This window comes from Lontra canadensis, unplaced genomic scaffold (genome assembly GCF_010015895.1).
Source record: "Lontra canadensis isolate GAN:19392208 unplaced genomic scaffold, GSC_riverotter_1.0 scaffold106, whole genome shotgun sequence".
NCBI classification, from domain to species: domain Eukaryota; kingdom Metazoa; phylum Chordata; class Mammalia; order Carnivora; family Mustelidae; genus Lontra; species Lontra canadensis.
Window position 1 is genome coordinate 2518637 of NW_022631100.1, and position 141348 is coordinate 2659984.

At 54.2% G+C, this 141348-nt stretch overlaps 1 protein-coding gene and 1 long non-coding RNA gene across 3 annotated transcripts; both read right to left on the reverse strand.

Annotated features, from left to right (window-relative positions):
- Positions 1-10172: 10172 nt before the first annotated feature.
- ITPKB (inositol-trisphosphate 3-kinase B) lies at positions 10173-95986 on the reverse strand. 2 transcript variants are annotated; one of them, XM_032838829.1, is made up of 8 exons: positions 95746-95986; positions 92321-94427; positions 21986-22085; positions 20586-20799; positions 16661-16865; positions 15385-15486; positions 14018-14089; positions 11847-12062 (listed from the first exon to the last, which is right to left on the reverse strand). In XM_032838829.1, the coding sequence occupies exons 2-8, from the start codon at positions 94217-94219 to the stop codon at positions 11847-11849; spliced, it is 2808 nt and encodes a 935-aa protein (XP_032694720.1). In that variant the 5' UTR covers positions 94220-94427; positions 95746-95986. The 2 variants fall into 2 exon arrangements, with proteins under 2 accessions (XP_032694721.1, XP_032694720.1); XM_032838830.1 differs by lacking the exon at positions 95746-95986 and having other exon boundaries at positions 10173-12062; positions 92321-94219.
- A 21313-nt stretch (positions 95987-117299) lies between these two features.
- LOC116855782 lies at positions 117300-133277 on the reverse strand. Its single transcript, XR_004380436.1, has 3 exons — positions 133085-133277; positions 120358-120450; positions 117300-117335 (listed from the first exon to the last, which is right to left on the reverse strand). It is a non-coding gene; the product is annotated as an uncharacterized LOC116855782 (long non-coding RNA).
- Positions 133278-141348: the final 8071 nt, after the last annotated feature.

Sequence of the window (141348 nt, forward strand, 5' to 3'; positions counted from 1 at the left end):
ACATGGGCACGCACCAGACCTGGGCACGCGCCCACTTGCTATCCACAGGTGACCAGCGAGGGACTGGGCCCTTAGACATTGCCAGCTTTCCTCCCCAGTCCCGGCCTCCCACCTTCCCTCTCCACCTGCCCCCTCCTGTAATGGGGCACAGTATTTAAAGGAAAAATTGTAGGGGCACCCGGCTGGCTCGGTTGGTGGCTCTTCATCTCCGGGTTGTGAGTTTGGGCCCCACGATGACTTAAAAATAAACAAAACTTAAAAAAAAAATTACATACTTGCACAACAGTGCAAATTAAAACTTTTTTTTTTTTTTTCCAAATAAAGAGTTCCAGAACAGGTTAGCACACATGTAGAAATCCTTTCTCCTCCCATCACCCTGATGGCAGGCATGGATGCCCGAGGAACATGCAGGGACAGCCAGGACCCCTGAGGCACGCTGGGAGTTGCTCTCTGGTTAGAACATTAGAAAGTCCCAGGACCGAGACCGAGAGTCCACTTGGAGCCCATGCCAAAACCGATCCCTGAGGTTGGCGTCGCAAAGCCCTGGGGGGTTTTTTCCACCATCCTGGCCCCTTGCTGGTGTCCTGCTGCCCACCAAGCAAGGACCAGGCCCTAAGTCTCTTCGCAGAGGGAACCGGGGTTCTCAGACACGAAGCGCTCCCCCAGACGGTGCCAGGTCCTAGAATAGCTTTATTTCCCTTGTGCCACCTGGCCCTGCTCCAGGCACACTTCGCCACACAGGAAAGGTGGAATTAGGAGCGGTCAGTTGCCAAATGAACACACCTACCCCCTTCTCCCGAAAATGGAAACTATTTTTTGCAGAGTCCTCTCTGTACCTACTATAGAAACAGGATTTGTTTCCATTGGCTTCCTGCCCGTCCGAAGTGTTGGTTACTTAGCCATGCAAATAAGCATGAGCTACCAGGTCTATGGGCTCAAAGAATTTTAGGTCTCAGAGAAGCCAGCCAGACAGAAAGAGAGCAAACATTTGGAAGAAGATGAACAGCCAAGCCTCAGGAAAGGTGGTGGAATTGGAGGCTCGACAGGATTTCCAAAACATCTCGCAATTTCAGTGAAAGCATTTCACGTATGAGCTTTGCCCTGGCTTCCTTGTGAGACCCCAGGGGCGTCCTTCAATGGGGCCCCGTAGGGCCCCAGGTCATCTGGGGGCAGGGCTGGCAGCCACAACTGAGCTGCACCTTGCAGAAATGGGGAGAGCTGTGTGCCAGTCCTCATTGCTGCCGTGGCTCAGGGTCACCAAACTGCAAAGATTTCCCAGGGCCTGGAGCTGTGGGAATTGGGGTGGCTTGTGCTGTGGAGGGGGGCCACCTCAAGCATGCGGTCAGAGTCCATCTCAGAGTCTTTCTCCAGCTGACAGGAGTCTGGATTGGAGACTCCTGTACCAGTGGAGAAGGGGACACACTCCAGCCCAAGACTCACCTGCCCAGATTGCTTTCAGATTCACTCCTTGCCAATTATGCGCCCTCTATCCTCCTCCAGACCCAGGTGGTCCCCTGGATTTTGCAGAATTCGATTCGGTGAACTTGAGCTAGTTAATGTATCTTTCCACCACAATAGCTATATATATTCGTTAAAACATTTTGGAAGGTTAAAAAAAGTCGTTGAAATAAAAGTGTATTTGTTGGCTGAAAATTACTTTCTAAATGGACGGCAGCTCTTCTGACGAACTACAAAATCTCAGGAGCATGGCGCCCTCTACCGTCCACCTTTTCTGTGAAATCCTCCACCATCTTCCAGGTAAATGGTCACAAATTTCCATGAAAGTCCCCCAAGACCGGGGCTCCCCACCTTCTCCCCACAGTCCTCTGCAGGATGTGAAGAACTCTCAGAGACACGTTGCCTGGGCCATGCCCTACTTTACAGCCACTTGTACTTGTTAGTCCCCGCAGATCTCGCCAGAACTCAGGACAGAGGGTAAGACAGGGGTGTGGGAAGTGCTCTCTGTCCCCCTCAGGACAATCAGCCCGTCTGCCATCCACCTCCCCTTCTCTTCTGCTCAGGAAACACCTGTGGCCCTTTCCACCACCACTCAGGAGGCCTGGCTTCCAGACGTGTCCTATTCTGATGGGGGAATCCCAGCGTACACATTTTGGTTGTCAAGGAGTGTGTGTGTGTGTAGGGGTGCAGCATGGAGGGTCAGCACCCCGCACGCTGGGGATGAGGAAAGGGGCCTGCGAGCTGGCTGAGCAGGAGTGTGGGAGGATATGGGGAGAACACTGGAGTGGCTGGACCCCACTCCTTCCTTACACAGGCACAGAGTTCTGATCCGAAAGCATGCCGGTGGAGAACAGTTTGAAGACACAGAAAATGATAACTAAGAGAGAAAGGAAAACGGCTCGCAGGACTCTGAAGTTGACTCTGTCACTGAATAGGCTACTGTGAGCACTGTCCCACTCGGGCTCCCGGGGACTCGCTCTGGGACTCCAGGCTGCCCATCCGTCCTCCCCCAACCTTCCCGTGGGGCTGTCCCCTCTAGCTGGCTGGCAGTTGGGAGCTAAGCTCTCCTGCCCCAGCCCCCGCCCCAGCCTACAGCGGCTCAGACTGGGTGTCCCCAGGTGTCCCTCCCCCCCATACAGCCATAGCCAGCACAGAGGGGTACTCACAAACCCCTTCACACCCTTGCAGCCCACGGCCTGGCCTTGTGCTCCTCTGGCCAAGCCTCCTCACTGAGTCTCACCCTCCCCCAGGCTGTTGGGGGCCAGGGGGTTCCCCCCACATGCCCTCTACTCGTGGCCTGCTGGGAGAGCCTTTGAGGACAGCTGCATGCCCCACCCTGGCACCCTGGTCTGTGGGGGGGGCCCTGTTCACCCCTCCAGACTCACATCCTCAGGGACACCACACGGAGCCTCCTCTGACCACCTGCAGCGATGGCAGACCCTGCGTCCTACTAGTGCCTGCAGCATGTGATTCCCTCCACCCCCCAGCCCTTCTGGATAATTTTGGATAAATTGATCTTGGGGGACACCTCCTCTGCAAAGCCTCTCTGAAGGGTCCTTGTCCCTCTTGGGGGTCAGGTGCCCTGCCCGGTGCTGCCACCCCCAACGTGACCCTCTTCCCAGTGCTGGGCACAAGCCCACTCACTGGTCCACCCACACCAGCCTCACACTGGGGCTCTGATCCCGACTCTGGTTCTGCCAGCAGCATGACCTTGCTCCTGTCTCTGAATTTACACCACACAGGTAATGGCACCAACCATATGCACACCCCCCAGTGGTGAGGGCTGGGAGGTACGGTGTGTGTGCTGGCTGTCGGGGACTCCGATGTCATTGCCAAGGCCACTGTGTCCCTGCAGGACCGAGACACCACAGTCTGGGGGTAGCCAAGAAGGTGAGGGAAATTCTGGGGGATGTTCTGGGGGCATTTCTGGGGGGCCTGGGCAAGTCCGCAGAACGACCTCTCCCGTGAATGAGCTCCCGCCCCTCTTCCTTTCCTCCGGAGGGCTGTCCTGCTCAAGGCTGTCCAGAAGGGGGCCCTTTCCCCCACAGCCGCGCAGCCGCCTCCGTGGGCGGCAGGCCTGACTTCCCTCCAGCACGTGTGCTCAGAAAGCATGACTAAAATTGGGCACTTGTTTTCCATTGAAGTAAAACAGGGTTGCTGCTGACAGCAAATTGTCCCAGTGAGATACTGTTTGCCCATGATTTGCAGAAACTATTTTTAAAATAACCCAAATACGTGTCGCCACATTGAAAACCACAGAGCTGAGCGATGCACTCCCCCCACCCCCACAGCCCCAAACCTCTCTTTACTCATTCACAAGTTTGGAAGGTTCGGGATGGAAGGTGGAGCTGGAAACAGTCTGCCATGTTAGTGCACAACAGGGGCGGGGGCTGCCTTGTGTCCCGTCCCCCCTCCCCACCTCCACCCCATTCTCGTGCAGTGGTACTGTGTCTGGAGCAGAGCTGGCCACGTGAGGGTGTAGTGGAGCACCCTGCTCAGACGGGTGGGGGCCCCTGCATGAGCTGGCCGTTGCAGAGCTTGCCCTTGGCCTTGGGCAATCAGTAGGAAGCCTGGAACGGGCCCTCCCTAGAAACCAACCTGCCAGACCTTGAGCTTGGACATCCAGCTTCCAGAACTGTGAGAAAATAAATTTGTGCTGGGGGAAGCGCTTCCCATCTCATGTTTTTACTGTCAGTATTATATCAGACTAGTTTTTTTCTTGTTGAAAAAAACCCAGAACTGCAAGCCTTCACATCCAGCTGAGGTGTGAAATCTCTCTTCCTGCTGGGTTTTCTGCTCCCGCCTCCCTGCTCGGGCCCATCTGTGCCTGGCGCACGAATGACCAGGGGCTGGCCTCAGCCGTGGTGGCAAAGAGAGAAAGGACATGCATGCACATGTGTCTTGGTGTCTGTGAGAACAGGATGCAGCTTCTGTCTTTCACTGGAAGGGCGTGTGAGCTGGCCTGCAAACTGGCAGTCCGTGGGGGTGTCAGGGGACAATAATGACTCTGTATGTCTGTGTACAAGGGTCTCTGGGGGAAGGGAGGCTGCGGGGGGGCTGTGCTCACTTACAGGTCACCTGGAGTCTAGAATAGACAGCGCTTCCCAGAGAGCTCCTGAGCCAGGCCGTCATACCCCCAGCTCAAATCCTCTGGGGATGGTGGAATTCCGGGTCCTGCCTGTTGTGGGGGCCAGAGTCAGAGCCTGGGCTCTGCAGCTCAGCCCTCACCCCCCTGAGGGCCATGCTCGGGACCAACATGGCCTGGGCCTTGTCAGGTTTCTAGTCACCAGGACCCATGGCTTGACCACAGGCCACTCCCAAAATCCTGCGATGCAGCCGTGTGCCTGCACCAACCCTGCTGCTTGGTGGGGAGACTCAGTTGCATGGGGTCGTGGAAAAGGCTTGAGTCAGTCGCTTACCAGCTGTGTGTTCTTAAATAAGTTCCTCACCCTCTCTGTGTCTCTGCTTTCTCATGTACAAATGGGGTTAAAGCAGCTCCAGAGTTCTTATAAAAATTGCACTAACAGTCATGAATCCCTTAGCATGGTGCCAGGTAGGGAGTCATTCTTTCCATGGCTGTGGTCGGCGTGAGGTAGGGATTGGAGGACTTTCCCTTAAAAGGGCAGACAGTGAGTATTTCAGGCTCTGCGTCCACGGAATGCCTCGGACACCTACTCAGCTCTGATGTTGTGGTGTGAAAGCAGCTGTAGACAGTACATTAAAAAGTGCATGGCTATTTCCAATAAAGATTTATTTACAAAAATAGGTGGGCCGTAGTTCTAAGGTGATGCCTTTCAGAAGTCTGGATCATTAGGGGAGGGGGAAAAGGGGGACAGCTGCCAAGCTGGCCTCTGATGACAGAGACGCCCTTGCAGGGAGGGGTTGGGGAGTGTTCCCCTAGCAGGAAGGGCTGTGACAAATCAAGCATTCTTTTTTTTTTTTTTTTAAGATTTTATTTATTTATTTGACAGAGAGAGCACAAGCAGGCAGAGTGGCAGGCAGAGGGAGAGGGAGAAGCAGGCTCCCCACCAAGCAAGGAGCCTGATGCGGGACTTGATCCCAGGAGCCCGGGATCATGACCTGAGCCGAACAAAGCTGCTTGACTGACTGAGCCACCCGGGTGTCCCAAACCAAGCATTCTTAAGTCAGGCCTGCCCACCACCTGGGGATCTATCCAGGGGCTGGTGGGGGAAGGGAGTGTCCAGGAGTCCCTGAATTCCTATATAACTTTGTGTGTATGCTTATGGGCATTTTTCTGGGAAAAGGGTTCATTGCTTCCTTTAAATTACCTGAGGCATATCATATCTGTGATCCCCAAAGGTGAGAAACCACCGTGTTAAGCCAAGCGACCCCCCCACACTTCAGTGAAGAACCTCAGTGACCTTGGAGCCCTGCCATGGCTCAGAGACAGGCTTGGGTCTCCTGGCTCCCCTCCCCCAACCCAGCAGGCTTCCCACCAACTACCGGTTTTCAAGCTGGTTCTGGGAGGCTTTCTTGGGGGTCCCTGGTCTGAAGACAGCCCGGGCACGCCCCTGCCAACCCTAGGCAGACCCGCAGGGAGCTTGCTTATTTCCAGTTTCTCGTTCCTCCCCAGACTTCGCAGGTTGATGAGACCCCAACTTCCTGTCCAACTGGGTAAGGGGGTGAGATCATCAGTCAGGGAAGTGCAAGGGACAGAATGGAGGACTGGCCAGTGGGGGCAGGATGGGCATTGCCCTCTGGTGTTCACTGGAAAAGCCTGGTCAACCTTGGTTCCCAGAGCACCCCAGACCAGAGGAGCCCAGCAAAGGCCTGTGTTGTTCCCATGGTTAGGGCCTCGGCTGCTGCCTCACCATCACTGCGCTGACCCACACGGGCACCCGAGTAGCAGTGCCGCCCACCTGAGATGAGGTCCTGTGGACAGGTTAGCCAGTGGGAGGCAGAGCTGGGGGCGCTGGGAGAGTGGCTTACGCTTGCTGATTCTGCCCCTTGCTTTGTCCCAACCTTGTTCCACACACCACCCTCCACCCCCCACCATGCCGAGCCCCTTGGGATCGCTCTCCCTGATAAAAGCCAGCTTTTACCTGGTTTCTAGGGAACCCAGGTTGAGCTGGTTGGTGCCAGAGGAGACGTGGAAAAGCAATAGGGTGACTGGCCATCAGGTTTCCTAGGGCTCGGGATGGTCCTAGCACAACTGCTCATCGTAGACAGTAGAACCTTGGAGTGGGAGTTGGAAGTTGGCTTGCCTGTGGCTCTGAATGCAATGGGGCCCCATTGCTGGTGGAAGTAAGAGGGTGGTATCCCCATATCCATGGCTCTCCTCTGACATTAATGGGAATGAGGTGCCGGGGGAGGGGAGGTGTGGGCAGGCCTTTGGTCCCTGTGGCGTCTTGTCTATGACTTAGTTCTGGAAGGGACTGCACTTCCCACTACAGCTGCAAGGGGCAGTCTTCTCAGGTCTGTGCAGATGCTGCTGTCCAAAATGCCGCTGGAGATGCCACCAGGGCCCTCTGCTTACGGAGTCCATGAAATAAGAGTTTTGACCCAAATCCCCTTCCCAGAGAGCCCAGTAGGTCCACAGAGCCACCTATGGTTGGTGCCCTGGTTCCCAGGAACATCACTGGGCTGGGTTTACCTGATGGGGCACAGACCTTCGATCCTCACCCGAGGAGAACAGACACAGACTCACACTTTCCAGGAATCCTGGTGAGAACCACCACAACAAGAGGGAGAGGAGCCCCACCCCCTCCCCTGCCCTGCTGGAGTGCCTTGTCCCCCCACCCCCATCCCAGACTACTGGGGGACCCATGGGCAGCAGACCCTGAGCTCTCTCTGGGTCAGCAGGCAGCCTGGCCAGGGGAGTTTGTCCGAAGCAGGAAGAAAGACCCAAGACCCCATTAAGTGAGCGAGGACAACTCTTTCCCCCCACAGTGGATGTCCACGTGTCCTGGCAGTGCCTAGGCTCCCCTCCACCCCTCCGCCACAGCCTGGGGTCCTTTTTCTAGGGCTGGACCTCTGGGGGATGTGGGGTCCGCTCCAGGTTGGCAGGAGGAGGGGGGCAGAAGCTGAGAGGGCCCGGATGCCCCTGGTCCCACTGATGACTGTGCTGGAGGAGACCAGGCTTCGAAGTCCTGGCTCAGGAAGAGTGGCAGGCCTGGGACACAGGTGTGTGGGGTTTCACATTGGAGGGGCTGGGGTGGGGGGGCGATCACCAAGCCCTGGGGGGGGGTGCCGCAGAGGACAGAGCTGAGAGTAGAAGGGGGGACTGACGCTCACGCCTTCCAGCAAGCATTTGCGGGGTGTTCTGCTGACCAGTCAGGGCAATGACAAGGTCTAGATTAAGACCCAGAGAAGGGAGGGCCGCAGGGGCCGCAAACCCAGGGACCAGGGAGCCCACGCCAGCCAACCGTGAGTCTTTCTGCAGAAGGAAGGGCATCCACGCATCTGACCACGGTGGTCACCGACAGTGCTCAAGGTCCCCGTCAGCAGACATTGGCTAAGCACTTGTCTTGGGCCCGGCGAGACGCTGAAGAAACACCAGTCCCCAGGGGTAAGCCCCCATCTTCAGGGTGACATCCCTCTGGTGTGGACACAGTCTAAATCTCACGGGCGGCTGCCACCATTAAGGTGAGGGTGGGACCGTTGCTGTGGGAGACGGTGGCTGGGGTGTCTCACTCTTGCCCGGGGCCCTCACCCCTCTCCAAGGGGCCAACATTGGAGCCAAGACTACTTCTTTCTGTTCAGGTTCTCCAGGAAGCAACCTGGAGGAGAGGCTTATTTCTACTGCTTTCTGAGAGCAAGCAGCCCTTGCAGTGAGAAGTGACAGGGTAGGCCAGGGAGGGCCAAGCCCCGTGCTGAGAGCCTGGGACCCAGGCAGGGCAAAGACAGGACAGGCTCTCTGCCTGAGAATGCTCGCCAGGCAGGAGCAAGAGAGAATGGAGTCTGCAACCAGGCAGAGTCTTGATCCAAATCTCTGCTCCCCATTTATTGTCCAGGTCCCTTGTTTGGCCTCAGTTTCCCCCTCTGTAAAACAGACTGCAGAGCAATGTTGGTGGAGGTGAACTGGGATCAAAGGGGACCACAGAGGCGAGCAGCCAGCTCCCCACCTTGCACAGAGCTCGTCTCCACATGCAATGGCCTCCCCGTGGTCCCCTGGGCTGTGGGGTGGGAGATGATCCCTTCTTGTGGTCATTCTGTGTCCTCAATGACTAACTACGCAAAGGTTTTGTGGACAAGGCTGAAAAGACTGGATCTGAAGCCTGTTTAAATCGTTTGCAGATCGAAATGTTACCCAATCTGAGCCCCATTCCTGGGGGGATTCTTGGGGCCCCAGCGCGATCTTCCAGTTTCCAAAGAACGCAGTGCCCCACCCACCCCGAGGCGCTTCTCCAAGGCTCTGGGCGGAAAGGACCGCAAGGAGGCCAGTACTGTGGTGTCTCGGGCCTTTATTCAGGAAGGTACAGAGTGACGCGGTCTGTTCGACAGGCACTGCGCAGGTGGGTGGCTTGTAACAGTTTTCTCCAAGGTGTCACGGAGAAAGGGGTGCAGAGGGAAGGAGAACCCTCTGGGGAGTTGTCTCCTCTAGGAGAAAGGCACTGGGGATGGGCAGGGAACCCCTGGCCTCTTCCCAAACCGGCGGCCTGGGTTCTCTACACATGGGGGAGGTGTAGGGGACGTGGTGGACTGGATGCGGGCAAACTCAAAGCTAGATACAGCGAACAGCGGAAAGAGTCCATGGGCGGGGCGGGGGGGGGCAGTGCGGTGTCCGGGCTCTTTCCACCGAGTGGGAAAAGAAGTTCAGGAAGAAGGCACAGCTTTAAAGGACACACAGAATCCAGCCTCCCAGTCTTAGTGTTTTGTGCAATTAAAAAAACCGGAAAAAATAAATATAACTTAAAAACTTCTTACACGACACTAAAGGCAAGAGAAATCTTCCGCGAACACGTGAAGCATGCTGCTCTCCGAGAACACCCCCCTCCCCCACCCGGGGCACCGCGAGGACCCGGCAGGAAGGACGCCCCTGCACCTGTGCGCATGCGCCTCGCTTGCCCCGCCCTCCCAGCACCTGCGCGGCCAGAATCCGAGGTGTCCCTGTGGGGACCAGGGCTGGGCAGGGAAGGGTTCCGGGAAATTCCACTCAGGATCCATCTACTCCTTTAGGACAAGGAGGAGGCAGGGAAGGGGGCACGCCAGTTGGAGAGAAGAGGTGCGGGAGAGGAGAGCTATTTAGTACATACAGAACCCCAAGCCCTAAGGAAGAGAATAACACCGCAAAGATACCACTTTCGCTGATAGAACGTGCCCCAAAGCAACCTGTAGCCGGCTTATCTGCACAGACCTCCTCTGATAAACACATCCCTTGTATTTCAGCACATCGTTCGCAAACAATTGGTGCGTGTTTAAAGTGCTTGGAAATTTTGTTCTCTTAAGTAGCTCAAGCTGGTCCCCTGCACTTCCTGTTCAGAGCATTCATTTGCTTTAGCAAACTTTCTACATAGATCGAGGGAGGGCGACTTCTGGCCAGCCCACAGAGCTGGGATCTGGAATCTGGAGTTCTGAAAGGATGATATCCCTCCCCCAGCAGACTGCCAAGGCACAGACCACCAGGCCCCTTCTGAGCCACAGGTGACTCCAGCTCCAGAGGGAGGCCCAGAACTGGCTGTGGTGCTCCTGCCTTCAGAGGGTCACATGCTGTCACGAGACCTCTTGCACTCAGCTGGGGGGGTGTGTGTCTGACTTTTAGCATACCCCACATGGGAGCTCACCACTGTTTTCAACAAAAGCCAGGAAGTTTAAAAGGGATTTCCTTTAAAAAAAAAAAATCTGCACTTAAACATCCTCCTGCGACCCGCCCTCCACCCCCACCAACCGTCACTCACCCAGCACGAAAAGGGGAAATGCTGGTGTCCTAGGGGGAGATCGGAGGTCCCTCCAGAGACCCTGGGGTGACAGGCGGCAGCCCAGGAAACTTCTGGACTGGTCCCTCTGGAGGAACTGACCCCAGAACCTGCTGCCTGTCAAGAGCTCAATTCTGGGCCCTCCTGTACCTCCATGGGCGAAGGAGGGCACCTGGGGAGCGCAGCTCTGCATGGCCAGAGAGCTGATAGTTTTGTTCTTACAAAGTCAGGCCAATTTTACATTCTTCTCCATAAGAGAGACGTAACTTGCTTGAAAGTTAAAACACAGTTTAGGGGCTCCTCAGTCATGTTCAAGCAACCTGGAGACTCCAGTGAGAGATGCCACCCTGTCTCCCATCCCCTATGCTGGGGGTTGCCCGCACCACATTTGGGAAATGTAGGTCTAACCCCTTCAGGCACTAAGAGTTACTTTAGTGGGGAGGGGAGGCCAGTAAGCCAGGAAACTGCTTCCTCCCTGCCCAGCACTGCCCCAGAGCCTGCCTGAACTTTCTGGGGGCCTGATCTCATAAAAGAAGCCCAGGAAGATGGTGCGGGTGTGTATGTGAAGGGATGTACAGGGAGTGTGCTCTGTAGGTTCTGTCTTCTCCCTCCGGGGCTGGTTGTGTCCCAGCCCGCCCCACCTGGGACCCCTGACCTTGCTACTGCAAGGCAGGGAGCTGGAGGCACAAGTGGCTCTGGGGGGGGTTAGGGGACAGCCCTGGAAGCTCAGGTGTGTGGAGTGTCCTCTGAACTCAGAGGATGAGAATCATATGGAAGAATACAGCTCCTGCCTGCCCCCTCCTGCGAAGGCCTGGGTGGGAGAACATCTCCTGACTCCCAGGTATGGCCCAAAGCTGGAGGATTTCAATACCAGATGGGTGGGGTGCCTATAGAAGGCCAACACCATCTGTGCGCGCCCCTGGGCTGTTAATGGCCGACACGCAGTTCCCAGTGGCTTGGTGCCCCAAGACCAGCAGCCCGCAGCCAGGCACCTGCCCAAGCCCAGATTCTTACAACGTCCCCCCATCCCCGCCCCCAGCAGGGGGAGGATGGCACACACACCGGCTGAGCTTGGCAGTGGCACTGACCGCACTGGCCACCAGGGGGCAGCAGGCCTCCGCAGGTGACCCATCCAGAGGCTGCACCTGGCTCCTGGGTTAGTAACCCACCAGTGAGTGCCACGGCTACCTGAGTCTGCTTCCAGACCTCAACCCACCAGAGCTGCCCTCCAGGCTGCCAAGCCCGGGTCTGGGCATTCCTCTTCTGCTGGGAGATCCTACGCACAGACAGATGTAGAAACCCCAGCTCCAAGCCCTTCATGAGGAAAGTGACCAGAAAAATCTCTCATCTGCTCTTGGAACTCTCCATCTCATCTCTACAAAGTGTCTTGTAGTGCAGTTCGGGAGGGTCGGCTCTGGGGCTCACACCCTGATAGACGCAAAGGGAAGTGAAAGGAGAAAGGAAGCGGAGGAGTAGGAAGGGACGGGGTGGAGATGCGGGTGCCGTGGGGCCTCAGGCGAGTGGATCGTCCTGGCACATTTCCGTCAGGATGTCGATGAGGTTGTTCAGGCCCGAGAGGTAGCCATCCTCCCGGTTCCCCTCTTGCCAAGGCACGTTGTGCTGCAGGGTCTGGCCCTCGGGAAGGGGCGTGGTTTTCCCGAAGTCAATCATCCACACCTTGGCCTGCTCCTTCTGGTCATGGATGAAGAGAAGCGAGCTGCCGATGACCTGGGGGGAGAGGGCAGCGAATGGGGAACTGGGGAGGGCAGCGCTGGAGCCCCCAGAGCTCGCCCCCTGCAGCCAGAGTGCTGAGGAGTCCAGAGCTCGAAGCCCTATCCCACCCGGCAGAGCCCACCCAGGGTGGCAGAGCAGGGGGCAAAGGACGCCGGCCACCGGGACAGCCACCACCTTCCGTGTGGGCGGCGTCAGGGAGAACCTCTGGGGTGGCAGACCCTCGCCCCCACTATTCAGACCACGGCTAAAGCTTGGGGTCTCACCCTGCAATTCCTACCTCCTGATGGACCTGCCCAGTGCACACATAGCCACCCAGGAGGGTGGCAGGGAGGCCCAGACCACCCCCATTCCAGTAGCATGACCCAGGCAAAGCCTGAGCAGAGAGGCCCAGCAGGGCCTCTGGGGCTGGTCTCTGCTATGGCCCCGCTCTGACAACCGACAACCGACAACCGTGGGCACCAAGGAGACCTACCCTGCCCCCCACCCCCGCCACTCCCCCGCCCCCGCTCTGGGCCAGGTCAGAGCAATTGCATGGAGTGAGGCACTTTCCCAAATACAAATCCATCCCCCACACCCTCCCCCAGGTCACTGTGTGGGGCGAAGGAAGTAAGAGAGTCTGGGGAGAGGGTGCGGGGTCCTTATAGTTCCCAGGACCCGGGCAGTGTGGTGCGGTCCCTCGGCCCAGTCGGCAGGTCCTGGGGTTCTGAGGCCCACGCACGGCCCGTGCCCTCTGGAGCAGGCAAGCCGGCTGAGGGGAAGGGAGGCTCCAGTGGGGCCGCACAAAGACCTTTTACCGAGCTGGGGATCCAGAGGCCCTGGGAGGGGCAGAGGGCTTGCACACCCAGGGCCTCAGTGTGGAGAAGGGGAGGAAAGGGCAACCTGGGGATGGCTAGGCCAGGGGCAGCTGCTCAGGGCAGAGCCCACCCTGTCTGCCCTCTGGGCACCCCAGTCCCTCCTCACGGGCAGTCCTACCCAGGCACCTGCCAGAGTCACCACGTGGGACAGGTGCACCCTGACCGAAGGACAAGTTAGGGATAAAATTGCAGGGCAAGCTGGGCTGTGTGCTTGGAAGCAGGGCCAGGCGTGTCACCTGCACCAAGATGCTGTGAGGCCTGGCAGGGCCTGCCCACCGCCCCCCCCCAGCCCCCTGGGGAAGCTCCCACTGCCCGGGGTCCTGGGACCACCCATTTCCTGTTCCACCTGCTGCCCCCACTGCCCTCTCTGTGGGCCGGGCTCAGGCTTAGGCTCAGGCTCAGGCTCAAGCTGAGGCTCCCTCCGTACAAGACCTTTCTGGAAGGAGCTGCAAGGCTGTGGGGAGCGTGGGGTGCCTGCTTCGCCACGGCAGTAACCGTTTCCGGGAAGCGGCATGCACAGGCGTGTGCATGTGGACATGTGTGCGTGCACACTCCAGGGGCCAGAGGCCTGGCATCTCTGACCCCACGGTCCTGCAGACCCCCCCAGGGAACCCTGTCTCGGGTGTCTGGGTTCCCTGGCTGCTGCCCCCGCAGACACACAGATGTGGAAGCAGGAACAGGTGGAAAGGTCCAGCCGGGCTCCCAGGGTGGTGCCCAAAGTTCTCTGGTGGTGATGGGTGGCTCCTTCGGCAGCTCTGGGGGCTCTGCCCTGAGACCTGGGGGCCTGTGGGATGGAAGTCTCGGGAGCCAGGTGGGGCAGGAAGCAGTGGGAGGATGGATGACCATGGCCCTGAGGCAGGACAGCCCTGCGTGGTCTGTCCAGGGAGCCTGGGGCAGACATGTGTGGATGGGGCTCCTGGCGGAAGCGAGTGGCCTGGTCCCGGGCAGCCTGCCTCTCTGGCTGTGTGGTCCTAATATTTGCCCTCGGGTTTCCAGAACAAGCAGGTCCATGAGCGTGGGAGGTGTGCTCACCACTCAGGTGGGCAGACCCAAAGGTTGTAGCCACAACCCAGAGAAGGAAAGCCCGGTATTTACCTCGTGGCATTTGAAGAAGGGAGAAACTTCTAGAGTGGCCCGAATGTCTTTCAGCCGGTCCCGGTAGGCGATCTGGGGACGGAAAATGGCCAGAGTTCTAAACACTTGGGGGTGGAGTGGCTTTTTGCCGGGTGTCAGAGTGGAAGGGGCCTTCCGCCCTGAGCATTTATTCCAAGCCCCAGGCCCAGGCGAGGCAGGCAGCCCGACTCCTGGTGCCATGCTTTGTCCATCCACACTCCTTTGGGAGTGGGAGGGTTGGGAGGGGAGGCCCCTGCTGAGCCGTGCAGCCCCTACGAGCTCTCACACAGTGTGACATTCATTCTGGAAGGCCAATAGTGTGGAGGCAGCCTCCAAACAGCCTGGCCACCATGGGGCCTTCCAGAACACAGACCTCGTGCCCGTGACCCTCCGAAGGGAAAGTGGGGAGCCTCTGCTAGGGGCCTCTCCGTGCAGCCCTCGGATGGGGACAGAGCTGCGCCGGCCTCTGGGGACTGCGGGGAAGCCCACTGTATGCAGGCTCCCACATCCCTCGATGCCCTCCTGCAGAAGGCCACTGCCCAGGCTTGGCACCACCAAGAGTGGGGCATGCGCTCTGTGGCAGGCAAACAGGGGGCTCGGGCCGTGGAGGAGTTTGGGGGTGCACCCCATGCCCGAAGCCTCCTTGTCAGGGGCTCAGGGAAGCCTATCCGGCCTGCAAAGGAGGGAGACCCTAGAGTCCAGCCAGCTTGGAGTCTGCTCAGAGATAATGCTGTCCGTGTCCACCCTGCTCAGAAGGAACCTGTCCCTGGGGGCTCCAGGGCCCATGTCCCCAAAGCACCTGGGTCTGTCCCAGGGCACCTTTCCCGTGGGGTGCGGATGTTCAGTACACCCTACTTCTATCTGGAGGGTCAAGGTCCTAACCCCAGAGGTCAGAGCCATATGTCTAGCTTGTCTACTACTGCAGTGGCCTGCACGTGAGTTCCCACTCTGTGCTTTTCTAGCTGGGCCTTTGACCCTCTCACAGTCCCTCACCTGTGAAGTGGGGACAAGAAAGTCTCCCCGCCCCAGGGGACTGCCCTGCGGATCTGGTGAGCCCACGATCATTGGCAGGCACTGAGACTATAGTGACAGCAATCCTCTCATGGGAGGGAACTGTCCCCAATGCCGTTAGGGGATGGCAAGGGAGAGAGTGAGCCCACTGAGTGCCTCCAGTGACCCTCAAATGGGGCTGGCAACCGAGTCAACTTCCTTTGTACCTGCCCAGCAGGAGTTTGGGGCCGGCGTGTGGGTCTGGTGGCCCGGCTCAGTCCAGGGCTAGGCAAGCCTAGGGGGCCATGGGTGGTCCCTGTGCAGCCAGCCCCTCCCAGGGGGGTGGGGGGCTGACTTACCAGGATGTTGCGGTTCCCCTTTGTGAACTCTCTGAAGGCCTCGGTGACCTGCTCCCTCGTTTTGGTCTTCTTGAAGTCCCGGTTCACGGAGCCGTCTTCTTTCTGAGAAGGACAAGGACGCCCCCCAGGGGTGTCAGCAGAGGGCCCGGGGGCTGGCAGGGCGCTCACCCACCTGGCAGCCCAAAGATGCCAGGCAGCTCACGGGGCTATGGAGACCCCATGGCGCCCAGGTGCTGGGGAGGGAGGCAGGCGCCCGCACTATCACAGGGTCAGAGGAGGCCTGGGGTGTGCAGGCCAGGGATGGAGGGGTGGGGCCGTGGGCAGCAGGGGCTGGATGATAAGGACGGGTCTCCACTTCACCCGGGGCTTTGCCCTCGGAACCCGAGTGCCCGCGGGTCCCTGCTGTCCATACGGAAGACAGGGGCTCCCAACCCCAAGGTCAGCTAGGTTCCCTTTGTAATGTGAGATCCTTTATCACAGGTTCCCTGGAGGCCAAGATGCTGTCTCTGCTCCCTGGCCCACCCCAGACAAGAGATGGCTCCCTCTTCTTATTCTGGCACTATGTCTGTTCCAGGCTGTTCCAGGGAAGCACACGGAGCTCAGCTCCCCCAGGAGGAGCTCTGCTCTTGGGGACAAAGGCTGAGGAAGGATGGCTCCACGCGGAGTCACCACACTTGGGGGGGTCTGTGCACCATCAGGCCAGTTAATGCAACGTGGTCGCCTTGGAAAGGTTAAGCAGGACGCTGGGGTGGAGGGACAGACAGCCAGGTGGACGGCCCATCTCTGGGGAACCCTTTCCTGGAGCAGGGGAGGGGTGAGGCAGGGAAGGTGCTGGTGGGAACGCTGGCCGGGCAGTGACCAGAGGTCAGAACATCCAGCTGGAGAGGGAGAGGTGAGGGATTGGGGGGTCATTTCACACAGATAAGGAGAGAAAAATGAGCACTACGGGGAGGGGGACGAGCATGAAATTTGTAGCCAGTCCGAGGGCTAGTTGCAGAAAGGAAAGAAAATGCTTGTTTCAGAGGACAGGGGGAAGGGCGAGTGGCTTTCTCACCCCAGAGCAGTGCCCAGGGGACGCTCTGCAGAGGTGCTCGCTGCCGTCAGGCAGCTGGCAGGCTGGGGGCTCCCAACGAGCCAACCCCAACGCTGGGGCCCAGAGTGGGCTGAGGGTGGAAACCCAGCAGGGCTGTGGGGACCACGGCCTGTGCACTTGTGACCCCACGGGGGCATGCTGGAACCCCTATCCCCTCCTCAGCCAGGCGCCTGCAGGCCTCACCTTGATGCCCTCGATCCTAAAGCCGAGGGTGGCGGTGGAGCTGATGGTCTCCCTCCACTGCATGTACCGCGGCTTGGTCACAGCCCGCTGGGCCTTCTCCTCCTCAGTTGGGGCGTCAGGGTCCACCTCGATCATCTTCTGGTACATGTCCTTGCGGAGGCTGGGCTTCTTCCGGGCCTTGGTGAGCTCCTCTTCCAGGTAGGTCCTGCGTGGCGAGGGGGGTGATGAGGACCGCTGGTCAGACTGCAGCTCCAGCCTCGCCCGAGGGCAGCTCTCAGCTTAGCCCAGGCAGGTTGCCCAGAGGGACACACATGCACTCAGGTTGGGAGACCAGGGCTGCCTAGGGAATGGGGTACCCCACGCCAGCCTCACTGGGGAAGCCTGGAGGAACCCAAGGTCCCACCCTTCTAGGAAGGGTTTAGATGTCCTTGGCTCTCTCAACCCCCTCCTGAGTACAAAGGCCAGGCCAGAAGGTGGCCTCTGAAAGGCCCACAGTGGGGGAGGGGGAAGCCCATGGCCGGTACGGGGAGCCTGGGGGCCCCATGGCCAGTGTTGTATCACAGATGTACTGGCTCAGCCTGCCTCGCCCGCCCGTGCCCCCTCACACTGGAGCCCCCAGCCCGATGGGCCCCAGAAAACGTGGCCAACGCCTGCACATTGCCCTGCCATCTGCATGTGCGGGCTGGGCCTGCCGGCTCAACTGGCAGGGGTCCCCAGAACCTGGTGGGGTAATGGCAGCGGGGGCAGGACTGGCTGAATCCCTCACCAGCCCCCCCCGCCAGACTGAGGTGGACAGCCACCCCCACTGCACACGTAGGCATACGCAGATGCACCCCTACCCCCCAGTCACACCCCTCTCCCCCGCCCCCGGCTCCATGGCTGCCTGCGAGCCTTCCTGAAACGGAAGTCACAGCGCTGAGCTGCCGCGAGGGAGGTTTTCTGCGCGGGGCCCCTTGTGGGTGGGGGCTGCCCACAAGGTGGGCGGCTGTGACCAAGGTCCGGCCCCCCCACCCCTGGGGTCCCAGGCCCTCCTCGGCCACTGCCCGTCACATCTGCTCCGAGCAGGACCAGAACAGATGGCACATCCACTTGTGAGGTCTTTGAAGGATAAGGTTTCAGAAACCACTGTATCAGATACAAGAAAAGATCAAGTCCCCGGGTGTGAACATGGGCCTGGTCATTAAATGGCCTTCCGTTGTGCACACAGCCCATACATGTACTCTCACACACATAACGCATGTGTGCACACTCACACCCACACACCCACGCATGCATACACACCCCACCCACTCACCTGCCCACCCACGCATGCACTCACACCTCTCATGCGCACACACCCCCTCATGCACACACACTCACCCCCCACCATGCAGGCACATACACCCCCCCATGCATGCACACCCCGCTGGGCCTGCAGGGCCGGGCCAGTGATGTGTGGAGTCCCACTGGCCTGTGTGTGGCTGTGTGTGCGTGCTGAGTGGCTGGAGCGGGCTGGCCATCCCCAGTGCTCCTGAGTGTCCTGTGGGGGCCTGCGGGGTGGGTGGGGGGCTCTGCTTCTGCCAAGAGCTTTTATTAATTCCTCAAACGGGAAGCGGCCTCAGCTCTCAGTCTCCTCTGACTGGGGCTTTCTTCCAAAGCAGACCCCACAGTCCCCCCGGGGTGGAATTGCTCACCCTCTGGCAGAGGAAATGGTCAGCAGCTGGACAGTAGGGCCCATGCTCCCTGACACTGGCCATGGGGGAAGGCGACACCTCCATCTTACAGGGGGGAGCAGAGGTCAGCTGCAGGGGGACCGGCAACCATATGCAGGGCAGGGCACCCCTTGGAAAGGCAGTGAGTCCGTGGGGAACCACAGCTTCCACGCTAAGTCCACCAATGGCTTCAAAAGCTGCGGATGGTCCCAGTCTCCACCCGCCAGCCCCTGATTTGGATGTCAGGAGGGCGCTTCTGACTCTGCCTGGCAAGCCGCACAACACACAGGACCACAGGGTCGCATCTGAAAAACTCGCCAGAGCCACATGAGCCTATGTCCATGTGGAACCCCAGCCCCATGAGGCCCCTGGTTTAGGACACTGCAGGTGCCCATGTCACCTGCTCCTTAGGCCCCCACCATGGCCAAGGCTGTCTTTGCTGATCAGCCAGCCCGCTTCTTCCTTGTGGCAAGTCTCCACCTCTCAGGCCAGGGACTCAGGCCTCTTCCCTCTGGCAAGAACGGGCCACACTTTGGGAGTGGCCATAGACTGCTGGTCTTAGGGGAGGTGGTGAGGTCAAGGATTCTGGATGGACAGAGCTGGGGAGGCAGCGCAGTCCCCGCAGAGACAAAGGGCACCATGGAGCCCCCTCGGGGCCTGGTCTGGACACGCTGCCCTACCTGCCCCTGCTGGGTCCCCTTCCCCTGTGGCATCAGTGACCCCTGCTCAGACTGGGCCAGGACCCTGCCTTCGAGCGGCAGGAATGCAGAGGGGCCCGTCCCTGGCATCGTGAAGCAGGGAGGAGAAGCTGAGGCGGGACCCCTTCTGCGGAGACCCCCCCCTCCCCTCCACACGGACTCCGCTCCCACACCACGGCCGCTGCCTTGGGACCGCCAATGGGGGGACTCAGGGGACAGAAGGCAGCCTCAGGTGGAGGGGGCCCCATCCCCATCAGCTTCCCGGGGAACAGACAGGTCCACAGGGCAGCCTTTCGGGACCCACTAGCCGCAGGTTCTTCCCTCAGGCTATACTTTTTTGGCCACAGTTGAAGTGAACTCATCAGAATATTTATGCATCTTCCCTGGAGGGGGTCCATCCTGGTGTCCGCTGGGAGGGCCTTCCTGGGACAGAAATAAGACTCTGGGGGAGAGCAGTGGCCACGTGGTGCCTGGAGGGGCAGTTTGTTTCCTCTTGTGGGCCAGAGCGGTGAGGGCCTTGGACTGAGGGAGGGAGGGTGGTCAGGACGCGGAAGAGCGGAGTGGGGCCTGCACCTCCCCCGCCTTGGTCCCTGCCTGGGGACAACACAGGAGGAATGCAGCACTCAGGGTTGACAGTCCCAGGAAGGGTGAGGAGGGAAGGGAAATGGGGCTTCTTCCCTGGCGCCGGTCTCTATCACACACATAGAGACACACCCGTCTTTCGCATTCTTCCCTTGTAAGAAATAAATCTGCTTCCGCCACCCAAAGCAAACACAGGCCCCAGCCCAGACCTGCTTCCCAGGGCCCAGTCAGGCTCCCGGAAGGCAGGACAGGGCTTGCAGGACAGAAGGAGCTGCTCGGGGACTCCTGGGACAGAATGGTCCAAGTCTGAGAGGGACGAGGACACCATGCAGTCAAGACAGGGCCCAGGCAGCAGAAGTCATGGTCTCGGGCCCTCTCTGCTCCTGGCTGCTCCTCCTGTCTCCTTCCCTCCCAAGTCCTCCCCTGGCTTGTCTCCCCGGGCAGACGCCAGGGCTTGGACCCGATTCCATGCACAGGCCCATGCGCCCCCTTGCAGCTTCTGTGCCTTACGTGGGGCCCCTGGAGCACCCCATGTCCACCAAAGGAGCAGCTTCTGGGCTCCCCTTATACTCAAAGGGCAGGCACATGTCTCTGCTGGCAAGCCAGCACCTTCCCGTAACGGGCTCTCCCTACCCCAGGGTGTGGGCACAGGAGTCACCAGGAAGGGCCTCTACCCCAGCCTCCCTATGCGGCCGCCCCCTTGCTACTCCGAGCAGCACCCCCCACCCCTGCTGCCCAGAGAGGCAGGCAGTTCTCTCTGCCTTCCCCAGGGCAGCTCAGCATGGAGCCGACCCATTCCTGGCCCCACAGCTATTGGCTCCAGAAAGGGGAGGAGGCCGTGAGGGGCAAAGCCAGGGTCCCATCCCCCTGCACGCCATGTGACGGCAGGGGCAGGGATGGTGTTCCCGTGGTCCCCGCAGACCCCCAAGCCTGCCCCGCACACGCCGGGCTCACCTGACACCCATCTTGCAGTCCATCACGCAGGGCGAGTCGAAGGCGGCCAGCAGGTCGTCCATCTGGTTGTAGCGCTCTCCGTCCTTCACCACGTCCCCGTGGTAGGCGGGCACAAAGGGCTTCAGCACGTCGGCCATCAGCCGGTCCAGGCAGCGCTGCTCACACTCGCAGTGCTTCTTTAGGATCCTGCCGTTGGCTGCCGCCTTGAAGCTCCCTGTGGGGTGAGGGAGGAGGCCCTTGGTCCCTGACCCCCCACCCCCAGCCCCCAGCCCCCCCGGGGAGGTCTCCTGGGGCTGCCCCCAGGGTCCCCGCTTGTGGACCAAGCCTTTCCGGGGGCATGGACGCAGATCCCGGTGGCCAGCCAGTTCCCCGGCTTCCCTGACCGCAAGCTCCTTGTCAGAAGACGACCCCGGCACGCGCCACTGGAGGGCCCGCATCGTACCTCTGGTGTTCCCGTGACCACCCCCAACCCATTGCTGGTCCTGCTTCTTGGGTAATGAAGCCGCCTCTGGTCTCAGGATGGAAGTCCTGGGAGGGCCGGCTTCAGTCTTGGGACAGGACACTGGCTGAGAAGCGGGGGTCCGAGGCACTGCCCACCTGCTCAGTGCTCCTCAGTCACACTGTCAAGGAGTGTTTATTTAGGAAGGCGTCTGTCCAAGCACCTGGGGCTGGGCCCAGGTGTTGGGGACATAAAGGAAATGTCAGATCCCGTGCTGGTCTGTGGTCATGAAGGTCAAGTCTGGGGCAGCCGCCGAAACCTCCCCAGAGGACGATGCTCACCAAAGGCCCCCCACCTGTGGACTGGCCGGCTCTTGGGCTCTGGGGTGACAAGTCCTTCCTCCCTGGTGGCTGGCAGGTGCCCCGGCCAGCTACACTTAGGACCCTCCTTTGTTTGTGGGGTGACCTGCCTGCACCTTCCCCACTTACAAGATGGGGGACAGAGACTATGTTTCTAAGAACGTTGTGACCCCCAAGACCAAGGTGATTTGGGCATACAGTAGGCGCTCAATGAAGCGCTCGGTGTGGCCTCTTTGTCCAAGCTGATGCAGGAGTGGTTGAGCTGCACGACTGATGATGTCACAGTTTTTATTGATGAGTCCAGGAAGAGGGTGAGAGAAAGCCCGAAGATGACAAGGACAGAGGAAGGGGGGATGTGCATGTGTTTGGGGAAGGGGTGGCACGGGCTCTGGAGGGCGCAGCTGTCCCCAAGGCTGGGCTCAGGCCACACCCGGCAAGTCTGGCTGAGAATGCAGACGCTGGGGTCTCAGAGAAGCTGTTCCAGATGCTTCCATCCCCGGGAGTGTGCAGGACCAGACCTGTTCTGCCCACAGGCTCTGGGGACCCCTCAGGGGAGCTGGCGGTCTGGCAGGAAAGCTGTGGGGGGAGGGGCGTGCCACTACCTGCGTGTCCTGCCAGCTGGATCCAAGGGTACTTCTTCTTGAAAGACATGACAAAGGGAGACCAGTGAACCATGTTTTTTATTTTCCTCCATGATTTGCTCTAGAAACAAGCACACAGAAAAGTCTCCATTAGAAAGGGAACGAGTACTTTCCGGTTAGGATGAATTCAAAGCAAGGTAACTCACTGCCGGTGGCCCCCAGAGAAGCGGCACAGCCTCGGGGCAGGTGCCCTTGGCGGCTCCGAGGACCTCACCTCTGTCACCCACGAGGTGTGTGCACCGTCAGAGGGAGCCTGGCAAGGCCTGCTGCCCAGCAGAAGGCCCAGATGCAAGGGCACCTTTAGGGCAAGGGGTGACAGGTACATCGTGGGAGCAGGAGGACACATGTCCCCTGTCCAGCGCCAACACCCCCTTCCACTTCTCCAGCAGGGGACAACTAAACCCACCCCGTACCCTACCCTCCCTGCTCCTCTGGAGCCTCAGTCGCCTCCTCTGCCTAGTGAGGGGGGCAGCTGGTCCCCCAGGCTCCTTGCACGGCTGGACCCTCCAGGACTCTGGGAAATGGCCTCAGCGTCCCAGCAGGCAGAGGAGAGAGGGCTGTGTCACCTCACACGGTACCTGTGGGTGCGGCGGCAGAGGCACTGTTTGCCTGCAACAGACCTGAAGGGAGACTTTGCAGAGGGTCCCTGGGGAGAGCACCCTGCACCCCATGGCCGGGGCGCACAGGGGCGAGTGTGCCTGCGAGTCCCTGCTCTTCAGCGTACTTCTCCTTCTTGGGTGTCTCTCAGGTAAAACCTGTGTGTGCACGCGCGCTTGTGCGTGTGCGTGTGCATGCACGTCCGTGGACAAGGAGCCGAGGGGCTCCTTGCACGAAAAGGAGAACTGACACCGATGTAGCGCCTTAGTTTACTCTGCAAGGAGCATGCAGGGCCATCCCTGTCCCGTCCCTGGGTAGAACCGGACCCTTGGAAGTCAGTGATGAATGAAGCCGGCCCGCAAACCTCCATCTCACACGCCCGCCTCACAAAAGTCCTCTCCTCCCCCAGCAATCCATGTTTCTCCAGGAACACACAGCCCCGCGTTCACTTTGGGACAGAATCGGAGATGGAGCGGGGAAGACCATGGGCCCCAAACATAGGCGTCCTTAGAGGGGGGTGGGAACCTGCGCTGAACAGTGCCACAGGCCCGAGAAAGCGGGTCCCCAGCCAGCAAGACCACAGCACGAAGCTACGGGGGGCTCTGGGGCTCTGCACAGGGGAAGGAGAAGCTAGGAGCTCTGTGGCGGGCGGGGGGCAAGGAGGAGGACTGCCGCCTTGGCTGGGGGGACGCTGAAAATGAAATGTCCTGGTTCCCTGCCCCACAGCCGCCAGCTGTCACCCTGAGGACGGGGGCCGCATCCCTGCAGAGGCTGCGGGCTGCCAAGGTGGATTCAAGGTTAAATCAGCCACCCCGGGGTTTTCTCTCTTTGCCGAGACTCAGCTGCTTCTGTCATCAGGCTTTCAAGTGAAAATCTGTTGAAGGAGAAAAATTCCTCCCTACTAAACCTGCCAGAAACCCTCACTCCGCCACCAAGACCTAGTCTATTCTTACGCCAGGCCATGTGACAAAAGGGCCGGGCCTCCACTGGCAAGGTTGATCTTCTAGATCCTTCTGATGGAGATCACCAAAGAAGGCTAAGGAAGGCAGAGGCGTGACTTATCTCAGCACCCAGAAGGCGGCACAGACAGCGCAGTGTGGGGGGAGCAACAACGGAAAAACCTCCTTTACAGGAGAGGAGCCGGGCGGTGGCCTGATGGGCCCGCGGGGGAGATGCTGAGGTCGGCGCCAAGCCAGAGCACACAGCCTGCCACCATGCAGGTGATGGGGATGTGACAGGTGCAGCGTGGGAGCAGGAGGACACGTGTCACCTGTCCAGGGCTGACCCACCCCATGCCACTTTCCCACCAAGGGACAACTAAACCCACCCTGCACCGCTCCTCCCTGCCCCTCTGGGGCCTTAGAGTCCTCCTCCGCCTACTGAGGGAGGGGCTGCTGGTCCCCCAGGCTCCTTGCACAGCTGGACCCTCAAGGGCTGGCGTCTCCCACAGGCGGTATGTCACCTCGCATTGTATCTGTAAGTGCAGTGGTGACAGATAACCCAGGGAGGACGGGTCCCATGGCTAGCAAGGGGCGTGCCAAGATGGGTGGGTGCTGGGAAGGAAGGCCTTCATGGAGGCTGTGACCGACAGAGGCAGGGTGGGGACCTGGGGGAGAAGGCTCCTGGGATGGAACCCATGGGATGGAACCTGGGTCTGGAACAGCTGGGTCCAGCAGGGGCTGAGGGTGAGCGGCCGACACCAGCTCTGGAGGCTGGGCTGGGAAGCCTGGAGCAGGGCAGCGTGACTGTGCGGGGGAGGTGGGTGGACCCCCCGCCCCGCCCGACCTGTCAGATGGGACCAGCACATGGGTTCCCCTGATAGCAGGAGCAAAAGTCACTCCATGAGGATGGGGTATGTGTGGGAGAGTCTGAGCCAGAGAGGAGGGGGGGACTCAGCAGGGAGGGGGTCCTCAACAGTTCATGCTGAGCTCTTCTGCTCAGGCTCCTTCCCGGCATGAGGAAGCTGCCTCTCCCATGAAAAGGGCCAAGGCCACAAGAGTCCTCCCACGCCAAGTCTGCCCAGGGCAGTCGAGGGCGGTGGAACATTCTTGCCTGTGGGTTTGCGTGCTGGGGGCACCCAGGCGGTGCCGAATGTGACTAGCACCACCCAGAGAAAGCACGGGCAGGTGGCAGTTGGGCTGGGAAAGGACCGTGCAGGCCATAGCCGTGGGAGCGCCGGGAGATGGCGGGAATCAGCCCACCCCTGCCCCCACCAGGGGGTGGGTTTCCTCAAGATGGGTCCCCTGGGTGGTCAGGGAGCCACTCTGCTCAGGGTGAGTCTTTGGAGCCTCCTTTAGCAGAAGAGCCCAGAGCCTTCGGGAGACACGCTGGGCACCCAAACCCCAGATACGTCCCAGATCTGACCGGGGCTGGAGGGCTGCACTTGGGAGGCTATTGGGAGCCCTTCACAGGAAAGGAAGAACCACGCAAGGCCCTCCCGGCCGAGCAGGTGCAGTGCCCCAGGGCAGGCTTTCGCCTGGACTCCGTGGTCAGCCGACCCAAGTGAGCTCTTCCAGGTAACAGTGCCGGTTTACTGAGGGGGGTGATACCCCGCGAAAAAGACCCCCCCCCCCGGGTCGAATAAGAATGATCTGGGTTTTGCTCTGTTTCCTCCATGAGTGCAGGGGACCTGCTGCAGGCTGTACTTTGCTCGGTGAGAGCTGGGGCCTCGCTCTATGCTCCAGCTGCAATTTAGGAGGAAAGGACCCCAAACCAACAGGACAGGGGAGGGGAGAGGCCTGGAGATGTCCGATGTTTGGAAATCATTCCAGGGTTCCGTCCCCTTGCACCTGACAGGCTGGGGAGAGGAAACAGGTCGGAGAATGTGGCACAATGTGTAGGGGGAGGAAAACCCTGAAAACAGACCCCTACCCTCTTGGTGCCTGAGCCTGGCCCAGCCCAGACGAGCCTTCCGCACCACAGCCAGCCTGTCCCAGCAGCTCAGACTTTGAGCACCTTGCATCGCCAGCCGGCAGGAACCGGGATGTCTGGCACACGCGAAGCTGCTCTCTAGAGGTGGGGGCCCACGCGGGCGGACGCCTTCATTCAGCCTCCAAGCGCACAGGCTGCCCTAGCCCCAGAAGGGCCCGGAGCAGCCCAGAGCCCCCCAAGCGCCCAGGGCGGACATGGTCCCCTAGCCAGCGGGGCCACAGGTCCCTGGCCCGAGCCCAGGGGAGGCAGCCTGGCCAGCATCTGATGTGAGCCTCCCCGCGAGGCTTGTGGCTCCTGGGGAAACACCATTCTCTAGCTGCTCCCCCAGAGGTCCCACTTACGCTGCAGGGGAGCACTGCCTCTGAAAGATGGAAGGGCTGACCAGGATCACCTCGGAGTCTGGCCTTCGTCTTCCACGAAGCAGGCAAGGAAGATGGAGCGAGGAGGGGAGGAGGGGGCAGGGACCCAGAGCGGGACTGGGCGGGGGGGGGGGGGGGGGGGCAGGCCACCCCCACAGCACCAAGGACATGACAAATGGGATTCCTTGTCTAGAACTTCGTAAGACTGTCAACACGGCTATGGCAGAACCCGAAGCAAGTGTGGGGCCCCTTCAAGGTGCTTTGTGGCCACCCAGCTCTCCCACTGGGGAAGCTGTCCCTGCCTCCTGTGGGGGCCAGCTGCTCGGCCGGTTGGCGGGAGCAGGTGACCTGCTGGGTCCCGACCTGCTCGGCCTTGGTCTATGACCATGGGCTGCTCTTCAGTGCTGGGGGGAGGGGAGGGCTCCACTGTAGGTGCCTGAGACTCTCTTTGGGGCCTCACAGCAGCCCCCCCCGGAAAGGCTCAGCACGAGGGGCGAGGATGGTTACCAGTCAGCACTCCACTCATTCCCATTCCCCTGTTGCCTGTTCTTTGGGTCCGGCCTTGCTCTGTCCTCCTTGGTGACCTCCTTCTCATGTGCTGGGAGGAGAGTGGACCTCATGGAGGTGTTCAAGCCCAGTGCCCAGCCTCCCTCACAGGAGCTGCCCAGGCCGGGGCCCTCTGGGGCCTGCTCCTCGCAGCCAGCAACTGGGGTGGGGTGGGGAGAAAGGGCGGTGACACTGGAGGCAGACACTCCTTTTTCCAAGGACTGCCTCACGGGCTGCAGGACGTCCAGGCAGCCGGCACCCCTCCATCCCCTCATCCCCCCGTGGAAGTATGAGCAGCAGTTCACTAAATGTACTGTCCCCGGCCAGGGAGATCCTGCAGGTGAGCAGGGCTCCACACACCTCTCCCCACCCACCCACAGAAACCTGCAAGGGTGTCGGTCTCTGCCCTCAGGACTTCTCCCCAAGAATGACTGCGGAGGACTCCGCTAACCCAGCACAGATCGGACCCACCTGGCCCTGGAAGCTTGCCCTCTGGGTGTTTCCAGAAGCTCCTCCCTGCGCATGCATGCACACCAGTTCTTATCTGGACGAGGGTGAGCCTCCTGAGAGACAGACCCCTGAGCCCTGGCCCCTGGCCCCACCAGGCTTTCCCTTGCGGGGGGGCGGTCCCTGAGCGGACACCCTGGTCAGCCCGGCCTGCAGGCTGAGCCAAGCCCCACACGATTCCGGAGGAGGGAGACCAAATCCGACAGGCACGCGAGAGGCTGGGTCTGCCCCCTCCGGCTGTGGTCAGAGCCCCCCGATGCCAACTAAGGTTCCCAGGTAGCTGTGGACCTCCCAGCCGTGGCAGTGAGCAAGCGTTTGAACCTGGACCCTTTGCCCCCGTCAGTGTTCTCATCTGCAAAGTGGGCTCAAGAACGTGACATGTGCCCTGCCTGCCCACACAGGGTGGCGGGGAGGACCAAGGATGTGATAATACATGTATCTTTTTTTTTTTTTTTTTTTTTTTGGTAATTGAACTAGTTTTCACTCCAAGGCAAGGCAGATGGGCAAGAACCCAACTGGGCGCTTCCAGCAGGTCAAATCTTTGCCAGGGGGCAAGGAGAGAAGCTAACTGTGTGACTCACTGCTCGAGAAGCTTCCCCCTGGGTGCTCCCGGCCACTGGGAGCTCCCGGCCTCAGGGGACAGCCGGAGCCGGCCAGGCCCGGGCACCGACAGCAGGTTCTGGGTCAGAAAATCAGCAAAGCTGCCAAATCACCCCATTTCACGTATGTAGACGTCTGCCAGGTGCCCCGAAGTACAGCATTTGAGGGGTAAGCAGTGAGATGGCTGCGCACGTTTCATTTTCTAACAAAAGGGGTTTTACAGACTTTTGTTAACTTTTTCCCACCGAATTGGTTCCCCCAATTTTCTGCTTTTCCCTCCAGCACTTCCCTTTTTATAGAAATAGTCTGGCCCGTTGGCTAACTTTTCTTTTTAGGTAATTATACAGAGTCTCCATTTGTTTTTGTTCTAAGGGTAAGAGAGACGAGGAGAAATCTCGAAGATGTCAGAAAAGGGGCTCTTCTCTGGACCCTGGGATTCTCCAAGACAACACTCCCGGAGACTGGGGGTTGGGGCATATGTGTGGGTGCACGCGCGTTAGCGAGCGGTCCTAACCCAGCTGAGCACATCACTGATGTCTCCTCCCTCACCACACTGACCCAGCCATGTCTGTTCTGCACTGGAGGGCAGGGTTCAGAGAGGTTAAGGAACTTGCCCAAGGTCACACAGCTTCCTGGTTCCCACCATTTAATTCAGAGGATTTTGTTTTGTTCTAGCCAACAGGCTAACCAGCAACCCCCCTGCTCCCCATCCTCTCTGCCTGTTCTGGGCCTATCAGCCGCTCCCCCAATTAACACAGCCTCAGATCAACAGCGAGGACTCTTGTCCCCAGAGCGACCTTGCAGACAGGCCCACTGGGCCTCATTCTGAGTGCATTCCCAGCACCACCTCCCTGACACACTTAGGAAAGGCCTGCTTCACAAAGTCCTGAGAGGGGAGGGCGAGACCACCAACCCCACCCCCCCACCCCCACCAGGGAAGGGCCCTCTCTGCCTCAGTGCCTTTGTTCTGCTTTTGCAAAAGGCTGAGCGAAAGTCACTGAGGTGTCCATGTTTGGAAGAATGCTTTCTTTCTTCCTTCTTCTTTTGGTCTTTCTGAAACAGCAGTTGGGGTTTCCCTGGTGATCATTCCCTCCTGTGCTGGGGAAAACCCGCACTGCTCCCAGGCCCAGCCCAGCCAACTTTGTTCATTGTATTCGCCCTGGCAGAGCCTCTGAGCAGGCAGCTGGCATGCCCGGGCAGGTAGGGGCCCCTGGCCCGACGGCTCTCTCCTGGAGCCCCGCTTAGAAACCTGGCTGGGGCCCCAAGCTAAAGCCGTCCCCTCCAGCAGTGAGCTGTGCGCCTGGGGGTGGAGGGGGGCCGGTGAGGGAAGATCTTCCAAAACCAAGACCCCGAGCGTCGGAAAAATTAAGCCCAAGGACTTGGCAGGGCAGGTAGCACCAGCTAAAAATAGGAGTCCGGGCTTTAAGACCAACAATCATCCCCCACGTTAACAAACAAGAAAATTCCCCTAAAAACCAAACGCAAAAAGACTTTTGCAAAAAGACCTGAGGAATGTTTTCTTTTATTCCCGCCTCCTCACGTGATGTTCTCCAGGCTGAGGGGTCAGAACACCTTCCCCGGAGGTCATGGCGGGGTATGGCTCTTCCTGCCTGCCCTTCGGAGATGCCAGCAATGGAGGGTGGATTAAGTACCCGGAGTGCGGAATGGGCGGCTGGGCTGGGGCCGGACAGCAAGGACGGGCAGCCCTCTCTAGCCCCCGAGGCCCGCCACCTCGGCCGTTGCAGGCGTGAGAGGTGGGAGCTGGCCCAGGGTTCTCATGGTGAGGGCCGCTGAGCCCAGGGTCTGGGGTGGAGGGCCTGGTCGGGACCTCCAGCTCCTGCTTTAGAGTAGGCACTCCTGATGAGAGCTTGGCCCTGCTGACCCCATGTGCGGGGGGCTGCCCCGGCCACTCAGTGCCTTCCAGCACATTCTGGCCGAAGCCAGGAGAACCCTGAATGGCTGCCCAGCTCTGCGCCCCTGGTGAGCTCCCTCCTTCCCGTGGCAACGAGAGGCCCACTTTCTGGGCCCAGACTGGCACACAGGAGTCCTCGTCAGGGTGACTCTCCCAGATCTCAGCCAGGGGCTGCCCTGGCCCAGCCAGTGAATGCCCCCTGCTGCCACAGGAGGGAGCTGGCCCCCCACAGACATGCAGCCACTCCCAGAAGCCTTTCCGGCCTCACATCCGCACTCCTGCTCTGCTCTCCGGCCCTCTCCCACCCTCTCCCATCCACTTGCTGGGGCCTGGATTTTTCCAGAAGCATCTCCACATGGGGTCTGGAGGAGCGCCCCCTCCCCTTCACTCAGGCCAGTCCGCCCAGCAAAGAAAGCTCTCCTAACAGTGCACAGTGCACATTCCAGACATGACCCGCCCTCCTCCCCAGCTCCTAGCTTTGCAGGAGCTGGCATCCCAGGGAACTGCAATCTTGCCAGCTCAGCCTTGGTTGGCTAGCCAGGGATGGAGGTACCCTTCGCTCAAAATGGAAATGTTCCTAACACTCCCTACCAGGCAGGGCCCATAAAGGCTCCATCTCTGGACTGGAAGGTCACTAACTTGGCTCCTCCTTCCTCCTCCCTCCTGGGCTTCATCCTCTTAAGAACTAAAAATAATAATGGAGGGCTAGAGGAAACACAGAGGAGTGGGGAGAAGTGGGGGATGGAGGGAGAAGGACACACCGAGGGAGACAGAAGAGGGAGGGAGGGGTAGAGGGAAACCTCTGAAGGCACAGAGGCCCAGTGCACCTCTCACACCAGGAGCCAGGGGGCCTCCAGGCTGGGGGACCTTGGGGGCTGGGAACCAACAATAGGAGGAAACTGGGAGAGGCCAGGCCAGGAAGGGCCCTGGGGTGGGGGAGGGCAGCCTCCAGTAGCTGACCTCCCAGTGGACAAAGCTCACAGGACAGAAGAGCTCAGCTTTTCTTCTGGGAAAGGGCACCCAGGGCTCTGCCCAGCTGGCGGGGTGGGGGGTGGGGCACACCCCTGTGACATGCACCAGGGCCCTTCCCTCCCTCAGCCTCACCAACCCTTCCCCAGAGACCTTATTTTCACTTTGGTAAAACGCAAAGACACAAAGCCCATTTACAGAGGGTGGAAATTTCCTGAAGGTCCTCATTGCTCAGCAAGGAAGAGTAGGGCTACACAGCACCCCCCTCCCTGTGCCCCCTGGCGGGGGGCAATTCCTCACGGTGGGGGGGCCAGCCTGGCCCCACACACCTGTTCCCACTTCTTCCCTGGCCTGGGGGCACTGGAGGCCCTCAACCCCTCCTTCCCAGCTCCAGGAGACTTAAGCGCAAGGCCTGGCAGGCTGCCCCCACAGCATGTGCACTGCGCCAGGAATGGAATAAGCAGCTAATAGGTACTGAGTATGAGGGCCAGACACCAGGCTCGGTAAGCATCATGGAGGTGGGACACCAGTGCCTCGATGCACCGCACAGGGACTCTAGTTCTCCTAGGTTATGGGTGGGGACACAGCTTGTCCAGGTTCCACAGTGGGTGAGTGGCAAAGGCAGGATCAGAACCCAGGTATCCTGGCTCCAGGGTCTGCAACCTCCCAGCTGCATAGAGCCAGGAGGAGAGGCTGACATTCCTGGCTGGCGGCATCTGGTGGGTCAGCAGCCTCTTGCTAGCTCAGATGCAGAATAGGAATCCCACCTGCCTGGCAGGATGGTTTTTAGGATGAAATTCCCCGAGTGTAGCGCAGGCCCCAGACCAAGCACCCAGTAACCTAGTGATGTGATGACAGCACACCTCCAACGGGTCAGGTCTGGTCTCTGAGCCCCACAGGGGGCGCCTCTCTGAGGGATAACCCCCCACCCTTGGCTCAGCAGACGTGAGCCGCACGGCCTGGGCCCCTTCTCTTCTATCCCGCAGCACAGGCCTTCGGATCCCTCCTCCCACGAGGGACGTGCAGAGGGTGAAGGCCACTGCCAGCAGGAAGTGGGTCCCCACAACGGTCCCATTCCCTGCCTCAAAATGAACCCTGGGGGAGCTTGGGCCGGCCTTCAACAGACTTTCTGGAAGTCCAGAAGGCCCGGGAGCTGTTCCTTCGGAAGCCTGGGGCTGGAGACAGCAGGTGAGAGGCGGCCTGGCCTTCGAGCCACCAGCCTGTATCCCCAGCGGACACTCTGCTCCCCGATACCCCTCCCCCAGGGACCATGGTCTAAAAGAAGTCTCTTTGCTCCTTCCGGAAGCCTCCACTAGGCAACAGAGCTCAGCTGCCCGTTTTTGTCCCAGACGGGGGTATGACATTTAGACGGCCAGGAAAATGCAGGGAGGTTTTCTGTACAATGTTGAGGGATCTAAAAGGTCATCGTCTGTCCCTGCAGTTCTCAGAAGCACAGTGCTGCTACCAACAGAGTCCTCCTGGCTTAGCGGCTCTCACACTCTCGGGAATTTGGAGATACCCTGAGATCGAAACTCTTTGGGTTATGAATCAGACACCACTAGACAGAGTAGATGCTTTTCTTAACCTTCAGCTTGCTAAAAGGTGACCTCACTGCGGACATCTGCGGGGGCTCAGTAGGTTAAGCGTCTGCCTTTGGCTCAGGTTGTGATCCTGCGGTCCTGGGATCAAGCCCCAGTCAGCGGGGGAGCCTGCTTCTCCCTGTCCCTCCGCTCCTGTTCTCTGTCTCTCTCTCTCTCTCTCAAATAAATATATAACATCTTTAAAGCTTGCCCTCTCTGGGCCAAGAATGTTCACGGACACAATACTGCCTTCTAAGTAGCTTCTGAGCATCCAGAAAGTGCTCGTAAGAGATTTGCAAAAGGGCTTAGTCTGGGCTAACTCTGAAGCCAGATTTTGGGAACTCCCACGTAAGGAATTTCTAACACAGGAAGAGCGCGAATGTCACACAAGAACTTCCACGCAGCATCAAATATCGAGCTGTATTTAGGAAGTATTTCCAAGCAAGCAAGATGCGTTGGTACAATTCATATTTCTGACAGAGCCCACGGATTTGCCTAGGGTTAAGCGGTGGTGAGCAAACGGGAATGTGGGCTTGCAGAGATGATGGTCAGAAACCCAGAGCTTGTTTCCAAAGCAGCACCCAGCCCTGGATCCCTCCTTGAGTCCCCCAGCCTCCTGCTCCCTCCCGGAGCCCATCAGGACAGAACTGGGCTCCTTGGAGCCACAGTGCACCTGTTCACGCACTCGTCACTGCAGGCACAGGAAACAGGTTGCTGAAAAGACGCAGAAGCGAACCCCCAAGTATGAGCCAGACTCATCAGCTCTCAGAACACGGCTGTCCCCCGGGTCATCTTGACGTCTGTGCTGGTACGCGTGATTTTCATAAACAGACTGACTCATCGCCCTTCCCCGTGTGTCTCTGTCAACTGGGCCCCGAGTGCTTACTGAGCACTTTCCCGGCAGCCCGAGTCTGCAGGGAGAGGCAGGGAGTCCCCCGGCCTCCCAGTGCCAGAGAAGCCTGAGGTGCAATCGGAGGGCACACTTGGGAGGTCCTGCCTCCAATCCCTCCCCTGGAGGCCTGCATGGGCCAACAGCAGCGGGGCGGGGGGGCTCCCACCCTCCCCAAGCAGGGACACCCACAACGGTCGGTCGGCTTCACTTTTTGCTTTAAGCTACAGTGAGTTTGCATTTAGTTTATATGGAGATATTTTATAGCAGCTCGGATGGGTTTTCCCAAAGCTGTGGGGGCTCCTGCCTTCTACCCTAGCGTCACAAAGCAGAGGGCCAAGAAACACAGCCCTTGCACCCTGAGCTACATGACAGCCCCCTGCAGAAAGTTTCTATTCCTCTCAGATTCCTCTCTCCTTCCTCCTGACTTGTGGGCAATAAAGCACGATTTCAGAGACGTGAGTGGGTCATCTGAAACATCAATTCTGGAAGGCCAGAGGCTGAGGACCGGGCTCTGAGTAAGTCCTTCCTGCCGAGGACTTTGGCCCTGAACCCGAGGAGCTAGAGAGGTGCTTGGAGGACGGGCTACTCCGGGAAGACAGGGCGCGGTCTCCCCATGCTCCGGCCATAGGCAAGAGGCGGGAGCAGAGCAAGAGCAGAGAGCAGCCCTGGTGTGACCCGCACCTGCCATCCGCCATGCGTCACGCGTGTCCTGGAGGAAGTCAGATAGAGTGGCCTCCATGAGGTGCGAAATCTGTCCTCCCGGCGATGGAGAGCCACCAGGAAGGACTCTGTCCCACAGAGAGGGACTCCGGAGGCTCACCATGGCCACAGACCTCTGGCAGGCTCGGCCCCTCAGAGGCCTCTGGGGATGGCCCACATTTAGGAACTGTGACATCGCTTCTAGGGAACAGGACCAGCTGGCTGGCTTCTTCCCCTTAACTTTCAAGGCTATTATTAGGGCACATCTGTCTCTGAGCGAGGTCACTAAGGAAAAACCCAATTAAAGAAAATATTTTCAAGCAGTCATCATTTCAATCTTGGGAAAAGGAAGCAAGGCACCAAACCAGCGCAGAACCCCAGAGTTCAGGGTGACCCAGGAGGAGAATGGAGAGTATGTGGCCTGGGAATGCGGGTGGCTGGGCTCTGTACGGAGCTCTTGGCCAGCAGGTCGTGAATGGACTGGCAGCTTTGCAAACTCTTTCCTCCTTCCCTCCCCAAGCCAAGGTCCGCTCCTTGTCCCGCCTGGGGGAGTCGGGTCAAATTCCCCTCAGCCCTCAGTCAGACCTAGAGTATAGCACTTAGCGACATGTGACCACATGATGTGGCCCAGAGATGCTAGCCAGTAGTCATTTTCTTTGGCAACAATTTTTTTTTTTTTTTCAAAATTAGTTGTTGACACACACAAATGAGGACATTTCACACAAAAACCCAGATCTCCAACCGTCTGTGCGATACGTGGCCTACCGTCCGGTGTGGCATCCCTTATGAGCTAGACCTCAGAGGACACCTTGAGATGGGTCACCAGACCCTCTTCCCACATTAGCACCTGCCCAGAGCCTGACAGCAGGTGTGTCGACCCGCTGGATGTAAAGGCAAAGAGGAAGGGGACGAGCCGAGGATGGTCTCAGGACCTCTGCTGGTCCTAAGTAGTCCATTTGCCTGTCCCGTGAGTGTGGACAGACCCGTGACCTACTGTGCTGAGCTCTGTTTCTCCATCTGCCCAAAGAAAGGAAACGCACAGCACTGTCCACGCCTCAGACCTCATGGAGGATGATGCAGGAAAGCAAGGGGACACTCTGAACACCTGACTGTACCATATGCAAGGTAGGACACTGGTCATTCGGGGCTAAAGGATCCAAGTATAATGCCCGAGAAAAACTGGCCTCTCTGGTTAGAAGAGTCTGGGGAGAGGCGAGCGGGGCAGTGGAAGCCCACGACGCAGCTCAGTGGTCACCAAAGGGAGCTGAAATAGAAGCTGGGACTTCTGAGCCACCCGAGCATGCCGCCACGGTTGGGACTTCATTGTCTGCTTGCCAGAGAAGTGGAACAACACTGAGTCACGGCTGAGCAGCGCAGGCCCTCACTGGCCTCTGCCCCCCATCGGTAAGAGCAGAATTTAGAACCGGGGTGCCGGCTACTGGGGACTGCCAGCCGCGGCCCGGCCTGGGACGGGAGACCCGATAGCATCGAACTGGGCCAGGAAGCCCCGCGTTACATGTTGGCCATAAAACTCAACACTCAATGCCAGGGGCAAACTGGAGGGATCCATGCCTCTGAGTATCTACAGCCCAGGCCTACTCCACGGCTGACCCATGCCGCCAGGCAGGCCCTCTACATTTCAGCCTCAAAAACTTCCTAGAATTTAAATCTCAGCATGTCAATTCCAGGCGCCTCCCTGCTTTAAACCTTTGCAGGCAGGGCGCCTGGGGGGCTCCGTGGGTAAAGCGTCTGCCTTTGGTTCAGGTTGTGATCCCTGGGTCCTGGGATCGAGTTCTACATTGGGGTCCCTGCTCAATGGGGAGCCTGCTTCTCCCCTTGCCTCTGCCTGCTTCTCTTGCTCTCCATCTCTCGTGAATAAACAAACAAACAAACAAACAAACCTTTGCTGGCTTCCCGAAAGCCTTCAGGATAAAGACCAGACTCCTACAGATGGTCCCAGAGGGCTCTTGCCTGCCCCTCCAGGAACCACCACCGTCCCCACACTGAAGAAAAACCACCTGTTTGCTGAGACATATTAGACTGCTTAATGCTTCTGAGCCTTCTGGGCTGTTTGCTCTGGCAGAGACGCCTCACGGAACGTGCCCAGAGAAGAAATCTTCATCCTTCAAAACCCCACCCGGGCATCACCTCCTCCTTGCGCTTTCCTCAGACCTCACGTCCCTTAGCCTGGTGCAGAAGCAAAGGGACCATATCCCCTCCATGGCCCCTGTGCCCCAGACCTCGCATATCTGTGTGCTGCCCGTCTCAGAGCAGACTCACGTGACCGGGTTGTACCTTAGTGTCCCCTCCAGTGGAGGGAACCTGCCTTCAGGGCATCAAACGGCTAGTCCACCCCGAATCCCTCGGTCCCGGCACACTGCTTTCTCAGGCTCAGGAATCATCCAGTGCCTAGTAACTAAACCGCTGGGAGTCCCACCCAGACTCAGCCTGGTCGGGAAGGCAGAAGCGGAGACTCACCAGAATCCCCAGCCCAACCCCGGAGTCTGACTTAAGGTTGGGGGGATGGGGTGAGGAGGGTGTTCCTGAGCTAGGGAAGGAAGGCTCACTTTTGCCTGGAGGTTAAGAGCTCAAGGCAGTGGCCTCCAAGGACCAGCACTTCAGGGAAAGAGGCAAATGCAGAGAGCGGGCAGCAGGGAGGAGCGGGGCTCGGGCACACAAGGAAGACAGAGCCCCCCAAAAGGCATGCAGGGAGATACTCTGCACATCAGAGCAAGAAGCAGCTGGAGTTTGCACCCCTGTGCACCCAGACCACGGCTGAGCAGACAAGACTCAGGTCTCCCCACACCCAGGCTCACGCTGGCCCCACAAACAGGCCACCTTCTTTCATGAGCCCTCCCCTCCGGAGCTGCTGTGCCCTTTTCCTGTCCCAGGTTCCCGGCCCTTTCCTGACGGAAGCAGGCCCTGGGACTCTCTCCTGAAACCCCAGATCTGCTGGCTCAGCTGCCTCCTCTTTGCACTTTGATGGTTGGGATGATTTGCACCCATTCAAATCCCACAACGTATACGGTACGGGGTTCCGTGCTGTGTCCTGGGGAGCCACAGTCCACAGGGCTGAGTAACTATACAAGAGGGTCAGGACCGTCAGTGACCTTACAGAGGCCCAGACATTGGGCCACAGGGACTTAGTTTCTTTGGGAGATGGGAATTAGATTAAGGAAGCCTTTGGGAAAAGGTGGCACTTAAGCTACACTGTGAAAGGCGAGGAAGAGGGGTGTGTGTGTGTGTGTGTGTGTGTGTGTGTGTGTAATTTTGGGCGTGGGGATAAAAGCTTGAGCAAAAAAACAGAGAAACAGAAAAGGCCCATATAGAACAGCTTAGCTCAGCACCAAGCCCTAGGCAGTTTAACCTCAGAGGCAAGCTATGAAGAAGGCAAACAAAACTATACTGAAATGTTATCACCAGGAGCCGGCAACTGTGGACAAACACACGCCCACCTGCCTTCCCTCCCCGTCCCCGAGCCTCCTGATTCTATACATCTGCTGCACTGTTTTATTTTAATAATACATGTGAGTTTCAAATTCCCAGCTATGTTAGCTATCCTTAATCACAACGCACGCCACCCCCCAGAAGGTCCTTCCGGAGCTCTCAGGTGGGAAGTCAGCCCCCCCGCCCCATAAGATGCACATGGAGACTCCGTGCTTCGGGGCAAAGTCACAGGATTCGGTATCTGTTGCAGGGGACCCTGAGTGGGGCCAGCACGGCTGGCATCCCCTCCAGAGTCCCCTTCGGAACGTCCAGAGCAGGACAGAAATCGATGGTGAGAGCACAGAAAACAGACCGGGGCTCCCTCTCTCCAGCCTGTTGGTCAAGGACACTCTTGCAGCTTTAGGGACGTTTAAAATTTCTCATCAGCAGCAATGCTGCATCAATCCCGGAGAAACAGAGGCAAGGACAATAGGATAATTTCCGGATTTACGGAAAGGGGCAACTGGTGAATTTCTGCCATGTTCATCTTCCTGTTTAAGATGTTTTCTCTTTGTATTTCCCCTGCTTCTGTGGAAGGAAACTATTCAAAATTAAAATCAATAAGAGGTGCTCTGCAGTCCGCTATAAAGGAAGGCAGTCTGGCAAACCAGCTAGCTCTGTCCACCAAACATGAACGAGCAGAGGAGATCAGGTCTTAGGAAGTCTGACAAATGTATAGGAGACTCAAAATAGAAACTAGAATGTTTCCCACAGACCCATATATAAGTGTGATTTCTCTCTTTCTCCTAAACATGCATTATGTATTTAACAAGTATTACACTGGGTGATGTAGAAAGTATGGAATCGCTGTATTATATGCCCCAAAATAATATAAGCCTCTATGTTAACTAGATTGGAATTACAATAAAATTCAATTAAAAAAATAACAAGTACTAGATCCATTACTACCCTCCCCCACCACATACAGTTGTTTTGTTTTGTTTTACCAGCATGATAAAATATACAAAATTCAACAGAAGAAAATTTCACTGTCTGCAATCCTTTTCTGGCCTTCTTCATTATGTGGTTTATTTCTTGATTATTGCTGAAAATAATTTTGTCTTCCAGGAGAGAAGAGTGTTAGAAAAATCATCCACGCCAAGTGCCAGGTATGCAGGATAATACCACTGGTTCAGCATCCCGGATGAGGTGTCAGGTGGAGAACAGAAGGTGAAGCTTTGGAAAAGAAAACCCAGCCAATTTCCTAAACTGACAGCCAGGCTAATGTCCTGGGGCCACAGTTCCTAGGTAAATGGGCAGAAATGAGGGAGCACAGTACTAGAGCTTTCTTGGACTATCCAAAATGTAAAACTTCTAAGGATCAAAGGCAAAAAAATCCACCAAACCAGAGTAAAAGCCAAATCAACTGGAGAAAGTATTTTATAAAATATATTACTGCAGAAGGGTTAATACCTTTTGTACATAACTCAAGTGAATGGGTGAAAAACCCCTCAGATGCCAAGAGATAAACTTGGCAACCTACACATAGTGAAAACAACAGTGTGTTCTTTCCCTGTGAAATTAGCAAGAAACCAGAAAAATAGTAACAGGAGGGCTCGGGGGCGGGGAGGAGGACACACAGGAAGGACCAATACCTGCTGGTGACCCATTGGAGGAAGCAGCCCAGGGATGTGTGTCAAAGGCCATCAAAATCCCTAAACCCTTCAGGAGCTATTTTCCCTCTGGAAATCTACTTAAGGAACTATGGAAAAAGTTACAAGCACCAAGATGTTAACGATGCCATTGTTTATTTCACAATAGCATTGAAAATAGCCTGACGCCAACAATAGAGGAATGATCAAGTAAATCTCAGGCACATCCTAGGTCTTATCATTAAAAGTCCTTAGCGTTAGAAAGACACATGGAAAAGTCTGTATTAATATTCAGTGGGGAGAGGGGTGGGGAGAGTGGGAGGAAGCAGGATAGGCCATAAAACACGTACAGAGTTAATTTTTTAAAAAGATTTTATTTTTAAGTCACCCAACACGGAGCTCAAACTCACAACCCTGAGACCAAGAGTCAGCACGCTCCACTGACTGAGCCGGCCAGGCATGCTGGGCACCCCGTCGGGTACATGCTTTTAAAAGGCTGGGAGGAAACACACCAATTTGTAAGAATAGCTATATTCGTGTGCATGTCTGCATACCATGTTTATACTGAGTTTGACAAAACTATTTGGTCTCTGGCTCTGATTTTTTAAGCTCCTTATTGTGCTATGCTGTACACAAATCGGGAAGCACCCTCAAATCTTTTTGAATTAAGACAGAACACATATTGACCAATTAATTAGTAATCGACCGAATCGTTACGTTTAGTTATGATGGTAGGATTACGATGATAGATACCCTACACTGTCTTTACATCCGAAACATCTACAACATGGTTAGTTTCCTTTATACAATTCACGGAATATACATCCAAAAAAAAAAAAAACAAAAACCAACAGGTGACGTAAATAAATTCCTGCCCCCTCCTAAATGTCCCTTCATCTGAGGGAGAAGCAGGGCTCTTTTCCCCTTCGTGCAGGTTCCATGAGGTCAGGACAGGACACTGTTCCCGAAAAGGAACCCCGCAGAATTCTAGGAGCCCAGGAACCTGAGCGGAGGGGGTAACAAAGCGGAAATCGTCCTGTGATGGCCCTCCCACTATTCACATAGCACCTGCAGGCCCCGCAGGGCTGAAAAGAATATGCAGAACCTCCCACCGAGGAGAAGACAAAACTGTGAGCTCCTCCAGGGCAGAGCCGGTGGGATTCATCCTTGTCCCCAGCTGTAAATGCGTCTGCTAAGGGATCACTGTCCGCACTGGGGGACCGACGTACAGTGGGCACAGCAAAGTCCCTGACAGTCCTCCGCGGAAGGACAGACAGACAAACATGGTCCATCTGGGGGCAGCAAGCATTTCAAAGAGCCTCGGCTCCTCCCGATCAAGGGATTTTCCCGAGCCCTATGCATGGGTGCGAAGCTCTTCAAGGCCTGCTGGAGCCTCTCGACACAGCCACAGGGCAACACGAAAGGCACTTCGTGTACATGATACGTGGCATATGTTTCGAATCTCTTGTCCTTTCCGCTCCATCCTCTCTATCCGCACAAAGTAGGAAGCACGACAAGCCTGTGTGCAATTTTGATTTCCAGCTCGGCGAGAGCTGTAGGGAGCTCCAGCTTCATCTGCCCAGCGAGCTCTGCCAAGCGGGCTTAGAGACCTGCTTTTCTATTGTTCTGTTTAATGATGTGTACAGCTGAGGCACAGACACAAAGAGGGGCTTTACTTCCCATTCTGGCTCAGTCATGGTGTCAGGTGGAGAACAGAAGGGGAGGGAAAGGAAAATGCAGCCAATCTCCCAAGATGACCGCCGGGCTAATATCCTGGGGCCACAGTCTCTAGGTGAAAGAAACGAGGGAGCAGAGAGTCAGAGGTGGGATCTCCACATGTGCCTCAGCTCCACTGCTCCCTCCAGCTTACTGGCCAGCCCCCCAAAGCCAGGGGCCCTCAGTTCTGGACCACAAGAAGTTTGTCGTGCTGGAATCCATGTTTTCAAAGGCTCTGAGCAACACGGTGGGGGGCTGGTGGTAGGGGGGATTCAGAAATTCTTGTGATCCAAACCAGCCCTTATAAATAGGTCTTTAAAGCACTAAGGTATTTTTAAAGATACCTAAAATTAACAGCCTCTCTTGCAACTTTTTTATTCCCCCTGATCCTCCCCACCCCAGCTTGGCTTTCAGTTTAGAATCCCTGTTTGCTTCCTTCTTCTCATTACCTGACCACCAAGTCCCACTCTGCTCCCCTTGCTGCTTTCAGAAAACCCGCTGCAGTGTCCCCTGCGGGTCATGCCCAGGAGCCCACCCCATCTGTACTCAGCGGTTCACCCACATGCCTCTGCCCCCACCCCCGCCTCCCCCACCCCACCAATGAATGACTCAGTAGTCCGACTAACTTGACTCTAACCCAGCTCCCCGCCAAAATGAAGCAGGTTGACAAAACACCTTGGTGAAAACCGCACCTGTCCCCATTTCCAGGGGGGCACTGCAGGGTACCCTGAAGTCTTTTTTGTTGTTGTTGTTAAAGATTTTTTTTTTAAGATTTTATTTATTTATTTGACAGACAGAGATCACAAGTAGGCAGAGAGGCAGGCAGAGAGAGGAGGAAGCAGGCTCTCCACCGAGCAGAGAGCCCAATGCGGGGCTCGATCCCAGGACCCTGAGATCATGACCTTATCTGAAGGCAGAGGCTTAACCCACTGAGCCACCCAGGCACCCCTACCCTGAAGTCTTTAAACCACAGAGGCACAAGCCCAGTCCTTCAGAACCGTGTGTGTGTGTGTGTGTGTGTGTGTGTGTATGTGTGCGCACGCGCGCACTTAAAGACGAGAGAAAAAAAAAGGAACCCAGTGAGGCACTCAGAAGGGAATACTCAGCTGTAGCCGGTGTTTACCACGTTCCACTGGGTGCTGAGGAGGATGTGGTTACTGTAACCCCAGGAGGGGAAACGCTCACTTGAAACAGGAAAATGGAACTCTTACAATTTTCCACTAGCGGCGTGCAAGAAGCCACCACACTTGGAAATGCTTGCACAAACACTCCCCAGAGCCAAGTGCCCAAGACTCAGTGCAATTACCCCCAAGCCCCAAAGCACAGAGCAGGGCCTGGACACAGCTCTGCTCTTTTCCAGAGACATCTCAGCCCTTGGGAAAATGCTTAGCGTTGTTCCCCTCAGCCTGAGCCAACGGAGGGGCCAGGACCCTTTCTGGAAGAAAGGGTCAGAGGACCCAGGCTGGAGTCCCAGCCCAGCCATTTACTAGCTGTGGAAATTACTCAACCTTCCTGCTTCTGGGTTTCGACTTCCTCTCTACGAACGGTGATATTGTTAACCGCTCAGCTCACATCCTCGGTTGTTGTGAGAGTTATATGGAGGAATAAGGCATACAGTCGTTCCAGAAAGCTTTCTTGAGGGCTGGCCTCTGGCTCCCCGCTCATCCCTCAGCTCCATCCCCGCCGGACTGCGTCCCCAGCTCAGCCTGCTGAGCCTTCTTCATAATTCAGCCCACAGTTCTGCAGAACGGCCAGCCGCCTATAGCGTGTGCTCAGCGGAGTGTAAGCATGAGCAGCGGGGAGCACTCAGTGACACGGGCCCCCCGCTCCCACATGCTCTCCTATCCCAAGACCAACCAGCCTTCCCCTTCAATGACTAATTTGCCTGCTCGGAGGGTCAGGCCGGCTCTAGTTCTGAGTCATAGTTTCCATTTATTAAAATGAACATCTGGCTGCCTCCCTAATGCCTTGTGTACACAGGCTTCTGGCCCGCGCTCACCTGCGAGGCAGTCTGATGTCTAAGGCAATGAGGACGGTGTAATCACGACTGCCCCGTGCTCTGACTCTGGCCCCTGACCCCGCATGACCTTGAGCAGCCTGCTCACCCTTCCCAGACCTTGGCTTCCTCATCCGTAACATGGGGATGACAACCAGATGGGCCCCGTCCGGCTCCCAAGGTTACAGTCACAACCACGGGAGGAGGACCCAGCTGTGAAAATGCTTTGTAAGCCACAGACAAGCACCAGGTTCCGGGTATCTTGCAAAAGTGCCTTGAGAATCAGCCCGGAACCCGAAGATATTTTAATTTAATCCATTCACGAATGGAGGTCCAACCTTGATTTAAAAAAAAACAACATTAAGCTAACCGCCCAGAGGCATTCTTAAACAATTTCTAAGTAAGTTTATCCAATCGAGTCACAAAAAACAAGACCTTGGAGTGCTAAGTGCGCTTTCAGACTATTTTTAAATGGGGAAACTGTAATTCTTCCACTTTTCTTCTTCCACACATTTCTGCTTTAGAGCCTTGAAAAGGACAGATCGAGGCGTCCTGTGTTGTGTTGTAGGTAGAGCTGAAATAAATGCAGCTCCTTGGCCAAATCTGCAAACCCTCCTTTCCTGGCCCCGGGTGGGGGGGCTCTTTGGAAGCCCAGAGCTCTGTTTTCCCCAAGTCTCGAGGCCAAACGCATCCCCATCATCCTTCCAGGAGGGTGTTACCCTCGGGGAGGGAGAGCAGGAGTTTCCAGGACACACAAAGGCCTATTCTGCTCACAAAGGATATTTACCAAGTCAGTCCCACAAGAGCTTGCCAGGATCCCGGTGCAAGAGCAGAATTGGGACGGGCCTTCTGATTCACGGCCTGGCAGATCTACCCTTGTCTATTATTAGCAGCCTAGGCAAGATGCCACCGGGCTGGGGAGAGACCTTTGTGTCAAGGTAGAGAAGGCAAGAAGAGGTATGTGTGCAGGAGAGAACCACTCTTTGACGTTTCCTCCAGAGAGGGAGGAAGGGGGAGAAAGTGTGTGGGGGGGTGGGGCTTCAAGTAGTCACTCCTTCCTTCTCTAACCTCATTTGAGCCTCAGACAAGCCCCCCCACCCCCGGACCAGAAACCCTGGAACTCAGGCCCACATCGCAGTGGCTCCAGGAGGCCAAGGCGTGGGCTCCCACTGTGCCTTCTGGGCCCGGCTCCTCACGCGGTCGCCCACCTGCCCACCCCCTTGGGCTCTGGGCCGCCCCCGAGTTGTTAGGATGGAGGAGTAATGAGAAACAGTGGGAATGCTGAAGGAGCCACTCCACACAGGGCAAAATCCAACCTACCGCAGCCCAAATGTGTACCCCCACATTGCCACCACCATTTACAGAGCACCTGCTAGGTACACCGTCCTCTCTACTTCACAGAAGGGGAGGTATGGTCCTCGAGTTACAGACTCGAAAACAATCCTGGGGCAGCTCAGCTGCCCAGGAAGAGAACACAGCTGGCGGGGATTAAGAGGGACGGGGTGGAGGAGCGGGTGATTAGTGTCGCCTGCATACATGTCCCCGCGGGGTATCCCACGTGTGCACCTGCTAGCCCAGGCATGTACAGGCATTACTCGAATACTTGGGAAAACATCAAATGAAGGAATTAAAAAAAAAAAAAAGTCATGCTGCCAGTCAGGAGGTGGGTGTCTGTTTTTAAATGGATGGATCCACCTCTATGCCTATCCAAAGCCGACACGGGGAATGGAAGTTGACAAAGGTTATTTAACTAACATTCTCCATACAAAAAATCTTGCAGAAGAACCAATCCCCCAGTGACCGTTACTCAGCATGACAAAAACAGCCGCTGGAAAACAAAACTGAACGACATAAAATGAAAGCTTGCCATCACATGGACTTCGGCCTGTGCATAGAAACCGATGCGGTGGTGCAAGACCCCAGACTCCCACTCCAGAGGGAGTAAAGTATAAGCCGTGGGCGGATGCCTGTGGAGAAGGGAAGGGGCCAAGCCCTCATGGGAAACCAGCTAGCCCAGTCTCCTGGTTAGAAACATGGAGACCTCAGGTGGGCTTGTCCCATCCATTTCCCCATCTATAGAATGAGCTTGGGACACTGTGAGACCCCATTAGATGGTTTGTAGGTGTTTCTTTTCTTAAAACCAGTATCTGTCTATTCTAAAATGAGCTAGGCCTGGCTAAGGCTTTGGTCAGTTTTTAACATGGTCTCCACACCTCACAGTGCCCTTCTTCCAAGCTGCTATCCAGAAGGAGGTTTCCCATGTGACCCGTGAGGTCTCCCAGGAAGTGACAATGAAGGAGTCAATCCTCCCAGCAAGAGACAGACGGCAGGCTCAGAGTGGATGCTGGAGAGAAGGGCATGCCAGGGGGCAAATCCCAGGGGGAAGTAATATTGACAGACCAACAATTTGGAAAGGTGGCTGCCCAGAGGACAGACCAGCAGGAGCGGGCCCACGGGCAGGCCGAGGCTGCAGGCCAACTTCTTCAGGGATCCCTCCATGTGTCCCAAAGAACTGGGACAAGACAGAGCCCTCTGCCTCTCCATGCATTGACTTGCTGGTGTTTCCGACTAACAGGGAAGGGGGCTGTCAGGGGAGGGGGGGTCAGCATTTACTTAGAATTTTACAAGATGTTGCTTTGTTGCCATTTGTAAAAAGAGTTTAGAATGTACCAAAATTCCAAATAAAACTGTCCCTTTGTAATGTAACCTCTCCCTTTCCCTGCCTTGCTTATTATAAATCTCCAATCGGAAGGGGCGGTCCTATTCTGTGCTCTTGGAGTTGGGGGAAGAGCCTGGCTTTGGGGAAGAGCCCGGGTTCTTCTGGGTCCTAGGTCTGCAGCTAATTCCGCACCCCCTAGCAAGTAATGTCACTTCTGAGAGTCAGTCCACAAAACGGAAGGATTAACCACATTAGCTCACAAATAAAGGCTGGCCCAGAAATTCCGTGGTTTGGGATAGTCTCAAAAAAGGCTGAATTGTGGGGACTGACCCGCATTCAGATTTTGCTTCCCTTTTGAAGTGGTTTTTAGGGAGAAAGTGGATCAGAGAATGGAGCTTTTCTTCCTTATCAGAATGACACAAAAGAGTATACTTAAAACTGCATTTTGACATGAAGAATTTTTTCAGTGCTTAGAAAAAATGTCTAACAGAGTATAGGTGATTTTTAGTTCTTTGTGGTTTTCTGGATTTATCCAATTATCTACAGTGGACATACAAAGCGTTTTGAACAAACTCACGAGTTATTGTATTAAATTATATTTTGCTGCGGAGAGAATGAAGGAGAGGCTGATTTCTGATTCCTGAAATCCCTGTCTTCACCAGTGTCAAGTGTTCGTGCTCCAACCAGAGGAGGGTTCATTGAATCGATGCCGGAGGTGAAGGGGACATGCAGGAGCCCCCAGATCTTGGTGCTTCCCACTGAGCTAGACACCTGAGCCCCGCGTCCGCGCCTGGGACCTGCTGGCATCCGGTACCCACCACCTCCTGGCCTACGCAGGTGGCTGGAGGCACCAGGACCCGGCCGGAAACCGAATTCCGAGCAGAGGAGGGCGCCCAGCCCTGCGGGCCGCCTTTCCCCAAAGCGGGGCGGGGCGAAGCACGAGGGGCGAGGCATAGCGAAGGAAGGCGGGACGAAGCGGGGAGCAGGGGGCGTGGCAAGCTCGGGGAGGCGTGGCGCGGTGCAGGGGGCGTGGCGAAGGACAGAGCGGAGGGTGAGGGGCGGGGCCCGCATCCTCGCGACCCCTAAGAGAGTGCTCTGCTTCTTGAGATGTAAGTGGCATTTCTTGAGATCTGAGAGACAGCACTAACGTTTTAAATCCCTTTTGGCAGCGGTGGAACGGAGGTAGGAAAGACTGAGGGCAGCCGAGTCTGGGCAGGAGGTACAGAAACTCTCCCCCGAAGAGACAGATGGTGGTTTTAGGGTTCTTGTCCAGGAACAGCAGGTGAGCGCGCTCCTGCAGACTGGACTTCACCATGAGCCACTATACTAAGTTACTCACGATTCTTTGGCGTTAAAAAGGAAGCAAGATCTCACACTTTGGGGCGGGAGGACAAAGGGGGCCCAGGCCCTTGAGCAACGACGTTGGTAAAGCGGCCAGCACCGTGCTAGGAACTTTTCCCGGAACAGGCTCAGCTTGGTTGAGATGCAGTCAAGCCCAAGAAAAGGCAGATGGAGGGAACCACTGTCCAAGAGACATTTTTAGTGCCTTCTCTCCCTTGAGGATTCACGCTGCCCTCCTACCTTGAAACCTACTGGGCACCAGAGCTAGCCTGTCGGTGGGAGAAACAGAAAGGGAAGACGTTGCTCCTCATGCTGGGTGAATGCAAGACTTCACCCCACCCACAACACACACACACGTGTACACACACACGCCCCTTGCAAGTAGGCTAAGTGGGCGTGTTCCTCCATAGCCTCAAGAAAAAAAATCCCCAGATAGAAAGTGGTCAGCCCACGACTGAAGGTCTTGGACCTGTCACCAGAATTCTCCTGGGATGGCAGGATGATTTCACGCCTTGGTGGCCTCACAGCCGAGCACCTTGGTCCAAAAACGGACTGTCTGCCTCCTCTCCCCACCTTAGACCAGGGGTCTAGTGAGAAGGTCTCAGCCCCATGGGCTGTTACTGGTTCCCCGGCAGAAGCTGGCTGGCTTTCTTCCCAGCCTGAGGATCGCGCTCTGGCCTAGACAGGGGCTTCTGCTGCTCAGGGGCACTCATTCACCATGAGGCTGGCAGCAAGTTTCCTACAGCAGAGCATCTTGAAAATGGGAAGGAAAGGAAAGGGCAGGAATGCCTGTTGTGTTGGGCACATACGGTGTGCCTGGCACGGTGCCAGAGCTTGAATCCAAGCTGTCTTTACACCCCCATGGGCAAGAGCGCGGAGCTGAAGTGTAGAAAGGGATAAATCTGCAGCGAAGATCCAACTGAGGCCTCTGCCTGATGTCAAGCAGCCGTCCCCCAACTGCCTGCACCACGCAGAGGAACTCCACCATCAAGGTGAAAGATTTGATTTAAAAATTACGCAGGCTTTTATTTTAAAAACCAATTTGCATAGCTTTGCATCGTGTGCATCTGGGTCCGTGCTTTGCCCTTTCCCACCTGCAATATTTAAATGCCACAGCCTAGGCACTGAAAAAGGGTCAAGTGAGCACAGGGCTATTCGCAGATCGTCTTTTGGCAAGCCTGCAGAACTCAGCTCTCCTGATGATTCCTCACTTCCCCCTTCAAAACAACTGTCCGTATCCTAGCCTCTGTCACCCAGGCCCAGGCTGGGAGTTCAGATACCACTTGGAAACTCACAGGAAGAAAGACACCATCAAATAAGAACTCATTGCAGAGCTATCTAGAAACAGTTTGTAGCCAGGTAGGGAGGCCATCCAGAAGGCTGGCTGAAGGCTCCCAGGCAGGTGCCATCATCTTTGTTACTGAAAGGAGCCACAGGAACACCACCAGCTAGAGACGGGCAGGTGCACGCAGCGGTCCGTAACCTCCGCTACACACGAGCGTCACCTGTGGGCTTTCCGACTGCTGCTCCCTGGGTCCCGCTCTCAGATTTTCTGACTTAAGTGGTGGGGACTGCAATCTGGTGTAGGATTAGTGAAGGCCCCCACACTTCCACCCTTCCCAAGGTCCCACATGTTTCCTAGGGGAGAACCACTGGGCTGGTGTTTGGTCAGAGTGGCCCCAAAAGAACCAGGAAAAAGTGAGTAAACATTCAACAAGCCACACGGGGTTCTTGAGAACAGAGGAAGCCCCGAGGGACTGCTGTTGATTGGCAGTGACTGGCAAGGTAGCAAGGGAGAGCAAAGAAATGTTTTTGGAGCCAAGGAAACAGAAGTTTCAATCCGGGCTGCAGCACTTGGCCCAGTGTGTGACTGAGGCCAAGCCACTGAAAGGTTCTGAGCCTTACTTTCTTCAGCTGTAAAATGGGGGCAATAAGATATCCCTCACGGGACTGTTTGAAGAACTAGCCATCCCAGGATGCTGCCTGGCACGTACTAGGTCCTTGGTGGATGCCACCAAGGACTGTGAACAACTACATGCACTGGGGCTTAGCCCGTGTTTGGTCTGAAGAGGAGGGAGGCCGAGGGCTACTGCACCCTTCGGAGGGGACCCTGGGAGGGAGGGAGAGTCACACTTCCTTGGGGAGGAGCTGTGCAAACAACAAAAAGCCAAACGTGGTGTGGGAGATGGGCAGGGCAGGAACTCAGCCTGCACAACACTCCAGATGTGGTTCCCCACCCCCAGTCCCCTCTCCACGTCCAAGATCAGCCTCGGGAGGAGGTGTAGACTTAGAGAGAGAGTATAAGTGCTTTTGGCCACAGCTCTACCTCCCAATGTGGGTGGTAATTAGACAGGATTGTGTCACCCCAAACAGCTCTGCCCAAGACAGGTCTGTCTACCCCGGGACTCACGCCCACGCTCTCCCTCCCACTCAGCCCTGAGAGGCTCTGCGGGCAGCCCGGTCCCAGAGGGGCAGACACCACACGGCAGCCTGGCCCCTGTTCCCTACGAACACAGACAAATCTGGTGGTAGAGCTAGAACTTGGGAATCTGTGACAGGTATCCCAAGGCAGAGAGGATGGGGAATCCCAACTCCGGAATAGCAGCTCCCCATTGGTGCTCCGAGCAGTCCCAGCACAAAAGACCCAGATGCCAATGTGTGACTCTTTCCTCTTTTCCTTTCTCTCTGTTCTCCTTTCACAGTGGTAGGCTTAGGGGATGCTCAAAAGAACCCAGTGAGGCAGGTGACGGCAGGGGCTGAGATGCCCCGACTTACCAATAAAAACACAGAGGCTCAGCAGATCTCCTGACTTGCTCAGGGTCACAGAATTCTCTGGAAGCATAAATGGGACTCGAATCCATATCTGCATGCCGAGAACCCATTGCTCTCCACCATGCTATGGCCCCTTGCCCTCTGCCCATTTCTTCCTTGCTTGTTGTGTGGTTTCCAAACTGGGAAATGGGGGGGATGGAGGAAGAGGTGGCTGGTTGGATTCTCAGTCCTAAAAGTGTGCACTTGGGTCACACATCATTCCCTCTTTTCTGTGCCTCTCGCTTACCCTCATAGGAGAAATGGCAAGCCACCTGGTCAAGGCCAGGGTGTAGGAGGACTACAGTCCAACCATCAAGCTCCTCACAAAGTCTATGCCCCCAAGGGCAGCTTTCATCTGAGCAACCTTCCTGCTGGAGGGTTTATACATCGCTGGTCCCAAGTGGAAAGTGTTCCACTCCAGCCCAAGAAGGCACGGGGATCCTGTTGGTACCCTGTGGTGTGCTGAAAAACCACCTAGCTTTCTGGTCTCTGGGAAATTTCCAACAGAAAGAATAAAGGGACCCAGAGAGAGGTAGCCAGCCCTCACCTTTGGCAAAAGGTGCTGGCACCAGGGCTCTTAGGAACAGGACCAAGTGGAATGAAGGAGAACCAGCGTTAAATGTTTCCCAGGAAGGGAATGTGGACGGAGAACAGCATCCCCCCACATCTCCCCAAGGAAGTCATGGTGACAGAAAGTCCTTCTCATCTGTTGCCAGGTGCTGTGTGGCAGGCCTGCTCCCAAGAGGCGATGAGCCCCAGCCAGGGAGCAGAACAGCCAGCCTGGAGACCCCCATCCTCTCTCCGAAGCCTGTATGGACTGCCTGCATTTGGAGTCACAAAGCAGCCCACTGGTCAGCGAGCAGGGGAGGGGATGATAAAACGGAGCCGGTTCAGGTTTCTGTTTTGTTTTGTTATATTGTTTTTAACCTGACAGTGGTGCCTACAGATTCAATCCATACAAACCCGAAATCATTCCTGTCCCAGAACCGGGATCTGTATGAGCCCACCTCGGACAGAGAGTCCTTCTCACCACAGAGGAAGCTGGAAGCTATCCTCCCCGGGGACACAAGTGAATGCCTGAGGATGTTTTAAGAGCCTCATGCTCTTAAAAGGACATTGTCATAGGGCATTTCTTGTGCTCTTCTTGGAGCTTTCAGAAGGCAGGCATGGACCCAGAAAGAAGACGACCCAGGTGCAGCTGTGGGGTCAGAGTCCAGAGGCCCCAGGGCTCCCGTGCCACCCATCAGGTCGCCCCGCCTCCCACCCTCCACCCCCACACGCGGAGGTAGGTGCAGAGACGGAGCTGGAAGATAGGACTCAGCACCAGTCCTTCAATGGGAACAGCGTCGTAAGAGGTGCACCCCCAAGTCCCTGTCCTCAGGGATCACCTCTCTGTGCCTAGATTTGTTGATGTTGCCTTCCAAACCTGACGTGTCCCCTTGTCACCCACAGGACGTTTTTGTTTCCCAGGAGTGCCGCCCTCCAAAGTCCATTCGCGCTGTGCTCCATTCAGGACACCCGCTCTGGTCCGCAGGCCCCAGCTCCCCACCCCCTCCCCACGACTCCCCCACATCCCACTCACCATTTCCCGGTTCTGCCACATTGCCTTGACTTTGGGCTGTGCGGTCTTTCCACCTGGAATCTTATTTCCTTCCCTGTCCAGCCACAGGAGTCCAATCCCACAGTGAACCCCCGGCTCAACTGTCCCAGCTTCTGGGACACAGTCTGGGATGGCTGCTGGGGAGCCTCCCTGCCCGCCCAGGGCAGGAGTCACCCCTCCCTGACAAAGCCACGCCGCCCTGCCCCTGCCACTCCCGGGGCCCCACCATCTGATTGCACAGCTCCCCGACGGCTACACCCCCAGCCCCTGACGGCAGGTCCTGGGGCTCGCTCGGATGGAACGTTTAGCATGTCCAAGGTATTTAGATCACTGTCTGTAAAATGAACCAACGAAAAGTCCAAAAACACTGTAGAAGCTAAAAAAAAAAAAAAAAAAAAAAGTCCCCTTCTGGCCATGAGGCTCTAGATCTGGGGAGTGAGGGGCTTGCTTCTGAGCACAAGGAGCGCGAGGGGCTGGCGGGCAGCCAGGGGGATGAGGTTCTCCCCTGGCAGATGAGCACCAGGTGAGGGGGGGCTGAGGATGGTGTTGGCAGCGGGCGAGGAGTGGGATAAGGATGGAGAGGCACCAGCTCCCCATGGGCAAGGCTGCTGCTCCGGGCCGAGGGAGCAGTCTGGCCACGTGCTCCGGGAGGCCCACAGGCACCCCTCACCAGAGAACTTCTGGAGAACCCAAGGGAGAGCCAGGCCGCAGGCATCCTGACCGGTTTTGTCTACCGGGATGGGGAGGCAGCAGAGACGGGCGACCAGGGGCCCAGTGTTCTCAGAAGCACCTGCCCTGGGATCAGCAGTGGCTCTGCCGGCTGAAGGTCTCCAATTCTCCAGCCGCCTAGAGAGTCTAATGTCATCTCCAGGCACCAGTGGTACTGACCAGAAAGGGGGTCATGGTGAGGTATCCAGAGACGGGAAAATCCCTCCAGGTTCACAGAGACACAGTTACTGACCTCGGGGCCCCTAGAGCATCTCTGAGCCGGAGCTGGGGGTCCACTTCGGGCTCCGGGAAACTGGGGACAGATTCTCAAGTTTCAGCCCATCCAGGCTGCCTTCAGCTTGGCGCAGAAACACAGCTTCCGCACCGCCCCTCCTCACCCTCCGAGAGGCCCAAGCCTCTTCCAGCCTGCGGTGTGACGTGCCCTCCGCCCCAGCACAGACTGACACCAACGTTAAACCTCGTTAAACACATTGGCCAGGGAACTCTCCCAACCTCCCCAATGTGAAAAGGCCATCGCCAGGGCGTGCGCCTTCTAACTAGCATTCCTTCTTGAAATGTAGCAGGTAGCTAGGCCCGGTGTCAGAGGAAGCCATCCCAAAGGCCCCGGGTGTGTGTCCAGCCTTCCCGAGGCTTGTCTTGGGGGATGCTGGTGGCAGGTGTACACAGCGACGCCTGTCTGCTGTGTGCCACAATAAGGTCCCCCTGGAGCAGCCAGCCTCTGGCTGGGGTGCCAGAGTGTGAACCCGCAGGGAGCAGGAAGGCTTGGATGCAAAAAGGAATGACCTAAAAAAGGAATCTCTCCGTAGGGTCATTTGCACGTGGGCTGAAGTTAAGCTCAGCACGGAACAAAGCACACTCTGCTCAAGAAGGGAAGGCAGAAACCAGGGCAGGGTGCTGCCCCAGACTTAGGCCACGGGCTGCAGAACCATGAGCTCTCTGTGAAGAGCGCTCATTCGGGGCCACGAGCATACGGCTCCCAGCCTTGGATGAAAACAGACATTTCACCCCCTGCCCACACAGGGCTGCCAGAAGTGGGCCGAAGAGAGGGGCCAGGAGGGCCCGGGGTCTCCTCCGCCACCAGCGCGTCACTCCCAGCTGCCAGGTTTCTGTTCTCCAGCTCAGCCGCCAGCCTAGGGAGCAGACTGCCTGGCACGCCTGGAACAGCTTTATGCATGGAAGCCACTGGCACACGAGTGAGCTCAGAGTTCCCTGAAGATGCGGCCCCAGCAGATCCATGCACCCGGGGGGCCTGGACAGCATGCCAGTCACTCCTCAGCTTCAAGGGCCCCCTGTATGTGGCCCTCTGCTCAAGGCGATGCAGACCTAGGTCTCAAGACACAGTCCCCGCACCAACCTGGGGCACTCACCGACTCCCACAGGCATCTGGGGGCAGAGGAGAGTGCTCCCACGAACCAGGTGTCTGCCAGGACCAGCAGGGTGTTTTTGCAACGACCTTTCCCCGCCTCGTACGTATAACAACAAACAGCAGAAAGCCCCCAACCCCCTAAGCTTTCCCTCGGATAAAGAGACCTAAAGTGGAGCCATACCAAGTCTGGCCCAAGTCCAAGGCCAGGAAGGAAAAACACGGGCTCAGTGCTTCGGAGAGTCTTAACTCTCTGACAGCTCTAGGCAGTGAATCAGAGCCCCTCTGAAATGGCAGACGGGGCCAGTGAGGTCACTGTCACAAAGACTCCTGCAGCCCTTGGGGGGTCCCAGGCAAGAACGCACCCCCCTTCTGTGACAGGTGCACTGCTGTACAGAGCTACTCCTGGAGATCCCAGGTTCTGCCAGCCTAGTTGCACCTGTTTGGGATCCCCTGTAAGAGAAAGAGAAGAGCCCCCCTCCTTCGCCATATTTGATGTAAGATGGTAATAAGCCACAAAGGGAAGAGAGGAAGGCTCTTCCTCAGCAACCCAGGGCTAATGAAGCCCCCCACCGAGGGCAGCTACCAGGGAGCCATGGGGGCCACATGGGCCACGGAGCTGGTGTCATGTTCCTTGTGCCACAGCGCCCGTCCAGTCTAGGCTGGAGCTTTTAGGCAGGAACATCTCCTCTGCCATTCCAGCTGATGTTCAGAAACCCACCCACAGGCCTCCTCCCTGTCCTTCTCTCCGCCTGAGCCACAGACTACCCACGGAGGCTGGGGTGATCCGCGGGTCCAATCACAGACACACGCCCTTGAGTGGACTGGGGAGGGGTCCGGAGGGAAAGGTCTGAATGCGCTTTGCTTCCGTGAGCAACCATTAAATCCCCCCCATACCCAAGGCCTCCCTACTTCAGGGACATGTGCATTCCAGGCACCTGGCTCACGACCCCCCACCCCCCAGTCTGTGCTCCCACCTCCTCGGGGCATGTTTCTGTGACTCGATCCAAACAGCCCTCTCCGAGCAGAGAGGTTTAGCTCTATGAAGATTCCTAAAGCCATCGGGATAGGTTTTCTTGCCAAGACATCTGACAACTGGCCTATTTTTAAAGTTCCAACCAATCATCTTTTAAAAAACACAGCCAAGGAGACAACGACCAAAAAGTAATGGGGTCAAGATGAGGTTTCTGTTTTCCAAACAAGCCAGAGTCTACCCATCTGAATATATAATAGTTTCCTCAAAGCGGTCCCCTTCGGAGGTCTTGCCCTCCATCCACAGAGCTGTGTTTGCTCAATACAGGTTTGCAAAGTCCTGTAGAATAGCCTTTGGTTGGCACAGAGCCTTGAGCATAATGTTCCCAAGTGTTCAAGTGGCAGCCCTACTGTGTGCTGGGTTCCCTTTAGGCCCCGGTGGTCCGGAGGTCAACTGAATACGACCTTTCCCAGCAACGTGCTCTGGGCAGAGAAGGGAGGAGGAAAGAAACACTGGATTTTTTGAATACTGGCCTGTGGGCTTTCAATGTGTTGCCTTTGATATGCAGACACGCAAAAGTCCTCTTCAACACAGAGGCTGAGAGGCCGAGGGGCTGAACACTTAGCCAGAGTCACCCAAGCTGGAAATGACAGGGCTGGAGCTGGCCAGGGCTGCCGCCCCTCCCACAGCTGCCCACCTCAGCCGCCCTCCCGCCGATTGGCTCAGGGGGGCTCCATCCGCCTCTGGGACCCCAGGTAGGAGCCTGCCACATGTGTGTCCTACTCCGAGTCTGACATCCAAGTGCCCTCTGTTTACCCTTTCATCAAGAGCCTTTCACAAGCCAGGCGGCAGGGAGAGCTTCTGCAGATACGAAACAGGCCTCTTCTGCCCTATTCACGTCAACGTCGACAGACATGCCCCCAAACACATCTGCACGTACCTCACTTAGTCATAAAGGAGATCGGCCACCGAGACCAGTTCTTACAGGAGCTGAAAGGCAGAAGCAGCCCAGGTGTCCTCGCACAGAAGAGTGGGTGACCCGAGGGGGCCCACCCACACCCCGGAATATTACTCAGCCCCTAAGAGGAAGGAAGGGCCACTACTGCCGTAACACGGGGAAACCTCGAGGCCTTTGAGCCAAAAGCAGTATAACCCATTGTAAAAATAGATCCCGCGTGATCCCACCGTGGGAGGCACGTGGAGTCAGCCACGGAGTCAGGAAGTAGTATGGTGGTTCTCGGCGGGAGAGGGGAGGGTGGCTGTTTCCCCCGGGGCCAGGGTTTCTGTGGGGGGAGATGACAAGGTCCTAGAGGTTGATGGTGGTCAGGGTTACACAACGGTGCGAAAGCATGTTTATTTATTTATTTGACAGAGAGATAGAGAGCACAAGCAGGCAGAGCGGCAGGCAGAGAGAGAAGGAGACGCAGGCTCTCCGCTGAGCAGGGAGCCCAACTCAGGACTTGATCCCAGCAGTCTGGGATCATGACCTGAGCTGAAGGCAGCCACTCAACTGACTGAGCCACCCAGGTGCCCTAAAACGGTTAATTTTAGGTTATGTATATTTTACGGTTTTTAAAACCTAGCTTCTTCTCTTTGGGGGGAAGGATGCACGTTCTTGCCCCCAGAGTTACGGCAGACACTTTTGTACATCGATTTCATCTACTCTCTTCCCAGCCTCAGGCCATAAGCCCTCTGATGACCTTCAGAGGACCTTCAGGACCCGCAGGCTGTGGCTGGGTGGATCTGGGGAGGGCCTGGTATGGGTGTGCTAAAACCAGCCCCAGGAAACCCCCGAGTGCTCACGAATGCCTCAGCCTGGGCCTGAATCGAAGGCAGGAAGGGGAGGGTTTAGAATAGCAGGACACCCCCCCCCCACACACACAAAGCAGCACCTTGCCTGGCGCCTTTGGCCCGATGCAGAGCAGAGCCAAGAATCCTAATGGAGGAGGATGAACAGACACCTACACCTGCTCACCTGAAGGCCAGTGTCTTTCGGAAAACTGCTCTCGAGAATGACCCAACCCATAATAATGCCGTCACACCAAACACCCTGTCTACACTGCCCCCTCTCTCCCCACCACATCATTGTACTGAATGAGTTCAAGTCTCAAGGACCCCAAACCAAAAACCAAGCATGGAGCAGCAAGGGGAGCCGCCCTAGCTCTCAGAGGCCCTCATCCTGAAGGCCCAGCCCCCCTCCCCCGCCGCCGGCCTCTGCAGCACTATGTTCTGGCCTCGAAGCCCCAGTGGGCTACTAACCAAAGGCCAGTGGGGAGCAGTAACAGCCCTGGGGAGACGGGGATAAAAGGCCTGCAAGGGGATTAGTGCTCATCGAAGACCTACTGTGCGCAAGGCGCTGTACCTTTATTCCTCACGGAGCCTTGACACCCTGGGATTGTCACATTTTTAAGAAGAAATTCGGCAATACGATACTGGGCAGAGAGCTAGGATCCCCCATGAGTCACCTGACCCCGAAGTTTATACTCTTTCTAGGACGCTCAGTGGCCTCTCAGAATGAGCTGTTCTGGGGGTTTTTTGTTTGTTTTGTTTTGTTGGTTTGGGGTTTTTTGGAGGGGGGAATCCCAAAGTTCTCCAAGTTTTCCACAGACTGCGGCCCAGACCAGTTTTCCATGTGGGTAAAAAGAACATGATCATCTCAGGGCTACATCCCAAGTCACGTGGGGTGGTGGGAAGAGATCTCACAAACACAAGTCCCAAAGCCTCTTTAAATAAATAAGAAAGTGGAAATCACTTTTAAAGGGGTAAGCTTCAGCAGAAAGCACTCTGGCTCCCCAGCCTGGAATCCTTAACATAAACCAGTGCGGATGCTCCTCTCCCTGCACCCAGCGGCAGAGGCTGGGTCGGCTCCTCCGAAGCCTGCGACCTCGGGCCTCATCCAGGGCTCCCCATGCTGGCCATGTCCGCTTGCAGCCTCCTCAAACTGCCTCCTGGCTTACCCTCAGGAAAGAGAGCTGGAAATGCCTGTCGTTCAAGAGATATATCCTTGACTGTAGAGTTATCGAAGCCCAAAGTAGCCACAGAAATCTTTAGGTTTCAGGAACATGTTAACTTCTTTAATTGGAGGGAAGGAAAGCAAGGAAGGAGGAAGGGAAGTAAGGAAGGGGGAGAGAAGGAAGAAAGGAAGGAGGGGAGGAAGGAGGGAGGGAAGAAAGGAAGGAAGGAGGGAGGGAGGGAAGGAAAGAAGGAAGGAAACAGTCTCCATGCAACAACCTTGTTTTATGTATTTTTATCAACATGAACACTCTTTCACGTCTCCTTTCCTCTTTTCCCCATGAACATCAGCAATCAGTAGACAATCAAGTCTCCACAGCTGGCTCCTGAGTCCACAGCTCTGGTCTTGACCTGGGCTGGGGGGAGCACAGCAGCAAAATCCCTGATGAGCTGCTCCAGGCCCACCTGTCGCAGTGCCTGGCTGGTTGGGGAACAAAGCAGTGTCTAGTCCTGATCTGGGTGCCGCTTCTTTGCGGGGACCTCGGAGCCCGTCACAGTGACACCCCGCATCAGACTCTTCTGGGGACCTTCTGGGGGCGGACAGTCCCAAGCCCTGTTTGCTCAGAAGGGGACTGAATGGGTGCTGGGCGTGGAGGTGGGAGACGCTGAGACTGGACAGCCTTGGGCTACTGGGGCCCCTCCACCAACCCCCCACCCAGAGGCCTCACCTGAGCATATTGGGAGTGCAGAGATGACCCACGTTGAGAGGCACGGTGGCAGAGTTTAATTTCTGCACTTGAGAACCACTTCCTATGTGGGTCTAGAGACCTCTACCTGCTCTTACCCAGCCTTTCACCGGGACCCACTGTAAGCAGTGATATCACGAGATGCCCGTTATGCCCCCCCAACACACTCATGCACACTCACGCACGCACACACACACACACAAACTGGTAACTGAAGTCTCGCAAACCAGGACGTCGCACTGCTCTGTGCAAAGCCCCCTGAGAGGTCCCTTCTGTGCTCCTGCATGATCGCCCACTGGCTATGACCACAGGATTCTGACCCCATTACAGGGTCACCATCTGTGGTTTCACCACTGCTGCGAAGGCTCCTGCAGCCAGTCCCACCTTTCTGAGCTAACCTTATGGGCTGACAGCATGGGTCAGACCGAACGTACCCATCAGGGGGTTGGTTTCTAGCCCATTCCCCGGTTCTGGACAACCCCTACTTCCCCATAGAGCCCCACACCGGTGCTCTGAGAATTCACACCATCTGGAGGCCCTGTCCCCGTGGGTTCCCCCGGCACACATGGCTCCCTTTCTTTGTCTTCAAGGGCAGCCCTGAAAGACCTCAACTGTGTGTTCCCAGAACCATTGATAGCAGCCTTTAAGACAGCGTGGAGGATGGGAGAAGGGTCAGAAGACTAAAGACGGGTAAATATTTGCCTCCTGCTTTTTGCTACACTGGACTCTGGAAGTTTCTGCTGGTTAGATTATAGAACAAGTGATTTGTGAACACTTACAAGGAAGAGCAGAAGTCACTGACAGTCTAAATGAGTTCAGTAAAGAAATGTCTCAACAAGTCAACCTCATTTCTTCTTCTGCAGCTAGCTATAAAACCAGAAAGAATACCACGGGGAATGTGTTTGGATCTCCTCGAGTTGCACGAGAAAACAGACATGATTCTGCATCAGAGTGGGGCTGCACAATTTTGAAGGAATCTGAGCTACACTCAGGAGGTGGCTGATTTCAGATCGTTCATTAGGAGCCTTGCGGAATGCTTCTCGGAGGATCTCATAAGGTTCCTTGCTGAGTCTAATCCTGGTCACCCTCTCTGTTGCTGACTCCTCTGACGGGTGAATGAACAGCTGAAGTCCTGACTGGGGTGGAGTGCCTTTGATCATGACTGGTAAGAGGCCTTCACAGTTCTTCCAAGGCCATTTGTGTTGCTCACCTCATTCCAGCCTCCCAAGGCAGGGGGCCACGTCTCATTAAACTCAGGATTTCTCAGCGTCCACCAGGTTGACATTCTGCAGGGAGGACTTCTTTGCTCCCCCACCTACTGTAAAAGGTTAGCATAGCTACACCCCTTGCTTCTCCCCACAATGCCAGCAGCACTCCCCTTACAGCGGTGATGGAAAAAGAGGTCTCCAGACATTGTCAAATGCCCTGGGTCGGGGGCAAAATCACCCTGGTTGAAAGCCAAGGTCTTGGTCGAGGTCTAGAGTTAAAAAGGTGCTGGGCCAGTTTCTGAATCCAAGGCTCACTTCTTCCTACACTCTCAAAAAAGCTGGGAGGAATGATGAATAAGACAAATCGTAGAAACCAAGACTCAGAATGATCTTGACTGACGTGCCAGGCCAGTATCAATAAGAAAAGAGCGTGAAGGTGCTGGTGTGGTAGTAGTTAGGGACGGCTGACTGCAGGGGAAGGGACGGGGGTCAGACTCCAGCTCGTGGGCAGCAGTCCTGGCATCTCCCCCCACCCCCAACTCAGCCCCTCCTTGCCCACGGCAGCCAATCCCCAGACACTTGCAGACCCCTCACTTCCCCTGGAGAGCCTGCCTCTGCCCCAGCCTCGCCCCGCCCTTTTGAGGAGGCCGCTGGGCAGTAAACTGGCAGACAGATGGCAGGAAGGAAGAGAGGCGACAGGGAGGGAGGGGTCTGGGGAGAAGAGTGGGCGGGGAGTGGAGAACCCTGGGCAGGGCCCACAACAGGGGGTGAGGCCTGCAGGCACCCCAGGGAGGGTAAGGACGAAGGCAGGGCAGAGGAAATGCAAAGGGGCCCAGACCAGGAAGAGGGGGACAGAAGGAAACAGCGCAGGGGGAGGGCTGGCCTCACCCCAGCCTCTCCCCAGCCCCCGATTCTCATTCCCACCTATACTGTTACCCTCTCCCCTGCTCATCCTGCTCCTCCTCCAGAGCACCGGCTGAGCCCATACCCACCCAGGAACGTCCCACCTGGGAGCCTTTGGAATCCAATACACTTGGTTAAAATCCTGGCTCTACCCGTTAGTGGGATTTGGAGCCAATTATTTAATCTCTCAGAGCCCTAGTTTCCGTTTCTAGGAATGGAATACAATAATACCACCTTCCTAGTTCTGCTCATGGGTTTAAATGAGAACTAGATCTGCTCTGGGCAAGTTTGCGTTGGTACCTAGCATCAGTTACAACGGGAGGCCCCGGTGGGCCAACTGGGGACCATGTGTCACTACCCTGAAAGTCAGTCCCGCCTGGGACAAGGTGAAGGCTCAGAGAACGCAGGCCGGGCCCGTACTGTCTCTTCTCTTTCCCGAGGACACCATTTTCTCATTGGGAGCATACGCTGCTACTATGTCTCAGGGTCCCTTTGGTGACAAAGTGGCCATTAAAGATAACATACTCCCTTCAGAGAATTCAGGGCCAGCAACGGCAATGAGAAAAATCCACAACGCGAAAGGTTAACATCCGGTGAGGGCCCTGAAGAGCTTCTAAGTATTTGTCACACCGACTAAGGTCACAGAATCTCAGAGCTGAGACACCACAGAAACGAGGTGGCCTGGGCCTCCCCAGGAGAACTGAGTACTGTGGGTGGCTTCCCCACCTCCTTCGTGAGGGCTGGACACCCCCTGTGCCCACTCCCAGGAAGATATCCCAGGCATGGATCACACTCAGTTGTGCCAGTCTCCTACAGGAAGGGTGGGGACAATGTCCCCAATTAAAGAGAGGACATATCCTGATGTTCGTTCATCCAGGCACTATACACTAAACAAACCATACACTAAACAAACTGGTTCGCTCGAATTCGGAGGTGTTATTGTATGAGAGCAACTAAATACGGCCCATTGGACCAGAAGACACGGGCAAACGCAACTCAAAGCTGGTAGGTCCAGGAACAAACCCACTGAGTTCAGGCTGCGTGCCCGTCACAACTTACTTAACCTTTTGGGATCTGTTTCCTGGTCTCACAGATGACGGGGATCGACGCAAGGCATGATGCATTTAGTCTTTGGCCAACAGTCAACAAACATGAGGTGTCTTTCCTCTTTGCATCCCCCAAGAAGCAAATCTGAAAACATCCCAAGTACACAGTGCAGAAAACACGAGAAAGAGCATATCCCCCTTTCAGGCAAGTGAGCGCTGCAAAGGAGAGTTGGGTAGTGAGGGAAATGGTTTCCTCCTCTCGCCACCCCTCGGCCTGAAGTCAGGTGGGGGGAATCCCTCTGCACCTGATTACCCAACTCAGCAAACCAGGGCTGCCATGAACACACCTGGAACCAGCCATGCCCCGTGCCAGGGTGCTCAGCAAGGGCCGGTGGGGGGGAGGGTCTCCCGGGTGACCTCACACAGCCCTGGGCGGTTAGGACAGAGAGGTGACGGGCTCCCCACTCTGAGCGCTCAAGAGGGAAAGTAACCCCCAAAACCAAGCCCCAAAGGGAAGGCAGAATTTGCCAATATGGCCAGCCCCTGCTACGCGCTCCCCTGCAAAAGTGCCTTCCCTGCACCCACGAGAGCTAGAGCATCTCTCCAGAGATTGCTCCAGGGGAGGGTTCTCTGACTCTCTGTCAGGGCAAGCAAGAAGAGCCAGCAGATGTGCCTTCACCCTTGGCTGCTAAGGGGTCTCCGAGAGGCAAGAGCCCCCTCTTGGGGCAGCCCCAGGGGTGGGGCTCAGGAACGACGCTCTGCAGACCACGCACCCGTGACGCTAGCCAGGGGCAGGCCAGCTCTGTGGGCTGAAAGCAACTTTGGGTTTGTCTGGACGATCCCCTAAATGTCACGAGGGTAACTGTCAAGGAGCCAGAGGGCCCACCCGCCTTGCCCACCAGCCAGAGCCTCCAGCACGGTGCCTGGCATATGGCGGGCAGCTGGGACATCTTGGCTGATGCAAAAGCTGAGAAAGGTCCCGGGCTCCTTAGGGCCCCTAAAGCAGTTACAGCTCCCTTCTGGAGTGAACACAGCTGACCCGAGGGCCCAGGGCCCAGGGAACGAGAGCCTCCGCTAAATGCACATGGGCTCACCCTGGCAGGACCACCAGGCAGGAAGGTGCGTACCTCTGCATTTCCTTCTGCCTCTCCTGGACTCAGAGCGGGGCCCAGCGAGAACTCGCCTGGAAAAGACAAGAGGCCTAAGGGACAGGCACTGCTCCCTCCCAGGTGAATGGGTCATTACCAATCCACCAGCAGCTGGAGAAGAATGGCAAAGCAAGACTCTTCCTCCGGGAGGCCCAGCCCAATGCGAAGGAGCCGCTGACTGAGGTCAGAGCAGGAAGAGGAAGAGCATCATCGGCAGGCGGTTCTGGAAAGCAGCATCCCCGATGAGGCAGGCTTTCACCGCTCCGCTCCGGACCTGGCTTCTGCTCCGTTCAGCTGACTCAGGACTCACTCATCTGCTGACAGTCTGCAGCCAGAGCCCCGGGCTGCTGCCTTGTCCAGCCTGTCGCCCTTACTTGATGAAGAAGTCTGAGTTTGGCAGCTCAGGGAAAAGCTGGAAAGCCAGCATCAATCTGGAGTCGTCCGGAAGCTGCACTGGGGAAGGCCTAGGGAAGAGCGGATGGCCAGGAGCACTGCCTCCTGGTCTCCTCGGGCTCCGTGACCTCGGCACGGCCCTCCGGCCTCCTCTCCCTCCCACCATTCCCTATAAGGAACAGCCTTGGCTTTCTTCTTTTTTAAAAAAGATTTTGAGAGAGAGAGAGAGAATGAGCAAGGGGGAGCAGAGGGAGAGGGAGAAGCAGGCTCCCTGCCGAGCAGGGAGCCCACCGCAGAACTCAATCCCAGAACCCTGATCATGACCTGAGCCAAAGGCAGACGCTTCACCGCCTGAGCCCCCCCAGTCACCCCCACCCTTGGCTTTCTAACATGCTGACAGAAAGGACCCATGAGACCAGGAGGGCAGAAAAGTGTCAGTCAAAGGGCATGTACCCACGGGGCCATCTGTTGAGCAGTGTCCTGGTCAGAGTGACAGGAGGGCACAACAGGACACTGGGAATAGGACCTGAGGTTCCCAGCGCCACCAGGGCCCTCATGCACCACTGATGACGCCCACTCCAGAATCTAACAGTCTGCCCTAGGAGGCACAGTAGGGCACAGCACTTAAGGGCCCAGACTCTGGTGCCAGGTGGCCTAGGTTCACATTCTAGAATTTTCTCACACTTGAGAAGCTACTCAACCTGCCTCTGTTTCCTCACTTGCAGAAGAGTTATGTGAACAATGCTTCCCTCACAAGGCCTTTGTGAGGACTGCAGAAGCTACAATGTTTGAGCACTCAGCATGCTGCCCAGCATGTAATGGGCACTTGACAGCCGTTCTCATCTGTCGGCTCTGAGAGATGCCCTTGCCGGGAGACTCCCCATGGCACCTAGTGCAGCACAGTCTCGTTCGTGTAAAAACAAAATAATCAGAACCACTTACCACGTGGGCGAGGCACTTTACACAGACCCAAGGCAGGACAGATTATCACAGAAGATGAGTATCTTGCCTAAAATGGTATTAGTAACTGCCCAGGCCAGGATGGAAACTCAGCCTCGGACTATAGAGCCTGCCTCTTCTTCCCATCGGCTAACCTGCCTTGCCTGCTGAACACAACCTCCTCTGCACAGGGCAGAGAGGGGGCCCATACAGCAGCCAAGCAAGAGAGAACGAACACACAAGGAGAAGCTGAGGGGCATCAGAAGAAATTCACTATCCTCTACAGGTCTGTGTCTTTCTTTGGACCTAGGTTAGTCACCTGCAGCTTACCCACTGCCCCTGGGTTTTTTAAAAATTTTTTTATTTTTTGAAGATTGTATTTATTTATTTGAGAGAGAGAGAGAGAGAGAGAGAGAGATATCACAAGTAGGCAAAGCAGCAGGCAGAGAGAGTGGGCAGCAAGCTCCCCGCTGAGCAGAAAGCCCGATGTGGGGCTCCATCCCAGGACCCTGAGATCATGACCTTAGCTGAAGGCAGAGGTTGAACCCACTGACCCACCCAGGCGCGCCCCCTCCCCCCGGGTTTTTAGATCACACAGGGCATCACAGGGTTGCACAGAGCACCTTTGAGAAGACACAGTGACGGAAACCACGGGGCAGCGGGGCAGTTGGAAACAGGGATTGTGGACATTAGAGGGGAATAAGCCTTCTCGAGAAGCCCCAGCTGATTCTTCACGTGAACACACCTCCAAGAACCTCATACATTCTTGGCACTCCGATCGGAAGCCAGTCTTTGCAGGCCTGCGAGGCTTCCTGCTAGATCTGCCCAACTCCCGATGCTGGAAGAAGGATCACTTCTGTCAACAGAAAGGACCAGCCCAACAGGAGGACTCCGACCAGGCTCCAGATGCTCTATGGTCTTGCTAGTGGCTCTACTTCAAAAAGTTGACTTTTCCCATTTTTTCTGAGGACCTCAGGTCTTAAGATCCACAGATGTTGTAGACCCACTCAGTATAGTGTCCGCATGGCCAGGATTAGGAGGGCTAGGGAACCTTGCCAAAGCCCACTGCTGGCTGGGCCTGAAACAAGCTCACCGCAGGGGCCCTCCCGGACTCACCCGATTGGGATAACAGGGCTCAATGTCACAACCCACTGAACCCTGACACCTGACCTCACAGCATCAGCACTGAAACACTCCCGAGTTCTGTTGGACCGTCAGTGCCAAATAGCCATTTCCGCTCACCTCACCAACTGCTCCTTTTATCAGAAATCTTCCACCCCCCTCTCCTCTAACACTCCCTGCACACCCATCGAGGCTCAGAAAAGGAGAGAAATACTTCCCTAAGACCAGAGAAAATACCTGGGAGCAGAAGGAAACAAGAACACCTGCACCTGGTGTACGTTAAGCAGGGAAACTACTTCCAAACAGAAAGACCCAGGCGATGGGCCCCCTACTGCACCACAGTGAGGCACCCCCAGAACCACCTTGCTCTTAGGGCCTCACGATCCGTCCCGCAAACAGGCAGGACACCTGGCGTCGCCGGCCACACTCACACGGAGACCACAGCCCAAGGGCCATCAGCGGACTCCAGGAAACCCAAGAGCTGCACTGGAGCCTGGGCAGGCGGCGGTAAAGCCCCCTGAGCGGGATCCTGCCCTCGGGGAGACTGGACAGGGGGCCGCGGGGAGGCTGGGTCACTGCAGCCAACGGGGAGCACATTTCGGGGGCGCATTTTCCTGTGACTGGCCCTTACCCCAGCCCCCGGTCTCAAGGGACCAGGACTGGAACGACCTTACTCCTTTCTAATCACTCCCCGCGGAGGGAGAAGCTGGTCCCTGCGAGAGGTGGTTTAATGTCACGACAGTAAAATCCCGCAGCCTAACATGCCCTGTTTCAGCAACTTCCACACTGCGGTGTGACAGAGAGCCGAGGGCTGAGCGGGCACATCTGAGCCACGGGGAGCGGCCGCGAAGACGGAAGGGGCAGTCCCGGGTAGGGGGCAGGTGCGCGCAGAGCCCCCGGCCCCGCCTACACCGCAGCCCCTGCCCCAGAGCAGCGGCCTGCGGCCCTGCAGCCCTCCGCGGGTCGGGGGTTCCGGAGTCGGGGGACGCGGGCCAACCAGCGCCCCCAGGGCCTTCCGACCCGTGCGGTCCCCGCCCCTCCCTCTTCCCACCGCCCACGCGCGGAAGCCCAGCCCGCCTGGCGCCGCCGCCTCCCGGCATGCTCGGCGGCGGGGGCTCGCGCCCGCGTGGTCACGTGACGGGCGGCCAGCCGTCCGGTGGCGCGCGGTCACGTGACAGGCCCGGCCGCCGCCCCCTCCGGGGTCTGTGGGGCCGCACAATGTTTGTAGTGTGCCGCAAAGATGTCTGTGGCGTCCCCACCGTCGGTGGGCTAGCAGCCCCCTCGTTGCAGGCCACGTGGGCCGAATTACTCAACGAGTCCCCGGGTCCTTCCCAGTGCCTCCGAGTCCCGGGGCCGCGCGGGTGGTGGGTCCCGCTAGGAGCCCCAGTGAGGCCAGAGACACGCACCCACAACCCTGATCCTGTCTCTTCGGGTCACACTGCCCTGCAAAGGCCTTGGGCTGCAGATTTGCGTTGCGGGGGGGAGGAATAAAGCTTGCTCACTGCCTGTCCCGACCCCTCCCACACACCCCATGATCTTGGGAGAAGCCCAGCTTAGGCTGAAGTCAACATTCTTTGCCGTGTAAAAAAAGGAGCCAGGAAACCAATGAGTAGAATAAACATTAACAGCGCAAGCACCTCAGAAAAATCTGTTCAGCGTGCCCCAAGATACCAATGACCAATTATTAACTCCGCATATGTTAACTCTTAAAGATCATTGTGTCATCTGGGCTAGCCACACCCCAAGAGCCCGCAGAACTGGTCCAAGTGGTGCCCATATCCTTAGAGGAGTGAAGCTGGAGGAAAAAACCCCTGCTAGTTTTTTTTTTCCCCCTGGGTCATTATGAAAATGTGAATGAAATTCGTCTTCCTAAGAGGTTTTCTGGGGAAATGCAACATTGTGTCACTCTGGAGAAACAAACAGAAAGACTGCGACAAATGTCCTGGAGGCGAACAACAGGACCCGGGAGTCAGTTCACACTGGCTTGAAACAAAACAGTGCATCCTTCTGGCAACCTTAACCTCCAGCCTTTTTTTTTCCAGAGAGCGTTGGCTACTTAAACGTTCCCTGATGGATGGTCAGCAGCTTAGTGCCCAGGCCAGTGTGAGGGCCTCGGCCTTTGCAGGCCACACGGGACAGCCTGAGACTTCTCACAGTTTCAACCTCATTTGGAACCTGGAGTTGGAATACATTTTCTTGAAGTTGTTGACTCCTTTCGCACTGTGACCCAAACGCCTCATCAAACTTAAGAGTTGGGAAGGAGAGCTACCAAGCAAGACTGTTTGCAGGGCTCTTGAAAAGAATCACAGCCTGACTCCTGCTTGGTCCAAAATGTTCCATGTTCAGAGAAACAGCACAACACCAGTCACTATGGTAAAAGCAGACCCACAGGCTCCCTGCACCCGGTTACTCTCCATACTGCAGAAGCAGCCCAAAATTTCATAGAAGACTGATCAGTGAAGTCCTCTACTTCTCACCCCACCTTTTACAGAAACCTGGCAGTGAGAGGGAGGGAAGAGATTTCATAAACAGAAAATTAGGGTTTACAACTTTGATTCTCTCCCCCTGCCTTCTGTGTCCTGTCAACTTCCTGAGTGAAATCCAAATATTCCGAAGCATGTCTGTGCCTATATGCGCACATCCCTCCAGCCTCCGACCAGAAAGACTTGTATCTGTGACTGCCTCCACCCCTATTCCAAGAGGCTGGGCTGGCCTCGATGCTGGAGGCTGCGGGTATCTCCCCTCCAGCAACTGTGAAACGAAGCTGAGAGGTTTCTCTTGACCCTGAGAACAGATCTTTGAGCTGCTCCTTGCAACTCCCTCTCAAAAAGATCATTTCAGGAATTTGAAAAGTCCCTGGAATTGAAGCAAAGCCTCTTAACCAAGCCCAGAAGTGCTGGGAAAATACTTTGATCAACCAGAAGAGAATTTCCACCCTCTCTCCCAACTCCTGAGCACCCACTCACTCACAAAACATCACCCTACTCGCCTGTTCTCTCTTGTTCCCAGCAGTTGAGGGCTAAGGCTGTTAGTGGCTGGGGCGTCTGGGTAGATGCTCCCCCTCTCACTTTCTGTGACTCCAAGGTCAAAAAGCATTCACAAGCCTCCCCCCCCCCCCCCCCCCCCCCCCCCCCCAAACCTGAAAGATTTCAATTGTTTCAGTCAGAGGGGGTGCAAATTAAAAAAAAAAAAAAGTCAGGTTCAGGGATACAACGCACTATCGCAAAGTTAAACTCAACCCTGAAAAATAACAAACAGCTAACAAATAACAAATACCTGATAGTGAAACCCTTTGGGGGCTGGACAGCTGTTTCCTCCAAGTAAATACCAGTAGCTTCCTTTCCCCCGTTTCCATCCCTAGGTTCCTTGACTGGAAACTTTCTACAGCTTGCTGAAAGGTTGCTCAGAGATCAACAAGTCTTTGGGTTCTAAGCCTACGGACTGTAGCTGGAGTTGAGATGGGCTTTCAGCCACAGATGTCCTAAAAGAGCCCGCAGAATGGTCTGTGAAGTATGCATTTCTCTAGAGGGGAGGGTACACCACTCTCAACCACTTTCCAAAATGACACAAGAGCTGAAGGGGGTTTAAAACCACTGACCTGGTCTAGCTCTTGGGTTTCACAGAGGAGCCCCAGAAAGCTCCGTGGAGGGCTCCAGGTGACCGAGCAAATTATATGTCATCTCTAAAGCTGGTTGGGGCCCGTGGGAGGAGGAGGACACCACAGGAGCCAACAGGCCTTTTCCCTTACTAATTACAAGGATTCCAAGAAGTTTCCAGCCGCCACTCTGTCTGGCTTTCAGGACCTGGGTGTGTCGGTCGCTGCCCTGTTGCCAAGGTGTGCAGGAGACTGGGGGTGGCTGGATGTGGCCGCGAGCCCATTAGCTGACAGCCAGGCACCTGCTTGGAGACCGGTGCTTCCTGGGAATTCAAAGAGAGGTTTTTCAGAAAACCCCTTCTGAGGGCAAGGCCCAGTCCAGGCCTCTTAAGAACCCATCCCAAATGTTGGCTGCATAAGAAACATGAGTCAAAACCATCTCCCTCAAAGACTAGTGTGTCCCTACTTTCAGGCCAGCATCATTAAGACCAATTTCACAAGGGGCAAAACAAGGTCTATCAGAGTTAAGTCAGAACGGAAACACAGCCACCAATAAAGCAAGATTTTAAGAGCAAACCACAGAACAGAAAAAATATTTGTAAACAGCAGTCGAGAGCTTGCTCTATTGAAACCCTAGCAACTCATGCCGCCGCTACCGGAGGGCAGTGGCTCGGTGGGAAGCAGCAAGAGTTTACACAGGAATCATTAAAGGCCGTCATTGCAAGGAAGCATGGAGAGTCACACTTGCAAACTCCAGAATTACACAAACTCGAAGGGACAATCAGACAGCAGCAGATACAGAGAAAAGCCAGTGGTGCTGGAATAATGACTTTGCGTATGGGCCCGTCGTTGGTCCAGTCTTTCAGGGGAGGATGGGGACACCAGGAGGCGGCTGCTCATTGTTCTTGGGTGCTGAGGACAACATCTCCAAGTGGAACACTTCCCAAGGAAGCAACCATGGGGAGAAGAGAAAGGTAATGTTTACGAAAATGCTAGTGGCTGCTGATGGCAACCGGGAGCTCGAGGACGTAACTGTAGCAGTAGAGGTTCAAGCCCCGGCTTGGGAACCAGACGGCACTGAGTTTCTGGATGCTCGACTGCCTCCTCTGAAAATAGGCAGCTGCAAGATTAGGAAAAGTAATTCACAGAAAACACTCAGAGCTGTGCCTGGCACATAAGTACTTGGTAAAAATTTGGTGCTGGGGTGCCCAGGGGGCTCAGTTGGTGAAGCGTCTGCCTTTGGCTCAGTTTGCAGTCCCAGGGTCCTAGGATCGAGAGCCACTTTGGGCTCCCTGCTCAGCAGGGGGGAGTCTGCTTCTCTCCCTCTCCTTCTGCGCTCTCTTTCAAATAAATAAAATCTTAAAAAAAAAAAAAAGAACGGAGGGGGAAAAAAAAATCAGTGCAACCGCCAGCCCTTTCTAGGACAAGGAGGGGGATGGAGGGAGGGATCTGATTTTGTTTGGGCACCTCTATCTCCCCCAAGGGAACTAGGAAAATGTGTGTCCTGAGCTACTGCTAAGTGCTAATGGTCTTGAGTCATTCTCCTGCCTGAGGCTGACTCGGGCACAGGGTGTGATACAGGGATGCCTCCCAGGGCGTGGTCTGGGAAAGATGCTGAGACGCAAGGAAGGGCCATCCCCTCCTCTTCCTCCACGGGATGCTCCAGTGTCTACACGGTCTAGACCAGCGGCGGCCATCCTGCGATCCCAAGAGCAGCTGAGGCAAAGGACATGGGCCCCTGAGTGACTCTGAGCAGCCACGAATTACGCAGCGCTGGGGTGGGGGGGGAACCTCTGCTGGGACTTACTCATGAAGGCGTAATAACACGTTTGCTTTGTTGTTCAAGATGGCAGAGTGGCAGTTTTCTGTTCTGTGCAGCTGGGTGCATCTTCACAAATGAGGCGGGGGTCCTAAGCGAGCCCCTCCAGTCTCTGGGCCTCACGGGTTCTGCCAGGACCGATCATCAGGTCCCATCCTGGGGGACAGCTGAGGGGCAGTGGAAGAAGGAAAGATACCGTATGTCCCCACTGTACCAGCCTAAGGACGACCTTGGATGGTATGGCGAGCCGGTGACAGCACTGGGCAGCAGGTCCCCAGACATCTGGCCCCCTCATAGGGCACCTCCTAACCCCCAGCGCTCCCAGTTCTGGAGTCCCCCATTTCATGAAGGCTGTGACAACTGCCCTCCAGAGCGGACTGCCGGGGAGAGCACGGGACACCTGGGGGAGTCTGAATTGCAGATGAACGATGAGGCCCTGCTGGGTACAAATGTGTCCCCCGTGGGTGGCTTTTGTGCCTCTGCTCCAGCTGTCACTCTCTGCCAGGTACCTGCCTAGGGACAAAGGCCCCCTTGGCATCCAGGCTATCCTGGGCCTGTGTAGCCTCGTGGCGTCTCCAATGTGTCAGAAGGGCTGGGATGCATTTGATAGCAATAAATAAGAAGTGGTTGATGCTGGAATTGAGAAGGGGCGGTGGGCGTCCCTGGGACCGTGGGAGGTTAGGGAACCATGCACAGTGGCCCCTGACATCCAGCGTCCCCCAAGAAGGTCCTAGATAAAGCATAAGATCTGATGTTACTCTGACCTTACCCTGTCTACATGTGAAGCCCCCAAGTCTGTCCACGAGCCACAAAATGTGGCACTGGGGTTGGGGGTCCCTCACCCTCACCTGTCCCCCGACTGGGCTCAGTCTTTCTCCATGGTCTCCCAGGCCAAGGACAAGGTCTGTGTCCTCTGCCTTGTATGGCACTATCCACCTGCTCACCAACAACCCCTGAATGGAGCTTGCCCGAGAGCCCAGCCTCTTTTCCTAGAACCTTGCTTTATGGTCCTGTCTGGGCTTCTTCTGGCATCCTGCCCCGCGCCAGACCCAGCCCACAGCTAGTCCACAGCAAGTACCTGCGAAGAAGCAGCTCACCGGCTACGGAAGATTCATGACCAACCAGCCCCCAAATGCAGCCATGCCCGGGAAGGACAAATTTCCCGGCCCTGCTGCTCTCTGGCCACTGGCTCACAGGCTCCTGGAGAAGATGCTGTGCCAACAGGTGTGGTGGCCAGGAAGGCAGCTGGGGCTGGGGCTGTCAGAACAGAAGGGACCCTCCTGTGGCGATCCCTTGCTGTCTCTTGCCTTTGTTCTGTCCAGTGACGCAGGGAAAACGAACCAGACGCTGCAGGTGTGAATGAGCTCCAGGCCGAGCGGAAATGCAGGAAAAGAGCAGGCGAGAGGGCCACGAGGAGCTGTCAAATAGAAATCTCTCTTCCGCAGGTTCTCACTCACCCTCATAGTGTTGCTCCTTTGCTATTTGATATTTCTGGGTGAATGCAGACCCTCAAGGGACCCAGGGGCCTTACCCCATCCGGGACCCTGGCCAGGGGCAGGGTATCTCCCCTTTCCCGCTGGAAACCTGGAGCGGGAATGACTGGAGGCTCAGTTTGTGGCCTGCCAGCCTGGGGTGGGGCCGGCCAGCATGTCTCACCTGGGACACCAGTGGCAGGGACTCAGGAAGCTCTCACGCGGGCCCCTGGTGAGGCATCAGCAGCCGCTGGGCCAGCCGGGGCCCGAGCCCAGGGGCCTCCTTCCTGCTCCCCTGTGCCACTGGACTTCATTTATGAAACACAAAGAATTATCAAGAATTTCAAGGGACGCCTGAGTGGCTCAGTGGGTTAAGCGTCTGTCTTCGGCTCAGGTCATGATCTGTGGGTCGTGGGATGGAGTCCCACATTGGGCTCCCTGCTCAGCGGGGAGCCTGCTTCTCCCTCTGCCCCTGCTCCTTCCCCACCCTGCTTGTACACACTCTCTCTCTCTCTCTGACAAATAAAAGAATCTTAAAAAAAAAAAAAAAGAATTTCAAGATGGTGACCTCACAGCATTAAACCCCAAGGGTTTGACCCTGGATGAGAGGGGCCCGCATTGTGCTGGTCACATACAGGGAAGCAGCCCAGATGTGACCTTGCTCATTAGGAAAGAAAGGAAGGAAAAGAAAGAAAAGAAAGAAAAGGAAGGAAAGAAAGAAAACTAGCCCAAAACATTCTCCGGTGAACTGGTGGTGCTCCACAGCATAAAAAAATCAGGCCAACACCCTGTCCCAGGTATAAGACATTGCTCAGTCTGACCTCACCCACCTCCCCCCGACCACCCCTTCAGGTCTCCCCACTCTGCCTGCTATCCTCTCCAAATCCTGTCAACGTAAAGACTTCCTCGCTATGGCTGTTAACCAGAAACCGCCTGCCCAGCCTGAGAGGGCGTCTGGATGTTCGGGGAGGGGGGCACAGTGATGACACACAGGTGCTGGGCAGCCCCAGTACAGAGCTCTCCTGCCCCAAATGCCAACAATGCCCTACTTGGGAAAACTACGCGAGAAACACTGAAGCTTCACAGAGATCTACCCATGGGGACCTCCCTTGCTTGTCAGGGAGGTGACAAGTGCCAACGGCAATCTTTCAGGACTACCATCCATCTTCTCTTCGAGCGCTGAGCTGAACCTACCCGGGTCTCTGCCACACCCCCCTTCCTACCCCTACCCCAGAGGCCAGAAGGAGAAGGTGGGGCTTCACCACAGTCTGGGGCCACTCTGTCCCCCCAGATCAGTTACTGGGAGTTTCCTCGTGGGAGGGTGGTGTTTTTCTAGAAAGTAGTGCCCCTCCCTCTTCCCAAGCAAGCTGTGCGATGGGCCTTCCTGGGGGGTGGGAGGGATGTTCAGTCTCAAGTGCCCCCCAGCCTGGCCCCAGGGGCCTGGGAGAAGGGCTTCAGGAAATTTCTGCGGTGATGTACAGTAAGCCGCCAGGGTGGAAATGTAGCAAGAGTGAGATAGTCGTGGTGGTTTTATATTTAGTACCTGTGTCTTCCGGAGACCTCAAAGCGTGGGGTAAGAGCAGGGTGAACCACCTTCCTGCCACCCCGGGGGGTGGGCAAGGCTTGGGAGGCAGCCCTTCTCAGAGCCTGATGCTGGGAACTGGGGGGCTCTGGGGAGGTCCACAGCAGTCCGGATCCCTGCTCTCCCAGCCGCCGCGGGCATAGTCCCAGCCCCAGGGGAAGTGAAGGGCAGGCGAGTACTCAAGGCGGCCCCATGCAAAGTGGGCAGTGGGCAAAGAAGGTGAAGGAAGCCGAGCCACAATGCCACCTTGGGGGCCTTCTTGACGGAAACAAATTCCCAGAGCGGGCACATTTGCAAGCAGTTCCTGCTCAGCTGAAGCTGTGTACCCATTTTGCAGCTGCAGAAGCAAAGGTGTGCAAGGGACAGTGGTCTCGGTGGAGGGGGCACTGGTTTAGGAGGAGGGACAGCTGGCCTCACTCTGGCTGCCCTGGCCCTGTGTTCAGCCATCACCTGTGCCCTTCAGCCCACCCGTCTGTTCAGGCTCCTTCCAGTCTTCCATTACCCGGTCCTGCTCAGACTTTGGAAGCTTCTAGAAGGACAAGATCGCTTTGCCGCCCTCAGAATGAGAGAAGAACAGTACAGACTGGGGGTGTGGAAAATGCCAGGGAGCCGCGGCATCCTGGGTGCCCTGGGGTCCCCGACGGAGGAGGGGGTAGCTCACACAACCTGCTTCGGGCAGCAATCAACAAACCACAGCCAGGTCCTCTGCATACCTTTCACCGCAGCCCTTCCTTGGGGGACACATGCATCCACATCTAGGCCCACCCCCCCACACACATATGCACATACCCACATGCACACTCCAGCAAGCGCCCCAACCCCCCACTACGGGGGAGACTCGGGACCCAGCTGGCTGCTCTGGGCTCCTCCCGTCTCTGGAATGCCCCTAACCTCCCAATTCCCAGACAGTGGCTTCCTAATTTTGTCTCCCTTTGAATAAAGGCCTGTGCCCACCCCCGCCCCCACTTCTGTCCACCTCACTTGCCCTAGTTCCCTACACACCATGGTGAAAACCAGTTCAGAAATTGAGTGGAAACCAGGTTTGGAGAGAGCGGGTCACTGGGGAGGGACATAGCCAACAGCTGGTATTTTTAGTTCTATTTTTCTAAGACCTCTGTGCCCCCTATCAAGGGGTGTCAAGGCCTGTGTCCTTCCCACAGGTTTCCGGTTTTATCCCATTTTAGATCCACCACAGCCAGGCTCTGTCTCTATCTCCACACTCCAGAGCCTGGGACCGAGTCACGGTCTGAATGAGTTTCCAACGAGGAAGACGCTTCCTGGTTTTATAAGGAATTTGTTCAGGCCTTCTGAAAGCATCCTGAAGGGCGTCGGTCACGTCTGCTCATGCCCAGCATGTTCTACTATCTCAAAACAGCCCGTAAATCTATGGTTCACGAAGGACGCCATCTTGCTCAACCCTTGGCTTGGGTTGAAAGCCGTTCTGCTTCCTACAGTAGCAGCCAGGGAAAGCATCTGGGGTCTAAGTAACCACGGATGTCCTGATCCACTACTCCCTCCTTACAGACACAGCCCACTGCATCCAGGCCCTGTTTACTTGAATACTTTCTCCCACGCCCAACATCGTAACTCTAAGAACGAGGGCTCACGACCTGGTCCTAACCCATGAGGACCTCTTTGACTTATTTGGAAAATCAAACTGTTTTGGAATCCTGATGGCCCACTTTTTCTCTTTTCGCTCAGCAGTTTGTCACTGAGCCTGGCAACAGGCCATTCATTCTTTGAAGCCAAGCTGGGAGTCTCTCAGAGCCAGGGCAAGTGGCCCCCACTCCCACGGCTCAGGTACAGGCTTTGGACTTCAGGGCTGTCCCCCAGATATTTCTAGCTCTTCTCCTGGGCACATGGTAGGACTCGATGCCCCCGTCCCCTTCAAGTTAGGTGAGGACACAACACTTGCTTGTCCAACTTAATATGAGCAGAAGGGAGGCACCTGGGTGGCTCAGTTGGTTAAGCGTCTGCCGTCGGCTCAGGTCATGATCTCAGGGTCCTGGGATCGTGTCCCGATTAGGCTCCCTGCTCAGTGGGGAGTTTGCTTCTCCCTCTGCCTCCCCACCCCAGATCATGCTTTCTCTCTGTCTCTCAAATAAATGACTAAAATCTTTTTTTTTTTTTTAAAGGAAAGAAAAAAATACGAGCAGAAGAAATGTGCCACTTCTCTGAGCTGAAGCTCTCCGAGGCAGCATGTGAATCCCCATCTTCTCGCTCTCTCTGCCACGGTGACCAGCACTGCTCCGGACAGGGGCTGCACCGTCGCCTGGTGTGCAGCGTGAGGACGCAGCTGACCCGGACCAGGCATGCAGTATGAGCCAGAAGTAAACCCCTGCTGTTGGCAACCACTGACTGTGCGGCTGTTTCTTACTGCAGCAGAGCCTCGCCTGTCCTGACCGACACAGGCCTGTGACTGGAAGAATTCTCTAGCTTCTGGGAACTGGCTCATGGCTTGAAAGGAGGGAATGAGAAAACAGCAAAGGGAGGGAAGTAGAGGGTCCACAGAAAACTATCTGCCATTCCGTAAAACTGCCTTGTCGGTCCTGCTTTCGTGCCTGTGGAGGGGTCGGTCCTTCTACTCTGGAGATAGTTCCCCTTTCTCTGCCCCAGTGAACTCCACCAAAATTCCACACAAATAGCAACTTCTCTGCCATTTCTCTTTCCGGCAGCCCCGGAGAGAGAGGCCTCGGTCTTCTGTTTCCAGCAGGACCCTGGACGGGGACCCTGGCTGGACTCACCCCTCTGCACGCATGGACATGGTCCTGCAGCACCTGCCCGGGAAGGCAGTGTAGACTGCTTGTTACGGGACAAGCTCTAGAACTCCGGCTTTCGACCCACGACGATCTGCCCCTTGGGGCACCTCTGTCAGTGCGTGGAGACACTTCTGACCACTGCAATCAGGGGCAGAGGCTGCTGCTGAGGGAGGCCGTTAAACACCCTACGGTGTGCAGAATAGCTCCCCCAAACCAAAACCCGTCTGGCCCCAAATGTCCACAGGCCACATTTGAGAAACTCTTTGTTACAGGTAAAAGGCCTGAGTTTGGGTCCTGCTCGTTCTATCGCTGTGATTTTCGACATTTGCTTAACCCCTTGCTCAGTCTACCAACCAGTCTACCAGTCATAGATGCACCAGAGACGTGAGCTGTTGCAATCTGCCTCCTCCCCGAGCTAAGATTCCCAGGAGGCAGGAGCTACGCTCCACTCACAAACAGATCCCTACCTGCCACCATAACCCAGACTCAGCCAGCACCCAGTACATGTCCGTGGACTATTCAAGTCAAGAGCTGACCCTTTCCTCAAAGCTGCCTGGTTGCAATTCGTGGATAAAACCTTCCTCTGGTCCCCAGAAGACAACGTCTGTGCATTTAGCAAAACCTCTGCTGACTTGGGCATCCAGTATCTTCTAGTTCACTGCAAAGGATGAAGGCAATTTACAGTATCTCCCAGTTAACCAGAATATTTAAGAAAAGAGACCGACACACTCCACCCCGGAAGACTGCAGGTTCACGGGAAATAAATTTTATAACTGTGATGTTATCTGCAGAAGTGACTTGAATCAGAATGAACGACTCCCCAAGAGCCATAATGCATTTTATTTATTTGACCTCAAACCAAACACAAATATCAAATTTTAATTCGAACCAGGACCATAACAAGGGTGTTTTTTTCTTCCTCCTCTTCCCTCAAGACTATCGAACAAGTTCAACCAGAATGAAACCTAGGCTTTCAGAAAGTACCAAACCAGAAAAAGATTCTGAACCAAACCATCATGTGATTCAGCTGCTTCTTTGATCTTGGGCCCCATCAAATGACTGCTGTGATGTGCCGGAATGTTCTAGTAGGCCACAGGGACTGGGTGGAAAGCCTGTGATCACCTACCTACATGAGACCATCTCCCCAACCCCGGCTCAGGGCCTCCTGTAAAACTCCTCGCTCGTTCTCCACAACTCCTCTAAGCCCATGTGGAAAACAATTCCTTCTTTGGGACAGAGTGTTTGTACCAATTCACTGAAGGAGGGTTTGCAAATATTAGACTTCATTAGACCAAGGAAGAAACAGCCACGCCTTCTTGTTTTTTAGTTGTCCCTAAAGGGATGATGAAGGATGAGCATTTCACACACCCCAGGTCCTTCTCGAGGCAGAAGAGCAAAGGCAAATACGTTCTTAAAGCAGACGACACCGGCCTCCCCCCACGCCGGCCCCGGCCCTGCTTCCCTGTGGAGACAGAGACGGAACCCTCTAGCAGGCCCTCAAGCTGGCAGCCGCCCCATTAACACTCCAGGCCACTTCCTGCAGCCCCTCCCAGGTGGGAGGCGAAAGGCAAAAAACCAGCAACACTGTCCATCGGCCCACAGTGCCGGGCTGCGACTCCATGCTACTTCCATAGGGGAAAAGGGACTTTGCTCACCACTGTTCGGAGACGTTTGAAAGGATACATGCACTTTTTCTTTTCTGTTTCATGAGCACAAAAAAGGAAGCATTTCTGGGACCTTCAGCACGACTGTGTTGCAAAACTAAACCCCAAGTGCAGGCCAAGCCGAAGAGACCCAAGGGGAAGCTTGGAGGGGAGGCTGAGCCTCAGCCCCATGTCCTCTCCTCGGGGAGGCCGGGAGAGAGGCCCAGCAGGTGCCCGGGAGATACTCCTTGCTGGTGCCTGCTGTTGCTTTACCTCAGTGAAACAACCCCAGGGGTGGGGTGGGGGGTGGATCCTGAGGCCCTGGGGCAGTGAGATGATGGCGTGAGTGGGGGCCGCTCAGAGGGGAGGCTGCTGGGGGTCACCACTCTGTTCTGAGGTCAGAGAAGTTGGGTGCAGGATGGGACCTCGGGGGTGACCACGTGCCCTCCCTGGGGTGGGAAGAGGCACAGCTCCCTCGACAGGGTGGGTGCAGGTAATGAAGGCACAAGGCTTTACACACCCTGTCCGTGTTCTGCAGCACCTCTGGGGAATATTTTTTTTTTTAAGCCAAATCATTTCACTGAAGAGGATGTACTGGTGGCAGATACGCACACGAGAGGACGTTCATCACCGTTAGCCATCGGGGAGAAACCCACTAAAACCATAGGGAGGTAGCCCTACGCAGCTTCAGAGCAGCTAAAGTAGAAAACCATAGCTGCTCTGCATGCTGGCGCAATGCAGGGAACCCGGATCGCTGACATGTGGTCGCTGGGAACCACCGAGGCGCGGTCACTCTGGAAATGGTCTGGCAGACTCTTAAAAACTAATCAAGTTCGTGACGACTCTATGGCCCAGCAGGTGCACTCATGGGCACCTATCACAAAGAAGCAAATGCCTACGGCTGCATAGGACCCTGGACGCGCATGTCCGTAATGGCCACACGGCGCAGGCAGCAGAGAGTCCCTTCCTAAGAGCGACAGCTGCGTCAGAGTCTCCGAGGAGCGTGGGGCGAGGTTGAACCATCCTGGGGCATGGTGCTCACTCTGCTGGGGCCGGACTTGGCCCATGGTGGCCGCTCGCTGCCCCTCGGGCACCTTCTCTGTGCTCACAGAGGCCACCATCCTGTGGTGACACTGCAGTTCCCCTGTGTAAGTGCAGCCACGGCATCTGGAAGCTCACAAACTCAGACGCAGCTCTGCCCACCGATGCCACGCAGAGGTCTCCTCTGGCAGGGGAGGAACCTGGGGACGGCCACCTATGGCAGCGCCGGGCCCCCTGTCCTGCCTACTGGCCCCGCTGGAACAGACCTTCTCTTCTTTGGTCGTCCCGTGTCTCCTAACAGAAGTGAAGTCCGCAGGCAGGAATCAACATGTGATGTTGCCTGTTCCAGCCCAGGTGCTACTGGCATGTCTGCAACTACCGCGACAAGTGTTCACCTGTGTCACTGAGAAGGATCTGGAATGCTGGGGTGCCTTCCCCTGCTCCTCCATCAGGGGATCACTGCCCAGCTCCGGGCTTCTCTGATTCCCTCCCCACCGGGCCTGGGAGCTTCGAGGCGGCTCTAGAAGCTCCCTTTTGCGGCTGTTCCATCAACTGAGTCTGTGTTTCTTGCACAAAGGCCCATTCATTGACAAGGAAAAGAATCCTCTCTTAGTTTCACCTCTGAGAATAGAAAATTGATCTTGAACTAGACTGAAGCATGACTCCAGGGCAGCGACGCGAAGCCAACTCTCTCGCCCCACAGATGGGGTCTGTCCAAGGCACAGGTAACCGAATGCCGTCAGCGGCCCATCTCTAAGGCTTCTGCTCAGACTCTTCCGTCTCCCTCCGCACTCGACACAGCCAGCCCCGATCCCCCTCCAGCCCAGGGCCCAGATCTGAGCCGCGCCCTCCCCTCGCACAGGGCACCAGCCTCCTCCGTCCTCCTGGTGACAGACCACAGGTGGCAGGGAGGAAGAGCTGGGGGCCGAGGCCTGCCACTTACTAGCTGTGCTGGGGATCCGTGGTTCACTTTCCATGGGAGAAGGAAAATAGAGACCTTACAGAAATTCAGTGAAGCAATTTATAGACCGAGCCTGGCACAGAACCGATAGGCCAGGAGTCATAGCTGCTCTTATTTTATTATTACGGTGTCCCCCAAGACAGCTCAGCACTTTTAACCACACAGTCAGTTTACAATGAATTTGTAATAATGTTGTCACTCCCAGTGAATTTCCCAAGAAGTATCGAGAGCCACATTGCCTCCATCCTGTCCTTCATGGGCCGTTTTTTTCTGGTTTTTTTTGTTTGTTTGTTTTTTGTTTTTTTAAGTAGGCTCACGCCCAGCATGGAGCCCGACACAAGGCTTGAACTCACGACCCTGAGATCAAGGCCTGAATCGAGATCAAGAGTCAGATGCTCCACAGACAGAGCCACCCAGGAGCCCCGAAGTGACTGACTTTTCGAAACCTCCGTTGAGGACTCCCATTCTCTTCTCTAACACCTGGTCATGGGGTCACAGTGAACTATTTCCTGAGGTTCTTAAAAATCCTCTTTCCGAAGTCAGTGTCACGTGTCCCCAAAGGCCAGGTGGGAACACTCAGGGCACTTCCCTGTGGGCCAACCCATACAGACCCCAGGGCTCCCAGCCGGTGCAGCTCCTGGGTGAGCCTCTCCTGCCTCCCCCCGCCCCTCCCTGCCCCTGGGATGTGGTATCGGAGGCCACCAGAGGCAAAGGGGAAACCGAGGCCTGCAGTGGGGCGGGAGGTGGCTCTCCCAAGGTAGCAGAATCACTTTCGATGTGCTGTGTGAGACCGCAAGGCAAGCAGGGTCCCAGATGTTGCTCCGTAAGGCTTCAGGCTGCGATGGAAATTAATTACGATGCCGTGTACATTTCCAGGTCGGGGCAATAAGGGAGCTACTGTCCTGCACGCGGCCTCTGAGGTCAAGGCTGCCACAGGCTAACAAGCTCTTTCAGTGGTTCCATTCCTCCCAGACGCCGGCCTCTGGATCCCTGCAAAAGCTAGGAATCTGGGGCTCAGGGAAGATGTAAGCCAGGCCAGAGACCCATTGTTCCAGAAGGGGACACAGTGTCTCTCGAAGGAGCTGACGGTTGAGTGCCTGGACACTCTGCCCAGAGGCCTCACGGCCATCTTGGAACACATGGAGGTTCATGGGACCAACAGCAGGTAGGAAAGACGGGGATCCCAAGGGTTAGCCAAGCAGGCGGCCCACCCCACACTACAGCCATAGGGGAAGGAAAGATTTCCACATCCTGCGTTCAGTGTGGAGTGAAGCAGAAGTCTGTGTTCAGCAAGAGGGGTCCCCGGGACAGTGTCCACGCCTGGCCAAGGGATGGCCCGTGCTACTCTGTGGGACCTGTCACCACACAGCTCCAGCTCCCACCAGAGCCCACACAGGGTCCCCCGGGCTTTGCCGGGACTCTGACATGAGCTGGTACACTCGGGGTCCGTCCACCTGACCCCTCTACCTCTACACCGTCTGCCACCCCAGCCCCAAGGAGCAGTCCATCAGGCTCTGCACAAATCAGCCAGGACAACGGCCAAGAGCAGCCGTGTAACTTGGGAGGTGCCAGGAAGGCTGTCCTCCGCTCCCATTGCAGGAAGGGGGGCATAGTGCAGAGAGGCCCCGAGACCCACCAGCCTGGTCCTCAAGGCCTCAGCGGGGTCCACGGCAAAACAAAGAGCCCACTGTGGCAAGCAGGTGCCCACCCCACTGGCAGAGAAGGCACAGGGGAGGCCAAGTAAATCACTTTTGTTCAGAGACCTCCCAGGCCCCAGGAGCCACAGCTATACAGAGCAGGGGACAGAATAAAGAGAGACTGGTCCCAGGGGAATAACCTGACACCCCTTGCCAGCAGCTGAATGCAGTGGGTTGTTTTTCCAACTTCAAGTTCTGAACCTCTGGTAACAAAGCCAGGTCTCTCCCCCAATGGAGAAATCTCTCTGGGAAAGTAAATCCTGATGCTTTTTGTCATCCTGCAGGAGCTGTACCTGGGATGGGGTTGGGCCCCCCCACCTTAGCGGAGGTGACCCCCACCCACGCCTGCCCAATGCCGGGCCCACAGGCCACGCCTGTCACCGCATCTTCTCAACAAGTCAGGAAGGTGCAGAGAAGTGAAGCACCCCTAGGGACAGACTCTGGGACTGGAGGAGGGTGTGAACTTGGATCTGCAGGCTCTCCTGCCCCACGTCCCACTTCTGTGTTCACCCGAGACATTGAAATGGAGAGGCAGAAAGGAAGGTATTTCTCGAGTCACAAAGCTCACACTCAAAGCTCACACACAAACCCAGGACTCTGCCCTGAGGCCACATCAGGGCTCGCCACGCCCCAGCCTGCCCCAGGGCCCTTGCTTAGATTCAAGTTCAGTAAACACAGACGTCCTTTGTGTCAAGCTTTCCATGCCAAGCTTCCTGATCACGTTCCTCTGGTCGGCTGGGGTGGGGGTGGGTGGTCTCCTGAGGCCCCCTTCAAGGCACATTTCCACGTACTCCCATCAGTCTTCATGGAGTTCAGTGCAGGGTGTTAAGGCTTGGGGAGGGGGCGCAGGGGGCGTGTTCCCTCTTTCTTTCCAACCTCCTGGAACCTTTGGATCCAGAACAGTCCCTTTGCTTGGTGCTCCTAACAGAGGTAGCAGCCTCCTCAAGGTATCACCCAGACTCCCTCTCCAGGGGCCAGTGCCCAAATTCAGAACCCTTCACGTGGCTGCTCAGTACACACAGAAGCCCCCTGCATGGGTCACACACCAACACCGACTCTACGTATTAGCTCCTCTTTAATGAACGTGCTCGTATTCACGGCCATACACCTTGTTCTTGAGTTTCGCCACTCTCAAGTTTATCTGTTGGCATCAGCTTTGCCTCCCAGGTCAGGACCCCAGGGACAGGCAGAGCATCCACCAGGCGGTTCTCTTCAGCACAGGCGCCTGCAGACAGAACTGGAACGTGGCTGCCCAACCTCTGCACAGCTGGGACAAATGTCTGCTTCTCAGTATGGGTGGCCCCTTGTGTGCCCAGGTTTCCAGATCTAGCCCAGGGCCCAGCCATACTTAGGAAATGCCCAGTTTCTATCTGCTGATTATTGCATCTGCTCGAAAAATTCTAGCCTTTGCTGGATTCCTCCCTTTCACTTTCCAGAACACAGAGAGAAAACCACTGCGTGGTACTGGAAAAAATCGATGCCCCCGTTATGTACCCTCCAACTCTAGACAGAGCACAGTTGCCTCTCAGTTATGCAGGAGCTCAGAGCCTGCAGATTCAGTGTGGGGAACACTGGGGAACACTGACCCTTGCCTCGCAGCCCCCTCCGCACCCACTCCGGCTTCTCGAACTTACATCCCATCTGCACCCCACCTGCGCACGGGACAGCGAGGCCCAGGGCAGGAAGTTTCGTCCACCATCCACTCTGGCCGAGATGCTGGCACAAGCAACATCTTGGGTCAGTCACACCGACGTGGGGCATCTTGCATGCACGCAGTGCCTGACCTTATCCATCCTCTTTTGAGAAGGCGTTCAAAGCAGTGTCCTGGTGCTCACGATTAAAACTAGTTTAGGCGACAGAGAATCCTACTCTCTCAGAATGCTCTCCCTTGAGACTCGCAAAGACTACCTGAAGTAGGAAGGCTTTATCAATATACCCATTTCACAGATGAAGATCCCGCATCCCAAAGAGGGCCAGTGCGGATCTGAGAGGCGCTGGCTCTTCTAGCACCCTGCACCCCCGAAGTGTGCCCAACAGTTTCCAGAGGAGGCCCTGCGCTGGCCACCTGCCGAATGACCTGGAATGAGCCAAGTGCTCGATGCTAATGAGCTAATGATCACTGTGATGGAGGCAGGGGAGGTGGAGGAGGCGAAGATACCAACTATACAGCATTCAAGATGTCTTAGACTAAAGTACCAACTACAGGGACGCCTGGGGGGCTCCACTGGTTCAACTTCTGCCTTCGGCTCAGGTCATGATCTCAGGGTCCTGGGACTGAGCCCCACAATGGACTCCTTGCTCAGCAGGGAGCCTGCTTCTCCCTCGGCCCCTCCTCCCTCATGTGTGCACGCTCTCTCAAATAAATAAATAAAAATCTTAAAATAAAATACCAACTACAGGGCATTCAGACTGTCCCCCACATTAGCCATTTCTGCATCTGTGAGGATTTTCCAACAGTTTCTCAAACCCCAACCCCCCGGCAGCCCCATTTCCTACCCTCGGCTCAGCAGCCTGGGTGTGAGGCTTGGCCGTCCCAACAAGACGTCCTAGCCATTTCTCAAGCTACCGGCTGTGGTTGGATTTTCCACTTGACATTGTTAAGAGATCAAACTGTCTCTGACATTGTCATACACAGGCCTTTTCAGTTTCCTGCTGGCAGATTCAGGTTAGATAAGCATTTTAAGCATTAGAGAAGTGATACTCCCAAGTTCCTCTCCCTACCCCAACCGGGGCCCCCGTCTCCCCATCGTGAAGAGGTGCACTCTATTAGATCCGCTCTTTGGGGAGTGAACCTGTAAAAACACGACACAACCGGACACGCCCACGCATAGCAGAGGCTTAGACAAAGGCCAGCTCCCAGGCAACTCTGGAGGAAGCCCTTCACGGGAGATCCTGCAGACTCACACACTTGACGACTCAGTCATCAATTGCCATAGAGAAGAAGAAAACAAATTGAGCTGAGCCTGGAAAGAATGTCCGTGAACTTGGAAAAGCACTTGCTGGAAACTGCCTGGGGGGTGCAGTGACCTCCCCCTGGAACTGCCCAGGCCCCACCAGCTGGCAGCCTACCAAGAGAGACTGCAGATCTTGCTGGGGGATGGCCAGCCACCATATCCCTCCTTCCCTGCCCGCAGAGTAGGACAGTGATAAAGGCCAATCAGAGAGAAGGTATTACAGCTTCTCCCTGGAAAACAGGACCATTGGTTTATTTGTTCTGATTGGAAGTAGTGGGGTGGGGTGTGTGTGTGCAGAAGGCAGAGGACCCTTTAAAAGGAGTGAAGAAAGTAAACTGCTCTCGGAGTCCCCAGTGCTGAAGGCACAAGTCTCCCATCCCTGCTCTCTGATGCACCGAGATCAACTTTGCAAACTTGGGCAAAGGGAGAGCCCATGGGAGGAGCTCCCCAGGCCTCAGTGGGGGGTGCATATGTGCACCCCACGCCAATAACACACCATATCACCTCTAAATTGGGCCGCCCCTAATCTTAGTCACCAGGTCAACGGAAATAATCTCCAGGCCTCTGTTCAAGACGCTGTATCATTTCATTTTCCCTTTCCACCCGAACCTTACCACAAAAGTAAAATGCTAGATGAACAGGATAACCGTGACCTTCACGAGGGAGGCTCTTCTTGAATTGAAAATTCACCACCACCAGCCCAGGCCGGGTGAGGAGTTTTCTGACAGATTCTGAGGTGGGGTGGGGGTCACAGCCTATCCCCCCCCATTAAGCTATACGTAAAGATGAACTGCGGAGGCTCGTTCTATGCGCTTTCTGGTTCCTTGTAAAACTTAGCTGTTTTGGTGCAAAAGAGAAGCAAACGTTTCAGGAAATAAAAAATGTGTAGTATTGACAAGAGCCCTGCAGAGGAACCTTCTACTGAATGGCCCTCCACGAAGTGATACCAAGTCAGTCAAACGCTCAAGTAAAGCTCAGCAGCCGGGAAAGATCCGACTTCTAGGGGCGCCTGGGTGGGTCAGTGGGTTAAAGCCTCTGCCTTCGGCTCAGGTCATGATCCCAGGGTCCTGGATCGAGCCCCACGTCAGGCTCTCTGCTCCGCGGGGAGCCCGCTTCCTCCTCTCTCTCTGCCTGCTTCTCTGCTACTTGTGATTTCTCTCTGTCAAATAAATAAAATCTTAAAAAAAAAAAAAAATCCAACTTCTAACAGCCAGCTCCGAATGGAACTGTCAAGAAACATGCCCGACCAGTTAGTCAGTCAAAGGCCTGCGTGCTGACCTAGGCCAAGTCGCTCCTGGTCGGAGGCCTGCCGGGTCCGCCTTCCCGCGAGAGCATGGGCGTGGTCTCCCCCTGGAAACGCCCTGCGACGGCGCAGGTCTTCAGCGGAGCTGTTCACCCGGTGTCCCCTGGATCCTCAGCGGACTCCCAGCCTCCAGACCGAACCAGGGGCACCCACTCTAGGAACCAGAGAAAGAAGGGGCAGCCGGCCTTGTGCCCGATGTCCCACCACGTCCACTGCCTGTGATGGCTTCACAGCTGGCCCGGGGAATCCAGTTTTTGAGAAACTGATTGTATTCCACCCCTGTTGGCTGCGGGAGAATCGTTTCCCAGAACTGGACTGGGACGCAAGCAATCCGAGGACTGCTAAAGAGCGTTTCTTGCAAGGGGCCCGGGGGGATTTTCCAGACAGACATTGCCTCGCCAGTGCAAGCCCACCTCCACGACACCTACTGAGCCTCTACCACGGGCCAGGCGAGGTGCTGGGCACTCAGTGGCCCGTGAGGTCACGCCTGCTCTCTCCACCTCCCACGGGACCTGCGGGCTGGCTGCAGATGGGCACCCTCACCCCCAAGCCAGCGAGGTCACAGGGAGAAGCCGTGAGCTCGCTTTCCTCGTTCTTTTTCCCCTTTCTTTGTTCTCCACCTTCTAGATGGTTCAGCATCTCCTTGGTGGGTGGATAAGGCAGCAGAGATACCGCCACTCAGTCACTCATCCCTCCCTCCCCTTGATAAACCTTTCAAAAGCATGAGCTGTGTTTAAAGCCAAGGACGCTCTCCCAGGGGGAGTAAGGAGCTTATCCACTGATCAAGTTTTTTAAGCAAAAAGAATTGTAAACATAGGTCTTGTCACTGTATTGAACCTTCTCTGGCCTTGCGTTCCTTGTCTCTAAAACGTGGGTGTTGGAGGAAATGAGCTTTAAAGCCTCTCCCAGACCCAGCTTTGTATTACGCCAACTACATACACTGTAGAAAAGTTCTTGTTATTTTTTTAACACCAAGAACAGAGGCTCGGCTTCCTAATGGGATCATATATATGCATGGTATTTTTCAGCTGAGGAGACCCGAATCGTCTTTATTTATTTATATTTTTCACACGTTTTATCCATCTATTTGAGAAGGAGAGAGAGCATAAGCAGGGAGAAGGATCAGAGGGAGAGGGAGAAGCAGGTTCCCTGCTGAGCAGGGAGCCTGAGACGGGACTTGATCCCAGGGCCCTGAGATCATAACCTGAGCCAAAGGCAGACGCTAGACGAACAGAGCCACCCAGGTGCCCCTATGTGAACTGTCCTTAAAATAATAGTTGTCTCCTGAAAAATAGCATGACCAGGGTTCCGGGAGGCCTGCAGTGGGACTCAAGGTTGGCATCAGAACTGTAGCAAGTTGCATGTGACTGGAGGGTCCTGGGACCAAGACAATGGGTTCTTCGGACCTCTGTGGGATCTCTACCATCAGGTGCACTGGGCCCACTGGTCTGAGGGACAGCTACGATGCTGGGTGCTCCTGCTCCATGTGCGGAGACCACTGATAGCGCCAATGACCTCGACTCCCCAAGTCAACAGTACCCCAACCCAGGAGAGGGCACATGCGGTCTCGGGAGAATGGGACATATAAAATCCCAAACATCCAGTTGTTCAAACGGCAGTTGGCACTCTACATGGCTTTTCATAGGACACAAGAGCTCACCTTTTGGTTGTGTTTGATTTCCTCAACAGTGTGCTCCCCGATTCGTGAAAAATACATCTTTCCCTGGGGCCAATTCTAATTGGCCAGGAAAAAATCCCTGTAAGGCACACTCTGTCCTGGGTTTGAGGGTCCGGCGTGCACGACCTGTCACGCTCAGGTTCTGTCTCTTGTCAAAACTAGAGAACCTTTTACCCCGAAGGTGTGGCCACAACACAGGCTAGGAGTTCCTGAGTTAATTCCGAATCAGTTGCCTGTTGATTACCAGAAATCTATGCAGTTTTCTCTACCAAGATCTAAAACTCTTTCCATCAAATACTTTATGATTCTGCCTTTAGCTAACTACGTTGAAACCTGCCAAAATAAAGTAAGCTTTTCGAAATGTGATGTAACAAAGAACCCATCTTCCGGCAAAGGGAGGCAGATCGATTAATGGGTTGTAAATAAAAGCACAAAATTAAGTCCCCAATTTGGGCCTCGGGTCTGAGAGGCTGCACGTTCCGACACCATGACGCGGACTTCACAGATGCCGGGTTTTACTTCAAGTTTAGAATTTTATGACCACTGAGCTAAACAGACCTCCAGATCATCTTCACGCAATATACATGTTTTAAAAAAAGGAAACTGAGCTACAGAGGTTGTCCTTGGGTCTCTGTGCCTCTGAGTCTTGGTTTTCTTATCCCTAAACTGAGCAGAGGAATGCCAAAATCTCACCTAGATGGCTCAGGGTCCTCCCAGACGCAAAGGTAAGGAGGCCTTGTCGGAAAGATCCTCTCCACGGACCGAGAGAAAAAAGTGGGTCCCGTCTCAAGCAAACAGCATGTATAACCTGACCCCAAACCCCACCGGCCCAAGCCTTCGAGATTCTCATCCAGAAAAGAATTCTCTGTTTAAAGGTTCTCACCATGACATCCATTTTTTGGTACATACCCCTCTAAGGCTTTTACATTTTCATTTGGTTTACCCAAAACAAGTGTTATACTTTTCAAAACCACATAAACCATTTTAACTTTTTAAAGAAAAATTGTTTTTAAGCAAGCTCCACACCCAATGTTGGGCTCAAATTAATGACCCTGAGATCAAGAGTCATGTGCCCCATGGACAGAGCCGGCCAGGTGCCCCCATGTAAAACCATTTTAAACTGTTTGAATTTTTTACTGCATGTATGAGTTTTTCTCACACACACACACACACACCCTGAAACAAACACAGAACTGGTCACTATTTTTTTTTTTTAAGCAAAGGAAACGAAATTCCAAGGGCCCCTAAGAAATTGTAAGTACCAAGAGGCCAGAATTCTATATGATACTTCTTTATGGATTCCCCCAGGGAAGTAGGCCAGCATTTTGCTTTAGCCTCTGTACACATAACTGATAATGCAATTTTGAAATAAATCAATAAAATCTATTTTTTAGGTAAGATGCATGCATATTTTAACAGACCCTTAAAGCCTGGTGTTCCCAAGGCCCGCATACTCTTAACAGAATGACAGAGGGAAGGCAAGAAGTGCTGATGGGATTTTTAGCTTCTTCAAGAACGGCAAGCAAGAACACCAGCTTTGCTCAAGTGCAATTCACTTCTGTTCAGACTGCAGAGAGCAGTAAGCGTGAAGGTGCATGAATTTAAGCCCCAGACGTAAGGCGTGCAATACAGTTGCTTCCGAGTGAATTTCGAACTTGTGAGCCTTTATAAACAGACAAGTGCAAAGCCTTGGAGCACTCGACTTCAGAGCCGGCCTGTGTGTCAGGCTCATCAGGAGCAGAAAGCCGGAGGCAAGTGAGGGCGCGTGAGAATTCTGCACAGCTCCTGCATGTGGAAGCGGCGGGGTGGGGTGGGGGGAGACCAGCCTTCCGACCACATTCCCTCCTGGTAAAAAAGCCACGGCTCATTTGCATCATCTAAATGGCTAAGTGATTTTCAGAGTGTAATCCCAAACAACTTGCTTTGCACTTTGTTTTTAACCACAGGGAGGGCTTCTGGATTCCGGTCCACGGGCTGTGGGGCTTCCACCAGCGAGGAGCGGCAGGGGGACCCGACAGCCAGAGAGTGAACCAAGCAGCCTGTTTCAGGCTTCCCTGGACTGTCACCTCTGCCCGCACAGTATCACCCACAGTCACTCCTCTGCGGGAGGAAAAAACGAGCTGCACAAGGCACAAAAGGCTTAATTCTGGGGAAAGGCAGGGCAGGGGAAAAAAAGGAAAAATTAAAAAAAAATCTCAGTGTGGGGCTGAGGGCCAGGGATTGGTTGCATGACTGGAAGGCTGAATGTGCAATTTCAAACCTCTAGGCGTGAGTGGGTGTGCAAGCATGTGAAGGTGAGTGTGTATGAGCGTGGGCACTTGAGTGCATTGAGTGCGAACACGTAAGAGTGAATGAGTGTGAGTGATCATGTATGAGCATGAACCCGAGGATGTGTGAGTGTGAGAATTTGAGTATGCACGTGAGCATGTGAGGCTTGTGAGTATGAACACAAGGGGGCAAGGGTGAACGCGAGTGTGTGAGCAGGTAAGTGTGTCTAAGTGGTGTGAGCGTGAACGGTGAAGGTGTGAGTGTGAGCACATGTGAGCACAAACAGATGGGGTTGTGAGTGAGCACATGTGAGTATGAAATGGCTGAGGGCGTGTGTGAGTATAACTGTGTGAGCACGTGCAAGCGTGACTGGGTGAGGGCGTGTGCGTGTGAGCACATGTGAACGTGAAAACGTGGGGTGTGTGTGAGGGTAAGCATGTGAGTGTGGAACGGCTGAGGGTGTGTGTGAGCTCTGAGCGTGAACACGTGGGGGCGTGTGTGTGTAAGCACATGTGAGCATGGAGTGGCTGAGGGTGTGTGCATGTGAGTGCGTGTGAGCGTGAACAGGCTGAGGATGTGTGTGTGTGAGGGCTGTGAGCATGAACGCGTGAGGGCGTGTGTGCATGTGAGCACTTGTGAGATTGAACGTGTGGGGGCATGTGTGGGTGTGAGCGTGTGAGCCCATGTGCGCATGAGCAAGTGAGGCCGGGCGTACCTGCAGCGCAGCGCAGCCCCCCACACAGGAGCAGCCGGGTGGGAGAAGAGCAGGGGCGGCGGCAGGGGCGTCCCTCAGCCACCCGGCGCAGAGTGGTCTACAGAGCGCGCAGAGGTGTGCAGCCAGAAGGCCGAGTCAATCGAGATGTCAGGCCTTCTGTAGACCAAATATCATTATCGGGTAACCAAGGGATTTTTGACCCAATGAGCAGAAGTTTTGGTGTCACAGATAAGGCTCCACCATAACAAGCTGTACAAGAAAAAGAAAACTTGGCTTATCATGCAAGCACTCAACCAACAGCTGAAAAGTCCCTAGGATCCCATAATTTCCAGTTGGTTACCCACCCTTCCCCCACGGGCGCACCCCCTCCGCTTCACGTGACTCAGAGTGACGCTGCCTGGGATTTTTCCCTGGCTCTACTCTGAGGGTGTCTTAAAACCTGTGTAAAGGGGGGAGGGAGGGTGGACAACAGGCAGGCTTCATTTCTTTGTTATTTTTATTTATTTTTAAACAAAGAGCTTGAACCCAGGACCCTGAGATCAGGACCTGAGCTGAGATCCAGAGCCAGAGGTTTCACCGGCTGAGTCCCCCAGGTGCCCAGCAGCCCTCATTTCTACCCGAGGACCTGCTGGCTCACAGAACATCGCTCAGCCATCTGGCCTCTCAGTTGGCATCCCTCCAGCAAGTGAAAAAAGAAAAAAAAAATAGCACCTGTCCTTATTGATCTTCCCTTTAACTGACTTCCAGACAACAGCCCTTTTCAAAGGTTGGGACACAGAAGCTGCTTTGAGAGACAGCCAATAGGAGCTGCTAATCCGCCCCTAGAAAGGCCGAATGGAAAGCTGGAGAGCGAGTTAAAGCCACTTGGCCGTGCCAGCGACGCGCCAGGGATTTAAAAGCAAACGGGAAGAGTAGAACCGAGGACTGTCCTCTCCAGAAGGCCTGTAATTGTGGGCACGAAGGCAGAGAGACGTGAGCCACACCTGCATCCAGAAGCCTGTCCAACCCATCCCAGGTGCACCTTTCCTCCCCCCAAGCCAGTATGCCTGTGCCCACAGCCCTATCCCGTCACAAAACACCAGACTGATCAGAGCCAGATTTTGCATACACATTTGCCTCCCCTTCATTGGCAGAAAACAGAGTCTCATGAACAGGAATGCTCAGTGTTCAAAAATTCAGACTGTGATTACTAAGGTGGGAGTCCGAGAGGGACGGGCTTTGAGGTCCAAAATACCTTCGAGAAGGAGGCCAAGGAGAAACATAAAGTTCTGGGCAGCTGCGGTTGGAGTTATTGCGGTAAGACGCATAGTATTTGATACTCAAGATGAAGTCAGAAGGCTACCTGCTGTAATAAAATGCAGACTTTCCCCCAGCGTAGCACCAGAACCCCTCCCCTTGCACACTGAACTAGGAAATTCCCTGTACTCTGGAAAAGTAAGAGAAAGTCCAGACCTTTTCAGAAGTGTTAGCTTCAACTCTTAACATCTTCTGTAAGACACTCTGATTCTCCTAAGAGTGAAAACAGCTTGGGACTGAGATTAACTATGTAACAGAAATAAACTCCCATCTCCTGCCAGGGCCAGAACAAGATGTCAGTATGATTAATCAAAACGATTGTGGCTCAGGTGGCTGGGCTCTGGGTCCTGGGATCAAACCCCACGTGCTGTTCCTTGCTCAGTGGGGAGACTGCTTCTCCCTCGCCCTCTGCTCCTACCCCGCCCCCCCGCTCATGTGCTCTCTCTCTCTCTCTCTCTCAATAAATAAAAAGTCTTAAAACAAATTCACTTGAAAACATACCTGAAATGTACCTACACCAGCCAGCAAGCATATGCATCGGGAACTTTAGCTTGGGCAACATAACCAAATGTAATGTTCTATTATTTTTGAAAACTGCATAGCTCAACGCATGGTGTTGTTTTAATTCATACCATCAAACTGCATCTAAGTTACACGGATCCCACAAATATCGTGCTGTCCTCTTCCCCCAGGACACCTGGCCCGAGCATAGCCCCGGGATTCGGAATCTGTCATAGAATCCCATGGCTTGTTTTCTTGGCCCATGAGTAGAAGCCGAGGTAATTCCATGACCTTGTCAGTCTTCTTCTGCCCCAAGGTATCACAGAATTGTGTTTTACCTGATCAGACAAAAGCTATACTCAGCAGCTCTGTTCATTATCTTCGGGGACTCGGGGAATTTCTGGTAACGTTCATGAACATTGTCTCCCTGAGAAAGGAGTGGTGACCTGCCAGAAATGTACCTTCAATATTGTTTTTTAAGATGTACATAGAAGTAGTAAGTGAAGTGACAGACTCACTGTCCGAGCTACCGAATACGCAGCCAGTGCTCGGCCACCTTCCCAGCAAACACACCTGGAGAGGATGGTGAAGTTATAACCGGCCCAGGGCCCTGAGCGGAGTCTTCGTGACTCAGGAGAAAGTAACAACAACCGGGGCATGCAAACCAGTTGACGGAAAATCTCAGAACGAAACTTACCACTCTGGGCTTCTGCTGGTCCAAGGTATGCAGGAAGGCGGAGTTGGGGTCCAAGCAGCGCTCGGGGTCACTGGAGATGTCCTCCTCCGAGTCTTCATAGGAGGAGGAGAAGCCAGTGGAGGAGGCAGATGAAGAGGACAGTTTCCTCAGGGGCAGGCTACCCCGAGGGCTCCCCTGGGCCTCCTCCAAGGTCCCATCCTCCTGGGCACCCGTGTCTGTGATGATGACCGCTGGTATACTGCTGGGGCTGCAGGCCTCTCTCGGGGAAGTCTTATCCTTCTGATCTGGGGAGAGCAGCTCCAGGCTGGGGTGGGCAGCTCCGTCCCGCTGAGGGCTTCCCCAAGTGCCCTCCGACTGCACCCCTGTGCCACACGTCCAGGCCAGCTGGGCTGCCTCCATGGGGCCCAGCCAAGCCCCAGAGCTCCCAGGCTCTTCCCCAGGAAGGCACGGTGGTTCTTTCAGCTCTTTCGCAGCTCCCCAGGAAGGCAAAGTCTCCAGCATTCCCCCAGAGGGAATTCCCGCCTTCACCTCCTGTGTCCCTGGCTGTGCTAAGCAACTGCCCCCAAGCAAGCCTCGTGTTGTCAGAGACCCTTCATCCACTCCTCTGGAGCTCGCTGGAGGCTCCCCGACCATGGGGGCCCCACCCTGGGTCACCTCTGGCTTTACGGAGCCCAGGTCTGGAGGTGGCCTGACCCGGTTGGGGGCCTCAGAAAGCTCCGAGCTTTGTGGATTCACAGTCCTGTCCTCTGGACTTCTGGCTTCAGGAACCCCAGGGCCGCCCCCCAGGCCACCAGGCAGATCTCCTTTCCCCACCTCCCCAGGGGGCTCCCCGTTTTGGGGCCCTTCCCTCTCTGGGGCTGGGTTTGTCTTACTGCCCAGAGGCTGCCCCTGTCTCTGCACGGGAGACTCCTGGGGGTGCACACAACCGAGTTCTCGGGCCCTCTCAGGCCGCTCAGTGAGGTCAGGGTCGTGTGGATGGTGTGGCCCACTGGATGTGGCTCTTGCTGTCCCCTCTGTGGCCATCCCTAAGTTCACGTGGATCAGCCCCAGTGGGGAAGCTTGGCAGCTGCCGGTTTGGGAAGGCAGAGAGACCGTCTTGTCGATTTCCACAGCTCTGGGCGAGCAGTGGGGTCTGGCAGGGGTCCCCTTCTCCATTCTTGCAGAAGCCGCTGCACCCTGAGCCCCTGGTCCTGACGGGGCCCCGGGGCCGGGGAAAGGTGCCACCCCCTCGTCGCCCTCTGAGAGGCACAGGCCCAGCGCCCTTCCTCTCCGGCGGGAGGAGGCGGCCTCTGCAGTCTCTAGACATTGCTCCCCCCACGACTTTGTCCTCCGTTCCTCACTCCGAGCCAGGGCCCTCCCTGGGGGCTGGCTGCTGCTGCGGAGGGGGCAGGGAGAGGGAGAACGAGCCCTGCCCAGGCGCGGGCTGCGCGGCACTTGGACGGCGGAGCTCTGCGCCTGGATGTGCGCCTCGAACATATCCACTTTCTGGTTCACCTGCACATTCTGCAACTCGCGCTGCAGGATTCGAAGCTTCCTCTGGGTCTCCTCCGGCCCCGGAGGGGAGAGGGATCCTGCGGTCACCACCTGCTGCCCGTCCCCTAGAGCGCGGCCCGCCCAACTCGGGCTGCACACGCTGCTGCCGCCGCCGCCGCCGCTGCTCAGCCTGCGCCGGCCCCGCCAGCCCCTGGGGCTCCCGGGCTCTTCGGGCAACAACGACTCGGCGGGGGGGAAAAGGAAAGAGGCGCCTCTCCCGGGACTGAAAACGCTGCCGGGGCTCAGCGCGGCCCTCCCCGGCGGCGGGGGCGTCTCGCTGCTGCTGGGCCGGGGGCCGCCGCTCTTCACCTGCTCGGCGCTATTCATGATCACCAGGCTGTTGAGGGCATAGCAGTACACAGCCATAGTACTGGGTCCGCCGCGCTGCCCGCTGCCGCGGCTCCCGAGCGGGCTCCGCCGCCGGCGCCTCCTCCTAGCGCGGCTCCCGGCTCAGCCCCGGATACCCGGCGGCCGCGGCTGGGCGCGCCGAGGCGGTGGCATGGCCTGGGCTGCGGGCGGAGGGGCAACACCGAGGGCTCAGCCCCGGCCCAAAGCTTCATACATGACAGAGCCGCTGTGGAGACACAAGAAGGAGAGTCAGGACCCCGGAGGGCGGGGGAGGGGGACGGTCGAGGGGGAGTGCGGGGGGTGGGAGGTGGCGGGAGTAGGGGCGGGACGGCCTGCTCGCGGACGCCGAGTCTGTCGGGGGTCCCGGGCCACTGGACCTCTCAGGACCGGAGTACGCTGCTCGGCGCAGACACCAGCGCAGCGGCGGGTGTGCGTTTCCCGAGTGCGCTCCCACCCCGCACCCCCAGGGTGTGATGCGCTTGCAGGTCCCTGCAGAGTCCAAAATCTAAAGCCACGCGGCGGGCGGGGGCCCACGTACGGCTACTTGGTTCCTAAGTGTGCTGCGTGCAGGCGCGGCTGAGTCGGATCTCCCCGAGGGTGCGGACACCGCATCCACGGTCTGCGAGTCTCCTCCGGCCGAGCAAACCCTGCTCTAAGCGGGAGGAAGGGCAACCCGCCCCTGAGCCGCAGCATCTGCCGCTCCACCCTCTCTGGTCTCAGGCACCCAGGCGGGGGAAACCTGACCGGGACCTGCCTCCCCAGCGGCTACCTGCGCCGGGCTGCGGGAGGACGCCTGCGCGCCGGCCGTTTACCTCCCCGATCCCGAGCTCGGGGTGGGTCCCTCGGCCTACCAAGGCCTGGGCGCGCGGCGGAGCCGCAGCCGAGGGATTTTTCAGCACTGGCCTTGTCGCCTGTCCCCAAACAAGTGTGTTTTGTGAGTGTGGGCGCGCCTGCGCGCGCCCGGAGCCGAGGCGCTGCACGTCCCCTGTACCGGAACCAGTACTCGTCGCCCCTGTCGTCGCCCCCCGCGGAGGCGTGTGTGTGTGTGTGTATGAGCGCGTACAGGGAGCCAAGCCTCCGCACCCCCTGTGCCCCAAGACGCGGCTGCCTCTGAGGCTCCGGGACCCGCGCCCACTCGGAGGCACCCGGGGGCCCGCGCGCCTGCAGCCCGGCTCGGCACCCCGCCCGGGCCCGCGCTCCGAACGCCGGGCGCCGCGGCCGAGGGCCGGGCTCGTCCGCATCCTGGGCAGCCTCGCCCGGCGCCAGCCCAGCGGCTTTGCTGCCGGAGCCGGGTACGCCCGGTGCTCGCGCGGAAGGCGGCCGGGCCGGCGGCCCGGAAGACGAGCGGGTGGGACGCCCCGAACCCGTCCCTCCTCCCCTCCCCACGCCTCGGCTCCAGCCGCCCTCCCGGCTCACACTCGGTCGGCGTCCCCGCTTCCCACCTCTCCGTCTTTCCAGAACCCGGAACGCCCAGGTTGGCTCCCTGGCAGGGGAGGGGAGGGAGGGCTAGGAGGCGAGAGCAGTAAAAAAGCCGCCAAACTTACCTGCAATTTCTCAGCTGCCCGGACCCGAGCAGACTATATGGCCCAGGGACGCAGACCTCGTAGGAACAAGATGGCTTGAAAAGTGAAAAAGCTCAGGATCGACCTCCCCAACGAGCTCTGGAAGACAAAAAAGGGGAGCGCGAACGCTGGGGGGGAGCTCCCGGGCTGGGGCCGGCGATCGCGCGGAGGCTCCGCCGGCCTGCCCTGCACGCCCTTCTGGGCCGTGCAGACACTACCCCTGTCAGTGTCTGCTCTGGCTACTTCAGTGTTTGTTCAATGTGCGATTAAAAAAAAAATGGGGGGTGGGGTGGGGAGGAGGGAGGAGGGAGAAAGGCGGGGGTTTGGGGGAGGAAAGCAGGAAGGAAGTTGTGAGCCCGTCTGGGGTTGAACTCAGCGGAACAAGTTTTTCTTTTCTTTCTTTCTTTCTTTTTTTTTTTTTTCTATTGCTTGGCAAGACCGAGAAAGGGAAACACTTAAAAAAAAAAAAAAAAGTTTCCATTGTTAGCTAACAGCAAAAAAAAAAAAAAAAGCCTTTTGACTTCTGCGGGTTAAAAGATATACGATCCATTTTCCACCCTTCCCCGAGCCTTCCCCCAGCCTTGCTGATGTCTTGCTTATTTTTAAAAAATGTTTTTAATAAAGTTTTGGGTGTGCATTTAGACAAAGCAAATCGTGGGGACCTTTTTAGCATTAAGACCAAATCCTTTATCAATGTGATGTGTGTTCTCTTACACAAATATGCAAATTCAAAGAAGGTAGTTTGTGGGCGCCCCCTCCCAACTCTGCAGATTTTAAATATGCATCACATAGTATTTTGGAAGATTGTTGGGCTGTGAGCTGTTGATGGTTTTGCAGAGCAATTACTAGTCGTATAAACATGCCTGGACTTTGCACGCTTCTCTGTTACTAAAGGTGCACAGCAAATGGGAAGCTGACATAGTTTTGCATGTAATGCTCAGTTATTTTAAGAGAAAGGATAGTCCTGAAGCTAAGAAAGCCTGAGACGCTTTGCTCAGTCTCTTCTAGCTGGATCATTTTTGAGAGCCATCAGCAAAAAAAGGGGGGTGGGCAGGGATAGGTGCATCAGTCAGTACTCCCAGGCTGGGAAACCCACCCCATTTGAGCTCTGTTGCCACCGGTGTGTTTTTCATAATTCCCTAAATCCTAAACCTCAGCATTTAGTACAAAGAGGGAAAACACAGCTGCCAGGCTCAGGAGATTTAAAAATCTAGAACCTGAATTGGTCCTTATATTTCTATTAGCTAAAATTTAGACGGAAACTTTGACTTTGTTTGTAGCGAATGCCTCTCTTTCCTGTTTATGGAACAATACCTTTCCAGTGAGCAAAACAGCCTGCTGCTCAATCAGGGAAAGACTCTTGTCAAATCTGAAACCAAGAGATCTTTTAGCTAAGAGCTTCTGGGAATCAGATGCTTCGAGTCCTTTCTAATTTTTTTCCAAATACGCCATGAAAGTATGGAGCCTTATTACTCTCCCACCCACAGCTGGGCTAAATAAAAGGAACCTAGACTGTATTCAGGTGTTGAGTTGGGATCTGGGCAGTTGCTAAGGCAGAGGTGCCAGGCCAACCCTTGACCCTAATTTGGTTCCCTAGTGGCTAGTTCCTGGAGGAGCTGCTAGTTCCCAGGAGACCCATTCTATGGACTTGGTTCCTGACTGTTCTACAAGAAGCAAACACCATGTCCGGTGTCATGGTGGAAGCGACTGGAGGACCTAGCAGTGCACACTGTGAACATGGAAATTTAGCTTCCCAGTCCCTGGGAAATCTCACTGTCACCTCACGGCTAGATATCATCAGTCTTTCCCAGAACTGAGAAATTCGGGCTTCCAGGACCTACAATTAGCCTGGAGAATTTTTGCTCGAAGAGGAGCCAACAGCTGGTCAAGGGTGGCACGCAGAAGGAATTCCTGCTTTGGGCTGGAGGTAGAGCCAGACAACAATTCTTCCTGTCCAAAATTCTAACTGTGCTACCAAGAGCATGATGGACTGGGGAAAAGATGGAGCAAAACCCATATCTGGAAGTCAGCATGGCTGGCTTGCTTCCCAAAGCAGAATCTGGTTGTCTTCCACGATTTTAAATGAATGTAGGGGAGGAAAAAACCATACAGCAAGTCTTAGAAGTCACGCATTGTTCACATTGTAATCTTCAGAACAATCCTATGAGCTAGATACTATGATTATTCCTATTTTACAGGTGAAGGAAGTAAGGCACAGTAATCTCCCCCCCAAATCCCATAGCTGGCAAGTTGCAAAGGCTTGGATTCAAACCTGTGCAGTCGGGATCTAGCATCCGTGCTTGTGACTAATTTCTCCATATTCTATACTAAATACCCACCATTGTAGGTATCGGTAGGGAAAGTTTGCCTAGCTGTCTGGGGTTTCCATCTTCCCACATTTGAAATGGAATTTTATTTATTTATTTATTTGCATTCTTATTTATTTGTTTGTTTAATTAATTAGTTTATTTTATTAACATACAATGTATTATTTGTTTCAGGGGTACAGAAATGGAACTTTAGTATATGCGCTGCCAAAGCGAGCACCAGAAATGGAATTTTAAAAATCATAGCCATGAAACTAAGAACAGAAAGGCAACTTCGTCAGTTTGACAAAGGGCATCTATGAAAAAAACCTACAGCTAGCATCATACTTAGTGGTGAAAGGCTGAACTGGCTTCATAGGACCAGGAGCAGGTAAGGGCGTCCGTGCTTGCCGTTCCTATCTAGTACGGTACTGGGAGCCCTCGTCAGAGCAGTTAGATGAGAAATAGAAATAAAAGGCTTCAGATTGGAAAGAAAGAAGGAAAACTCTAGGTACAGTGAATACGATTGTCTATGCAGAAAATCCTATGGAGTCCACAGCAAAGCTTTAAGTGAGGTTAGCAAGTGTATTGGTTAGCTAGGGCTGTGGTAACAAAGTACCAGGGCCCGAGTGGTGTGAACAAAGAAATGTACTGGTTCACAATCCTGGAAGCAAGAAGTCTGAATGAGGGTGGTGGCAGGTCTGGCTTCTTCTGAGGCCTCCCTCCTTGGCTATCCTCTCCGTGTGTCCATGTCCCACTCTCCCACTCTGATGAGGATGCCAGTCATATTGGATTAGGGCCCACGCAATTTTAACTAAATCACCTCTTTAAAGACCCTACCTCCAAATACAGAGACATTCTGAGGTACTAGGAATTAGAAGGTCAACACAATTTTTTTTAAAAATTTCATTTATTTACTTGACAGAGAGAGAGAGAGCACAAGGAGGCAGAGCAGCAGGCAGAGGGAGAAGGAGAAGCAGGCTCTCCGCTGAGCAGGGAGCCTGACATGGGGCTCGATCCCAGGATCCTGGGATCATGACCTGAGCTGAAGGCAGTCGCTTAACCGACTGAGACACCCAGCATGCCGGGATGCATTAATTTCAACACATAAATTTTAAGGGCACATAATTCACCCCATAACAGCCAGGTTCCGGGATACAAGATCAATAGGTCAAAATCAATTGTAGGTCTATAGATTAGCTATGAATGACCAGAAATCAAAATTTAAAAGAATAATATTTATAATAGCATCAGGAACTATGAAATACACAGGTGTCACCATAAGAGAAGGGGTGTAAGACAGTAGAATGAAATCTACTGAACACCACTGATGAAATTCAAATGGAAAGATACCCCACATGCATCAACCAAAGACTCGGTATTGTTACAGTGTCAGTTTTCCCCAAATTAGTCTGCAGAATCAGTACAATCCTGATCAATATCATTCCAGAGGGTTTTTTTTATTGTTGTAGAAACTGACAAGCTGATTTTAGGTTTCAGAGGGAAATACAAAGGCTCTAGATTCACTGGAACAGCTTTGGAAAAAACCAGAGTGAAAGGACTACCACTCTCACACTTCAGGAATTACTATAAAGCTGTAATTACCAAGACAGCATGGTATTGGCATAAAGTTAGACAAATAGATAAATGTGACAGAATGCACAGTCCAGAAATAGACGGATATGTATAGGGAGGATTGATTTTTGATACAGGTACACAAAAGGAATCTTTTGACAAATAGCGCTATAACAACCTGATATCTCTATGAGATTCAATCCATATCTTGTACCATCTACAAAAATTGACTCAAATTGACTCATAGGTCTAAGTGTAACATCTAAAACCATAAAACTTTTATAAGGACATAAGAGAGAATCTTTGGGACCTTCAGTTGAACAAATATTTCTTGGATATGACATCAAAACATGTTCCTTAAAAAAAAAAAGCTGACAGATTGGACTACATTAAAATTAGATGTTCTTCTAATGAAAAGAAAACCAATGAAAAGACAAGATACAGACTGGGAGACAATATATGCAAAGTGTATATTTCAAGATTTGTTTATTTATTTGAGAGAGAGAAAGAGAACGAACAGGGAAAGAGATAGAGGGAGAGAGAATCCCCAAGCACACTTCCGCTGAGAGTGGAGCCCAGCCAAGGGCTCCAACCCAGGACCCTGAGATCAAAGGACCTGAGCTGAAATCGAGAGTCAGCTGCGCAACTGACGGAGCTACCCACATGCCCTGCAGAGAGTGCACTTTGATTAAAGGTGTAGTATCTAGAATATATAAAGAACTCTTAAAACTCAATAATCAGAGAAGGTAAAAAATGGGCAGAAATTTGGGCTGACACGTCCTTTAAGGGTGTATGAAAATGGCAAATATGCATTGAAAAGATACTCAGCATCAGTAGTCAGCAGGGAAATGTGATTTAAACCACAACTAAATATCCTTACACACCTATTTGAAAAATGTATCTGGTGTTGATGTAGGGGAAGTGAGTTCTCATATGCTGCTAATGGGAATATCAATGACATCACCACTTTGGAACACAGAAGCTAAAAACATACAGAGGGAACAACAAAAAGCTAAACATACAGAGGGACCTGGGTGGCTCAGTCGGTTAAGCATCCAACTCTTGATTTTAGCTCAGGTCGTGATCTTGGGGTCGTGAGATCAAGCCCCACGTCTGGCTCTGAGCTCAGCAAGAGTCAGCTTGAGAGTCTCTCTCTCTCTTTCTCTGTGCCTCTGTTCCTTTCCCAACTTGCATGCGTGCATGTGCGCTTTTTCTCTATCAAAATAAATAAAATCTTAAAAAAAAAACCTAAACAGATACTATTTCACTCCTAGGTATTTACTCTAGAGAAATGAAAGCATATGTCCAGGGGCCCCTGGCTGGCTCAGTCAGTAGAGTGTGCAACTCCCTATCTTGGGGTTGTAAGTTGAAGCCCCACACTGGGTGTAGAAATTACTTAAAAATAAAATCTTAAAAAAAAAAAAAAGAAAGCATACAGCCATATAAAGATTTGTACACAAGTATTCACAACAGATTTATTTGGATTGGCCAAAAAGTGAGGAACAGCCCAAATGTCCATCGACACGTGAATGGATGAACAGATTGTGGTACCTCTATGCGGGGAATCCTACTTGTCAACAGAAAGAAACCAGCCATCGACAGACACACAGCATGGATGAGTCTCAACAGGGTCACGTGAGTAAAAGAAGCTAGATAAAATAGAACACCCTCTGTACAATTCCATCTGTAGAAAATTCTAGAAAACACCAGCAAATCTATAGTGACGGAAAGCAGATTGGGAGATGAGGAAGGCAGAGGGGCACAAGGAAACTTTGAGAGGTGATGCCGAGTTCACCATGTTGGTGGTGGGGGTGATTTCACAAGTGAAAACTATCAGATCCTACAGCGTTGAACGTGTGCACTTGATGGCATGTGAATTACAACTCGACCAGTATGGTTCTTAAAAAACATAGCTGTGGATAGGTACAGCCCTCCATTTGGCTGTTATGGGCCCCATTCTAGTGCCAAGCACAGTGTCAGGCACAAAATATTCTTTGTGGGTAAACATTAAATCCTTCATTCAGTGATGCTCTCATAAAATTTTATGGACTAACTCTGCATTCCACTTCCCCATCATCTGTAACTCTGTAAAACTATCTGATGCACTGTGTGATAATCTTCATCTCCCCACCTTTGTTCCCTTCCAGACAGTGAGTTCTTCAAGGAAAGGGCCTCAATCTACGTATGTCTCCAGCCTTAGGTTTTAGCCTCACACAGAGTCGATCTATACATATTTATCAAATCAAAACAATAGATGAATCAAGCAGTCAATTAAATCATTGTGCAAAAAAATCCAAAAACCCAACAAAACGAACCAACCAACCAAACAAAACCAAGGAATCAGCACCACCAGGAAAGCAGCCCAAGGCCTGTCCACCATGGAGCTTGGCTGGTGGGAACAGGCAGGGGAAGGGTCTTCCCTTTACCTGTACTCCTTGCTTGAAATCTTAGTTCCAAAGTTCCCAAAACGCCATTAGCCCAAGGCATGGCTGCGGCCAAGTTGTGTCCCTAAGAGAGGTCACCACACCTTCTCCCATCCACCACAGGCTGAACGTGACCAAGGCCACACACAAGGAAGGGTCCTCATAACGCCTTTCACCCCCGCCCAGCCCTCTGGAAACGTCTTCACTTTTCCCTCAGCTTCCCCTTGATCTGGGTAAAGCAGCCAATAATTCATCCATACCTTCATGTACTGGCCTGTTGAGTGTGAGCTATGCATCAGTCCTGTGGGCTCCTAAGGATGGGGTGGTGAGGCCCCTCCCTGCCCCCAGCCCACGGGGAGAACCCTGAGCCCATCGAGAGCTGGCTGTGCCCTCCTGGGTGTTGCTGCCAAGGAGGGGTGGGGAAGGCAGCTCGGTTAGATCTGAGGTTCTTACAGGCTCCTCCATATACCACTGCTGTGTGTCCTGAGGCAAGTACCAAAAACTCTCTGAGTCTTGGTTTGGAGCTCTGTACATGGCAAGGATTATAACACCCAATGCACGGTGTTCTTATAAGGATCCAAGAGCAATGCATGGGTAAGCGCTCCAGAAGATATATTTTCTTAAAAAGTAGTGCTCAACCCCTTAGCATCTGTACCAAGAAAGATCCAAGTCTTAGTTGATCTAAGAATCTGCCCCACTCAGGCAGGGATCCAATAAAACGTTGGTTCTACAATGAGCTTCCTCTGCACCCAGAGACCTCCCTTCCTATACCAATACCACTCTTATCCCCATCACCAGTGGGGGGCTCTGGGCTCTGGGGGCCCTCTGAGCATTTTCTCTATGCTCTAACTTCCAAAACTCTGAAGTCTGATGACATCCGGATGGCTATGCCCACACTCATAAAACAACACAAGGGATGCCTGTTCGAGGCTCACAGGCCCTTCCAAGTGGGTCTGTCTGCCCCGCTCCCTAGTTAGAAATGCTGGTATCAAAGGGCCACTCTGGGCTTCTTGCTTATTAGGCTCGGGTACACAGGGGTCCCACCGACAGCAAGCCACAGGCTGGCTGATGGCCAGGCGTGAAAACAGGGGGGCTTTCGTGGGACTTGGGAGTCCTTACTCCAAGAACCCAGCAGAAAGATCAAGAGGTTGGCCTTATAAACGGGAGCTGAGATGGAAGGACTAGGAATGAGCAAAGGGTGTCTGGGTGAGCACAGGCGTGTGCGGAACAGTCATGTCCCCACAAGAAAACCCACAGCACCTGGAGCAGCCATGGACAGGGAGAGGCAGAGTGTCACCTGACTTGCAGGGGGCCTCCCAGATCCCATTCCTGGGAGGCTGGCAGGCTCTGTGTCTGCCCCAGATTATGTGAGCTGCAGAGGAATGTTTCTGTGAACAACCCTTCCCTTAGCCACTTAGTACCTTGCCTTACACATCAGTATTTTATTCACGAGTAAGTCCTTGGTGTTTAAAAAAATACTGGTGTTTAAAAAGATGACCTTATTATTTTTAAAAATATTTTATTTATTTATTTGACACACACACACACACACACACACAGAGCACAAGCAGGGAGAGCAGCAGAAGGAGGAGAAGTAGGCTCCCTGCCTAGCAGAGATCCTGCTGCGGGCCTCCATCCCAGGACCTTGGGATCATGACCTGAGCCGAAGGTAGGCACTTAACAACTGAGCCACCCAGGGAAACCTTGGCATTATTTATTTTAAATGCCCAGAGTCTTGCTGCCCTTTGCTACTACCAATCCATGACTGAATCCGGAAGGGCAAAAGGCAAATGGCAAATGTTATGATTCTAGGTTGACATGAAGAAGAAAAGACTTTCTTTTCTTTCTTTTTTTTTTTTTTTAAGAGAGAACACATGAGTGAGCACAGGTGCAGGGACAGGCACAGGGAGAGAGAGAGAATCTCACGCAGACTCCATGCTGAGCACAGAGCCTGACACGGGGCTCGATCTCACGACCCTGAGATCACAACCTGATATCAAGGGTCAATGTTTAACTGACTGAGCCTCCCAGGTGCCAGGAAGAAAGGTTTTATTGTAACACCCGCAGTCCTAGTTTGTGTCTTCCGGAGCACGCACCAGAGTACTGGGGTTTCCCGCTATAATGCATATTCTTCGTTCATTCCTTCTTCTAACGTTTACTAAACACCCCCTTCTCATTACGTGCTCTGTTGGAATCTGCCACTTTTTGTCTCCTTCCCTTGGAGGCAGGGAATAATAAAGTCTTACCCCAATTTGCATCGACAGTGCCCGATGTAAAGAAGGCTGATAAATATTTCTTTTTTTTTCTTTTAAAGATTTTATTTACTCATCTGACAGAGAGAGAGAGAGAGAGCATGCACAAGCAGGGGGAGAGGCAGAGGGAGAAAGGAGAAGCAGACTTTCCAGTGAGCAGAGATCCTGATGCGGAACTTGATCCCAGAACCCTGGGATCATGACCTTAGCTGAAGGCGGGAGCGTAACCGACTGAGCCCCTCAGGTGCCCCTGATAGGTATTTCTTGAATGACTGATGTCTGCAATTCAGGCAAGGGGAACAAGTAAAGGATTTTTTAAGTTTCCTGAATCCGGATATTCAGACTGGGGCTGAGAAGGGGCCAACGTGCGGACTGGAAACAATCCTGCAGTAGAACACAAGAGAACGAAAGGTGTCCTCCTTCCCCGTGCAGACACTGAAACATGCTCTGCTTTCAAACTGACTCCTCAGCCACTCGGATAACAGATTTCTGCGCAGTTGGCCTGGCTCTGACCCAAGCCCAGAGACCCCAAAAGCCATGGATCAGCCATTATCTGAGCCAGTGGTTTTTATGTACATACATTTTTTTTTTCATGGTCTGGAATCAACCATGAACTGATAAGAGAGAGATTGAAAAGATGTTCTCCTGCTTTTCGTGTCTAAATGCGAACACCGCCAAGCCCAACCCTCGTGTGGAAACGTGGTGTCAACAGCTCGGTTAAACTGAAATCGAGTCACTCGTGGTTGAGAGGTTGGCTGCATGGTTTTCGCTGCACACGTCCCTTCTCCAGGAATCCCCACACCCCACATGCCAGGCCGTCTGTGACTTAAGGCTGGTCTTCCTGTAAGCTTAAATGGGGACAGGGTCAGGAACAGTATCTACACCCTTCCCCTGCCTCCTTCTCTGGGTGACTGGATTTGGGTGACATCAGTGTCCCCCTCTCCACCTGGGACAAAAATAAGTGGTGAGAAAAAATATTTTTTTACAATTTTAAGTCAACTGTACTCAACCTGGGGCTTGAACTCATGACCCCGCGTTCAGGAGTCACAGCTCCACCGACTGAGCTGACCTTATGGCCCCTTCCATGAAATTGAGAAGCCATTTTTTTTCTGTGGTTTGGATACCAAGGCTTGAGTCTGAGCGGTCACAGTCGGCAACCCCAGGAGAGCCGGAAGGCTCGACTTTGAGTCAAGCTCATCACATCATTTAATGTTTTAGGGACAGGAAGGAAGCGCAGTTCACATGACGGGTCTTTAAGAACAAAGTCTCAGGAGAGGTCACTCTGTAATGTGCTAGCACAGAGTAGGTGGCTCTCTCTAGCAGAAAGAGGAAGTCTCGGGTCCCCGGCCTGTCCCTCGCCGTGAAGGGACAGTATCAGCAACGTGAGATTCTATCTCCTGTGATTGCTGACCTCCCTGCACTCACGCCTCGCGCATCTACAGAGCTGGTCCTATGTGCCCACTGCCCTCGGACCCGCGAGAGCCTCCCTTCAGCCTTGGGTTTCGTTAGTAATGCCCTGCGTTTACTCATCAGGCTGCGTTTTCCAGGCAGAAAGAGTGGCGAAGAAAAGGACGTGACGAAGGAGACAAGTGTATCAAGTTCTACGGAGAGAACTCAGACTAGAAAGGGGGCTGAGCTTAACAATGATTTTAATTCAGTGTGACCCGTGGTGTGCCTGGCATTCAAGGCCCCAAGAGAGCGCAGTGGCAGGCTGCCCTCGGCTCAGGGAGGAGGTGCGAGGGCTTCAGGAGAAGGGGCTATAGAGGATGGGTAGGAACTCACCAGGCAAAGAAGAGAGACCCTCTTCTGCGCAGGGTCACCTGGGGAGCAAGGGCTCTGACCCAGGGGAGCAGCTGGGAGGGCGGTGGTGGGGAGGGGCTGGAGCACAGGGTGGGAGGGGGTCAGCAGCAATGTCCGGAAGAGTCTGGCATAGCAGTTTGGCTGAACTTAGCAGGGATGTTCCTTGGTCGCTAGGTGACAGAGTTTGGATTTTTATTTAAAATAATAGGGAGTCACCAACAAGACTAAAGAGGAGAGTGACACAAGTGACTCAGAGTTTCAGAACGATCTCTCTGAGGCAGTGTGGGGGACACATTGGACTGGGAGAGTCAGAGACCTGTTCTCCGGGGCACCTGTGTTCCTGCTGGGCAGGCACCCCGAAGGCCCCAGGGACACCACGCCTCGCTCTCAGCAGCTGGCAGCTGATTGCCCATCGTCGTAACAAGCCACCAGAAATGCAGGGGCCTAAAGCAACAGGGATCTGAGATCTGTCCTCAGCCTGGCCCCTTGCTTCATCAAAGCACTGGTCTGCTAAGACTGTCCCAGGAGTGATGGCCACCTGCTCTGCTCTGGTCTGGCTGAGAAGCAAGACCCAGGTCCCACCCATGCCCGAGGAGAGGGGATCACATGGGGTCACCACCGGCAGGCTTAGCAGCGTCTGTCTCTACGGACTTAGATCTTACACTGTCTCAGAATCACCCGGGAAGAATCAGATAGGGTTCTTCTGGTGTGTGTGTGTGTGTGTGTGTGTGTGTGTGTGTGTGTGATCAGAGTTTATCTGTATCAATCCAGTGGTTATGAGATTGCTTTCCCAAGCAGGGGTCCCATACGAGGTTATCGCTATGGTCTTATGAGAGGCTGAAGAACTCGACTTCTCCTCTTCATCTTTTTATTCCTATTACCTATGAGGTCCTTGGGTTTCAAAGTCTGTGATGGACACAGACTTGAACTCCTGCCCTGCCAGTTACAGCTGGGGCCATTTGGAAGTGTGGTAGCCCGTCTGAGCATCACCAGCAGCCTCACTGGCAAAGCCGGGGTACAGCTGCTCACCCTGTAGGCTCTCGAGGGCAGACAGAGAAGAACGTAGCCCGGGCCTTGCCCCGCGGAACTCCACCAGTAACTCAGGCCTTGTTGTAGCCGAGCCCCATGGCGCAGACCAAGGTGGACTTCAGGCCTCGTTCAGGGTCACGCACAAAGTGATCCCTGCCGTGGTGGGCTGGGACCAAGGCTCTGGCATCACACCCAATAACCAGGCTGCCGCAGTGGGAAAGGTTGATGGAGCAGCTAAGGGTTTTGTGCGGCCACTGCTTCCCCGGAGGCTCCCCGTCCCAGCTGTCCCTGCGCATCCCTGCGTGTCCCCACCCCCCCCGCTGTGGGGGCTGGGACTCGTTGCTGCCCAGAATCACAGGGCACAGCCTTGTGCTGGACAGGGCTCTTCATGGCCAGCCACAGAAACTGTGAGTTTTGCTCCCATGAGCCGAAGGCCAGGATAAAATGGTACAGGGTCTTGGCGAGCTCATTAAACCATGAGCAGCACCAGTCCACCAGGTTTGGGCAGTGCGGCAGGAAAGAGGGAGGCTCCCAGGCCCAAACTGCCTGAGGAACAGTGCAGCACCACACAACACACACGGACATAGCTCGTCCGGCCGCACCGCAGAGCGGGACTCAGCCACCAAGGCCACCTCCCGGTCACCACCAAGGCTTCCCATGTCCCTACCTCTGTGTCACGATCCCGTGCACGTGCCTGGTAGGCTTCTTGTGTCGATGATACCTCAATAAAGTGTTTTATTTTTTAAAGGTGTTATTTATTTATATGAGAGAGTGAGAGAGAGAGCACAAGCAGAGAGGGAGGGAGAGGGAGAAGCAGACTCCCCCACAGAGCTTGGAGCCCGACGCGGGACTTGATCCCAAAACCCTGAGATGACGACCTGAGCCAAAGGCAGACGCTTAATGACTGTGCTCCCCAGGCGCCCCTTTCCTCCCATTTTTAGCTGACAGCTGGCAAGAGATGCATTTTACTGAAGTAATAAATGCATGAACATGTTTCCTCAGAAATAAAATGAAGATGACAATGTGTCCTTCAGGACTCGTCATGATGGGTAGGTGAGATCACGCATCAAAGTTAGTCTATCCCCAAGTATTATAAGTGCATAAATAAGAATGATTATTAGCTATAGAAAAATTGGTATTAATTCAGTAATAAGTAGCCTTCCTGTGATTAGTGATTATAATCGTAATTTTCGTGACAATCAACTCTGACGCCTCGGCTAGCTGACTGAAGGATAAGGATTCATAAAACAGGGGTGTCTGGGTGGCTCAGTCAGGGAAGCAGCTGCCTTTGGCTCAGGTCATGATCTCGGGGTCCTGGGATCGAGTCCAGCGTTGGGATCCCTGCTCAGTGGGGAGCCTGCTTCTCCCTCTGTGCACTCTCGTTCTCTCTCAAATAAATAAAATCGTAAATTAAAAAAATAAAAGACTTCATAAAACAGGAACGCCTACCTGCCTCCTGGAGGAATGCTTCCTGGTTCAGATCTGCTTGGGCAATTCAGTAACAAAAGCCCCTTGGAGTCCAGGGCAACTCCGCTTGGCCCCAGTGTCTCATTCCCATGATGATGTCCTGCCCAGGAGGCCCAGGTCATGCGGCTTTGCACATCGCCCGCAGAGATGGGACTTGAACTCAGGATGAAGTCATCAACTCAACCCTGAAATAAGTCCCAGGCTGTAGGACCGAGGGGGTGGGGCAGGGCTGGGGGTGGTAGGCTGGGAGATCCCGGGAAGCATCCCCAGCCCCAAGTCTGAGTCCCAAGCCAGGAGACAGCTGACTCCACTGGGGTCACCACGTGTGCTGATGTCACTGTTTCCAGAGGGTGAAGTGTAAGCCTTCCTGGGACCTTCCCTCCCCCTACACTCAGCATTTCCTGCCGGCTGTTGTCTGCTCCCCCCTTCACTTTGCCAATTAGGGTATTAAAATGCCTAGTTCCTGCAGAGTTTTCAGAACCTCAAGTGACTCATACTGTGCCCTTGAGTGAGTGCAAAAAGAATCGAACCATTCCATTTGCTAAAGGCAGTGGTTTCACATTTTTGAGATGATCTGAATCTGCATTTTCTTTCTTTACTTTGCAAACACTTGTGAGGGGTGAAAAGGTGGGCCTGGAGGAAGTCAAACGGGGCACGAATGGAGCTCACATCTGCATAGTCATTTTTTCTGTCTGGAAACATTTTCTGGGAGCTGGAGCTTCATGGAATCTGATTTCTTTACCTCTGGTCCCTCCCTCATTTTAATGCAGGTAAATGGTTCAATCCCCTGCCCCACTCTCTTATCTAATCCCCGTGCGTCCACCTTCACCCTAGCTGATGACACCCTAGATTCTGTCGAGCACTGCTCTTTCCTGAACGTCAGTCCTGTGGCCAAGGCCATTCAGTGATATCAGACCCGGCAAGTTCAAGGTGAACCCAGCATCTTTTGCTTCTTCTCTCAATGAAGAACCTAATGACACCACTCGTTCATCCAAGCTAGAAACCCTAGGGTCTTCAGTTTACCTTGATGAGTGGATTGTGTTTCTTATTCACTCCCCCTCCCCCACCCGGGATACATGCTCAGTTCTGCACCCCCTCCCCACGCCGCCTCACCCCGGCCAGGCTTCCAGGGTATGTCTCATCCACCCCTTCACCCCCCATCTCTGCTGCCATCAGTCAGGCTCACATCATCCTTGCATAAAGCCATGGTGACCCCCTCCTAATTGATTTCTTTACTCTTCCGTCGGTCCATCCATCTCTCCTACAAATATTTATTGAGCACCTACTATATGCCAAGCACTGTTTGAGGACTTGGGGACACGAATGAACCAAACAGGAGTCCGGCCCCTGTGGAGTTTACATTCTTGTGATGTAGCCAGAAAACGTGCAACAGATAAAGGACTTCTGAATGTGATGGCAGACTGGAACTTTCTTGTGGACTTTGTTCTGCGAATACCTCAAAAATGGCCAAAACAAAGAGTAAGCCAAAAAAAAAAAAAAAGTCATCAATGGCAATCAAATAAGGAATGAGGGACAGCTAGTACAATAAACAGAACAGTTAACCAAGATGAGAAACAAGATGCTGGATGGAATAGAGAAAGCCCCCCAGCCCCCTGCCCCGGGAAGTGGTGGTGAGGGGGGTGGCTTGGCTTCTAGCCAAGTGCCTCCTCCCCTGGAAACTGTGGCAGAGAATCTAGGTCCTGAGGATTCTCATGGATTCTGATGAGCACCCCACAGCCCTGACAAGCCGAGCATGTAGGTATTTATATGCATTTCATGTAGGTATTTATATGCATTTCCTCCGTGGACTGAGAGGTAGTAGGTACGGGAAGAAAGGGGGAAAGTGCAGGGAATGCAGAGAGGGGCTGATTCTGACCACAGTGAAGGCTCCAGGGTAACCAGCTGAACCCTGCAACAATGTTACTGCCCAGCCCAGAGGGGTAAATCCTGACACATCTCCAAAGTCACAGAGAGAGCCGACCTCAGCTTTCTAAGGTCAGCACTCTGCCCTCTGAGCTTCCTGTTCCCCGCAAGGCTCCCTGAAACCCAGCAATGATGCAGAGAGAGAAAAAAACCAAACTGACCTCAGCTGCAAGAGGGAAGAGTCAAGAAGTCACCCGCCCTCCATCAGAGCCAATTAAACCAGCGAATGCCTCTCCCTGAGCCGGGACAGATGGGAGGGGAAAGCAGCACAGCTATGAAAGTAGGCCACGGAGGGAAAAGGGGGGATGCAGCCGGCAAAGGCCAGGCTCCCCGTGAGCAGACATCATAACTGAAGCATCAGAAGAAAATTCCAGAAGACAGGAGTTTCTTTCTGCTCTACAGCTCAATGTAGATTTTGGAGGAATCCAGTGAAACTAGGACTCAAAGATGAGGAGGGAAACAACAGGAGGAGAGGAGAAGGGAGATTTCTGATTTAAGGCAACAAATAAAGGACAAGGTCATTATAGGATTAAAATATCAGTTCTGGATATAGAATTAAAGTATCAACTGGAAATAAGAAGAGATACTGTTGACATTTGAATTATGATGTCGGGGAGAAGCTCACAATCATCACAGTGACTGTAAATGAGAACAAGAAAGAAATTGATGTTGGACAGAGAAAAACAGGATTAAGTTGAAGGATAATTGATGGGCCTGAGTGGAGAGCCCGGCACGCAGGACAAAGGTGTGTTCAAGCTGCAATCAGGTGAATTTCCTTCAAAGGAAGGGCTGTGTATACGAACGAGCGGGATAAACCATGTTCCAAGAAAATGTAAGGCAGAAATTAGTGGACTTTGGTGATAAAGAAAAAATTCTTCAGGGCGCCTGGGTGACTCAGTCCGTTCAGTGTTTGCCTTTGGCTCAGGTCTTGGTCCCAGGGTCCTGGGATCGGGTCCTGCGTCTGGCTCCCTGCTCCGCGAGGAACCTGCTTCTCCCACTGCCCTGCCCCTGCTTGTGCTCTCTCTCTCTCTTTGTCAAATAAAGAAATAAAATCTTAAAAACAAAATTTTCAAGCATCTTCACAGAAAAAGCAAACCACTCCAGGGGATCAATAGCTGAGGGGACTCCCCTCCCATGTGCAGTGACATTCCAGGCTGGGAGCTGGAGATTTGGATGGAGGGATGGGGGGTGGGGAGGCCATCCATGGTAATTGGCTTGTTTGACCTCTAACTATCTGGCATTAGCTTGCAAACCTGAATGTGCACCTCGGCTGCAATCCTACGGATTTCACAGTTGGCTACTTTATATATTCTATAAAAATGATTGCAGGGGCACCTGGGTGCTCAGTGGGTTAAAGCCTCTGCCTTCAGCTCGGGTCATGATCCTAGGGTCCTGGGATCAAGCCCTGTGGCTCTCTGCTCAGCGGGAAGCCTGCTTCCCTTCCTCTCTCTCTGCCTGCCTCTCTGCCTGCTTGTGATCTCTGTCTGTCAAATGAATAAATAAATCTTAAAAAAAAAAGATTGCAATTATGCTGGAAGTCAGGCACAAGAATCACAGCACTGCTCGTGATAGGGAAAATCCATAAACAATCCAACTCTCAGCTGAATGGGTAAGGACATTGCAGCTTTTCCCAAATTCATACACTGAATTTAGAGCAGGGATGACAAAGGAACCATAGCCACACACATCGATGTCGCCAAATCTCAGAAATATGCCACATTTAGCATGTTAAAAAGCAAACAAAATTAGGTGGTGTATCCCTGGAGGAAATTTCATGGTAAGTCTCAAAAGAACTAGGGCTGAGATTTCCTGGGGGAGCTGGGGTGGGAAGTTACCACTGGGAGGAGCACAAGGAGAGCATCACCAGTCCTAGCAATGCGCCAGGGACCCGCTGGGGAACGAGTTTGTGTGTTGTATTGTGATAACTTACGATCTATACAGTATGCATACTTTTGCAGGTGTCAGTATTTCTGGAGAATAAAGGGAACAACATTCTAAACATTTTTGAAGTTTTTTTTTTTAATCACCTAGGGAAAGAACTAAGGAAAAAAAAAATAGAGCACCATAAAGAAAGTGTGATCTAGGAATGATGGCTGGACCAGGTGTTTGCAAAGGGTTTGCAGGTGTTTGCAAAGGGCTCAAGGAGCGTGGCACCCTGAGTCCTTCCCGAAAAACAAAACAAAACCAAACAAAAAACCCCTGCTTGTTATAAAATCAAACCTGTAGGGGAATGAATGAAATGAAGAACTCGAGAACAGGGAGATCACTGTAAAAAGACTTAGGGAGAATATCAAATCCATTTAATTGTAGAATTGTTGTTAAAAAGAAAAGAAAGGGATGGAATTATGGTGACCCAACAGAACAACCATGCTTTAAACCTGGACTGTGCGTAAAAACAACAGTAGTAATTTTCTACTGTACACCAGGGGTGCGCTTTCATATCTGGCCATGTCGGAGGGACAGGTCTAGAAACAGTGGTCAGCTTAAACAATTATAACAGTGGGCAGAGGATGAGACACCTGTTCCCAGGAACTGGACCACCAGCGACATGGGGGTGAGGTCCTGGAGAGCTGGAACACACACAGGTGACCCCATGTTCCTCTGGGGTTCCTTCTCCTGGGGACAACCTCTGAGCCCAGCAAGGAGATGCAGAGACGGGGGTCTCAGTGAGCTGGGTGGGGGGAAGCTCAGAGGTTGCTGAGGGCCGTGGAACTCATGGGGCAGAGATGAGGAGAGGAGGGGGACCCAGCTGCCCAGAAGTCGAGGTGCCTGGCCCTCTGGCTGAGTGTGGTCTTGGACAGAGGGTCGACCTTAGGGGGAGGGCCTGGCAGGAAGCAACCGCCATGGGCTAAAAGCCACCCAGAGACCCCCAGGTGGAGCAGAGCTGCGAGCAGCTGGCCCTCCCGCCAGCCAGAGTGGACCGACCCTGCTGAGCACCTGCCCACCCAGCTGGACCCTGGAAGGAAAACAAGCAGAAGCGAAGGTGACATGGCCGTGGAAGCCACTGATGATCTAACACCTGACCTTGCCAAAGCAATATTGATTCCAAAGGCAAAACTTACATCAGGGCGAGAGGCACAATGCTTTCATCATCAGACAGGAAGCTAGCAGCGTGGATGGAGCCTAGACCGGTGGTTCATCCAGCATCAACAAAAAGTGAAAGGTCTTTTTCTGCCTCGGGAATGCATGTCGTGAAACGGAGATGGAACCTATTCCTTAAGGCACTGAATGTTTTCTCTGTTTAAATGACTCGTGTTTGGTATTTATTTTCTACACATCGTCCCTCCTTTCAATGTTCTTTACTACAAACATTACTCAGACAGAGATTTTTTTCGTTATTGAAATATGTAATCTTAACAAAAATAAATTGTACATTTATTGTCATATCTTTTTTAAAATAGCCAGCTTCTGAAGCATGGTTTATAACCCTACCGCAGCAACGTGACTCAGTTTGTTATTACGTCACTCAGTAACATTTAAAAACGAGTAAATAAAGTGTTGTAAAAATGTGGAATATGATTTTGGGAAAATCCCAAGAATTCCTGGGAATGATGACTTGTGCCTGAATCCCAAGGATTAATGCTACTTCTTTATCTGCTGAAACCCTGCAAGTTCTTCAAATTTCAGCTCACGCATTCCCTCTTCTTTAAAATTTTCTGTATTTAAAATCAGCCAGAAATGTTCTATGTTGGCCAAAGCTCATTATTGTGAATATCTGAAATCTAATACAATGTAGTCTAGGCAGAGGAGTGCTTTATTGGCTGTAGCTTCAGGTATAGCTTGATCCAGGGGTTTAGAATGCCATGATTCCTCTCTCCCTCTCTCTCTCTCTGGTTTTTGTTTTTGTTTTGTTTTTGTTTTTGTTTTTGTTTTTGTCTCTCTGTCTTTCTCCTTGTGTCCCAGCTTTTTCTCTGACATAGGTTCAGTTTCTCTCAACTTACTGTTGAAGATATTCACTGGGAGCTCCAAGCATGCATTTTCCTGAAAACTCATGATCCTAGACCGAGAGAGAATGAATGCTTTTCTGGGAGGTTTGATAAAAGTCCTCAGTAGCTTTCTGATTGTCCCCATGTGTGCCATCTGCTCAGCCCTGACCCCAGATTGTCATCAGGGTTGTGGATATTCTGATTGGCTATAAATGGGTCGCCTGCCCTCATCTGGGATCAGCCCTACCTGCCTAATGGAAGGGATGCAATCCTGGGTGTAGGGGAGCCATGGATGTCCACCAGACCTTCCAACCTTCTCTCCTTCCCCAGAAGGGATCAACATCTCTCTGTCTACACCCCCATAACTGCTCCTCTGCCTGTATTATATTATCGCCCAGAGTGTACTCTCATGTGCATGTCTGTCTTCCCTCCGTCCACTCCACATCGTCTGGCTTTCCTCCTTTTGGCATTCTAGCATCTAGTGCGTGCCTGGCAAGCAGCAGGTGCTCAACAGCTCCAGTTCATTTTCTTGTCAGGCACCACCCATAGTTCTATATGAACTGCTTACTCTTCCCAGCCGTACCGTGAGGTAGGAATTACTAACCCCCATTTAAATATTTATAGAATAAGTGAATACAGTTAAGTCATGGTTTAAAAAAGTTACAAACTGAACCACATTAGAGAAGCCAAGGGCTGCCTGTTGCTGTCCAGCAGACTCGGAGCTGTCAAAGGGATCTATTATCTTTCGGGCACTTCCCAGAAGGTAGCGAGTCTGACCGCAGAATGAGGCTGGGATGACCTCCACCGGAGAGGCTGGGCCGGGGCCAGCCACATGGGCCCAGAGGCAGAGGGTACTGGCTGCCAGTCACCTCTGCTGCCCATAACATCATAAAATATCTGAGCTCCCCCCGAGGCCAACAAACAAAAGAACAACTGCCTATTAGAGTAAGTCATCCTGACACTGGACCCCGTCCAAGACACACAGAAGGAATCCCTCTGGCAGATCCGAGGTGGAGTTACAAAGCCAGAGGGACACGGACAATCACCCAGGACTATACTTTTGTTTTCCAGATGAGGAAGTAGAGGCCCATAGAGGTTAAAGCAATTGTCCAAGGTCGCACAGCTGGTTAGTACCGAAACTAGAGGCTGGAAGCCGAGCCCAGATCACTTTCTGTGCTCCCTAAGGCTCCACACACCTGAAGCTTTCCTTGGAGGTGTCATGGCCCCGGCTTCAAGCCTGCATCCCCGGGCAGGCAGCCTCCATGCAGCATGCCTAGTTCCTTGTAGACACACTCTGGAGGGGCCTTGGCTCTGTGACAGTCAGCGGTGGGATCCCCACGACACAGCTCCGTAGCATAGAGTCGGGGAGCACTGCGCCCAGGACCTGGGTGAGGTCTCATTGGAGAGAGGTCCATGGCATGTCCTCCAAAGCAGGATGGCAGAGGGCATTCAGCTGATGTCTGGATCAGCAGGGCAGAAGACCCTCCATCTCCACCAGCCTCCCCGAGCCTCATCTCCTGCCCCCACCATGGCCATCACATATTTTGAATCCTTCCACTGCCTCTACCAGCGACCTGCTGGGGGGGCTTTTCCCAGCACTGAGATGACATTTAGCAGGTCATTGGTCACTTCCAGCATATCAGCATATCTGCCGGGCCGGCTGCTGCTTTCCTTGGATGCAGATACCCAAACACCCCAAAACCCTCAGTCTCCATAGGAACAAGCCCTCACCTGATGCATGTAGGTCCCAGATGGGAGCACAAATGGAATCCCACATGCTGTGTGTGTAAATAGTGAGGAGCGATAAATAACACCAGTAAACTCCTAAAGGAGACACGTTCCACCCTCCTGTACTGATAGACTCATTTTTATAGCAACAACATTTTAAAAGATGTGTAAAGTTATTATTTTTATGTGACCACAAGTCAGCAGGATATCAAAGACATCTAAATTTAATTATTGTAGGATATACCTGGTGTTTGGTGATGGGCTGGCAGTTTCCAGACAAGTAACAAAATAAAGACACACAGAAATCACATATTATCATAGTATTTACTCTATGGAAATGGGGTTTTAAAAAAGATATTTATTTATTTATTTTAGATTGTTTGTCTTTTAAAATATTTAAACTTAAGGGTGCCTGGCTGACTCAGTCAGTAGAGTGTGCGACTTCATCTCTGGGTTGCGAGTTGAAGCCCCACATTGGGCACAGAGCCTACTTAAAAAACTAAATAAATAAAATAAAAAAGAAATATCTTTTAAAAAAATAGAAAATGAAAAGATAAAATATTGAAACTTGCCTATTAAAAGTAGATGCCAAACTGTAAATTATAATTCATGAATATAAAAGTTTTGATCAAACTCATTTAAGTAAAAATAAGATTTGTATCAATTCTTGAAAATTTAATTAAATCGTATTACAACTTTTTATCAAAACAAAACCTTTTGCCTCTTAGCCTTCGGTGCCGGGCTAGTTCATACACTATGAAAGGGCAGCGTCTCACTTCACACCAGCCGTGGGGACCCCACCAGTTGGATCCTCCTTATTCGTGATTCTGTGTTTAGGAATTCAGCTACCTGCTACCATTTTTGGAAGCCCCTGATCAGTTCTTGGTGCTTCCCAGGGGATCTGCAGACACACCCCATGTGGGGAAGCCTTTGCTCGCCTGACACACGAGTTCCAAGCTGAGGTTGAACAAGATGGCCCTTTGCCCTCATGTGGGGGAAGCAAGTGTCCTCCCTGTGCTCTCTTTAGCACCACGTTTATCAAATCTCTGTGCTTTTCTGGGGCGGCTTTGTGGTCGGAAGTGGCCCCCAAGCGCAGGGCAGTCTGCCGTCCGGCGATCCCGAGCCCAGAAGGCTGTGAGATACCTGCAGAGGAAAGGGGTGTGTTCGATACACTTCGTTCAGGCACAAGTTCAATGTTCGTGAAACAAGCTTGTATTGAATGAGGGGCCTGTATACAGAGACACACGTAAAACAAGGTTACGTACTCATCGGCTGACAAAGACACTATGAGCAGAGGCACGCAGGAATCGGACCCTGTTTTTCCTGTAGGAACAGCATTCGGTGTCGCTCACTCAGTGCTTGTTGGGATTTTACAGACCCTGAACCCTGCAAGTCATGAGGACTGCCTGGGTGTATGGATTTACGAGTTGTTTAATGCTGCAGAATGTTCCACGGCTGGCTCACGCAGCTGTGCCCAACACTGCCTCCAGGGCCACGCCAGGGAGGCCATGGTCCGTGGGGGCCCTCCCAACACATGCTGCTTCTCTGCTGGCCAGCGCATCCCACCCACGCCAGGAAGAGGGCTGAGCCCCTTAACTCCTTTGTGTCTGACCCACAGTCTTCCACGGCTCAGATCCGTCCCCAGGGTTGGCAGTGACCCAGCCCACAAGCCCGTGGCATTCAGATGCAGTCACCATGTGTTTTGAAAATACAGGGTGAGAGGAGTGGAGAGGACTTTCTCCGGGGTCTGACCATTGTCAGTCAACACAAGGGATGTTTAGGGTTATAGATCCCACCACGTCAGCCCTGAGCTCCAGAGCCCAGTGACAAGCGTCTGTGTGTTGTTGGACGTGCTGCACTGTGTGTGCACACGTGTTCAGGGCAGAGAGAGGCACGGCCTGGGGACTGTCCTCCCCGTTGGCCTGCAGCTCAGTGGGGAGCTTCCAGAGGACGTGGGTCCCCATCTGTCACCACAGCCCAGCGCCATCAGCTTAGAGGCTCCGGCAGGGCAGGAGACGTCCTCCGAGAGTTTCTCCAGAGAGTGTGTTTGTGTTTGCGGTCCCCTTTTTGTGTGAGGAAGTTCGTTTATTGTTTGGGAGCAGGGACAGCAGATGTTTTTTTCTGGTCTTCCAACCAACAGATTTTAAAACCTAGAGTGTTTCTTTACCTTCCTTCCTTCCTTCCTTCCTTCCTTCCTTCCTCCCTCCCTCCCTCCCTCCGTTCCTCCCTCCCTCCCTCCCTCTCTTTCCCTTCCTTCCTTCCTTCCTTCCTTCCTTCCTTCCTTCCTTCCTTCCTCTTTCTTTCTTTCTTTCTTTCGAGAAAATGTACCTTACCTGGCCCATAGTCCCTTACACTATCTCTTTGGCCCAGATTCTAGATGAGGATTGTTAGGGAATACTAACATTTTTCCAAGAGGTGTTACCCTGCTGCTCTCTTTCTCCTCATTCTTTCCTCATTTGCCTTTTTGCTTTGGATTTCCATCTTTCAGGGCTTGGCATCCAGAACTGCTGGCTGCCAGCTGTCAGCTTTGGAAAGTCCCCGTGCACCTCTGTTCTACATTTACACAGTGGGATGCTCGTGTCTAGCACGTGGCTTGCGTGACAGCAAAGGACTACCTGTCTGTGCCATGTTGGTGCAGGTGGAGCTGAGCATGGAGTCGCACATCCTCGGCACACGTTCCTCTCCATCAAAAGAATGTGCTGGAACCTGAAGCCCTTCTCAGGGTGACAAAGCAAGGAATCACTAGAGATTAGTGTTGCTTTTGTGTGATCCTGGTGGGCCTCCAGGCAGAGCAGGGAGAGACCAATGGACCACGCTGACTCGAGGGCTGCTCACACTCCTGAACTAAGATAGTCGGTTCTCATTCCATGCGGGGCTGTGCAGTAAAAATGAAACATAAGAGCTTATGAACAAACATGGATCTTGATCTAATAGCTTCTCCAGGTTTGGGGTCTGCCTCACTCCGCCTGGGATGTCCCTGTCCATTTGCACTGGCAGACACGGGGAACAGTGTCCTGGGGTGACCAGACCTTGGGGTGGATGGGGGACTGAGACCTGATGTGTGCAGGGCAGGGGGAACACACTGGGAGCCAGGGGGTCCCACCCAGGGGTGGCAGGGGTGAGGTTAAGATTTAGTGGGAGAAACGGGAAGAAGGAAGCTAGGGGTGTGTGGGCTAGAATCTGAGACAGGCTGGGGATAGGGGTTTACGGGAAGGGTAGGTGGGAGCTGGAGAACTAGGCTTGGGACTACCCAGGTACGGCGCCCACCCCATCCAGGAGCCATCCATTTCGGTCCCCAGCCGTCATCAGCAGGCACAGGGGTTATTGCTTTCCAGATCCCTGACACCCATCTATGTCCCCCAGGACACTTGCAGCCCACCTCTGACTGACCCTGTGACTTAGCATCTCTCCCCTACGATGCTAAGTCCTGAGTAAGACACTGTTGATACCAAGCAGGTCTTGGTGCACCCTGTCCCCTGACCCATGCTGGGACTCCTCCATCTAAGGGGTGTTTGGCAGAAGGTGACCCTTGGGTCCCTTTGCACACCTGGTTTTTGGCAGAGACTTACTGAGCTTCCCCTCCAGACCAAGGGTCAGGTCACAGCTCCTGTTCTCAAGAAACTTGCATTTAGAGGGGGAGAGAGAAACCACCAGGCATGCTGCAAATCGGGAGACAGATGGGATGAGCAAGGGTCACTGCCTTGGGGCAGGGGCCTCCCAGGAGGGATCTGAGCCAAGCCCCTGGAGCAGGAAGAACAGTGTGGCCAAGACATCTGCTCCTTCTGATTGGAAGGGCATGGTCTCAGGTACTGACTCCCACAAATTGGCTGCTTAGAGCCCTTGGCAGAGAGGAATTTCTAGACTGAATCATAGCTTGCTGGAAGAGTGTGGGTTGGAAGGGATGAGTGGGCGGCCGGGTGGCAGGACGCCACCTGCGAAATGACAGGTCTCTCTTGGGGGGGTTGGAGGGGTACCAGGGAGGACCTCCTTCTGACGCAACAGATGCACGTGACCATGGCCAAGCCTGAGAGCTGTCAGTATCAGCCCCATCGGAACCACGAAGTTTACATCTCCTGGAAGGGAATAAATGCATAATACAACTTACATATATCACACAGGTGTGTTATTTATGTATTATCTATTGTAAGGGACTGGAATGGCTCACATGAAGATGAAGGCTGGGCAGTTCCAAGATCTGCAGTCAGCAAGTTGAAGATCCAGGAGAGCCGATGGTATAGTTCCATCCAAGGCCAAAGACCTGAGAAACAAGAAAGGCTACGGTATATGTTTCAATTAGATTCTGAGCCCAGGGCAGCAGAAGACCCATGTCCCAGCTCAAAAACACAAAGAGAGTCAACCAACTCAGCCTTTTATCATATTTAGGTCTTCAACTGTTTGGATGAGGCCCACCTAGCCTGGGGAGAGCCATCTGCTTTACACAGTCTACCAATTCAAATGTCAACCTCATCCGGAAGCATTCAGAGGCATACCTAGAATAATGTTTAGTCAAATGTCTGGGCACTCCGTGGCCTTCTGACTTGACATATCAAATTTACCATCGAATTGTCTCTGCTTCCTAAAGTCATCTCCTAAATAAGCCACACATAAGCCTAAACTTTGAGCTCTGCTTTTTGGGGCCACCCAAACTAAATGGACAGGGTTTCCGCCAACATTGATGCCAACTAAGACTTATGTAAGTCTTGGAGGACTATGGAGAGTCTTCTGCCGCGTAGAAAAGTCCACACATTACAGAATACCTAACATCCCTAGCACCTGCGAATGAAATGCCAGGAATGTGCACCATCCCCAATCACTGTGACAACCATAAAAACCCTGTACATTTCCAAAATGCCCCAAGGGGTGGTACCACCCAAGCTATCCCCCAGATTGAAAACCGTGTGTCTGAAGGAAGTGAGCTTCAGGAATGGCTTAATCAGATTTCCTGATGTATTTTCCTCTCTTCTCTCAGCTCCACTCTCCCCTGTGCCTGCCTAATCCTCACCCTTTTCTTCTTCTTGGAGGCAAGTCAGCTGCAGCTGTTTTAGGAGTGTATCCACATCCTACAGAGGACAGAAAGAGTGAGAATGGTTTGTTCCCACATTTCCAGCAAGACTCCGGAGACCCACCCTGGCTGGGTCAGACAAAGTTTCATATATGGTTCTCCTGGTGGCTTAGTGGGAGTATGGAATTTTTTTTTTTTAAGATTTTATTTATTTGACAGAGAGAGACAGCCAGAGAGGGAACACAAGCAGGGGGAGTGGGAGAGGAAGAAGCAGGCTTCCTGCTGAACAGGGAGCCCGACATGGGGCTCGATCCCAGTACCTCGGGATCATGAACGGAGTCGAAGGCAGACGCTTAATGACTAAGCCACCTAGGTGCCCAGGAGTACAGAATTTTTGATGGGACTTGGGGGGCCATTCACAGTCCATCTGGAGCAAGAGCTGGGGATGGGGTCTGTTGCTCTGAAGCCCGTGGGGTGTGGCGGGTGATGCCTGGATAAAAATTTGAGCATTGTCAGGAAGGGAAAAGACACAACTGGGGAGCCAATAAATTTACCCAGCTGAGAACAGCAACATGGGCTGTTCCTGTGACCATGGCCTGGGGATATGTGTGTGTAGATACGAGACCCCTTCATTTAGAGGATTTCACTGGTCGCCCCTCAACCATGTCTACCAGGCATGGTCCCTGTGACACCTTCACTTCCATCATCGCTCATCATCAACTGACAATGTCTGTGCAGTCCTCCTCATTACTTTATTCCTCACCCGGACTCAGCAATGGACACTCTGGTCTATACATCAGTCTCCGTGGGGTAGGTTAGTGTGAATTGGCCCCTGGAGGAACAGACACCCTTATGGTAATCTACAGTAGATTCCAGAGTCTGACCTGTGGCAAATCTTAGTCTGAGTTTGCAAATGAAGAAACTGAGTCTCAGAGAGGCTCCGTGGCTGTGCTGGGGCACCTAGCCAATGGACGAGTGGCCAAGAGTTGGACCCTGCCTCTCTTTCCAGTAGCAACATCACACAGGCTGGACTCTGAGGCTGCAAAATTCCCTTCTCATCGAAGGAATAGTCCTCCATGTTCACATAAGCGACTGCAGTAATCACACCAGGGCAGAGGTCAACAACACAGGTGCCACCCCCTCCCCCATGTCTTCTCCTATCACACAAGTGTTTCATCCCTCCTTCAGAGCCCCTTCTGGGGCTCTGTCAGTTGACCATCTCTCTCTTGATTTCGGCTTGGGTCATGATCTCAGGGTCATGAGTTTGAGCCCTTTGCCGGGCTCTGCACTTACTGGGGAATCTGCTTGAGATTCTCTCTCTCCCTCTGTCCCTTCCCCATCCCCTCAAATAAATAAATAAATCTTAAGGGAAAAAAAGCCCCTCTGTCCTTCTCTCCCCCATGTGTTGGCACAAGGTGAGGGCTAGGATGCAGGAGGGACATTGTGTCTCTTCCAAAGATCAAATAAGGGGCGGACCCTAAGAACGCCATAAACCCCACAAGGTGTTGTCAATTTAAACAACGTGAAGGCCGTGGTAGGGAGGGTTTCTTGGCCACCCCTGGAGCCTGGATGACTCCCAACGGGAAAGGCAGGGAGTGGGTGCTGCTCACCTCTGTGTTTTGGGCACTGTCCTCGGCCACGCTGCCTCTCCAGATTGGGGAAGAGCAGGGCTGCTCTCTGGGGGAGTTTGGATTCCTGGGGCCGGAAAAGAGCAAACGGTGTTTCTTTGGTCTGCGACATGTCAGCCCGAGGCTTTTCATTTCCCTGTCCCCACCCCCAGTCCTGGCATTTTGGGCCTTCGGCTTGAAATGCATGAAAATTTATCTCGCATCTGGACGCGGCTGAGACAATCCCCAGCACCTTTGTAGGGATGAGATGAACAGGAAGCCGCAGGAAACGGAATCAAAATTTCCACTGGATGGGCAGCCGAGCTTCTGGAGAAGAAAAGGGAGAAATCCAAACCCTGCCTTGTGGGAACCTGAGGTCTGGGGTGGGGGTCTGGTGTTGGGGCCAGGGCACGGGTTGTCGGTGCCTGTGCAGTCACTGCCGGCCGCTGCTCTGGGCAAGGAGCAGGAGGCAAGGGGGCCGGGGTGGCTCGGAGTCCTGTGGCCTCCATATCATGAAAGTGCTTGCCATGGGTTTCATTCCTCACTTGCCAGTTTTTAATTCTGTAGAGCTCTCGGTTTTGAGAGGCTCAGAGCGCTGGTTTTGGCTTAGGGCAAGCCTAGAGGGACAGGTCACAGCTGGTGGCTGCCATAGGCGTGGGTACTACTTGACGAAGACCAGGTCATCTCGGGCTAGCTTCCCTGGGTGGTCAGGGCGTGCTTCCAAGCCCTCGATAGGAACGACACACGGGCTGGATCAGCCTTCCCCTCTTCTCCTATTTGCCAGAGTCCCCCTACCAGGAAGGTGCTGGGTGGTGTGTGTGTCTTTGGGGGAGCTCTGGTATCCTCTCTGAAGTCAAGTTGAAAGTTTATATAAATCACCTTATTGTTGGAAACTTTTCTAAAAACTCCACCCATTCATTGCCCACTGTGGGAACCGGAACATCTTGGCTGAAACTGGCTTTTTCCAAGGATCGGAGACCACCCTGTGTGGATTAATGAGTGTCTCTCATACCCAGGCCACGCTTGCTTCATCTCTCTCAATGGAGCCCATTGGTTTCCCTCTCCTCTTCCACATCTCCAGACCCAGGGTCCTTCCCACGGGCGAGCCTGGGCTCCTCTGTATCCTTCCAAGTTGATTCCTTCCATGTGAAGGTCGAAAGGCCAGGAAAAAGAATCCAGCCAAGGAGAGAAACTTCCTGCCCGTGAATGGAGGTGAGTCTTCTATGCTACCTTCTAGAAGCAAGTTGCAAGCATATAGCGGGGGTGGGAGGGGTAAAGATGCAAAATACTCTCTCTTTTCTCCAGGGCTCGCGGCTGAATACACACTCCCTTCTCCCTTGCAGCTGGCAGGCTCAGGTGAGGAAGATCTTGAGCAGAAGTACTCTGTGAGGCTCTTGCGGGACATCGAGAGAAAAGGCAGTCCTCCCCAGGGCTTTTCTCTCTTGCCACCAACTGGGCAGTTGGAATTTGCGGCCAGGAAGCTTTGGAGCGCAGATGACAGCAGTGTTCCTGGGATGACAGAGTAATGACTCGGAAGGAACCTGGGTCTCTGAATGACCAGGCAGAGCAAAGCAGCCCATCCACCTGCCTGGAACTGTACAGGAGAGGGGTTCAGATGCACGTGTTTTCTTTTTTTTTTTTTTAAAGTATTTCACTAATTTTTAAATCAGAGAGGGAGAACAAGCATGGGGGAGGGTGGCAGGCCGAGGAAGAAGCAGGCTCTCTGTGGAGCAAGGAGCCCGATGCGGGACTTGACTCCAGGACCCTAGGATCTTAACCTGAGCTGAAGGCAGCTGCTTAACTGACTGAGCCACCCAGGCGGCCCTAAACTTGTGTGTTCTTAAAGTCACTGCCCCTGGGGTCTCTTTATTATAGGCCACCACCCTGCTAATGCACAGACGAAGCTCTGCTCCCCTTCCTCTCCTTGGGGAGGGTGTGAGGCACAGGCTCGGACCTGTAGACAGCAACTGTTTGGTAGAGATTTTTGCTTTTGTTTCCAGTGCAGAAGGAATGAGCTGCCTAGCAGAAAAGGTTGCAAAGGATTCAAAAGGGCTTGATTCACATTCAATTCATTCCTTTCTTCCGCTAACACGGCCTAAGCATCTCTCTGATAGGCAACGTGCTGCTGGCCTCCCATTCCAGACATTCTCTGCCCTCCCTACACCCACCACATCCAGGAAACCTCCTTCCCAAGTCTCCACAGAGATGAAATGTGAATTCCCGGCCAGATGCTTTGATGTGTAGGCAGAAGATGCAGAAAGAGAGTGGTGTGTTTGGGTCACGGAAAACATTCTCTGTCCTTGCGGACCAGGCTTATTCTGGCTCTTACAGACTCGCAATTGTTTGCTTCCTTTTATTCACCACCAGATTTATTCCTGACACACAAATCTCCCTCCTACCCGGTCTCTGTCTCTCACTGTGGCTGTTGTCAATGGTCAGTGTTTAGCAGGGGCTAGATCTGGTCAGAAGGCCTGGCTCGCGCCCTGACCCTTAACGCTTCCCAGCCAGGCCCCCTGACTTCTCGTCGCCGGCACTCAGGTTCTTCATGTATAACATGGGGATAAGCTTCTCCATCCTGATTGTCTCACAAAGTTGTTGTAAAGTGGAGACGCAAACGTGAAGTATGGTTATGAGGTTTTCCGAATGCTCCCGGGGGAGCCCAAGGCACTCTCAAGCTGAGGGTGATGTGGGCGGGCATGGTGACCCCAGGTGAACCTCTGCTCCTATCTGTGAGACCCTGCCTGTAAATTTCCAGACTGCCAAATACTTCCTTTTACAGGGACCTCGCTGAAAGCAAAGGTACTGGCCCAGAGGTCCATCGACAGATTCATAAACAAACTGGGTTACTTTCACGGAATGGAATATTTTTCAGCCATAAGAGGGAGGGACTAACCCACTCTATAATGTGGACAGACCTCGAAAACAGTATGGTAAGTGAAAGAAGCCAAACACAGAAGATCACATATTGTTTGACTCCATTTACATGAAACATTCGGAAGAGGTAAATCCATACGGACTTAACACAGATTGGCTGTTGCCAGGGGCTGGGAGGAATCCACCCAGGCACCCAATTTGTTTGTGCAATTTAAAAGAAAACATTAGGTGGGATGGCTCCTTTAAAGATGAGTTAATGCACTGGTAAGAAATTATATCCATTCAGGAGAGCTTTAGAAGTCCATGCAGGTGTGGTGCTTATAAAAATGAAGATGTCCCTTTGCAGAGAGGGTTCATGGGGACAATCACCCTCCTGTGATACTAGAAGCCTTCATGGGCACCTGGGTGGCTCAGTAGGTTAAGTGTCTGCCTTTGGCTCAGATCATGATCATGATCCTGGGGTCCTGGAATTGAGCCTCGGGTTGGGGGTTCTCAACTCGGTGGGGAGCCTGCTTCTTTCTCTTCTTCTGCTGTCCCTTCCCTGCTTGTGCTCTCTCCCTCTCCCATAAATAAATAAAATCTTAAAAAAAAAAAAAAAGAAGTCTTCATAAAGCTATATGGAGACAACAGCTCTAGGAGACTTGGGTGGATTCTACCTGGAAGAACAAAGAATTTTATAGAGATGTCACTGGAGCTACCCTTCATTCCAGCCAACTGGTCTACCCATTTCCTTCATTTCTCTGGTCCTTGTGGTCATTTCTTTGCCTTTCATCTTGACCCTTAACCGTACCCTTCTTCCAAGGACTGTAGTAGCTCCCTCTTCCAAGTCACCTTATCACTTGCTGATGGCACTGTTCTTGTGGCACATGTCAAACGCAGCTCACCTGCTCACGGATATTGTCCCTATTATATCATCACCTTTCCTGAGGACAGGCTCTGCTATTCTACACCTTTCAGTAACCACAGCATACTAAAAAGGTGTGCTGTTGAGAGTTATGACACTGTACACGTTTTCTGACTCCATCAACAACTCAAAGGACATGCCAGAAGAAATCTTCGCTGTTTGGTTTTAAAAATTCTCAAGATAATAAGAGTCACTGTCATAAATGAGGAGTCGGTGGGCACAAAGCCAGGCTACTCATAAATGCTCTTTGAAGGAGGTCAAAGTAGGCAAAAGAAGTGGCTGAAAAATTAGTTTCAACGGTCATCAATTTCATTTGCTGTGTCAAAACTAGAAACTCTGAATAAAATGTGTTTCCACCAGTTCAGTCTTGTTTAAATACTCGAGGTAATATCAGGCACTAAAGGAATCATCATGTAGGTTTGAAATTATTCTTTCTCTAGAATGAGAGTGATTTCTGAAAACTCTTCAGATAAATAATGCCGTTTTCAATTTGTCATCAGAGAGCTTTGCTTCATTAGTTTGCTTCAGGCCTGGTGGCAAGTCCCAGAAGCCCAGAATAACAGCAGCGTCAGTAAATGAAGCTTGCTTCCTTCTCCCATGACACAGTCTGGAGGTAGCTGTCCAGGGCTGGTGCATCCCTCCACACCATCAGGGCCCCAGGTGTTCCATCCTGTTGTGCTGCAATCTGTAATCCCAGAAGAAGGAAGAAGGAAGATAGATTCCCTCTTTCCAAGGGCTCTTTGAGGAAATCTCAAACACCATGTCTACAACATGATGTTTGTCAGAATGAGCTGGGAAGTATCATCTCCATTTCAGACAATAGCATGACAAGCTAAATAGGGATTTCTAGCTCCCTCCTTTTTTTGGTGTCATGGACCCCTTTGGCAGGCTAATGAAGCCTGTGGACCCTTCTCAGAATGTTTTTATTTATTTTAAAAAGATTATTTATTTATTTATTTATTTATTTATTTGACAGACGGAGATCACAAGTAGGCAGAGAAGCAGGCAGAGAGAGAGGGGGAAGCAGGCTCCCCACTGAGCAGAGAGCCCGATGTGGGGCTCCATCCCAGGACCCTGGGATCATGACCTGAGCCGAAGGCAGAGGCTTTAACCCACTGAGCCACCCAGGCACCCCTTTCTCAGAATGTCTTTTAAGGAAATAAAATAAAATAGGTAAGGTTATAAAAGAATCCAGTTGAAATATGGTCCTAATGACAAGCTCTCAGAGGTCTGTAGACCCCAAGTTGAGAAGACCTTCTGCAACGTAGGAAAAACAAGCTGGTTATCAGCATCTGACACCTGGCAAGATCCTACAGAAGACCCTACGGGATGGTTTCACGTGCTCTGTCGGTGATCTCAGAGTCCCCCACCTTCAACCCCAGGTTAAGATTAGCTGTGTGTTGTACGGTGTGATGGACACAGAGAAGGTCCGGCTCTGCCTCTTGGTCATTCCCTGGCTCCCACCAACACCTGCCACATGGAAGTGTTCAACCTAAAAGAATGGGTAGTTGCTCAGGAAGGGGTGGGCTGCCAGGGGTTGATGGGAACCTCAGGAAGGGCCCAAGGGGCTCCGGAGAAGACGGGTTAGGGGAAGTGCCTCTCCTGGCTCAGGTCTGAGCTGATGGCGTGTAGAGAATTACTGTTAGTTCTGCAAACTAAAGGTATTAAAAGAAAAGTCTCTGTGTGCATAGGTTGATATGCAAAAATTGTCAAAATGGTCTAGAAATGGTCTTTGCATTTCTGATAGCGGTGGTTCTTACTTCTGGGGAATTGGAAGGGGTGATAATTTGAGGGACTGAAGTTTTATGTGTCGTGTTTTATGTCCTTGAAAATAAAAAGGCTGGAGACAAATATGACAACATGTAAACAATTGAGAGTAACTTTTTCTTATATCATTCTTTGGGTCTTTTCTTCCCCTCTGTGTTTCTAAACATTTCCCTAGTTTAAAAATAGTAGTCACTGCTTTTAAAAGCTTAAATGTATTTTTACTCTGATCTAGATACTATTGAACTTACCAATTACATTCTGGCTGGGCCTTCTCTGAAGTTCTATAATTACCTCCGAGAGGCGGGTCTGTACACATTCCCCTGAGGCATGCCACCACGGTGCTTTCCTCAAATTCTTTCCTTAGTCTGGAGCCTGCTCTCGTCCCCTCCCTGCCCGGCCATTGTCCAGCTTCCTCTCAGGAGGTCCAGCCCCTTTGATTCCTCCCTCAAGGGAATTCCAGGAATCCCACTTACTTTAGCAGATCCACAGGACTCTGAATTTAACTCGCCTTTCCCATGGCGCTCCTTGAAGGCCCAGACCCTCGTATACTCGGGAGAGAAGTAAGGGTTGCAAACTCCCATTCCCATGCCTCGCCCAGGGCAGACATGACTAATCAACCACATTACTTTTTCCCACTGAACTTGGACATGGCCCGCGACTCCCCTCACAAGTCCAGTCGTGAACCTTGGGCCCATAGACTGAGCCCCTTTCCACTCCTGCCCCTGCATCTCTTGTAGCTTCCAAAGTACCAGTGCTGTTCCTAGAAGAGACTCAGAGGGTACCAGCGGTATCCCGAAAACCCAGAAATTACAGAGACTTCAGGCAAGTTGTTTTGAGGAAACATCCTATCTTGCTTTAGCCATACACTGGTGGCTGACTCGGGGGCTTGGAAGCGTCAAGGCCTGATCCAGACAGGGCCTTGGCAAAGTCCAGAAAGGATAATAGGGCAAGAGACGAACAGAGCCCCAAACACCTCTGTGCCAACTAGGGCCGCTTGGCGGCCCTAACAGCAGAGGCCTGCTGTTACCACCACCAGGAAGTGGAATAACAAGCCTACGCAGAGCTCTCCAAGGCCTTGGGAGAACTCAGATCTGGTTGGAGGACGAGGATGGGAGAATGGCTTCTCTGGACGCCTGAGAGACGGCAAGGAGTTGTAGGGGATGCAAGCCTGGGAAGGCATCCTAAGGCTGAGGCCCTTGAAAATCTCCTTTTGGGGGCACCTGGGGGACTCAGTTGGTGAAGCAACTGCTTAAGGCTCAAGTCATGATCTTGAGGTCCTGGGATTGAGCCCCATGTCGGGCTCCCTGCTTGGTGGGGAGTCTGCTTCTCCCCGCTCATGCTCTCTCTCAAATAAATTTTTAAAATCTTAAAAAAAAAAAAAAAAAGGAAAGAATATCTCCTTCTGCCCCTAAGAAACACCAGAGTCCCAAAGAAAATATGCCAATGAGCTGTGTTGAACTGTTTTCATGATGAGGTTGTTGAGAGGGTTTTTTTCCCAGCCTCTTTAGGCTTTTTTCCTTTTTCTTTTTTTTGGGGGGAGAGGGAGGGGCAGAGGGAGAGAATCTTAAGCAGGATCCATGCCCAGCTCAGAGCCCAATGCAGGGCTCGGTCTCACCACCCTGAGATCACGACATGAGCCAAAATCAGGAGTCCTACACTTAAACATCTCAGCCATCTGGGCGCCCTGTTTTATCCTACTTTTTCAAAATCCCTGTAATGACCATATTTTATTTCCATGGTCAGAAACTGAAAGAGAATAGAAAAGAAGAAGAAGAAAGCAAAAAGACCTCACAGGGACATGCACGGATCTTTTTAGAGAGCAGTACTAACTCAATCTATGGAATCAGAACAGAGAAGCATATCATGTCACCCACGAAGAGAGTGGGAATTTGGAAAACTGGAAGCAAACAGAATCTTCCTTTATCAGAGAGCCTGGCGTGGTGACTGGTCACGCGCTCATCAAGAAGTCATCTACTCATTCATCTGTTCATTCAGTAATCGTCTGTGCAGAGTCTACCAAGTGCGGGTGGTACAGGAGAGAGGTAGGGACCCTCTTGCCCTGGGGGCAGGGTTGGGGACAGAGGTCCACAGGTCCACAGACCCTAGTCAATCGCCCACACGTGGATACAGCATTACCCCGGGGGCTGCCTGCCAGGGGGGAGAGGCTGTGAACCCAGTGAAGGTGCATGAGAGACTGGGAAGGAGGTGGTCCCCTGGGGGTCAGCCCACTCCTGCGTGGGCTCGGTGGCGACAGGGCCTTCTCCTGGCCTGTCCTTGCCCAGGTCGAGCTGCAGCACTGCCCACTGCCACATCCCCCCATGCCTGTTCTCCGTGCCCGGGACCTCCCTAACACACTGCTGCTCCCTATTGCTGGCTGTCTCGACGTTCAAGAACTCTGTCCAGCCTGCCTGACCCTGGAGCTGCTCACCTGCAGGACAAATTCTTAAGACCTGGCTCTTCCAACCCCTCCCGGGACACTCTCAGAGAGCAGAGCTCGGGTGAAATTTCAGTCCCTGTTCTGCTTTCCTGTTTTATCACCACAAGGAGACCACGTGCCTCTCCAGCGGGAGTTCGAGCGTTTCCTTTGCTAATCGCCATGGAGCCGGCTCAGGGCTGCACACTCAGCCCAACACCTTGCTGGGGATGGACAGCGCTGACGGGCCGAGTGTAAGCGACAGGAACGTCTGGGTTGCTCGTGTTTAGCCTCCTCGTCTGCTCTGTGATCTTGGAAAGTGCCCTTCCTCTCCAAAGAGCTCCATTTCTTCAACTGCAAAAGGGGAGGAAGAGCCGGGCGCTTCCTGTGCCGACAAGACCTTCCTCCCTTGGTGTTCAGGAGCCCCAGAGCTCCCCAAGACCCTGCAGCCCTGCAGCAATGGAGAAGCAGCTGGGGCCGCCTGCTTGGAGGAGGGGACTTCTCAAGAGGGAGGCCCTTCGTTTTTTGCAAGAGCCGCCTCCTTCCTGGGCCCCAGCCTCCCGCAGTGAACTGAAGCTCACAGAAGTTTGACCCGACCGCACAGCCCCGACCTGAGCACCACAAGCCGCGCTGGATTTTCCAGGGCAGCCCTGATTTGGGCTCATTGGTCTCACTGTCTGAATATGCTATCTTTGACCACATGGTGCAGTTTGGGGCTCCAAGCCTCGTCAGCTGCATGTCGGGGGTCCCAAGGCGAAGGTTCAAGTGAAGGCTTGCATGGCCCCGTGTTGCCCTCTGTGACCTGTACCATTCCCGCAGCGCCACCATTCCCGCCATGACGCTGTCAGCCTGGGCCTTCCCTCATGCCATCCCTACACTCATTGGGCCACTGTGCCCATGGCAGGATTGTTGGGGTCTCTGGACACCAGACCCTCACCAACTAATTCCTTAGGGACTCTGGCAGGGGGATCTTCAGGCCTTGGTCACTTGGTGGGAAGCAGAGTTGGGGGAGAGGGCTGTTTTAGGGCTGATGGGGCTTGGAAGGGTACACTGAGGTCATCAGGACAGGGGCTGGATGCAGGCAGAAGCCAGGAGGAGCCCCCGTCCCTCTGGCTGTGCGTGGGCGGATAGAAACAGGAAGCAGAGACGTGACCGGGTTTGGAGACACCAGAGCTGAGTGTGACTTGTGCTCAGCCTGCCCGGCTACCGACTCTTCCCAGAGGCCCATTTCTCATCTCTGAATGAAGCTAACACCTGCATGGGTTCTGGTGCAGAGCAGAAGCCCCCAGCCCTTCCTGAGTTGGGTGGCCTGGTTCTGCACGCAACAGACTGGGCCTCGGAGCCTCGCCCATCCAAGGCAGCTTTGTGGGCAGCTCGATGGGGCCCCAAAGAAGGGCCCCAGCCACCATACCGGAGATGGGTGATGGAGACACACAGAGGGGACTCCAGGCCGAGTGGTGTCGGGCATGGGGCTGAGGGCACCTGTGGGGCAGCAGAATTGGGGCCAGAGAGAGTATGCAGAGGGCTGGGAGCTGGGAGGCCCTGCAGGGGACGCACCCGCAGGCATGTAGAGTCACTTGGGCCGGGCCCAGCCAGAGCATGGCTGCCTCTGCGGGGTCCCGAACGGCATCCTGATTCTCCCTGTGGCCCCGATGTCCAGACACCATAGACATTGTGCGTCTGTATCTCTGATACGTCCTTACAATCACTCTCCCTGGCCCTGGGCAAACAGCATGGGTCTCGACCCCGTGCAACCTGGAAAAGTCAGAGCAAGGTCCTGCTTTAAGGATTATTATGAAAAGCAATCAAAATGGTACATAGAAAACCACCCACTCGAGGGAAGTGGTCAGTGAAGGGTGGCCGCTTTGGCCGAGGGACGGAGTGCAGTGCCCACTGCAGATCCCAGAAGCCCCCCGCAGTCCTGGGCAGAGAGCGGCTTCCCACCAGTGAGCCCAGCCACATGGACCCAACCTCCCTCTCCTGCTCTGTCTCCCCCAGAGACTTCACAGCCTTACCAACAGCACTTAAGAAATGAAATACGGTTACACTGTGCCAGTCGCGGTCTCAGGCCCTGGACAGATGCCCACACGTTGGATTTCTGGTCCATTTGAATGAGGACATCTGCAAAGAATACTTGACAAGAAATGAGGGCAGTCCTGAATTTCCCAGAACACATGGGCTAAAGTCCTCTGGGTCATCCCTGACCTTGGCCTCCCCGGGGAGGGCGGACAAGGTGGGAAGAAGGGATGGCCCCATCCCAGGGTCCCAGGTCTACACAGCTTGATGAGGGATTGTGTGGGCAACCGATCATCTTGTGATGCTTACCCATTGGGTTCCTTTTGTCTGGTAGATTCTCACAGCAGCATATCTTCCCAGCGTCCGCCAGGATCTCTTCCACCCTGAGAAGGTCAACACTGGGCTTGGTGGTTCAGCCCAGCTGTATGGAGGAGGAAACAGGGTCAGAGTGATCTGCAGGTGCTGGAGGCGGGATTCGAACTCAGCTCTGCTTGCTTCCACCCCATCACACCCCAGCGTGACTGCCAAGGAAGCAAAACCTCGGATGTTAGCGGGCCCAGGGCAGGGGTGCGTCCCAGGCATGACCCCATCATCACATCACACAGACTCACTTAGAACCTGAAGCTGGAAATGAAAAAGTCCAAATCGGTCTGGGAAGAGGTGGGGAGAGGAAGCAGGGGAAGGGGGCAGGAGGTTGAAAATGCTCTCTGCTGCGTCATTAGGAGAGGAAAGGGGTGCTCCTCTCATTTTCCTTAACACAAGCAACACAGGAAGAAAACCGTTCGTTACCACACTGCACACTTGAGCGAGCGAGCAGAAACACAGCAGTTCTTGTGAAGAAATCTTTGCAAGAGAAGCAACAAGGGTAGTCAATAGTTATTTTTTTTTCTTTTCTAAGAAATTCTATAAGGGCTCTAGTGAGGGACTTTCTTTTACTTGAGATCCTCCTAAGCGCGCACAACGAGCTGTCAGCCTCTCAGGGCTGAGAGCCTGTTGGCTCTTTCGCAGATCCCACTGCCTCGGGGAGGTCTTGGCATACAGTGGGAGGATCATAAGTGCTTGGTGCATGGAAGTGCCATCTGATTACACACCAGGCTGCAACAGCTTGTAGGGGCATTGAGGTCCCAAATAGACACACATCAGAATGATCTTAAAAACAGGCCCCAGAGGTGTCTTTTTATTATACAGGTCCTCTGGGATAAGAGATGAGTCTTCTCTACCTTCAGATCCCTAACGCTTAGCCAGGGGCCTGTAGTAGGTGCTCCGTAAATGTTGCTCAGTGAATAAAAGCACGGAGGGAGGAAGAGAGAACGCTCTGGAAAATAGGAAAGTTCCTTTTTGAATTTTGTCTCATACTCTGCCTGATACGTGTCCACAGGTGGCATTGAAAGTCTGGGTTCTATTTTCCGTCAACGGCCAAGCACCTCCACTCTCCACTGTGTCCTGGACCCCCAGGGCAGGAGGCACTTGGGGTGGCTTCAGACGTATCTGGGAGCACAACCGTCAGGGCACTCTGCGTGTCCTGACACAGTTGTGAGCTAAGTACAGGTCTCTGGGCCACGTGCCGAAGGCACACAGGCCGCATTCTGCCTACCGGGAACTTAGTTACTCAGCGATTTCATGTTTCAGACCACAGTCACCGCTAGTACGCCAGCTTGGCTGGGCAGGTGGGGAGAACGTGCTTCTGTTCCCCACTGCAGCCACGGGTCTGGCGGTTGGCAGTCTCAGGAGATACTGTGGAGTCATCTCACAGGCAAGACAAGGACTGGAAGGCAGTTTAAATGCCACAGGATTTCTTCTGTAGGCAACCTGAACTTCTCTCCCAGGACAGCCCCTCCTTGGATTCTCACTCAAGTCCTACTGACAATTTACAAACTGTTCGTGACCTGGGAGGGAAGAAACGAATGTTGACTCTACTTATGTTGCTCTGTTTTCTCCATTTTCAGGGGAGAATTAAAAAAAAGTAGATACTTCAAAACACACGGCAACCTGGGACCCACCATGACAAGGCAGATGGCTTCCGGGGGCGTCGGGGTTCACGAGGACATTCCCGTGGGTCACAGAGCACAGCAAATGCCCAGCATGAGAGCTGAGCCATGAAAAGTAGGTGAAGTGAACCAACCATTTTTGAAAGGTCTCTATTTGTTTGGGGTAAAGTTGCAAAAAACAGCATAATCCGACAGGATTTTTACTAGCTGAGGTGAAGTATCTTCCAGATTTTCTGATGCTCAAGCTTGTAGCTGCGGTCAGTTCTCCCCATCAGTGCGGTGGTGGCGGGCAGCATCTGTCTTGCCCTCAGTATCCTGCTTATCCCCGGGGTGTGTTCCCCAGGGAAGCAGCCCCCTGGAGACCCCTAATTAGAGCCCACTTTCTGAACCAGTCCTTTCATGGACCCCTTCTGGTTGTCTGTGGGGCAGGGGGAGGTTGTAGGAACAGGGTTCTGTAGGAAGTGTGGGATACTCTGCTGTTAGAATAAATTCTTGTTTAAAAGTAAAATCAGGGGGCTCCTGGGGGGCTCAGTCAGTGAAGTGTCTGCTTAAGCCTCAGGTCATGATGCCGGGGTCCTGGGATCGAGTCCAATGTGGTCAGGCTCCCTGCTCAACCAGGAATCCCATTCTCCCTCTGGCTCCCCCTTGCATGTGCACGCCCTCTCTCTCAAATAAATAAATAAAATCTAAAAAAAAAAAAAAAAAGTAAAATCAGTAGCAACCTGGGAGGGAAACCAAGATAGAGAGCCTCATGGAAGGAGAGGGTGGGAGGGGGCCCTGGGATTCCTTGCAGGTCTGTGGCATTGGGGTGCCCAGGAGCCCGCTCCATCACCTCCCACCTCCGGGATGGCACGGACTCCCAGGGGGCGGAGCATGTGAGTCTAGCTGTGGGGGGCGGGGCCAAGCGGAAGCTCATTAGGAGGTGGGGCAAGGTGTCCTCTGGCAGGTGAGTGGGTGGGACCACGAATGTCTCCTGCTGCTCCCGAGCTACAGACACTGCTGGACAGGCTGGAGGCTGAGCCCCGTCCTCACCTTTCTGTCCACAGTTCCACATGCCTCTGTGGATGCCTGCTTGCATCCCAAGACCGACAGATCTGGACAGTGGCTCTAGGGGGTGGTTGTGGGGGGACAGAGCTGCCCCTCTAGGGACACCCACCAGGACGGGTAAACACAAGAAGTTCCTTGTTATCTTCCACCTGGCAATCTCACTGGATTCTGTAGACTTTGAATATTTTAACCAGAACCACAACACAGTGACTAATTCATATCTGTTGGCTGAGAAGGAAAGCGTGTCCCGTGGTGGCCATTGCTGTCCCTTCAGAGACAAAAGCTGGTCTGATGGCCTGCAGGTCAGTTTGACTTGAGAACCAGTTTGTCCTGTGATGTCCCCACGAAAACCACTTGAGCCCCTCCTCCCGCCCTGGCTCTTGGTCTCAGCCCACTCCCAAGCTGGAGCAGACGATGCACTGAAGGCCTGTCGCCTGTCTTCAGCTGCGGTACAGACACAGGCCACCGAAATTGACCGTGCCATCTCATCCTCTCTTCAGGAAGCCCGGGGAGGTGAGGGGACACGCTGAGGGTCCTAAAGCAGTGCGGGTGTTGTCATCAACTGCGGTTTGTGGGAGGAGCCAGCCCATACGGTGCTTTCAAAATAAGACATTTTACATTAAAACCTGGGTTTCTGGTGGCTTTTAGAAATCAGAAGGGGCTGGGATCAGGCTCTGGAGGGAGGGATGGTGGCTTTGGGCAGGGCGTGCACTCGCCAGGCTCCCCTGTGCCCCTTCACCAGCGCCCAGCGCCCAGCACCAGCACCAGCACCCAGCACTTGGACGGTCACAGGACCCCCCTGGCCCGTGACTTGTGAGCGCTCTGCTGTCACTGTCTTGAAGTTCCTAATACATTTTGGAAGAAGAGTCCTCATATGTTCACTTGGCTGCAGGCCCTGCAAATTCCACAGCCCTAATCTGGGGAGTGGACGGGTCGCCTCAGAACCTCCTGGGGGAGGCCGTGGAGGAAGAGGCCAGGACAACAGCTGGAGCCTCAGCAGAGGGCACGCTGGTGCTGTCGGGGTGCAGGAGGCCGTCCCTGGGGCTGGATGCGGGTTTGACGGGAAAGTCCTTTGAAAGCCATGAAGTACATAAGAGCCAGGTGTTACATTTATTACTGGTTACTGACCCATGCATTGGCCAAGTCCTTCAAATATTTATTGAGCATCTAAGTGTGCCAGGCACTGTCATAGGTCTGGAGGACACAGCAGAGGACAAAGACCCAGGCTGCAGGCAGCTTCCGTTCTGGTAAGGAGGCAGAAAGCCAGTGAGAACAGGAGTGCGTAATTCATAAGAATACTCTCGCGCTTCGTAATAAATGGAAGCAGGCCTGCTGCAAGGGTGAGCTCGCCTGGGACCTTGAGAAGGAAACTGGCTGCTCAAGTCCTCATCCAGAGATAGGCCCTTGGCCCTGGGAACCTTAGGAAGGGATGCGGGGTGAGTGTGGGCTGACTGCCCCGTGGCCATGCGGCCAGCTCTTCCTGCTTCCAGAAGCTTCTGCTGGCCACTTGCTCCCTCTAGGGTAGCCAGGTCTCACTGGGACCTGCCTGCAGGAGTTGTGGAGACCTCCGGGCATCTGGGCTAGGCCATCTTTCTCCTCCTTGACTGTGTATATACTAGCTCAGCCAGATCAGGCCTTGACCACTCAACAGAGCCACTGTTGGAGTATTCTGGGAAGATATATTTATGGCAGACTCTTGCTTCCTTCTGTTTTATGTATGACATTTCCCCAAAAGGAAAAAAAAAAAAAGTTGGAATGACTACCATCATTATTCATTCCTTGCTTTTATTTTCCACCCCAGAACCATCTGTCATCAGAAAACAGTTTACTTTACACCTCTTGGGCTGGTTTCCACATCCAGAGGACACTGGACAGGGGATGGTGGTGACCCCTGGATGCCCCTCCTGCAAGGGGCTGGGGGGAGGGGGGGAGGGGCGGGAGGGCCGTGAATCATCAGCCCCGAGGTCGCTCAGGAGAGAGCTGAGCTGAGCGCTCACAGAGGAAGACTAGGGAGTGTGGAGACCACGGTGGACAGTCCCTCCGGGATGGTGAGACGTAATGGGACGGGCTTCCCCTCCTGCGTCCCCTGTCCCCTGTCCCACTCCTTGATCCACTCAACTGGGTGAAAATGCAGTGAAGTTCTTTCATGGTGGACGCATCATCTGTGACATGGGGGCGGGGGAAGTGTCTGTGGTGAAAGCTGGCACAACGTTGAGGTTCTTCATCTTAAAGTCTATGGGGTCCTGGTGGACCGAATGGCAAGAGGGTCTGCGCTGGTAGTGATTTGTTAGCAAATCTCCCCTGAGGACCAGGTGGGACCAGGTGGGACCCCTACCCCCTGGGCACCTGAAGCTGCTGAGGGAGGCCTGAAGGGCAGATAGGGCTGGGGAAATGCAATCACGTCCTAATACACTCACTACTCCATATCAGATGTCCAGCCATTGGAGGAACCTCCGGGTTTTTGGGTTGATGCTGAGCTGAGGATCCTGGTTCTTCATTTAAACTTGGATGAACTTGACCACAATTCGTTGAGCTACAATTTCAGGAAACCCGGACTGAGGAAATTTCAGTCCCAGCAGCTGGAACCCACACTGTCCTCACACGGTCCCTTGGACTGGACGGCCCGGGCTCTTCCCTGGTGGCGGGTGAGGGGGGACTGTCACTGACGAGGAGCCCCCAGCAGGGCATCAGAAGCCGAGTCACACGGCCAGATCTGCACTTCTTGACGGATCACTCCAGGTGTATGTGGGAGGTGGGATCCGATGTGGAACTGGATCGGGGACATTGGTGGGAGCTGCTGTGTCTCCCTAAAATTCAGATGCTGCAAACCTCGCCCTCAGTGGTGTTTGGAGGTGGGGCCTTTAGGAGGTGAGTAGTCTTGAGAGGGGGGCCCTCATGCCGGGATTAGTGCCCGTGTGAAAGAGACCGCAGAGAGCTCCCTCACCCCTTCCGCCCTATAAGGCCACTGCAGGAAGAGCCATCCTCTAAATAACTCTCACCAGACCCCAGATCTGCCAACAACTTGCTCATGGACTTCCAGCCTTCAGAATAGTGAGAAATAAATTTCTCCTGTTTATACTGTAAGCTACTCTGTCGATGCTATTGTCACAGCAGCCAGAACGGACCACAGCAGGGGCCCACTGGTGTAACCCAGAAGGGAGGCGGTGACATCTGGCAGCAGGCAAGGGATGAAGGGTGTGGGCATGGCGAGCTCCTAGGAAACATGCAGGGAACAGAAGCTGAGCAAGGAAGCGAAAATCCCACTCTGGAAAAGTTGCCATGTAAATTGCCCTTGCTTCGTGTTTCCTTTCAAGCGTGGGAAGGACCAGCCCTCCACGTACCATTGACCACAAACCCCTGGTGTCTCTCTGCCCTTCCCTGACTCCGCCCTGGAGGACAGCACACACTGTCGTCTGCTGGTCCACATTCCAAGGTTTAGGGGAGCTGGCATCTGCCAGTCTCCCCATATAGAGCCTGCCCTGGTCCAGGGCTGACTAGAGTGGGGAACTCCTGGCTTCCAGGATAAGCCACATTCTCCCATATCAGCTTTACGTATAACAGAGATGGCAATTTGACATCCATATGTCTTATTCCTCACTTTTAATCTCTTAATTTGTTCAGAAGCTGGATGAGGAAAACAAGCTTATAATTTATGGCCTCCCTCAGACCCCAGATTTAATCTAAGCTGTGCTTTGGTCCTAATTCCCAACCTCTGGTAAACTGGGTTGAACCAAGTACAGAATTTCTTTGGCCGAGGCTAGAGATCGATGCCCTCTGATTCCCCTAGATCCCAACTCCCCAATTAAAGCGGAAAACTTTAGCTTGAGGCAAACCCTCAGGGCAGCCTCAGGAGGCAAGAGAGGTAGAACATGTTTGCCCCATGAAGGATCAGGAACATTCTCAAGATGGACCCCACAAGGCATCATGGTCCAGTCGGTGTCTGGGAAACCAATGCATTAGACCAACATGATTTCTCCTTATGAAGAAGTGAGCAGAGGGACCATCGTTTGGGGGAGGGACAAGGAGGGACTTGAGGCCACCTTCTCCCCCGGGAAGTGGGAAGATGAGGGAGACCCATGGAAAGTGGTGGAAGCAGTTGAGGGCAGGGGACGAGATGGGGATCTGGGAGGAATCTCGAGGCTCCCTGGTTTGGGAGCCTGAGCAGATGGATCTGCCATTTGTGAGAGGAGGTGGCCACTGAGGACATGTCAGGGCTGGGCCAGGAGGGCTGCTCCCCTGCACATTCTAGAAGCGGGTATGGTGCATGCCCTCGTTCCAGAGGCTGGAGAGTGGCTGAAGCTAACCAAACAGGAGAGACCAATAAAGCTGAGTCAACTGAAGCGGTAAGAAGCTGGACGTCTGATTGATTTTGTAGGTATTCAGGGAACACCGCTGTGTCACATGGGGTGCTCCGGCCTGAAGGGACACCGAGCGATTAACGAAGCAGATCTGGGTCTGCCCTTGGGAGCTGACCAGGGTTTCTCCGGGTCTGTCTTGCATGCTGGCTCCTTTGAGGCTCGAGAGTAGAAGAAACGAATTCTCCTTTTCAGGGGACACGTGTCGGTGCCAGCTTGCTATTGATACGAGCCTTAGGGAGGTGAGCGGGGAGCCACGTCCAATGACCAGAAATTGCTCAATCAGCCGGAAATGGAAAGTCTAAGTGGGATCCTTTTTGCCTCCTTTTGCATGATTAAAAACCTTTAGTATAAATCTATATATATTTGTACATCTCCACCGGGGGGTGGATAAAAGGGCCATATCCAGGGCTTCACTCCCGAATGCTAAATAAATGTTGACTTACCCGTTTCCTTCCCTGATCTGTGTCCCCATGAGCACCAGGAGGGCTCAGTGCCCTTATTCCTGGTGTGACCGCATGGAAGGGTCTTACCTGGGAACTCACCTCGTTTGGGGAGGAAAGCACCCAACCACTACTGTTCTTCGGCAAGACATCTCACTTTGCACAGCCTGTTTCCACATCTAGACTCAATAGGCTGGCCCGGCTCAGCCGTCTCTGCCTCGGACTGTGCATCAGAATTCCCTAGGGAGCTTTAGAAACCCAGCCTTGGGGTTCCAGGTCTGGAGACTCTTGATTCACTGAGGCTGGGGCTAATGAACAGCCCTTCTCCGCCAGCGGTTCTGGGGCAGCAGGAAGCTGGGACGAAGCCAGGTAACAACAGCCTATCCATGCGGGATAGAGAAGGTAGGCCTGTAAATGGTGAGCCTGAGGACCCTGCTATGACTTTCAGCAGGGGGATCAGGACAGCTGTGGGCTTTGGCCTTGGAGAAGGCCCAGGGTGCCCTCCAGTGCCTGAGCGAGAACGAGTGCGAGACAATAGGAAGCCCCAGCTTCCTCCTTCTGGCATCTGAGGAAATAAGTCAGGCCCACCCACCAGGGATGCTCCAGGTACCTGAGACCCCGTGAGACCCCCCAAGGATCAGATGCACCTGTCTGGGTGACAGGGTCTCTAGTTGGGGGTTTCCAGCTTCGGGAGCCTTGGAATAAAGGTCACTGTAAGGACTCAGGACAGTAGTCGCTCC

What these genes read in the sequence shown, in the direction of transcription:
- ITPKB (XM_032838830.1), bottom strand. Translation starts at nt 94,219, where the DNA reads ATGGCTGTGTACTGCTATGCCCTCAACAGCCTGGTGATCATGAATAGC. An exon ending in ACCAGCAGAAGCCCAGAGTG is followed by an intron (nt 22,086 to 92,320) that starts GTAAGTTTCGTT and finishes GCTTGTTTCTAG; the next exon opens with AGCAAATCATGGAGGAAAAT. An exon ending in CCTTCTTCAAATGCCACGAG is followed by an intron (nt 12,063 to 14,017) that starts GTAAATACCGGG and finishes CTCTCCCCCCAG; the next exon opens with GTCATCGGCAGCTCGCTTCT.